Source organism: Mobula hypostoma, chromosome 4 (assembly GCF_963921235.1).
Source record: "Mobula hypostoma chromosome 4, sMobHyp1.1, whole genome shotgun sequence".
In the NCBI taxonomy this organism is placed as follows: domain Eukaryota; kingdom Metazoa; phylum Chordata; class Chondrichthyes; order Myliobatiformes; family Myliobatidae; genus Mobula; species Mobula hypostoma.
The window spans coordinates 197526822-197671000 of NC_086100.1; the positions used below are offsets into that span (position 1 = coordinate 197526822).

Genomic DNA, 144179 nt, shown 5'->3' on the forward strand with positions numbered 1-144179 from the left:
CCCTCAAAGCTAATCAATAAGCTTCAAGGTCTCCTTGTGCAACTGGATCCTCAGTTTCCTCACTTGCTGACCCCAGTCAGTTTGGATTGGCAACAACATCCCCTGCACAATCTCCATCAGTACAGGTGCACCACAAGACCGTGTGCTTTGCCCCCTGCTCTGTTTGTTTTACACTTATGGTCGCGAGGCTAAGTACAGCTCCAATGCCATATTTAAGTTTGCTGATGTGGACAGTGTGAATCTCACTATTGTAAGCCTTGTGAATAAACCTGACACATGATTAAGATGAAATCTTGATTTCCAAATCCACCTCATGGTGACCCTCGCACTTTGCCCACTTGCATTCCACTTTCTCAGAAACGCAGTATTCACTCTGTTTACTATCACTGTGTAGTGTTACGAGAATACACATAAAATTAAGATGTTTGCTGGCCTGGGCTAGCATCAGTGGCATCAGCAGTTGGTCTGCCTCGAAAGGGGTAGAGGGGGATTATGACAGACTGCTGCAACTGGTTCTGATTGAGCAGTTTAAAGGTTGTGTCCCTGAGGGTATGAGACCCTACCTCGATGAGAAAGAGGCAGCCACGTTAGCCGCAACTGCTAAGTTAGCGGATGAGTATGCGTTGACGCATAAAATGAAGGTTGCCCCGAGTAAAGGCTACCAGAAGGGTAGTCAGGACGGAGGGGAGAGTCCGCCGGAAAAGTCAGAAAGTAAGCCGGGGACTAGTGAAAAGGATAAGGTAGACCGGGAGCAGTCTGGTAGGAAGTCTCCTGGGGTCGTCTGTTATAATTGTGGGAAAGTCGGACACTTTGCGTCCAGGTGCTTTGCCCCAAGGAAGGAGACGGGGAAAGGAAAAGCGGAAATTTTGAATGGCTGTATCGAGCTGTTAAGCGAACCGCTAGGGAAGGACAGGTCTGAAAAAGTCCAGGAAGGGCGCGAGAGGTTTATCTCGGCCGGACTGGTGTCAGTGAAGAAGAGGTTAAAACCAGTTCCAGTGCGGATCTGGAGAGACACGGGAGCGTGTCAGTCACTAATACTGAAGAGTGTATTAGAGTTTAGCTCAGAGACCCAGACTGGGGAGGTAGAGGTCAAAGGTGTTGGGGAAGGGACAGAGTCAGTCCCTTTGCACCAGATACATTTACAGAGCAACCTGGTCTCTGGACTAGTCACGATCGGGGTGAGGTCCGAATTACCGATGAAAGACGTGGAAGTCTTGCTCGGTAATGACATCGCCGGAGGAATCGTGTTCCCAGTCGTGAGATTGACGGGTCAGCCTGCCAGCATGGAGGCCCCGCCCGCGATGGTGAATTTGGCTGAAACATTTCTGCCAACCTTGTATGAGACAGGGTGTAGTGAGATAAGAGGTAGTGAGGGAGCTGGGACGGACGTAGCAGTAGCCAGGAAAGAATTTGTGCAGACGCAGGAGCGAGACGAGGGGCTGATGGTTTTGGCCGAGACAGCTCTCTCTGACACAGCCTTGACAAGGGAACTAGTAGGCTATTGTGCGGATGAGGAAGTGCTAAGGAAGAAAGGGAAATCAAGGACAGTATCCGCAGATGAGGAGTGGGGGGTGGTGAAAAAGAGTTATGGGGATGAGGTTTTTAACATGGCCCACGAGGTACCCCCCGGTGGACATTTTGCGGTGCTGGGGGAAACAGTTGGTGGAATCATGAAAGAGATTTACCGGCTGCCCAGGGGGAAAAATGTTATTGATCATGACCGACGCGAACTGAGACGGTCACCGGCTTTTGATATGCTAACAAACCTAGTCGGTGTTAGCGTGGAAATCAATGAAGCTAGGGGCCCCTTGATAAGAGAAAAAAACCATTTTGAAAAGATTAGGATGGGATCGGTCAGATGGGAGAAGGCTATTGTTTTGGCCAGGTCTACTGATAAGGTCTCTCCCTTAATCCCCGAAGGAGTAATTAAACGACTCGCACCCATGTGTCTGATTGTCCCGAGGAAATGCAAAGAACTGGGACGCTGGGTTATGCCTGTTACAATAGGGCGGCCAAGTAAACAACACCCATATTTTTTGAGTAATTCAGTGACTAAAGGGCTGATGAACACAGAGGTGTGTATTGGCAATTTAACACGGCTGTCTGAAGCCAGCTTGATAGTGAACCTTGGAAAAAATGAATTCGGCCACACGAATGTCACTTACCTGGGAATTGTGGTGACACAGGGGCAGCTGGCAGTGATACAAGCTACAGTGCAGGCTATCGCTGACCTCCCAACCCCGACAGACAAGAGGGCCCTCAGAAGGCTCTTGGAGATGGTGGGGTACTGCAGGAAGTTTTGCAATAACTCTGCGGTCAATACCCGTCCCCCTCCTACTAAGCCCTTGCGAGAGAAAATTGAGTCGGAATGGGACGACCCTTGTTATTGTGGTCCGGGACAAAACCAAATGAGAGGTTACATTGGTCGCAATTCATCAGTGTTTTTGGCCACTATGAAGTTTGCTGAGTTGGAGCCTGGTCTAAGGGATTATTAATAACACGTGTAAAAGGAACAGAAAATGTGATGACTGTCTGTCAAGGTGTTGACAGCTTCAAATTCTCTGTATTAGCTAAATAACTGTTAAAGATGTATATTGTGTATGTATCAGATAATGTAGTCATGTTTGTAATTTTTACCTCCCGGTAAAAATCCTTAAAGGGGGGAAGTGTTACGAGAATACACATAAAATTAAGATGTTTGCTGGCCTGGGCTAGCATCAGTGGCATCAGCAGTTGGTCTGCCACCTGCCCTCAGGGGAAGGAGAGATAAGGAACAATGGAGCAGCGTCTGGAGATGTGTAATGAAGGGATGTGGGAGGAAGAGCTGTCTGGAGCGGCTCCCCCCTTTGAGCCCTGAACTGTTTGAAGTGATGGACAGGCGATACCCCAGCAGGGGGATAAAAAGGGACAGGTTCGCTAAGACAGACACACACGCCACCCGAGGTAACGAGACCCTGGAAGCGGTGCGCTTCTCACGAGTGGGTGAGAAGTGCCAGACAACGACAAGGGTGAAAAGATACGATCAGCGGGAACCCGGTGTGTGTCCGCCCTTGCCTGGGTGCCGGGTTCACTGCAGAGGATCGACCGCATCTGGAGGAGGGGTCACAGTCGGTGACCTCAGGTGACATCACCAAGGACCCGCCCAAAAGCTGTTTGTGAGCCATCTCGCTGGTCTGTGAGTGAAGCCGTTCTGAATGATGAGTTGTTCCTATTCTATCTCTCTCTTCCCCCACCTTGTCCATCGCCATGGCAACGATTACTGCGAACTGAACTACAAACTGGACTGAACTTTGAGTCATTTTGAAATTGGTCATTTAACCCCTAGACAACGATAGAGCTTGATTGATGCTGTTATCTTAATTCTGTGCACATGTGTGGTTATCATTGTTGAATTGTTGCATTTATTATCCTTTCGATTACTGTGTTGCTTATTTCTTTAATAAAACTTTCTTAGTTCTAGTACTCCAGACTCCAACTGAGTGATCCATTTCTGCTGGTTTGGCAACCCAGTTACGGGGTACGTAACAGTAGCTACAGTGTGAATGGAAGTACCTGTTTGGATGGCAACAAACACATGCTTTTCACTGGGTCTCAGTCCGTGGCTCTGCCATGACAGGAGTGAAGAGTACAAAGTTCCTTGGTGTGCGCACGATGCGCAATCTAATCTGGGCCCACAACATCTCCTCCCTAGTCCAGAAGGCACTGCAGCATCTACATCTTCTCAAGAGATTGAGGTGTGCAAGGCTCCCCGCCCCTCCACTTTCTAACAACTTTCTACAGGAGCAGCATTGAGAATGTCCTGTCTGACTGCATCACTGTATGGTATGGAAGTGCAAGATCCTACAGAAGATAGTAAAACCTGCCGAGAGTCTCCTCCCCCCTTTTGTGACATGTTCTGGGAGCATTGTACACAAAGAGCGCAAAGTGTTGTTGAAGATCCCTACCACCCATCCTACAATCTCTTTGACCCACTACCATCAGGAAGGGAGGTAGAGGAGCATCAGGACTAGGACTGTCAGACTGCGTAAAAGCTTCTTCCCGCAGGTTGAGCCTAATGAATACCCTGCCACCACCAAGGTCTTGTCACCAGGACAATGAACTGTTTATCATTCACCTGCACTGCACATTACATGCATTTTGAATTACACCTTATTAACTTATTTTTGGTAATATTTTATGTGGTGTGTGTGATATACATATTGAGGGTGCACCATGGTCAGGAGGAACAATGTTTCATTTGGTTGGTTGTATATATATCTATAGTCAGTTAACAATAAAAATAAACTTGAATTTGAACTTGATGTGACAACAAAAAGCCCTTCAGCAAAGACCACATCCACTATTGCAGGGTCAAAGTCGAGTTTATTGTTGACTGCACAAGTCTATCTGTGCACAGGCGCAATGAAAAACTTACTTGCAGCAGCATCACAGGCACGGAGACAGATTGGATAAATTAGCTTTATTTGTCACTTCTTCATTGAAATATCAAAATATACAGTGAATTGCGTCAGCTGTGTCAATGGCCAACACGGTCCGAGGATGTGCTGGGGGCAGCCTGCAAGTATTGCCATGTTTTCAGCATCAATATAGCATGCCCACAACTTACCAACCCTAATCGGTACATTTCTGGAATGTGGGAGGAAACCAGAGTATTGGGAGGAAACCCATGTGGTCACGGGAAGTGCATAGAGATTGCAGCGGGTATTGAACCTCAATCTTACAGCTGACATTGTAAAACATTACAGTAACTGCTCTGGAACTGTGCCACCATATATGGCATCATTCAGAGAAAAAACAAATTAATCATAAATTATACATAATTTTTACAAGAAAGAACACAATTAGAACAAATCACAAACAAGACAAGAATTGCAGATTCTGGAAATCTGAGCAACACACACAAATGGTGGAGGAACTCAGCAGGCCAGGCAGCATCTATGGAAAAAAGTACAGTCGACGTTTTGGGCCGAAACTCTTCGGCAGGACTGGAGAAAAAAGATGAAGAGTAGATTTGGAAGGTGGAGGGAGGGGAGAGAGAAGTGCCAGGCGGTAGGTGAAACTTGGAGGAGAAGGGATGAAGCAAAGAGCTGGGAAGTTGATTGGTGAAAGAGACAGAAGCCCGTGGAAGAAAGAAGGGAGGGGGGAGGAGCACCAGAGGGAGGTGATTGGAGGGCAAGGAGATAAAATGAGAGAGGGACCTCCACCGCCCCCCTTCACCATTTCCCATCCCCTTGTCCCGCTCTCATGTCTTCTCCTTGCCCTCCAATCACCTCCCTCTGGTGCTTCCCCCCCCCACCCCTTTCTTCTTTCTTCCATGGTCTTCTGTCTCTTTCACCAATCAACTTCCCAGCTCTTTGCTTCATCCCTTCCCCTCCAAGTTTCACCTACTGCCTGGCATTTCCCTCTCCCCCAAACTTCCAAATCTACTCCTCAGCTATTTTTTTCCTCCAGTCCTGCCGAAGGGTCTCGGCCCAAAACATCGGCTGTGCTTTTTTCCGTCAATGCTGCCCGGCCTGCTGAGTTCCTCCAGCATTCTGTGTGCATTGCTCAATTAGAACAAAAATAAGGCCATCTTAGTGCGAGGTAATCAAAGTGGTCATAGTGTTGCTAAATTGCGTGATAATAGTTTTGCCAGTTGGTTCCAGAACCGATTGGCTGAACCTAGTGAAGTGGGACTTCAGGCTTTTGTACCTCCTACCTTGGGAGCAATTAGAAGATGCCATGGCCAGATGGTGTGGATCTTAGAAGAATCCACTATCCTCCTGCAGATTTCTACAGATTACCGTGGAGAGCGTTCTAACCGATTACATGACTGTCTGGTATAGAGGGTCCACAGTACAGGACCAGAAAAAGCTGCAGGAAGTTGTAAACTCAGTCAGTTCCACCATGGGCACCAGCCTCCCCAGCACTGAGGACAACTTCAAAAGGCGATGTCTCAAAAAAGCAGCATCCATCAGTAAGGACCCCTACCACCCAGGACGTACCCTCTCCTCATTGCTACACACACCCAATTTTTTGGGAACAGCAACTTCCCCACTACCATCAGATTTTTGAATGGACAATAAACCCAATTATACTACCTCACTATGTTTTTATATATTTCTTATTGTAATATATAGTTTTTTTTAATGTACTGCTATCGCAGAATAACACATTCACAACATATGCCAGTGATACTACACCGGATTTTGATTCTGATGGACATTGCCAATGAAGGTCACCCTGCTGCAGTTACTCATCGAAGTAGTCGACGTGAGCTCCGGACTTAAACTCATCCCTCGCCAGGATGTCCACCAGCTTCCGGGCAGATTTCCGGCAATCGACCAACTGCCCCTGCCGGTGCATGGTCTCGAAGGTCTGGCGTACCTCCAGGTCCTTGGTCTCTGTCCGAGCCTGCTCCTGCATACCAGTGTCCAGGGGCCCTGCGTGAAATTTATTTACTTAGAGATAGAGCGTGGAACAGGCCCCTCTAGACCGACGAGCCGTACCACCCATCAACCCAATGATTTACACGAGTCTAATCACAGGATAATTTACAATGACCTTTTAACCAGCATGTCTGAGGAAAGACATCTTTGCCATAGAGGGAGTACAAAGAAGGTTCACCAGATTGATTCCTGGGCTGGCAGGACTTTCATATGAAGAAAGACTGGCTGAACTGGGCTTGTACTCGTTGGAATTTAGAAGATTGAGGGGGGATCTGATTGAAACGTATAAGATCCTAAAGGGATTGGACAGGCTAGATGCAGGAAGATTGTTCCCGATGTTGGGGAAGTCCAGAACAAGGGGCCACCGTTTGAGGATAGAGGGGAAGCCTTTTAGGACCGAGATTAGGAAAAACTTCTTCACACAGAGAGTGGTGAATCTGTGGAATTCTCTGCCACAGAAAACTGTTGAGGCCAGTTCATTGGCTATATTTAAGAGGGAGTTAGATATGGCCCTTGTGGCTACGGGGGTCAGGGGGTATGGAGGGAAGGCTGGGGCGGGGTTCTGAGTTGGATGATCAGCCATGATCATAATAAATGGCGGTGCAGGCTCGAAGGGCCGAATGGCCTACTCCTGCACCTATTTTCTATGTTTCTATGTCCCTGGAGTGTGGGAGGAAACCGGAGCACCCGGAGGAAACTTATGTGCTCACGGGAAAAACATACAGACGGCGCTGGCACTGAACTTGAACTCCAAACTCTAATGGCAATAGTGAGCTGTAATAGTGTCACCCTAACCGAGGGGCATCAGACTGAGCGTTGGGCCAACAAAACTACACTCCCTCCCCAAAAAAGCATCTACCTACCCATGGCATCCTTCAACAGAGAAAATTTACAAGGATATTGCCAGGACTTGATAACTTGAGTTATAGAGGAAGGTTGAATCGGTTAGAACCTTATTCCCTGGAGCACAGGAGAATGAGGGGAGATTTGATAGAAACATACAAAATTGTGAGGGGTATAAATAGAGTAAATGCAAGTAGGCTTCCCCCCACCTCCACGGAGGTTGGGTGAGACTAGAACTAAAGGTCATAGGTTAAGTGTGAAAAGGGGCAACTTGTTCACTCAGACGGTGGTGGGCGTGTGGAACGAGCTACCAGTAGGAGTGGTGGTTGCAGGTTCAACTGCAACATTTAAGAGAAGTTTGGATAGTTATATGGATGGGAGGGGTATGGAGGGCTAGGGCCTAGGCGTGGGTCAATGGGACTAGGCAGGAAAACAGGTTTGTACAGACTAGATGGGCCAAAGGCCTGTTTCTGGACTGTACTGCTCTACGACTCTATCACATCCAACGGGTGGGGAAGCACTTCATCAAGGATGCTCACCGTTGCATTGTGGGAAAAGGCAGCGGCCAATGGCGAGCACAGCAAGATGCCAGGATTGCATCAATACCAGGGCCCCATTTATGCCAATGTTGTTGCTGGGTACTCCGGGGGACTTGGTGATATGGGGACTTCAGTCAGGTCGGGCCAGTATTCACAAGAGAGCAGGAGACTGAGGGGTGATCTTATAGAGGTGTACAAAATCATGAGAGGCACAGACAGGGTGAATGGGCATTCCGTCTTTTCCACAGAGTTGGGGAATCAAGAACTTGAGGTTACAGGGTTAATGTGCACCAAAGAACATTACAGCACAGAAACAGGCCCTTCAGCCCATCCTGTCTGTGCCAAGCCACCCACACTATAGCCCTCCATATCGCTCTCATCCACATACATATCCAAACTTCTCTTAAATGTTGAAATTGACCCCACACCCATCGGAAGTGGGCCAGCAATGAGAGTGGGAGCATCAGGCTTTGACTCAAGAGGGACTGAGGACGAGGACAAGGACACAGGTTAGAAGATTTGGTCTTGGTTGCCCATAGGACAGTGCAGGCAGGATGGCAGATTTGGCAGTGGATTGCTCCTCCTGTAGGATGTGGGAATTTATGGAACCTGATAGTCTCCCTGATGACTACACCTGCGGGAAGTGCAGCTAGCCCCAGCTCATGAAAGACCACAGTAAGGAACTGGAGCTGAACTTAGGATCATTCGGGAGGCAGAACATTTGATAGATGCGACTTCTGAGCAGGTGGTTACACCCAGAGTGCAGAATTCAGGGAGTAGATGGGTGAACACTGAGAGAGGTAAAGGGAGAAAGAAGTCAGTGCAGGGTCCCCTGTGGCCACTGCCCTCAGCAAAAGGTTTACCCCTTTGGATACTGCTGAGGGGGGTGACCCATCTGGGCGAGGCAGCAGCAGCCAATCCAAAAGCACTGTGGTCGGCTTGGAGCCTCAAGAAGGGTACTGTGAGGTCAAGCAGAGCAATAGGCATGGGGACTCGATAGTTAGGGAGGCAGATAGGAGATTCTGTGGCAGAAAAAGGGACTCCAGGGTAGTGTGTTGCCTCCCGGGTGCTGGGGTCCAGGATGTCTGAGCGGTTGCAGAATATTCTTGAAGGGAAGGGTGAGCAGCCAGAGGTCGTGGTACATGTTGGTACCAATGACGTAGGCAGGAGCGGGGTAGAGGTCCTGCACAGTAAGTTTAGGGAGTTAGGAACGAAGTTGAAGAGCAGGACCTGCAAGGTGGTAATCTCCGGATTACTCCCAGGGCCACAAGCTGGGGAAGGTCAGAACAGGACGATAGCACAGATGAATGAGTGGCTGAGGAGATGGTGCAGGGGGCAGGGTTTCAAGTTCTTGGATTATTGGAACCTTTTCTGGGGAAGGGGGTGACCTGTACAAGTGGGACGGGTTGTACCTGAACTGGAGGGGAATTGATATCCTGGGAGGGAGGTTTGCTAATGCTATTGGGGTGGGTTTAAACTAGATGTGAAGTGACGAGTCAGAGATGGGGCGGTTAGCGCACACGTAGAGACAGCTTGTAGAGAGATGTGAGGAGAGATAAGCAGATGATGGAGCAAAGATGCACTCAGCCTGATGGTTTGAGATGTGTCGGTTTTAATGCAAGGAGTATCATAAACAAGGCGGATGAACTGAGAGCGTGGATCAATACATGGAACTATGATGTCATGGCCTTTACAGAGGCTTGGATGCCTCAGGGGCAAGAATGGTTGCTGAATGTGCCGGGCTTTAGATGCTTCAAAAGGGACAGGGAGGGAGGCAAAAGAGGTGGGGGAGTGGCATTGCTAATCAGGGATAGTATCACGGCTGCAGAAAAGGAGGAAGTCATGGAGGGATTGTCTACTGCGTCATTGTGGGTAGAAGTCAGAAACAGAAAAGGAGCAATAACTCTACTGGGTGTTTTTATAGACCCCCCCCCCCAATAGTAATAAAGACATTGAGGAGCATATAGGGAGGCAGATTCTGGAATGGTGCAATAATAATAGGGTTGATGTGATGGGTGATTTTAACTTTCCTAATATTGACTGGCATCTCCTTTGAACAAGGGGTTGAGATGGGGTGGAGTTTGTTAGGTGTGTTCAGGGAAGGTCTTCTGATGCAATATGAATACAAGCCAACTAGAGGAGAGGCTATACTTGATCTGGTATTGGGAAATGAACATGGTCAGGTGTCAGATCTCTTGGTGGGAGAGCATTTTGGAGGTAGTGACCACAACTCTATCTCCTTCACCATAGCACTGGAGAGGGATAGGAGCAGAAAATTTGGGAAAGCATTTAATTGGGATAGGTAGAAATATGATGCTATTAAGCAGGAACTTGGGAACATAATTTGGGAGCAGATGTTCTCAGGGAAAGGCACAGCAGAAATGTGGCAAATGTTCAGGGAATATTAGCATGGAGTTCTGCATAGGTATGTTCCATTGAGGCAGGGAAAGGGTGATAGGGTGAAAGAACCATGGTGTACAAATGATGTAGAAAATCTGGTTAAGAAGAAAGGAAAAGCTTACAAAAGATTCAAGAAATTAGATACTGTTAGAGCTCTAGAAAATTACAAGAGTGCCAGGAAGGAGTTTAAGAATGAAATTAGGAGAGCCAGAATTGGCCATGAGAAGGCCTTGGAGAGCAGGATTAAGGATGAGCCATGTGAGAATAGGACCAATCAGGTGAGACAGTGGAAACATGCATGGAGTTGGCGCAGGTAGTGGAGCTACTTAATGAATACTTTACTTCAGTATTCACCAGGGAAAAAAAACTTTGGCAATTGTTGGGATTACTCACAGCAGACTGAAACGTTTGAGTGTATAGACATTAATAAAGAGGATGTGTTGGAGCTTTTGAAAGGTATTATGTTAGATAAATCACCGGGACCGAATGAGATATACCCCGGGCTACTGTGGGAAGCGAGGGAGGAGATGCTGAACCTCTGGCGATGATCTTTGCATCGTCGACAGGGATGAGAGAAGTACCAAAGGATTGGATGTTGTTCCCTTGTTCAAGAAAGGGAGTAGAGATAACTCAGGAAATTATAGACCAGTGAGTCTTACTTCAGTGGTGGGCAAGTTTTTAGAGAAGATCTTGAGAGGCAGGATTTGTGAGCATTTGGAGAAACATAATCTGATTAGGGATAGTCAGCATGACTTTGTCAAGGGGAAGTCGTGCCTTACGAGACTAATTGAATTTTTTGTAGAGGTAACAAAACACATTAATGAAGATAGAGCTATGGATGTAGTGTATATGGATTTCAGTAAGGCATTTGATAAGGATCCACATGCAAGGCTCATTCAGAAAGTAATGAAGCATGGGATTCAAGGAGACCTTGCTTTGTGTATCCAGAACTGGCTTGCCCACAGAAGGCAAAGGGTGGTTGTCGATGGTTCATATTCTGCATGGAAGATGGCGACCAGTGGTGTTCCCCAGGGATCTGCTCTGGGACTTTCTTTGTGATTTTTATAAATGACCTGGATGATGAAATAGAAGGGTGAGTTAGTAAGTTTGCTGATGACACAAAATTTGGGGGTGTTGTGGATAGTCTAGAGGGTTGTTAGAGGTTACAGTGGAACATAGATAGGATGCAGAACTAGAGTAGGTTACATGACACAACATTGTGGGCTGCAGGGCCTGTAATATGCTGTAGATTTCTATGGTTCTACACCCACCACTTCCTGTCGCAGCTCATTCCACACTCTCACCACCTTAGTTCCCCCTAAAAATTTCACCTTTCACCCTTGAGCCATGACTTCTTATCGAGGTCTCACCCAAACTCAGTGGAAATAGTCTATTTGCTTTTGAGAGAGAAGAGATTTAATGGAGACCAGAGGGGCAACTTTTTCCACACAGAGGGTAGGGAGTACATGGAATGAGCTGCCTGAGGAAGCGATTGAGGTTGGCACATTAACAACATTCAAAGAGTCCTTGGACACGTACAAGTATAGGAAGCATATATGAAACATGAGATTCTGCAGATGCTGGAAATCCAGAGCAACACACAAAATCGCTGGAGGAACTCAGCAGGTCAGGCAGCATCAATGGAAAGGAATAACAAGTGAACATTTTGGGCCGAGACCCTTCATCAGGACTGGAAATGAAGGGAAAATGCCAGAACAGAAGGTGAAAGGTGGAGCCAGGTGGGTGGGTGAGGGAGGAATGAAGTAAAAAGCTGGGAGGTGAAAAAGGCTGGAGAAGGAGGAATCTGATAGGAGAGAGCAGAAGACCATGGGCAAAGGGGAAAGAGGAGGGCCAGGTGAAGAGAAGAGGTAAGAGGCCAGAGTGGGGAATTGAAGAGCGAAGGATGAGCAGAATAAATGATCAGAAACTGGAAAAAATGATGTTCATCCATCAGGTTGGAGGCTACCCAGATGGAATATGAGGTGTCGTTTCTCCAACCTGAGAGCAGCATCATCCTGGCAGCAGAGTAGGCAGTAGAAGAATACATATGAAATGCTAGAGGAATTCAGCAGGTAGGCTGCATCTGTGGAAAGGAATAAACAGTCGACATTTCAAGGTGATCTACTGACTATTTATACCCCTCTATAGATGCTGCCTGACTTACTGAGTTCCCTCAGCATTTCATGTGTGTTGACACAGGTACATTAACCAACGTAGAAGACATTTGGACAGGTACACAGTTAGGAAAGGTTTAGAGGGACATGGGCCAAATGAGGCAATTTGAGATGGGCATATTGGTCAGCACAGACAAGTTGGGCCAAAGGGCCTCTTTTCATGCTGTGTCACACTACGATTCTAGTTAAGTGTTCCCTGAGGTAAATCCTCGATGCACTACCTGGGGCATAATTAAGCACCCTCACGTCGGGCTCTTCGGCTGCAAGGACACTGAACACCATCTCCCGAGCCGCCTTCCCTGCGCAGTACAGCGACCACGATTTGAAGGGCTGGATGGCGCAGAGTGAGCTGATGTTAATCACTGTGCGGCGGAAGTTCTCCCGTCTGGGGAAGGCCTTGAGCAGTAAGGCAGTGAGGCATGTGGCTGAGGTGAAGTTGAAGTCCATGTAACTGGAGACCTCAGCAGGCTTGGTAAAATCCACAACAGACTTCGAGATGTCGCCCAGAGAGCCTGAAGAAAAAGCAAAGGAACACTACCATGAGCTCAAAGCTTCCACCTTCACTGAACTCAGCCCAAGAGGCAGAGCCGGGCTGAAAAGTGGCAGATGAAGTTCTCCCTGGAGAAGTATGAAGTGATTATCTTTGGAAGGTCAAATACAGTGTTAACGGCAGTGTGCAGGAACAGAGAGTTCTTGGGATCCATGTACATGGATCTCTCAAAGTTCCCGGGAAAATTGATAGGGTGGTTAGGGTGGCATATGGTCTTGTTAGCCTTCAATAGTCAGGGGATTGAGTTCAAGAGCTGAAAGGTAAAATCCTGGTTAGACCACATTTGGAATATTGTGTTCCGTTCTGGTCGCCTCATTATAGGAAGGATGAGGAAGCTTTAAAGAGAGTGCTGAGGCCCAGGAGTGTAATGGAATACTCATCACTCGCCTGGGTGAGTGCAGCTCCATCAACACTTATGAAGCTCGACACCATCCAGTACAAGGCAGCCCACTTAATTGGTACCCCTTCCACAAGCATCCAATCCCTCCACCATTGACGAACAGTTGCAGCAGTGTGTGTACTATCCACAAGATGCACTGCAACAACACACCAAGGTTCCTAAGGCAGCACCTTCCAGACCCACGACCACTACCATCTAGAAGGACGGGGACAGCAGATACCCGGGAACACCATCACTTGGAAATCCCCCTCCAAGTCACTCACCATCCTGAACTGGAATCATATCACCATTCCCTCATTGTCACTGGGTCAACATCATGGAATTCCCTAACAGCACTGTAGGTGTACCCACACCTCAGGGACTGCAGCGGTTCAAGAAGGCAGCTCATCATCACCTTCTCAAAGGCAACTAGAGATGGGCAATAAATGCTGGCTGAGCTGGTGATGCCCACATCCCGTAAATGAATAAATAAAAAAAAGATAGGTTAAGCAAGCTAAGGTTTTGCTCTTTGGAGTAAATGAGGATGAGAGATGACTTGATTGGGGTATACAAGATAGTAAGAGGCATAGATCAAGCAGACAGTCAGAGACGTTTTCCCCTCAGGGCAGAAACGGTTAATACGAGGGGGCATAATTTTAAGGCAATTTGAGGAAAGTATAGGGAGGATTTCAGAGGTAGGTTATTTTACAGAGTGGTGGGTGCATGGAAATTGCTTCCAGGGGTGATGATAGAGACAGAGACACTGGGGAATCTCTCAGATAGGCACAATGATAATAGTAAAATGGAGGGCTATGAGGGAGGGAAGAGTTAGATTAATTTTAGAGTAGGTTTAAAGGCTGAAGGGCCTGTACTGTGCTGTAATGTTCTCTATTCTTTCTCGTTATCCCGTTTCATCCATCTCCAATCACCTAGACCAGTGAGTCAACACCTCCCTCCGCAACCTGGACTTCCTGACCAACGGACCACAATCAGTAATGACAGGCAGCAACTCCTCCACTGTGATTAATCTCCAGCCTGGTGACTCACAAGGTTGCGTCCTTGGCCCCTACTCTACTCCCTGCACACTCGTGGCTGCATGCAGAGTTTCTGCTCTGACTCCATCTACAGGTTTGCAGGTGATATCACCGCAGTGAGTCAAATCCCAAATAACGATGCATTGGAGTATGGGAAGGAGATAAGATGTGCTTTGTGACAATGGTGTCATGACAAAAACCATTCCCTGAAACCTCACACTGTGGTGGTCATTGACGACACATTTCAGAGAACATTACATCACAGTACAGGCCTTTCAGCCCATGATGTTGCGCTGACACTTTTAACCTATTCCAAGATCAATTTAACCCTTCCCTCACACATAGCCCTCCATTTCTCTACCATCTATGTGCCTATCTAAGAGTTTCTTCAACGACTTTAATCTATCTACTTCTACCACCATCCCTGGCAGCGTGCTCCTCACTCTCTGTGTACAAAACCAAACTCTGACATCGCCCTTGTACTTTCCCCCAATCATCTTAAAATTATTCCCCCGTGTATTAGTCATTTCCTCCCTGGGGAAAAGTCTCTGGCTGTCCACTCGATCTATGTCTCTTATCACCTACTTCTACAGAGTTACCCCTCTTTATGAGTTTGCAGAGATTCGCCGTGACATCTAAAACTTCGATAAATGTGGAGTGGAGAGTATACTGACTGGCTGCATCACACCATTGCCCTTGAACAAAAAATCCAATAAAACATAGTGGATAGAACCCAGTCCATCACAGGTAAAGCCCTCCCCACCATTGAGCACACCTACATGAAATGCTATCACAGAAAAGCAGCATCCATCATCAGGGACCCCCCCCCCCCCACCACCCAGGACATGCTCTCTTCTTGCTGCTGCCATCAGAAAAAAAGATACAGGAGCCTCAGGACTCACACCACCAGGTTCAGGAACCCCCTCAACCATTGGGCTCTTGAACCAGAGGGGATAACTTCACTCACCCCATCACTGAACTGTTCCCACAACCAGTGGACTCACTTTTAAGGACTATTCATCCCATGTTCTCGATATCTATTGCTTATTTATTATCATTATTATTTCTTCTTCTGTATTTGTACAGTTTGTTGCTTTCTGTGCTCCAGTTGAATGTCCTAGCTGGATGGTTTTTCACTGATTCTGTTATGGTTATTATTCTACAGATTTGTTGAGAATGCCCTCAGGAAATGAATCTCAGAGCTGTATATGGTGACAAAATTAAACAAAGGTATGCCCTTTGTCCTCCTCTTAAACCAAATTTTAGCTCAAACTCTTATCTTTTGGCATCGAGGTTATTTTCACTGTGGTCTAGACCGAGGACCATTATGACTGGTGTATTGAGTCATTTCACTGAGTCCATGCTGATCATCAAACACACCTTTACACCAATCTGACCGGTAGCACCTCAGTCTGGAGGCAGAGTTACGATGGCACTCAATGGCGACTCCTTCATCAACACCTGGGAAAATAGTTTAATTTCTACCTTTAATGTCTCTCTTTTTCCTTTTCAAGATGGATGGGGTCCTGTTGAAGACCCTGAGCTGGAGTTACACTCATACTTCGGTTCTTTGCAGTGGTGGGACCCGCTCCTGCGGGCTCACAACCAGCTGCTTTTCAATACCCCAAGGACACAGCCTAGAAGACGAGTGTGCCTTTGGGGTTGTGAGGTTTTGCGGCCCTGTGGACAGGCTGATTCTAAGCCAGGGCCTCCTATTGAAGCATCGCAGGAGAAAACAGAACATTGGGAACAGCAGATCAGCTGTCGGAAGCTGTGCACTTGGCGACTCGCAAACTCTTTCTTACTCCCATTGGTGGGGGAAAGATTGTTGCCTACTCTCCAGGTGGAGAACTCAGGGGCAGAAAAGCGGCGTGACAGGCATTTAACACCGTAAATCAGTGTGTTGTTTTGTTATGTCTCCCCTCTCGCTGTGAAAACGGACACTTCTTTCTCCCTTTATTAGGGAGAGAGAAAGAGCCTGTGGCATGTCGAATTGTCAGATGAACGATTGATTTTTGTTGTACTGCAGATCATGGTCTTTACTGGGGGCTTTGCTGTTGCTTGCTTGGCAGGTGGAGGGTGCTGATGCTTTTTTGCGGAAGTGGGTGGGGTGGAGGAGGGTTGATGCTTTTCTGCTTCCAGTGCGTGGGTGAGGGGAGTAGAGAGGGGCTTTGTGCTTTTAAACTGTCACTCATTCTTTGGGGCACTCTCCTGTTTTCATGGATGTCTGCGAAGAACAAGAATTTCAGGATGTATATTGCATACTTTTCTCTGATACTAAATGGGACTTCTGAACTCTTTGGTACAGCAATTCAAATCTGCAGGAAGGTAAGAACCTGCAGCAAACTCAGCCCATTACATAACAAGCACATCCTTCCCCACCACCTACAGGAGGTGCTGCCTCAGGAAGGCAACAGCCATCATCAATGACCCCCACCATCCAGACCATGCCACCTTCTCACAGCTACCATCAGGCTGGAGGTACAGAAGCCTGAAGACCCACACCACCAGGTTCAGGAACAGCTACTTCCCTTCAACTGTTTGGCTCTTGAACAACACGAATTGGTACCTCAGTGGAGCAACACTGACCACTTTGCACTAGAAAGGACTGTGGCGTTCTACAGCCTGCTGACTTCCTCCAGCAGGAGGCTCGTGGCTTGTTCCAGAGGAACAAGGGGAAAGGGGAAAAGTTTGAAAGGCTATGTGTGGCCAGGGCATTTGAGAGGCTATTAAACAGAGATATGAATACATAGGGAAGGATAAGGATCGTGTACAGACAGAAGGGAATTGGTTTAATTTGGCACGACGGGCAACCTGTAAACCAAGCTGCATCTGAGGTTGGGGTTGGAACTGTTGACATTTGGAGCATAGAAATGGCAGATGGAGTTCAATCCGGCCAATGTGAACAATGCAGATCTAATGTAGAGAGAGTAGAGTATTAATGGCAAGACCCTTAACGTTGTTGATGAGCAGAGGGATCTTAAGAGTCCAAGATCACAGCTCCCTGAAAGGGGCTACACAGGTTGGTAGTGTGGTTAAGAAGGCATATGGAATGCTTGCTTTTACTAGTCAAGGCATTGAGTTCAAATTCAGGAACTTTGCAACTTTATAAAACTCTCGTTAGGCCGCATCTGGAGTATTGCGCACAGTTCTGGTCGCTCCATTATAGGAAGGATGTCGAGGCTTTGGAGAGAGTGCAGAGAGGTTCACCAGGATGCTGCCTGGTTTAGAGGGCACGTGCTAGAACGAGAGATTGGACAAACTTGGGTTTTCTTCTCTAGAGTGGGAGGCTGAGGGGAGATGTGATAGAAGTTTATCAGATTATGAGAGGCAGAGATAGACAATATCTTTTGCACAAGGCTGAACTGTCTAATACCAGAAGGCAAGCATTTAAGATGGGGGGGGTAATTTCAAAAGGAGTAGTGGGGTGATGGTAGAGACAGATACATTACCGACACTTAAGAATCATTTAGATTGGCACATGAATGTGAGGAAAATGGAAGGATATGGACATTGTGTAGATAGAGGGGATTAGTTTAGTTGGCCATTTGATTACTAAATTGGTTCAGCACAACACTGTGGACCGAAGGGCCTGTACTACTTTAACACTGGGAGAACACACACAGTGCTGAAGGAACTTAGCAAGCCAAGCAGCATCTGAGGAGTTACTGTAGGAGGGGAGGAACTGTCAACATCTCAGGTCGAGACTGCCAGTCCTGCTGCAGTGCATCAACCCAAACCCCCACATACTTTTCCAAAACCCCCACCCCACCAGATATTGCTTAACTCATTGAGATCCTCCAGCAGATTGTCTTTTGCTTCAGATTCCAGAAACCCTTGCATTCCTAATATAATTTGGCATCTTTGTTTGGTGCAGGCAACAGTGGGTCAAGGGCCATGTAACCATACTGCCCCATTCCATTGACTCAATAGTTCAAAGTAAATTTATTATCAAAGTACATACATGTCGCTACGTATAATCGAGATTCACTTTACTGCAGATATTCACAGTAAATAGAAACACAATAGAATTTATAAAAGATAAATAATAATAATCTATAAATGAACAAATAAATAATATTTTAGAACACAAATTGTACAGTCCTAGATTCCAAGTCAGAGTTTTTAAAAGTCAAAAAGTCAAGTTTCTTCTTCATTACATTAATTGTTTCTTCGACTTTCCCCATCTTAAGCTCACTTTGTTGCGCGGATTTTTGAAGACCAGATATAGCCGACTGATGTTCCGCAATACATGTTTGCATCTTATCAATTAAATCGGCAATTTTCTGGAACTTAGTTGAGATTTCCATATGAATCAGGTCTTTAACAAAGCCCATAATTTCTGTACGAATCATCTCCCTAACAGAGGTTGAAATTTCCCTCTGAATTAACTCCGATATAGCTTCCAAAGTCACCGGTGATTCAGTCGGAGGGAGATCCGTAGCTTTCGGTTTAACCGGAGGTTTACCATCCTTGCCGTCTTTCCCGTTCTTAGACATAGCCGATCTCAGTATCATCCAATTGTCAGAGAATTCAGTTTAATTCAAAGTATTGTAAAAATTGATGCCTTAATAGTTAATTAAAGTATAGCTGACCATAGAGAGAAAAAACTCAGAGGTAATGGAGCGAGTCAAGAACGCGACTTCACTCCATGAGCGCTACCGGAAGTCTCTCAAATTGTACAGTCCTTGAAAGTGAGTCCATCGGTTTTGCGATCAGTTCAGTAATGGGGAAGTGAAGTTATCCCTCTGGTTCAAGAGCCTGATGGCTGAGGGGTAATAACTGTTCCTGAACCTGGTGGTGTGGGTCCTGAGGCTCCTGTACCTTCTTCCTGATGCCAGCAGCGAGGAGAGCATGGTCTGAGTGCTGGGGGTCCTTGACGATGGATGCAGCTTTCCTGCGACAAAGCTCCTAGTAGATGTGTTCAGTGGTGGGCAGGGCTTTACCTGTGATGGCCTGGGCCGTATCCACTACTTACAGCAGAGGCCCCTACAGTCAAACAGTACAGAGAGACAAGAGATTCTGCAGATGCTGGAAATCTGGAGCAACACACACCTAATGCTGGAGATGTATCATAGATGCTGCCTGACCTGGTAAGTGCCTCCAGTATTGTGCCTGTATTGAAACATCAGAGCAAACCAGGCCTTTCCCCTCCCCACCGAAGAGAGACCAGAACTATGGGGCATAGTTTTAAGATTTGCAGTAGATTTAGGATACTGATGAGGAGAAACTGCTTTCCCCAGAGAGTAGTGAATTTGCGGAGTTCTCTGCACAGGGAAGCAGTAAAGGCCACCTCATTAAATACCAAGACACATTTAGACAGATTTTTGCATACCAGGGGAATTAAAGGTCATGGGGAAAAGGTGGACGGGAGTCCACGGCCAGAGTACCCATGATCATATTGAATGGTGGAGCAGGCTCATTAGACACAGAACAGGACTGACCCTCTGGCCCACAATGTTGAGCTGCCCTTTTAATCTACTCTAAAATCAATCCTAACCCTCCTTCCCACATAACCCTCTAAGACTCTCTTAAATGTTCCTAATGTATCTGCTCTATCACCACCCCTGGCACCCCACCACTCTGTGTAATAAAAAACTTACCTCTGATATCCCCCCTACACTTTCCTCCAATCACCTTAAGATTGTGCCCCCCACATATTAGCCATTTCCACCCTGAGAAAATGTCTCTGGCTATCCACTCAATCTATGCCTCTTATCATCTTGTACATCTCTATCAAGTCGCCTCTCATCCTCCTTCACTCCAAAGAGAAAATCCCTAGCTCACTCAACCTATCCTCATAAGACATGCTCTCTATTCCAGGCAGCTCCTAGCAAACCTCCTCTGCACCCTCCCTAAAGCTTTCACATCCTTCCTATAATGAGGCAACTAGAACTGAGCACAATAGAGTGTGGTCTAACCAGAGTTTTATAAAGCTGCAACATTACCACATGGCTCTTGAACTCAATACAACTCTTATGAAAATTCAATATATCATCCCAACTCCTGTACTCAATACATTGATTTATGAAGGAAAGTGTGCCAAAAGATTTCTTTACAACCCTATCTACCTGTGACACACTTACAAGGATCTGTATTTCCAGCTCCCTCTACCCTACCGTTCATTGTGTTAAGTCCTACCCTGGTTTGTCCTCCCAAAGTGTTATTTTTCTCAGAACGTAGAACAGTACAGCACAGGAACAAGCCCTTTTGGCCCACAATGTTGTACTGAGCCAATTAAATTAGTAATCAAATGGCCAACTAATCTCTTCTGCCTGCCCGATGTCCATATCCTTCTATTTTCCTCTCATTCATGTGTCTATCTGAAGAAAGGTCTTGGCCCGAAACATTGCCTGTTTATGCCCATCCATAGATGCCGCCTGACCTGCTGTGTGTACTGGTCTAGATTTCCAGCATCTGCAGTACCTCCTGTCCATGTGCCTACCTGAACATCTCCTAAAGGTCCCTGCAACACACACAAAATGCTGGAGGACCTTATCAGGCCAGGCAGTACAATCAGTATTTCGGGCCGAGACCCTTCATCGGGATTGGAGAAAAAAACATGAGGAGTCAGAGTAAGAAGATGGGGGTGGGGGGGGGAAGAGAGGAAGAAACACAAGGTGATAGGTGAAACCGGGAGGGAGAAGGGGTGAAGAGCTGAGAAACTCATTGGTGAAAGAGATACAGGGCTGCAAAAGTGGGAATCTGATAGGAGCGGATAGAAGGCCATGGAAGAAAGAAAAGGGGGAGGAGCACCAGTGGGAGGTAACACATATAAAAAAATGCTGGTGAACGCTGCAAACCAGGTAGCATCTATAGGAAGAGGTACCCTTCAGGTCTCGGCCCGAAACATCGACTGTACCTCTTCCTATAGATGCTGCCTGTCCTGCTGCATTTACCAGCATTTTTTTTATGTGTGTTGCTTGAATTTCCAGCATCTGCAGATTTCCTCGTGTTTACCAGTGGGAGGTGATGGGCAGGTAAGGAGATAAACTGGGCGAGGGAAATGGGAACGGGGAATGGTGAATGGTGAAGGGAGAGGCATTACTGGAAGTTCGAGAAATCTTTTGTTTGTGTCTTAAAAGTCCATGTTTCTGCCTTCAACTGCCCCAGTGCAAAGCATTCCAGGCTCTGTGTAAAAAAAACTTGCCCCTCACATCTCCTTTGAAATTACCCTTCTCGCCTTAAATGTGTGACCTCTGGTATTAGACATTTGGGGAGGGGGGATATGTTTATTATACTCACCCATCTACACTGATCTCATTTCACACCATTTTTGCAGCACAATGCAATTTCTCTCCCACTATTTTAGGAAGGAAAGAGTGTAGTAGTGTTGTATATCCCACAGCCCGGCCCCGGCCACCGCATAGCCCTCACCCGCGTTGTTGACGAGCAGCAGCCGGTCCGGAGCTCCATCCGCCTCCCGGGCCTCGCTCACCGCTCTCAGGACTCGCTGGAGCCCCGGCTCCTCGCTCAGGTCCGCCTCCACACGGCTCAGCCGCAGGCCGGCCCCCGCCGCCTCGCTCTCCAGCTCCCGCAGCGCGTCCCCGGACCTGGCCACCAGCACCAGGCGGGAGTCGGGCTGCAGGCTGCGGGACAGCGCTAGAGCCAGCGCCCGGCCCAGACCCCGGGACGCCCCGGTGACGATGCACAAGAACCGGCCCGGCAGCCGCGGAAATTCAGCCATACTCCGCTCCCCGGCGATCCCGCCTCCCCTTCTGCATCAGATTCTCTTGCATAATAATATAACTAACGAAACCATTTCTGTAGCGCCCTTGGTAAGTGGCACCCTCCAACATAGCCTTCGTCCCTCCCAGTGGGATCTTTGCCCCAAACTTCTGTCCCGCTGCTGAACTCAGGGACCTGCAGTTAAAGTGAGAGGGGATCACAATTCTCTTTCTTCTGACTTTTTATGGCGGTTGGCAGTCCAACTGCACTGGAATTACTTACAAACTCTAGGGCTTTTGGGGGTAATTTAGCTTTAATTTGAAAGAGAAGTAGTAAGGGTTTCTCCCCCGGAAAAATAAACCCTTCCTACTTCTCTTTCAAATGAAGGCTAAATTATCCCCAAAGCCCTATAGATTTGTAAGTAACGATATAACTGTGAATTAATTAAAGTTTCTCCCGTAATTTAACAAAGTTTTAAAATAAAATCTGTCAACTCCCAGAGTGTAACGAAGCCTGCATTTGATTTTTTTCCCCAAACTTGTGTGCTTCACACCAATAGAATGTGTTCAGCTGTTTCATAATCATATAAAAACCTACACAACCCAGGATGGTGTTTTCCAGCAAGATAGAAAGAATAAATATGCCCAAATGTAAGCAGTGTAATTCCTTCCCTTCTTGTTTTAGCCCCTTCTCCCATAAACTCAACAGTTTCTGTAAGGGTGTCTTTCCTTATGCCCATTATCCCACAAATCTTGCCAGAACCCCCTAAATCCTAAGCAGGACGAAGGGTCTCGGCCTGAAACGTCGACTGCACCTCTTCCGAGAGATGCTGCCTGGCCTGCTGCGTTCACCAGCAACTTTTATGTGTGTTGCTTGAATTTCCAGCATCTGCAGAATTCCTGTTGTCAACCCCTTAGCTTCTGATTTTCTAAGTGCAAGGTCTATATCCATTGTTGAACTTTTAACAACTTTCTTGGCTAAACGATCACCCTCAACACCTCCGGGTGCAGGGACCCATTAGAAAAGGACATGTTAAACGAATACTTTGCATGTGAAATGATGTTTGATGAGCTTCCAACAGTAAAGGGGATCAGACTAAGAATTACAATCAGGTTTAATATCACTGATATATACTGTGAAATTTGGTGTTTTGATGCAGCAGTACAATACAATACATTAAAAAGCTATAGATTACATATAAACACACTGAATCTGTGTCTTCAGGCTCAAAGTCCAATACGTTTGTTTTTAAAATATGTATACGAAATACAACCTTGAAATTTAGACCATGGTAAAAAAAACAACCTTGAAATTTAGACCATAAGACATTGAAGCAGAATTGTGCCATTTGGCCCATCGAGCTTTCTCCACCATTTGATCATGGCTGATCTATTTCCCTCTCAACCCCAATTCTCCGGCCTTCTCCTTTTCTTGCCCTGACTTATCAAGAATCTTTCAACCTCCACTGTAAATACAGTCAATAACTAGGCCTCCACAGCCAACTGTGGCAATAACTTCCAGATTCACCACCCTCTGGCCAAAGAAATTCCTGCACACCTCCATTCTAAATGGACGTCCCTTTATTCTGAGGCTGTGTCTTCTGGTCCAGGGCCCACCCACCATAGGGAACATCCTCTCCTCAATCACTCTAAGCCTTTCAACATTCAATAGGTTTCACTGAAATCCCCCTAAATTCCAGCAAGTACAGGCCCAGAACCATCAAATGTTCCTCAGATGATAAGCCTTTCAATCCCAGAATCATTTTTGTGAATCATTTCAGTCCTGATGAAGGGTCTCGGCCTGAAACCTTGACCACCTACTCTTTTCCATAGATGCTGCCTGACCTGCTGAGTTTCTTCAGCATTTTGCGTGTGTTGCTTGGATTTCCAGCATCTGCAGATTTTCTCTTGTTTGTGATCGTTTTCGTAAACCTCCTTTGAACCCACTCCAATAACAGCACACTCTTTCTTAGATAACTGCTCACAATACTCCAAGTGAGTTCTCACCAGTAACTTCAAAAGCATCAGCAGTACATCCTTGCTTTTAAATTCTACTCCTCTTGAAATGAAAGCTAACATTGCATTTGCCTTCTTCACCACTAACTCAACATGCAAGCTAACTTTTAGAGAATCCTGCACGAGGACTTCAAGACCCCTTTGCTCCTTGGATTTTTGAATTTTCTTTCCATTTAGAAAGTAGTCTACGCTTTTATTCCTTCTACCAAAGTGAATGACCTTACACTTCCCAACACTATATTCCATCTACCACTTCTTTGCCTATTCTCCTAATCTGTCTAAGTCCTTCTGCAGCCCTTTGCTTTCTCAGACCTGCCCCTTCACAATCTTCATATTGTCCACAAACTTGGCCACAAACCCATCAATTCCATCATCCAAAACATTGACATACAATGTAGAAAGAAGTGGTCCCAAAACAGACCCTTGTGGAACACCACTAGTCACCAGCAGCCAATCATAAAAGGCTCCCTTTATTCCCACTCTTTGCCTCCTGCCAATCAGCCAATTCTCTATCCATGCTCGTACCCTTCCTGTAATACCACAGACTCTTATCTTCATAAGCAGCCTCATGTGTGGCTCCTTGTCAAAGGCTTTTGAAAATTTTACAGCATCCACTAATTTTCCTTTCTCTGTCCTGCTTGTTATTTCCTCAAAAAATTCTAACAGATTTGTCAGACAAGACTTTCCCTTCAGGAAACCATCCTGACTTTGGCCCATTTTATCATGTGTCTCCAAGTACCCTGAAACCTAATCCTTAACAATCAACTCCAACATCTTTCAAACCACTGAGGTCAGGCTATTTGGTCTATAATTTCCTTTCTTCTGCGTCTCTCCCTTCTTGAAGAGTGGAAGGACATTTGCAATTTTCCATGCCAGAGTCCAGTGATTCTTCCAGTGGAAGGACAAACCAAGGTAGAACATACAGGGTTAATAGTAAGGCACTGAGGAGCGCAGTGGAACAGAGGGATCTGGGAATACAGATACAAAATTCCCTAAAAGTGGCATCACACTTAGATAGGGTCATAAAGAGAGCTTTTGGTACATTGGCCTTTATTAATCAAAGTATTGAGTATAAGAGCTGGAATGTTATGATGAGGTTGTATAAGGCATTGGTGAGGCCGAATCAGGAGTATTGTGTTCAGTTTTGGTCACCAAATTACAGGAAGGATATTAATAAGGTTGAAAGAGTGCAGAGAAGGTTTACAAGGATGTTGCTGGGACTTGAGAAACTCAGCTACAGAGAAAGGTTGAATAGGTTAGGACTTTATTCCTTGGAGCGTAGAAGAATGAGGGGAGATTTGATAGAGGTATATAAAATTATGATGGGTATAGATAGAGTGAATGCAAGCAGGCTTTTTCCACTGAGGCAAGGGGAGAAAAAAACCCGAGGACATGGGTTAAGGGTGAGGGGGGAAAAGTTTAAAGGGAACATTAGTGGGGGCTTCTTCACACGGAGAGTGGTGGGAGTATAGAATGAGCTGCCAGACAAGGTGGTAAATGCGGGTTCTTTTTTAACATTTAAGAATAAATTGGACAGATACATGGATGGGAGGTGTATGGAGGGATATGGTCCGTGTGCAGCTCAGTGGGACCAGGCAGAAAATAGTTCGGCACAGCCAAGAAGGGCCGAAAGGATCTGTTGATGTCATATCTGTTAAATAGGAGCTGTGGGCAATTCTGATTTGATGGAGAATGGACATGAAATCACAGAGGAACACCTGGAGAAATTTCTGAAACGCCCGTTCGCTGCTGTTGTTACTGTGTGGTCGGGAATCTTTCGGAGGGTAGGCCTCAAAATCCCCGGCCTTGCCTGCTTTTGGCGACCGAGAAAGAGGTCAAATTGCTCGGACAGAGATGGCGCTCAGTACTCGGTGTCGGAGAGCTGATCAGAGCTCGAAGTTTTCGGATGACCCAGAGTCGGATTGTGGTCGGCATGGCAGGAAGAGATTTTCTTCCCTCTCCCGTCTGCGTGAGATGTGGGACATTTGAGAAACTTTGAACTTTACTGTGCTCATGGACTTCTTCATCAAGTTATGGTATTGTGCACTGTTGTAACTTTATGTATAATTATGTGGTTTTGTCAGTTTTTTCATTCTTGGTTTGTCCTGTTTTTATGATATCACACCGGAGGAAATAATGTATCATTTCTTAATGCATGCATTACTAAATGACAATAAAAGGGGACTACGTGTCTTCATAAACTAAATCTAAAGGGCCAAAAGGCCTGTTTCTGTGCTGTAGATTTTCTATGGTTTCTATGGCTTCTTGAAAGATCATTGCTAGTGCCTCCACAATATCTTCAGCGAGCTCTTTCAGAACCCATGGGAGTAATCCATCTGGTCCAAGTGACTTATCGGCCTTCAGGTCTTTCAGCTTCCCAAGCACCTAGTAATAGCAACTGCATTCACTTCTGCCCCGATTCTCTCAAACATCCAGCATTCTGATAGTGTCTTCCAAAGTGAAGACTGATCCAAAATACTTCGGTTTCCACTTCCCTGTCCCCCATCATTTTCCAGTGATCTGATATCTACTCTGGCTTCTCTTTACTCTTCATATATCTTTGACAAATGTGAGGACTGAGAGGACAAGCTAATATGCTGGAACATGTCAACATTAAGAAAGAGGTCGTGATGCAACCTTTGAAAGGGATTAGAATAGATCCCCTGAGCGGAAGGAACATACCCCAGGTTACTGTGGGAAGCAAAGGGAGAGATTGCTGCTCCTTTGGTGATGACCTTTGCTTCCTTACTAGCCACAGGAGTAGTACCAGATGACAGGAGGGTGGCAAATGTTCAGGAAAGGTAATACAGATAACCCTGAGAATTATACACCGGGATGTCTTACTTCAGTGGTGGGCAAACTAATGGAGAGGATTCTTAGAGATGAGATTTGTGAGCACTTCGCGGACCATAGTCTGATGATGGATAGTCAGCATGGTTTTGTGAGGAGCTGGCCGGTCTTCAGGAGGCTGATTAAATTGTGACAAAGCACATTGATGAAGGTAGAGTAGTGGATGTGGTGGATGTGGATTTTAGTCAGGCGTTTGATAAGGTTCCAAGTGGTAGGGGAATATCAGGAGGCATGGGATCCAGGGACACCTGGCTATGTGGATACAGAATTGGCTTGTCCACAGAACGCAGAGGGTGGTTGTAGGTTGAAAGAATTCTGCCTGGAGGGGTTACGCAGGAATCTGTTCTGGAGTCCCTGCTCTTTATGACAGTTGTAAATAACGGATTTGGAAGTGGAAGGTCTGCAAGTGACACAAAGGATGGTGGAGTTGTGCATATTGTAGAAGGCTATGGGAGGATACAGCAGGTGGGCTGAGAAGTTATAGATGGAAAAGTGCGAAGTGATTCCCTTTGGAAGGTCAAACTTGAATGGTATGACCCTTAGCAGTGTGGAGGAACAGAAGGATCTCGAGATCTATGTCTGTCCATACATTTCTCAAGGGTGCCATGCAAGTCGACATTTTGGGCTGAGACCCTTCATCAGGATTCAAAAGGCAAGTGGCAGAGAGATGCATAGAACAACGGAGAGGTGGTGGGCAGGAGCAGGAATGACCTATGCTCAAGGTGCAATCAGAGTACAGAGGTCAAGCAATGATCTGGTCTACCAGTGTCAGGGAGCTCCTGAGAGCAGGATTCCTATAGAACAACAGGCAGGACACAGGAGGAACACAGATCAGCAATATATGAGAAACCTGTACAGATTACAGAAGAGAAGGTGTTTACTACTCTGAGGGACATCAGGGTGGATAAATCCCCAGGGTTCGACAAAGTGTGCCCTCGGACCCAATGGGAGGCAAGTGCAGAAGTTGCCAGGGCCCTAGCAGAGATATTTAAAACATCCTTAGTAACAGGAGAGGTACCAGAGGATTGAAGAATAGCCATTGTTCCACTGTTTAAGAATGGCTCTGAACAGAAACCAGGAAATTATAAGCCGTTGAGTCTGACATCAGCTGTGGGAAAGTTATTGGAAGGTATTCTAAGGAAGCAGATATATGAGTATTTGGGTAGACATGGACTGATTCAGGATAGTCAGCATGGCTTTGTGTGTGGTAGGTCATGTCTAACCAATCTTTCAGAGTTTTTTGAGGAAGTTACCAGGAAAGTGGATGAAGACAGGACAGTGGATGTCGTCTTCATGGACTTTAGCAAGGCCTTTGACAAGGTCCCACATGGGAGGCTGGTCAAGAAGGTTCAGTCACTTGGCATTGAAGATGAGGTAGTAAATTGGATTAGACATTGACTTTGTGGGAGAAACCAGAGAGTGGTGGTAGAGGGTTGCCTCTCTCACTGGAGGCCTGTGACAGGGTCCTTTGTTGTTTGTCACCTACATCAATGATCTGGATGTTAATGTGGTTGACTGGATCAGTAAATTTGAAGATGACAGTAAATTTGCAGATGACACCAAGTTTGGAGGTGTAGTGGACAGTGAGAAAGGCTATCATGGCTTGCAGAGGTTCTGTATCAGCTGGGAAAATAGGCTGAAAACTGGTAGATGGAATTGCACTCATGAACAGAGACAAAGTGTTGCACTTCAGCAGGACTTACACGGTGAATGGTAGGGCACTGAGGACTGTGGTAGAACAAAGAGATCTTGAAAGTGGTGCCACAGATAGGGTCCTAAAGTAAGCTTTTGGCACATTGGCCTTCATAAACCAATGTATTGAGTACAGAAGATAGGATATTATGTTGAAGTTGTATAAGACATTGGTGAGGCCTGATTTAGAGTATTGTGTGCAGTTTTAGTCACCTACATACAGGAAAGATGTAAATAAGGTTGAAGGAGCACAAAGAAAATTTACAAGGATGTTGCTGGGTCTGGAGGACCTGAGTTATGAGGAAAGATTGAATAGGTTAGCACTATATTCTTTAGAACATAGAAGATTGAGAGGAGATTTGATAGAGGTGTACGAAATTATAGAGTTTAGATATGGTAAATGCAAGCAGGCTTTTTCCACCGAGGTTAGGTGGGACTACAACTAGAAGTCAGGGGTTAAGGATGAAAGGTGAGATGTTTAAGGGGAACGTGAGGGGAATCATCTTCACTCAGAGGATGGTGAGAGTGTGGAACGAGCTGCCAGCTCAAGTGGTGCGTGTGAGCTCGATTTCATCATTTAAGCGAAGTTTGGATAGGTGCATGGATAGTAGGGATATGGAGGTCTATAGGCCTGGTGCAGGTCGCTGTTTCTGTGCTGTGCTGTACTGCTCTATGACTCTAAAGCCCCAGCAGGTTATAGCACTTGAAATGGTTTCCAAATTCATTACTGTTCACACTCACACAAAAACACTCATGAACAGAGACAAACACAGAGTCAACACACACACACACACCCACACCCACACCCCCACATTCACCAACACCCACCCACACACACCAACATACATGGGAAAGCAGTACACACATAAAACACAATGCAATCATGTGAATACATATGCACATACACGACACATCTGTGCATATGTGCTACATGCCTGCACCCACAGTCAGGCATGCTCACATGCACACAGAATACACATATGCAAACACACATGTGCACACATACAGTATGCGTGTATTAAATTTTTTTTTAACTTTTCACTGCCTTGGTAAATCAGCCAACATAATCAAAGACCCCACACACCCTGAACATTCTCTCCTCCTCCCTCCCATCAGGCAGAAGGTACAAAAGCCTTAAAGCACGTTCCACCAGGCTCGCGGACAGCTTCTGCCCACTGTTATAAAACTATTGAATGCTCAGCTATTACGGTAAGGGTATCCCTTGAACTCACAATCTTTCCCTTCGTGGCCTGTCTACTGTCTACTTCATTCTACTGTCTGCCTACACTGCACTGTCTCTGTGACTGTAAGTTCTGTTGCTTTTTCCCCTTGTACTGCTCTATGCCCTGATGAAATAATCTGTATGGATGGTATGCAAAACAACACTTGACCTCAATACATGTGAAAACAATAAACCGGTTGACCAGGTATCAAGACCAACAGACAAACGTAAAGCTATTCACTCAGCTCACAATATGTACTCACTAAAAATGGAACTTGAGCTAAAGAGAAGTTTAACAAAGACCGGAAAACTGCAACTGAAAGCAAGGTATAAATGTATTTATTTATTCAAAGTACGCAAGTCAACTTTGGAAATGCAAACATAAAAAGACAAAACTTTTCACTGGCATTAGAGAGTGAGGCCATGGGACCAGTATTCCTAAAATATGGTGTGAGGGGAGCAGATTACGTCCCTTCGTCCTGAGATTGTAAACCATAGGTGACTGTTGCTAGGATACTGTTGGCTAGTTGCAAGCACTGTCAGAGTGGGTCTGAGAAACTGGGGAGACACCGGTCACTAAAAGCCCCACATAGATGCACCATCTCTTCTCCGAGGATCATCACCTTGTTGTGGTGGAGAGGCCTGTGGCTTCCTGAGATCCCAAGAGTGATGCACTCTGGAGCTTAGCCAGCTGGCAAATAGCTCCTGGTAGGGTCACCCATGGTGGAAAGGTCAATGGCAGGGTTCCAGTCAAAGGTTCTGGAAACAAAACCTCAACAATGAGCTGGCAGAAGACGATGACACATCTCAATAACAGCAAAGGTGGAGGAAGGCTGCAGCAGTGAAGGGTCCCAGGTCATCTTGCATTCCATGTCACTGGACTCGGACTCCAATCTGTCAAGGACTGTGTGGTGGCTGCCCATGCATCAGCCACCCACGTTAAACAAAATAATGCAGTTCCAGGGAATCCACCCTAACATTCCAGTGATGTGGATCCCGGAACAGGCCCCTACAGCTACCTGAGCACCCACCATAGACAACCCCTTGGGAGAGTGTACTCAGATCAAGGGATTGCATTACTATTTATACCACCTCTGGATTTAAGATGGAGATGAGAGGTTAAATTGGTGCTAATTGGAGAGAGTGCAGAAGAGGTTTACCAGGATGTTGCCTAGTTTAGAGGGCACGTACTATAATAAGAGGTTGTACAAACTGAGGTAGTTTTTCTGGAGCAGTGGACACTGAGAGAGGTTTATAAGATAATGAGAGGCATAGATAGACAGTGTCTTTTTTCCCAGGGTTGAAATTCTTATACAAGAGGGCATGAATTGAAGGTGAGAAGGGGAAATTTCAAAGGAGATGTGAGGGACAAGTTTTTTTAAACAGAGACGGTGGGTGCCTGGAATGCACTACCTGCTGTGGTGCGAGAGGCAGAAACATTAGAGACTTCTAAGAAACATTTAGATAGGCAGATAAGTATGAGGAAAATGGAAGGATATGGACATTGTGTCAGCAGAAGGGATTAGTTTAGTTGTCCATTTGATTATTAATTGAATTGATTCAAAGCAGCATCGTGGGTTGAAGGGCCTGTTCCTGTGCTATGCTGTTCTATGTTCGATGAGGGGAGATTGGTCAATGCAACAGGAGGTGAGAGATGTCAAGGAGGATTCACAGTGGAGAGCTCCTGATGTTCTCAGAATGGGCCAGTATACCCAATGGGGGTTTCTGGTAGTGTGTTGTCCACGTGGCTATATTCATCATTTTTAGTTAGAGCTAACAGTTTAGCTGGTTGGAGGCAACCAGAATGGATCTCTTCTTGGTATTTTACTTAATACATTTCTTTATTGCAAGATACAGCACGGTAACAGTCTCTTCTAATCCAACAACCCCAATTACACTCAATTAACATACCAACTCATATGTCTGTGGAATTTGGGAGGAAACTGGAGCACTCATGGGGAGAACAAACTCCTTACAGACCAGCAGAATTAGCCTGGGTTGCTAGCACTGTAAAAGCTTTATGCTAAATGCTACACAACTGTGGCTCGAACCACCTACCTTTCAGTTAACAGCAGAAAACACCAATTAATTGCGTCACGGCAACAACCTTAATTTTCTTGGGGGGGAGGGTACAGCATGGGCATGAGGGATGAGACTGGAACTGATAGAGCTGAGCTGAGGCCCCGTTGACGAGTGTATCACGGTGGTGGAGCAGGAAGTCACATACAAACGAGGCAGGGGGTACACACTTCCTTCCCTGAAGCCTGGTTTGGCATGTCTGGATGTCAGGGGCCTGATGTCACCACTCCACATGTCTGGGCCTGGAACTGGACAGGTTGCCCTGTCCTGGGATTAGAGCCTACGTGTGTGTATGGAAGGGGACTTGTTTTGTTGTTTTTGTTTTAATATTGCTTGCGTTATTCTCCTGAGCATTACGGGCATGCTATGCTGGCAATGGAATGTGTGGCGACATTTGGCGGCTGCCCCCAGCACACCCTTAGCTTGTGTTGGTTGTTAATGCAAATGACACATTTCACTGGATGTTTTGATGTAGATGTAATAAATAAATCTGAATCTTTGGTCAGTAGATCAGATGGACCTTCATGTGCAGTCATTACTGATCCCAGCTTCAGTTCATAACCTGAGTACTTATCTCTTCTTTCCTTTTCGAGGTGGCTGGGATCCTGCCGGAGTCCAGGATCTACAGCTGCACTTAAACTGCGGTTCTTCACGGCAGTGGGTTCTCGCTCGCGAAGCTCTCCAAGCCACCTGAAGTTTTTTGTTATCTTCACTTACGTCCTGGAAGACGTGCATCTTTGGAACAACCCCGTGGGTGACCCAATTCCTCACCGGTGTCACCAAATGAAGCATCGCGGGAGATTGAAACATCGAGACAGCAGTGTATGCTACTGTCAAAATAAGTGATGCAGCAGATTGTAACATCGAAGCAGCCAGCTGTTGGTCTCCCTTCTTGCTGTGGCAGGAACAATATCTCTCTCCCCCTTGCTAGCCAGAGAGAGAGCCTGTCTGAGATGTCAAAGTGTTGGGATGGACAGTAGTTTTTTGATGGGCTGTAGATCATGGTGTCTGGGGGGCTTTGCTAGTGCTTGCATGGTGGGTGCTGAGGGTCGATGCTTTTGCTGGAGTAAGTGGGGGAGGGGGAGGGTTGATGCTTTTACTGTTGCTTATGCAGGGGTGGGGGAGGGGAACTTTGGGGCTCTAACATTTTCTGTCATTCATACTTTGGGGTTTTTCTTCTGTTTTGTGGATGTCTGTGAAGAGTAAGGATTTCAGGTTGTATACTTCATACATTCTCTGATATTAAATTGAACCATTGAAACATTGAAGCTGAATGTGTCTACATTTCACACTGCCTCAGTAAAGCGACCAGCATAAAGATACTACCCACCCTGGACATCTTCTCTTCTCCCCTCTCCCATTGGGCAGAAGATACGAAAACCTGAAACATAAATGACCAGGCTCAAGAACAACTTCTATCCCACTGTTATTAGACATGTGAACAGATCTTTCATCTTTCATAGGTGGACTCTTGACCTCACAATCTACGTACCTCATTCTGATCTTGCACCTTATTATTTACCTGTCCTGTGCTCCCTCTGTAGCATTTACATGTTATTATATATTGTTGGTGTTTTATCTTATTCTAGCTTAAATATACTGTACCTGCAGAACATAGAACCTAAAATATTACAGCAGTTCAGGCCCTTTTGGCCCATGATGTTGAACCAACCTTTTAATCTACTCTAGGATAAACCTAACCCCTCCCTCCCACATAACCCTCCATTTTTCTATCATCCTATCTAAAAATATCTTAAATGTCTCTAATGTATCTGCCTCTACCACCAACCCTGGCAGCATGTACGATTCACCCACCTTGGTGTAGAAAATTTACCTTTGCCATTCCCCTCTACTTTCCTCCAATCACCATAAAATTATGGCCCCTCATACTAACCATTTCCACCCTAAGAAAAAGTCTGGCTGTTCACTCATCTCAGGGATAACAATTACATCTCATCATCCTTTTCACCAGGGGTAGGCAACCTAATATTGAGATACTATGCTTATCCGGCCCACGAGCAATTTTTCCTTAAGCCTGATTTATACTTCTGCGTTAACTCGACGTCGCAACCTATGCATGTTGTGGGCATTTATACAAACGTTTGTACTTGTGCGTTGGTGTGTCTGCGTCGCTCTGCAATTCACGCAAGTCACGCATGCGCACACGCCTGCCCGCGCAAGGCTTCATGGTCTTGGTAGTCTTTCTCGGGGTAAACAAGAAGTGAGCGTCTTTTTTCGTAAAAGCGAAATGTATCCTCCATAATTTCGGAGGTCTGTAAAGCTTTATGGAAAGCATTGCAGCCAGAGTTCCTTCCCTGCCCTTCAGTCGTCCAGTGGGAAGCTATTGCAGCGTAGGAAGAAATGCGATGCTACCAAGCGGACCAATCACAGTTCTTACGGTCTGCATTGCCGCGACGCGCGGTTACATTTTGGGAGAGGTGCGCGTTGCAGCAATGCAGGCTCTGGCTTAGGGATCTGCGTCGGCCTTGCGTAGGGTTTGCGGTGACGCAGTACTTACGGCGACGCGTTGACGCAGAAGTATAAATCAGGCTTTATTCTGAGTGCTTCACATGACCATGCTGATGAACATGCATGGTGTCTTGTTACACTGGCACAAGGTTCTGTTTTGTTCCAAACCAAACACTGGTATATACGAAAGACGGGCAGGCAGACTACCTTATTAATATGTATTAGATACTCTCCGTTCACGCGCAGGTTTTCAGATGGGATCGTTCAAACTTATAAACAGAAACAGCGTCACTGTGTCTTAACAAGAAATCCACGCTAAATATCCAGATATTTACATATGCTATGATACTTGTTGAATAACTTGCATTTCAAAATAACATCAAAGAAAAAAATTCCAATGGCAATGAATGCAAAACACAGGAAGATAGACGCTGAGTGCTGAAAAAGCAGTGAAAATGAGGGAAATACCCGTGCCAGCCACTAAGTCTCAAAACGGATTGCAGAAAAGATGAAGCCTTTTACAGATGGAGAGTTCGTCAAAGAATGTTTACTGGCAGTGGTGGATATTGTTTGTCCCGAAAAGAAATCTTTATTTGCATCATCAGCCTGTCAGCAAGAACGATCACACGGCCAGTTGAAGAAATGTCAGCAGATGTTAAAAGTTGTAAGGGACGCCTGCAACAAATTGCATTTTTTTTTCAATTGCGCTTGATGAGAGCACAGACTTGAGAGACACTGCTCAACTTGCAGTGTTTGTGTGAGGAGTGACCTCAACTTTTCAAACTTTTGAAGGTTTATTCAATTAATTCCTATGAAGGACACGGTTACTGGAGCAGACATTTTTGAAGCTTTGCTTCAAAATGATGTCAGAAATGAAACTAATGGTGCTGAAGCTAATTGGCATCACAACTGATGGGGCACCAGCAATGGTGGGAGAGAAAAACTAAACTGAGTTCTTTGATTACTAATTGGCATCCTTGGTAAAGCACAAATGATTTTCTAGCATGTGTTATTCATTAATTTGAGGCAAAACATAACTAGATGTAATTAAATGGATAATTCCCGTATTTCAAGTTTTTTATGGCATTTATCTGGCCCACCGTCCGCTCATTAATACACGATCCGGCCCACAGAGGCAAAAAAGTTACCTACCCTGGCTATACACCTCAATGAAGTCACCTCTAATCCTCCTCCACTCCAAAGAGAAAAGCTCTAGCTCACACAACCTATCCTCACAAGATCCGGGCAACATCCTAGTAAATCTCCTCTGCACCCTCTTGAAAGCTTCCAGACCCTTCCTATAAGGTGACCAGAACCGAACACAATACTCCAAGTGCGGTCTAACCAGGGTTTTATAAAGCTGCAACATCACCTTCCAGCTCTTGAACTCAATTCCAGACTAAAAAAATGCCCAATGCACCATATGCCTTTTTAACCTATCAATATGCTCGGCAACTTTGAGGGATCTATAAACATGAATCCCAAGATCCCTCTGTTCCTCCACACTGCTAAGAATCCTCTTAATCCTTAATTCACTCTGTAATGATTCAACCTGTATGAAAAATACCCAAGACAAGCTTTTCACTGTATTTCGATACATGTGACAATAGTAAACCAATACCAATAACAATTTAAGTTTCCTAGGCTTCACCTCTCTGCCACATACAATCCTTCGACTTAACTACCACACCACTATTCCCTTTTCTCAACTGTTTATTTATTCCCTCTGGGTCTGAGCAGCACTGACCAGACCAGCATTTGTTACCCCTGAGAAGGTGGTGATTGTCCCCCTTTAGTCACTGTGGTCCCTCTGGCGAAGGGTCTCCCTCTGTGCTGTTGCAGAGGGATTTCCAGGACTTAGACCCAGCGACGACGAAGGAACAGTGATAATGAAACTTGAAGGGGAACCAGTAGGTGGCGGTGTCCCCAATGACTGCTGTCCTGGGACCTTCTTGGTGGTATGGATCATGGGTTTGGGAGGTGCTGTTGGAGTAGCGTGGATGACCTGTGGCAGTGTATTATGTAGACCATATATACTGTGCGCCGGAGGTGGAGCGAGGGAGTGCTTAGGGGTGTGGATGGGTCACCAGTCCACCAGCTGCCTTGTCCTGGGCAGTGTTGAGCTTCTTGACTGTTGGAGCTGCACTCATCTAGGCAGATGAAGAGCGATTCATCACGCTCCTGACTTGCATATGGGGGACAGGAAATTTGGCGGATGTGGACTGCATAGACTAACCCCACCCAGGCAGGTGGAGAGTCTTTCCTCTGCCTCTTGACCTATAGATTGGGGAGAGGAAGTGTGGCGGATCTGGAGTGCATGGACTAACTCCACTCAGGCAAGTGAAGAGTGTACTCACTCACTCCTCATCACACTCCTGACTTGAGTCTAGAAAACCAAACTGGATAAGGATAGCTGATATATTTCTCCGAAGTATGGTGGGGAATGAGCTGTTGTTTGAAGGTAACCTGAGGTTTAGTGCTTTCTCCCTGGACCCCAACATCGCTGTTGTTCACATTTATAAGGAATGAAGGTGATACCGAGTGCATTTGAGCTCTGTTCGGAGAGCTGGAAAGCCGGGCCAGTTCACTCTCTGCTGGCTGTCTCCTCAGGGGATATGTGGCTGAGGTCACCACCTTCGTTGCAATCGACGTCCACCTCAACATCACTGTCCAGCTCTGAGCTCTGTGAATCGGTCCCCGTGGGAGCCCGAGGGCAAAGGGGAGAGGCTTCCTGTTGAGTGATGCCCTCCGTCACCTGCGGCGATATCCCTTCGCTGTCTCCCTGCTGCCTGGGTACCATGGATTCCTCCTCCATTCCTCTGAGACACCTAGACTTCTCATCCTCAGGTTGCTCCTAGGAGACAGGAAGATTCAGAATTGTAATTGTGATTGTCACATGGACCGGGATGCATCGCAGAGACCTGATGTAGACTGGGGGACAGCATCATGAGTACCTTCGTTCCTCCACCACATACAGTGGAATTCCCCAGAGGCCACCCATTTTAATTCTACATGACATTCCCGTTCCGACATGTCAGTCCACAGCCTCCTCTACTGCCACGATGAGGCCACTCTTAGGTAGGAGAAGCAACACCTTGTATTCCAACTGGGTAGCATCCAACCTGGCAGCATGAACAGTGATCTCTCAAACCTCTGGTAACTTCTTTCACCCTCCCTCCTTCCCCCTTTTTCCATCCCCATTCGGGCTCCCCTCTCACCTCTTCAAGATTCAGGATTGTTTAATGTCATTTCCAGTACACAAGTGTAAAGGAGAACAAAATAATTATTACTCAGATCCGAAGCAGCACAGAAACAACACAATAGGATAAAGAACACAATAATAAAAAAACACAATAGATGTAAATGCATAGAATAGCTTATATGCAGAGATTGAATGTATGATCATAAAGTGACACTAGCCACAGGAGTGTCTGTAAATAGTGTGACTATAGTAGTAAATGATAAAGTAGGGGTGGTTGGGGGTGTGGAGGGGTGGGTTAATGGGTGGACGTGTTGATCAGCCTCACTGCTTGGGCTTTGGTGTTCCTGAGACTGTCTTTGAGTCTGGTGATCCTAAGTAGCCTCCTCCCTAATGGGAGTGGGAGAAACAGTCTATGAGCAGGGTGGATGGAATCCTTCATGACATTATTGGCCCATTCCTGTATAGAACATAGAACTGTACAGCACAGGAACAGGCCATTCAGCCCACAATGTTATGCCAAGCCAGCTAAAAGAGAACTCAAAAACACACGAACACCAACCCCTGCTTCCGACACCATGTACTTGATAGTGGGGAGGCTGGTGCTGGTGATGCACTGGGCAGATTTGACAATCAGTTATCGAGCCTTCCTGCCCGTCGCAGCACAATTTCCGTGCCAAGCGGTGAGGCAGCTTGTCAGGGTGCTTTCTACTGCACATCTGTCGAACGTTGTGAGTATAGATGTTACATAGTCCAGCTCCCTTCAGCCTCCCCAGAATGTAGAGGCTTTGGTGAGCTGTACTAATTGTGTAGAATGTGTCCCTGTACCCTGAGAATTTGTGCAGGATGTGCACTCTTTGGAGATTGAAACTGCTCACATTCACTACTGTTGTGTTGCTGACATAAAGAGGGGTGTGAGAGTTGAGAGCTCTCCTGCATCCAATAACCAACTCCTTTGTCTTGCCTGGGACCAAGCCTTAGCATTTCCACCTCCTCTCTGTAGGCTGTCTCACTGTTGTAGGTGACGAACCTTCACTTCTCAGCTGGGCATAACCTCCCTCTGGTTCCCCTCCTCCTTCTCTTTTTATGATAATCCATCTTGCTGGATTCCTTCATCTTCAGCCACTTACCTCTTCCACCAATCACCTCCTAACTTCTCAATTCATCCCACCGTCCCCTACCCACCCACCTTCCCCTTCACCTGGATTCACCTGCCAGTTTGTATTGCTTCCCTTTCCCTGGCCTTTCTCAGGCTTCTGTCCCCTTCCTTTCCAGTCCTGATGAAGGTTCTTGACTCGAAACGTTGATTGTTTATTCATTTCCGCAAGATGCTGCCTGACCTGCTGAGTTCCTTCAGCATTGTTATTGTGAAGTTCCAGCATTTGTGTTTAAAATCTCATGATGTACTGTATATGTCAGTGATGATTATAACCCTGATTCTGATTCTAATATATTTACAATAAATACTGTACTTTCTAAAGTTCGACTTGCACCCTGGAGATCAAAGCCCCAAGAATTAAACTTGATGCTTTCTGTGGTTTTTTTATAAGTAGCAGTGAAAACACGTGCAAAGATGCAAAACCTGCATGCTATCACTCTGTTGTCAGTGTGAATGCCACAGGAAGGTAAGCTTGCTGATCGGTACCCATTCAAAAAAGCCTACAAAAAGTACACGAAGCTGGGTGGCAGTGTTAGCAGTGAGGAGGATGCTAAGAGGATGCAGGGTGACTTGGATAGGTTAGGTGAGTGGGCAAATTCATGGCAGATGCAATTTAATGTGGATAAATGTGAGGTTGTCCACTTTGGTGGCAAAAACAGGAAAACAGATTATTATCTGAATGGTGGCCGATTAGGAAAAGGGGAGGTGCAACGAGACCTGGGTGTCATTATACACCAGTCATTGAAAGTGGGCATGCAGGTACCGCAGGTGGTGAAAAAGGCGAATGGTATGCTGGCATTCATAGCAAGAGGATTCAAGTACAAGGCCGCAGTTGTACAAGGCCTTGGTGAGACCACACCTGGAGTATTGTGTGCAGTTTTGGTCCCCTAATCTGAGGAAAGACATCCTTGCCATAGAGGGAGTGCAAAGAAGGTTCACCAGATTGATTCCTGGGATGGCAGGAATTTCATATGATGAAAGACTGGATCGACTAGGCTTATATTCGTTGGAATTTAGAAGATTTAAGGGGGGATCTTATTGAAACGTATAAAATCCTAAAGGGATTGGACAGGCTAGATGCAGGAAGATTGTTCCCGATGTTGGGGAAGTCCAGAACGAGGGGTCACAGTTTGAGGATAAAGGGGAAGCCTTTTAGGACCGAGATTAGGAAAAACTTCTTCACACAGAGAGTGGTGAATCTGTGGAATTCTCTGCCACAGGAAACAGTTGAGGCCAGTTCATTGGCTATATTTAAGAGGGAGTTAGAGATGGCCCTTGTGGCTAAAGGGATCAGGGGGTATGGAGGGAAGGCTGGTACAGGGTTCTGAGTTGGATGATCAGCCATGATCATACTGAATGGCGGTGCAGGCTCAAAGGGCCGAATGGCCTACTCCTGCACCTATTTTCTATGTTTCTATGTTTCTATGTTAGTGGATACAGACCAGTCCATCTCCAGTAAAGCCCTCTCCGCCATTGAGCACAACCACCACCCAGGGCATGTCGCCTTCTCACTGCTGCCATCAGGAGGAAGGTACAGGAGCCTCAGGACCCACACCATGCGGTTCGGGAACAGTTATTACCCCTCAGTCACCAGGCTCTTGAACCAAAGGGGATAACTTCACTCAACTTCACTCACCCCATCATTGATCCCACAACCTAAGGGCTCAATTTCAAGCACTCTTCATCTCATGATCTCAATATTTATTGCTTATTTATTTATTGTTATTATATACTTGTTTTATTGCACAATTTGTTGTTCTTGCACATTGGTTGTTTGTCCATCATTATTGTGCGTGGTGTTTCATTGTGTATTTTTGTGAATATCTGTAAGAGAATGAATCTCAGAGCTGTATACAGTGACATATATGTACTCTGATAATAAATTTACTTTGAACACCCCTGATCGCTGCCATCACACACTAACAGCTGTCCACAATCTGAGCCAGTGAACACCCCCTCACCGGGAAAACCAAGTCCTGAGTGGAGTAAATATCCAAACCAAGCTCATCTTGCGGTGATTCCTTTCTTGAGAAAATCAGTTTAGTGTAAAAACATGAACGCAAAAGATCCTGCCAATGCTGGAATCCAGAACAACACACACAAAACGGTGGAGGAACTCAGCAGGTCAGGCAGCAACTATGGAGGCAAATAAACAGTCAACGTTTTGGGCCACGACCCTTCACCTGGAAGAGAAGGGGGGTAGATGCCAGATTAAGAAGGTGGGAGGAGGGGAAACAGTACAAGCTAGAAGGTGATAGGTGAAGCCAGGTGGGTGTCAATGTCGACTGGTTATTCCTTTCCTTGGATTCTGCCTGACCTGTTGAGTTCCTCCTGTATTTTGTATGTGTTGCTCTTTGTATTATAGCATGGGAGAGGATGATGTCAGAGGCTCAGAAGGCTACCCCTTTAGAACGAAGATGAGGAAGAATTTCTTTAGCCAAAGGGTAGTGAATCTGCAGAATTCATTGCCACAGACGGCAAAGTTGGGTATATTTAAAGCAGAGGTTGATACATTCTTGATTAGCCAGGACATCATAAGTTACGAGGAGAAAGCAGAAGAAAAGGGTTGAGAGGGATAATGGAATGATGGAGAAAGCTTGATGGACTGAATGGCCTTATTCTGCTCCGATATCTTATGGCCTTATGTGTAGGGTTTGAGAACAGTAAAGGGAATATAGAATGGAGTCCCAACATAATCAAGGACGCCACCCATTTCTCATCTCTCCCCTCCCATCAAGAGCCTGAAAGTGTGCTCCTCCAGGCTCAAAGGCAGTTTCTAGCCCACTGTTATCAGACTCCCGAATAGTCCCCTTGTACAATAAGGTTGACTCTTGACCTTTCAGTCCACCTCACTGCGGCCTTGCACCTTATTGTTTACCTGCACTGCACTCTCTCTGGCTGTTACACTTTATTCTGCATGGTTATTGTTTTACCTTGTTCTACCTCAGTGCTCTGGGTAATGACTCAATCTGTAGAATAGTTTGCAAGACAAGTTTTTCACTGTACATTTTTGGATTGAGAATTGTAATGACAGTAGTGAATGGAGTCTCAGCATAATGAAAGACCCCAAACTGACGCATTTATTCTGACCCTTTGAGTTCTTAAGAAATCCAGCACATCCTCCTCAACTCTCACCAATTACTTTCAATGCACCATAGAAACCATTCCACATGGGTGCATCACAGCTTGGTGGTGACAACTGCTCTGCCCGTGACTGCAAAAAATGCAGGGAGTTGTGGACACAGCTCAGCACAACACGGAAACCAGCCTCTCCTCCATGGACTCGGTAAAGCAGCCAGCATTATCAACGATCCCCACCCGTCCCGGACATTTTCTCTTCTCCACTAGCCCATCGGGCAGAAGATATCGGGCCTGAATGCACATCTCACCAGGCTCAAGGACAGCTTCTAGCCCACTGTTATAAAGACTTATAAACTGTCCCCACAACCACGGACATCTTCAAAAGATGATATCCATCATTAAGGACCCCCATCACCCCATTATCCAGTACATGCCCTCTTCTCATTGCTACCATCAAGGTGGAGGTACAGGAGTCTGAAGGCACACACTCAACCTTTCAGGAATAGCTCCTTCCCCTCTGCCCCATGTACACTACCTCAGTATTTTAAAAACAAGAGAAAATCTACAGATGCTGGAAATCCAAGCAACCCACACAAAATGCTGAAGGAACTCAGCAGGCCAGGCAGCATCTAGGAAAAGAGTACTGTCGATGTTTTGGGCCAAACCCCTTTGGCAGGACATTTTTGTACTGCTACCGCAAAACAACAAATTTCACAACGTATGTTCTTGATAATAAACCTGAGTCAGGTTGTCATTCTCGTTCCCTAGTACAATAAGATAGACTCTTGACCTCACAATCTACTTCATTATGATCTTGCATCTTATTGTCTGTCTGCTCTGCACTTTCTCGGCAACTGTAACATTTCATTCTGCTTTGTTATTGGTTTGCCTTGTTCTACCTCAAATGCACTGCATAATGATTTGATCTGTACAACAATATGCAAGAGAATTATGTCACGGTACCTCCGTAGAGGTAACAATAATAAACCAATTTCAATTTCATATTTAGATTAGATTATTAATTATTGTTAAATAGCATGGAATCAGACACTTCACCCCAACTTATCCAAGCTGAATGTGTTGCCCAGTGAGCTAGTCCCATCTTCTCATGTTTGGCCCATAGCCTTCTAAATCTCTCCTGGCCATGCACTTATCTGGGTGGTTTTCAAATGCCCACCTCAACCACAATTTCTGGCAGCTCATTCCAAATATGCACCACCTTACTGTCCATGAAGAATCTGCCCCGATGTCCCTTTTAAATGTCTCACCTCTGACCTTAAACCTATGCCCTCTTGCTTTTAGCACCTCCTGTCTAGTAAAACTACCATGTGCTTTCATCCTGTTTGTGCCCTTCATAAGCTTATGTAACATACGTCTACCAGGTCTCCTCTCAATCTCCAATATTCCAGGGAATAACGTCCTAATCTACACAACTGCTCTTTGTAATTTAGGCCCCCAAAACCATCAGCTGTTTTTTAAAAAATTATTTTTATAAAATATTAGTTGAATTATCCATGACTAAAATCATAGTTTTTTGTGCTTCATCCCCACTTGTTATGGTAGGGTACAGGAACCGTGGTGTACAAAGGCTGTAATAAATCTAGTCAAGAAGTAAAGAAAAGCTTACATAAGGTTCAGAGAGCTAGGTAATATTAGAGATCTAGAAGATTATAAGGCCAATAGGAAGGAGCTTAAGAAGGAAATTAGGAGAGCCAGAAGGGGCCATGAGAAGGCCTTGGCGGGCAGGATTAAGGAAACCCTCAAGGCATTCTACAAGTATGTGAAGAGCAAGAGGATAAGACGTGAAAGAATAGGACCTATCAAGTGTGACAGTGGAAAAGTGTGCATGGAACTGGAGGAAATAGCAGAGGTACTTAATGAGTACTTTGCTTCAGTATTCACTACGGAAAAGGATCTTGGTGATTGTAGTGATGACTTGCAGTGAACTGAAAAGCTTGAGCATGTACATATTAAGAAAGAGGATGTGCTGGAACTTTTGGAAAGCATCAAGTTGGATAAGTCGCCGGGACAGGATGAGATGTACCCCAGGCTACTGCGTGAGGCGAGGAAGGACAGTGCTGAGCCTCTGGCGATGATCTTTCCATCATCAACGGGGATGGGAGAGGTTCCGGAGGATTGGAGGGTTGCGGATGTTGTTCCCTTATTCAAGAAAGGGAGTAGAGATAGCCCAGGAAATTATAGACCAGTGAGTCTTACCTCAGTGGTTGGTAAGTTGATGGAGAAGACCCTGAGAGGCAGGATTTATGAACATTTGGAGAGGTATAATATGATCAGGAATAGTCAGCATGGCTTTGCCAAGGGCAGGTCGTGCCTTACGAGCCTGATTGAATTTCCTGAGGATGTGACTAAACACATTGATGAAGGAAGAGCAGTAGATGTAGTGTATATGGATTTCAGCAAGGCATTTGATAAGGTACCCCATGCAAGGCTTATTGAGAAAGTAAGGAGGCATGGGATCCAAGGGGACATTGCTATGTGGATCCAGAACTGTCTTGCCCACAGAAGGCAAAGAGTGGTTGTAGACAGGTCATATTCTACATGGAGGTCGGTCACCAGTGGAGTGCCTCAGGGATCTGTTCTGGGACCCTTACTCTTCGTGATTTTTATAAATGACCTGGATGAGGAAGTGGAGGGATGGGTTAGTAAATTTGCTGATGACACAAAGGTTGGGGGTGTTGTGGATAGTGTAGAGGGCTGTCAGAGGTTACAGCGGGACATTGATATGATGCAAAACTGGGCTGAGAAGTGGCAGATGCAGTTCAACCCAGATGAGTGTGAGGTGGTTCATTTTGGTAGGTCAAATATGATGGCAGAATGTAGTATTAATGGTAAGATTCCTGGTAGTGTGGAGGATCAGAGGGATCTTGGGGTCCAAGTCCATAGGACACTCAAAGCTGCTATGCATGTTGACTCTGTGGTTAAGAAGGCATACGGTGCATTGGCCTTCATCAATCGTGGAGTTGAGTTTAAGAGCTGAGAGGTAATGTTGCAGCTATATAGGACCCTGGTCAGACCCTACTTGGAGTACTGTGCTCAGTTCTGGTCACCTCACAACAGGAAGGATGTGGAAGCCGTAGAAAGGGTGCAGAGGAGATTTACAAGGATGTTGCCTGGATTGGGGAGCATGTCTTATGAGAATAGGTTGAGTGAACTCAGCCTTTTCTCCTTGCCGCAACAGAGGATGAGAGGTGACCTGATAGAGGTGCATAAGATGATGAGAGGCATTGATCATGTGGATAGTCAGAGGCTTTTTCCCAGGGCTGAAATGGTTGCCACAAGAGGGCACAGTTTTAAGGTGCTGGGGAGTAGGTACAGAGGAGATGTCAGGGGTAAGTTTTTTACTCAGAGGGTGGTGAGTGTGTGGAATAGGCTGCTGGCAACAGTAGTGGAAGCGAATACGACAGGGTTTTTAAGAGACGTTTGGATAGGTACATGGAGCTTAGAAAAATAGAGGGCTATAGGTAAGCCTCGTAATTTCTAAGGTAGGGACATGTTCAGCACAACTTTGTGGGCTGAAGGGCCCGTATTGTGCTGTAGGTTTTCTATGTTTCTATATTTTCTATGCTCTACTTACTGGCAAAAGGTGGTATGGTAGTTACATATACCTTTTCATTTTTAATTGGCTAAATATTAGAACATTATTAATTGTCTAACCTTTTGATTTGATTCTGTTATCTAAGGAATTTCTGTTACCTTGAGCATAAAAGTGGTTGAGTTTTCAAATATACCATTTTTTTTATATATTGAATCTCTTTAATTTCTCAACTCTCATCTGCCTTGTTACTTTGTCTGCATCTTGGTTTAAACTTTGAATAAACGATCATGAAGAATCAAGGATCAAAGTTTCTCGCTCATTCCTGAACTCCTAAGAGAACCCAGGGATTGAAAATGACAGAGATCTGGCACTGGTAAATCTTTTCTGCACTCTTTCTAGTTTAATAACGCATTGCTATAAAGGGTGATCAAAACTGTACCCGAAACTATCTGTATTAGGGAGGAGTGTGGGATTTGTATAAATGGGTACTTAATAATTGTCGAGGACTCAGTGGGCTGAAAGATCTCACTTTTGTATCATTGAGTAGGCCCTCATGCCTCAGGGTGTCCTGTTGCAGCCACTGGGGAAGGAGATGCCAGAGCCAGCTGTGTACCGATGGATACTGTGCTGGCTTGGGGCTGGCCCTTCCTGTCAGAGCTGCCCTCCAGTGTTCACTCGGTTGAAGACAAGCTAGATGGCATTCATCTGTGGCTGCGCTTGCTCGAGATGAGGAACTGCTGTGGCTTGTTCTTGCAGAGACGTGGCTTTAGGGCAACATCTACGTGACCCATCAATCTACAGGCCATGACTCTCAGGGAAATAGACTGTATTATTGTTTTTGATAACTGTGTGTTTTTCTGCTATCATAATTATATGTTGTGTGTGCTGTGTGTGACTGTTGGTTTCGTGGTTTGCACCTTGGTCCCAGAGGAATAATGTTTTCTTTGGCTGTGTTCATGCATATGGTTGCATGATAATTAAACTTGAACTTGTTTAACTGGAACTACATCCAAATCTCACAAATACATTTAATGATTCGGCTTCAACTGGTAGAGAATGCTGCAGGATCACCACTGTCTGGGAGAAAATATTCTTCCTATTTTATTAAGTATCTACCTATCTATTTATTTAGAGATACAGCACAGAACAGGCTCTTCAGGCCCTTCGAGCTGCACTGCCCAGAAACCCCCAATTTATCCCTACCTTAACCATGGGACAATTTACAATGATCAATTAACTTACCCGGTGCATCTTTGGTGTGTGTTTCTGTGTTTTTTTCCTTCTCTCTCTCTCTCACACACACACACACACACACACACACACACACAGATCTGGCCAGTCTGTAATTCTCTGAGAGATACCCTCTCCTTCATTTACACTGTCATGAATATAATCTGAAATGACACAATGACTCTCTCATCACAAGAACATCAGTGAATATTGTAGGGAACAGCAACAACCGTATCATTTATGGAAAACAACAGCCATCTGCATGTCATAGGAAATTGCATCCATGGTCTATGCTCTAGGGGACTCCTGTTTATTTTATTTATTTAGTGTTACAGTGCGGAGTTGGCCCTTCTGGCCCTTTGACCCACGCGACCCCAGCAAACCAATGACAAACCCGATTAACCCTAATCTAATCACGGGACAACTTACAACGACCAATTAACCTACCAACTAGTACATCTTTGCTCTGTGGGAGGAAACCAGAGTGTGTGGAGAAAACCCACACATTCCACATGGACGCCAAGATGGAACTCCAAACTCCAAAGACCCGGACTGCAATTGTTTCACACTACTGTGGCGCCTCTTGTGTGCGTTGACCTCACAATTTACCACCTTATGATCTTGCACCTTACTGTCTGCCTGTACTGTATTTTTCTCTGAGGCTGTTATACCTTACTCTGCATTGTCATCATTTTACCTGGTTCTACCTCAAGGCACTGTGTAACGATCTGATCTGTATGAACAGAATACAGGACACGCTTTTCACTCTGCCTCAGTACTTGTACAATTATAAACCAATTCAGAATTGTTTCACTGTGTACTGTATATTGCAAAGAATGTCATGAGTCCTGTGGCTTGCCCTGGAGCGTTGAGCTTCTAGGGTATTTATTAATCAATATCTTAACTGGAGTTGAAAAGTCCTTGTCCTTGTGTTTTTGGTTTAATCTTGTCGTTAATTGCAACTAGTGCAAATTTTCCACACTATGATTATTTAAAGAGGGCTCTCCCTCAGTGCCTTTCCTTGGGGTGGGGGAGGGCATTGTGTCAGAGAGAATTAACAGTCTCAGGGTGTCGCTTAGCCACTCCTCCGAGGCTCTGCTGGTATTCCGATCACCAATCTCTCATTCCCATCTCTTCCGGGGATCCTGCCATTCTTCTGCACCTGGGTTCAGTCCTTGGTGAGCACACCATGACAGAGAATAACAGCCCCTCTGTACATTATCAAGAGCAGGAGACCCCATGCATACTGTAGAACTCTGAAGACCCACACTCAGTGATTTAAGAACAGCGTCTTGCCCTCCAGCATCGGAATTCTGACCCATGAACACTACATCATACTTGTCCTTTGTACTATTTATTTATCTTGTAATGTAGTAATTTTACGTCTTGTACTGTACTGCAAAACAACAAAATGCACCACATGTGAGTAGTATTAGTAACTCTGATTCCGAATACAAGGTAGGACAGGTCTTTCAGTCCACTGTGTCTCTGCCAACCATGATGCTAATCTAACTAATCCCATCTGCCTGCACATGGTCTGGAGCCTTCCATACCCTGTATGTTCATGTGTCTGTCTGAACACTTAGATTTTTTTTTAATGGTGTGGGTGATCATGGTCTTTCCAATAACCATGATTGTTCTTGGCAAATTTTTTCTACAGAAGTGGTTTGCCATTTCCTTCTTCTGGGGGGTGTCTTCACAGGTTGTCTGCCTGGTGTCAGTGGTCTCATAGCCACTACTTGTGATGTGCACCAGCAGCTCAGACGACCATGCAACACCTGCTCCCATGGCTTCACGTGACCCTGATCGGGGGGGGGGGGCGCGAGGGGGGCTAAGCAGGTGCTACACCTTGCCCAAGGGTGACTTGCAGGTTAGTGGAGGAAAGGAGCGCCTTACAACTCCTTTGGTAGAGACATATCATGACACCACCACCCTGTTACTTTCGTACCCACCTCATACCTTTTCTTTTGACACCTAGGTATACGCTATGAGAATGTCACACTTTTTGTTAACACTTTGAATTGCACGAGAAGAACTTACAAGACCTTAGCAGAGTAAAAGATACCTTTCTTATTTTAAAACTCTGTGTGTTAATTTCTGTCATTTAATGACCAAGAGCAAAATCTGGCCCAGACCTGAGCGCTATTAGGAGGAGGATTCATGATTAACCCATAGTCTGCCACAAGGAGGCCGAGGGACAATGAGAATATGGGACGTAGAGATCAGTGGGTTTCTCTTGAAAATATACAGAACATCCCTACAACAGTACAGCACAGGAACAGGCCCTTCAGCCCACAATGTTGTACCGAATCAATTAAATTAGTAATCAAATGGCCAACTAATCCCTTCTGCCAACACAATGTCCATATCCTTCATTTTCCTCACATTCGTGTGTTCATCTAAACGTCTCTTAAAAGTCCCTAATGTAGCTGCCTCTACCACCACCCCCGGCAGCGCACCACTCCCTGTGTAATAAACTTGCCCCTCACATCTTTGAAGTTACCCCCTCTCATCTTAAAGCACGCCCTCTGGTATTAGACATTTCAACCCTGGGGAAATGATGCTGTCTGTCCACTCTACCTCTGCCTCTCAAAAGCTGATAAACTTCATTCAGATCTCCCGTCAGCCTCCACCACTCCAGCATCAGAATCAGGTTTCATATCATCCACATAATGTCATGAGATTTGTCTTTGTGGCAGCAGTACAATGCAATACATTATAATAGAAAAAATATGAATTACGTTAAGTATATAACAGTTAAATAAGTAGTGCAAAAACAGAAATTTAAAAAGTAGTGAGGTAGTGTTCATGGGTTCAATGCCCATTCAGAAATCACATGGAAGAGGGGAGGAAGCTGACCCTGAATCGCTGAGCGTGTGCCTTTTGGCTCCTGTATCTCCTTCCAGAGAAGTTTGTCCAATCTCTTGTTATCCATTCATGGGCATTGGTATTTCCATATCAGCACGTACTCTCTGTCAAAGAGAAGGCAGACAGACAGGCTTTTCAGCCCATCAGTTTCGTGTTGACCATCAACCACCAACGTTAATCCCATTTTTTTTTGTTCTCCCACTTTCCCTTTACCACTCCCCGCTCCACCGCTAGACTTTGCCAACCAGGCAGATCGTGCCAGATATCCATACACCGGGTTAGTACAGGGGAAAACAATAACAGAGTGCAGAATAAAATGGTTCAGTTACAGAGAGAGTGCAGTGCAGGCAGGCAATAGTCTGCAAGTTCATTGCGAGGTAGATTGTGAGGCCCAGAATCCATCTTATTGCTCTAGGGAACAATTCAATAGTCATTTAACAGTGGGATAGAAGTTGTCCTGAACCAGTGTGGATAACCTCACTCACCTCAACTCTGAACTGACTCTCTCAAACTGCAGACTCATTTTCAACGACTGTACAACTCAAGTTCTCAATATTCTTCTTTGTATTTGCAGTCTGTTACTGTTGTTGTACTTAGTTATGTGCACTGACAGATGAGCACTTATGGACGTGACCTTTGCAACAGAGACTGCCAGCCTCGCACTGGTCTCTTCAGCCACAGGCAGTGCTGCATCCACAACACAAATAGCTAGGACACAACGTCCATGGTCAACTTCAGCCAACAGAGAGCCACTCAGTTATGTATAGTTTTTCTGTACATTTACCTACTTATTTTTATCTATTTGGAGATACAGGATGGTAACTGGCCCTTATGGCCCAATGAGGCCCCACCACCCAATTACACCCACATGACCAATGACAAAATATCATGACGAAGAAAGCACGGCAGCAACTCTACTTAGAAGTTTGTGAAGATTCGGCACGACATCTAGACTTTGATAAACTTTTATAGATGTGTGGAGGAGAGTATACTGACTGGCTGCATCACAGCCTGATACGAAAACACCAATGCCCATGAATGGAAAAGCCTGCAAAAAATAGTGGATCCAGCCCAGTCCATCATGGGTGAAGCCCTCCCAGCCACTGAGCACATCTACATGGAGCGCAATCGCAGGAAAGCAGCATCCATCATCACTGACTTCCATCACCCGGGTCATGCTCTCTTCTCACTACTGCCATCAAGAAGCTGGTACAGGAGCCTCAGGACCCACACCACCAGGTTCAGGAACAGTCACTACCCCTCAACTATCAGGCTCTTGAACCAAAGGGAATAATTTCACTCACTGAACTGTTTCCACAACCTATGGACTCACTTTCAAGGGCTCTTCATAGAAACCAGAGAAACCATAGAAAAACTACAGCACAGAAACAGGCCTTTTGGCCCTTCTTGGCTGTGCCAAACCATTTTCTGCCTAGTCCCACTGACCTGCACACGGACTATATCCCTCCATACACCTCCCATCCATGTATCTGTCCAATTTATTCCTAAATGTTAAAAAAGAACCCGCATTTACCACCCCGTCTGGCAGCTCATTCCACACTCCCACCACTCTCTGTGTGAAGAAGCCCCCCCACAATGTTCCCTTTAAACTTTTCCCCCTCACCCTTAACCCATGTCCTCTGGTTTTTTTCATCTCATGTTAGAAACATAGAAACATTGAAAACCTAAAGCGCAATACAGGCCCTTCAGCCCACAATGGTGTGCCGAACATGTATTTACTTTAGAAATTACCTAGGGTTACCCATAGCCCTCTATTTTTCTAAGCCCCATGCACCTATCCAGGAGTCTCTTAAAAGACTCTATTGTATCCGTCTCCACCACTGTCGCCAGCAGCCCATTCCACACACTCACCACCCTCTGCATAAAAAACTTACCCCTGACATCTCCTCTGTACCAAGCACCTTAAAACTGTGCCCTCTCATGTTAGCCATTTCAGCCCTGGGAAAAAGCCTCTGACTATTCACGTGATCAATGCCTCAATACGTATTATGAGAACTCAATATGTTCTCGATACTTATTTCTTATTTTTTATTACTTGCTTACTTTTGTATTTGCACAATTTGTGTTTTTTTGCACATTGGTTGTCTGTTCTGTTGGGTGCAGTCTTTCATTGATGCTATTGTGTTTCTTGCACTTACTGTATATGCACACAATAAAATGTATCTGGATCGTATATGTATTAATCCACTAACCTGTATGTATTTGGCCTGTGGGAAGAAACCAGAGATCTGGAAAAAACCTGCGTGGTCACAGGGAGAACATACAAGCTTGTCATAGACAGCTGCAGGAATTGAACCCAGGTCAATGGAGTAATTAAGCGATGTACTAACGAATACACTACTGTGCCTCCTGTCTATTCAATTCCTTTTCATTTTCAACACGTATCAGCAAGAAAATTATATCAAGGTAGTATATAGTAACATATCAAGTCAAACACAAAGTAAGTTTATTATCAAAGTACATATATGTCACCGTATACAAGTTTGGTTAATTGTCCTCTGATTAGACTAGTGCTAAATAGGTGGGTTTCTTGGCCACGTGGCTTGTTGGGCCAAAAAGGCCTGTTCCATACAGTATTTCAAAATAAATAAAAATAATAAATACTGTAAATTTACAGAAAAATAAAGAAATACAATAGAACTTATATAAAACTATACATTAATAAAGTCTGACAAAGATCCAATGTGCAAAAGGAGACAAATTGTGAATGCAAACACGAGGAAATCTGCAGATGCTGGAATTTCAAGCAACACACGTAAAAGTTGCTGGTGAACGCAGCAGGCCAGGCAGCATCTATAGGAAGAGGTACAGTCGACGTTTCGGGCCGAGACCCTTCATCAGGACTAACTGAAAGAAGAGATAGTAAGAGATTTGAAAGTGGGAGGGGGAGGGGGAGAATTGTGAACCTTGACTGGATCAGAGTCGAAATGTCCATCGTGATAGAGGAACGTGGACTCGGTGGCTGCCTACCAACATCTAATTAAGTCTTCCCTTTCCTAATGAAGTCTCTCCTGTTTTTCCTTATTAACCATTCTAAAGTCAAAGTATATCAAAGAAAGTTTATTGTCAAATTACATAAATGTCACCATATCCAACCTTGAGATTCATTTTCTTGCAGGCATTTGCAGGAAAATAAAGAAATACAGTCAAATTTATGTAGAGACTGTCAAACAACCAAGGCGCAAGATGTGCAATGTACTTTGATAATAAATTTTACTTTGACATTAACTTGTACATTCTCCCTGTGACCATGTATATTTCCTTTGGACACTGGTTTCTTGCCACATTCCAAAGATGTACAGGTTAGGTTAATAAGTTGAGTCAGAAGCATGGCAACACTTGTGGACTGCCTCCAGCACATCATCGGACTGTATTGATTGTTGACGCAAACAACACATTTCACTGAATGTTTCGATGTATACTTGACAAATAAAGCTAATCAGGTTGAGTCGGTTGTGAAGAAGGCGAATGCAACGTCGGCATTCATTTCTAGAGGTATAGAATATAAGAGCAGGGATCTGATGTTGAGGATCTATAAGGCACTCGTGAGATCACACTTGGAGTATTGTGTGCAGTTTTGGGCTCCCTATTTTAGAAGGGATATAGTGACGTTGGAGAGGGTTCAAAGAAAATTCACAAGAATGATTCCAGGAATGAAAGGGTTACCATATGAGGAACGTCTGACAGCTCTTGGGCTGTATTCCCTGGAGTTCAGGAGAATGAGGGGGGATCTCATAGAAAAATTCCGAATGTTAAAAGGCCTGAACAGATTAGATATGGCAAAGTTATTTCCCATGGTAGGGGATTCTAGGAAAAGAGGGCACGAATTCAGGATTGAAGGACGTCCTGTTAGAACTGAGATGCAGAGAAATTACTTTAGTCAGAGAGTGGTAAATCTGTGGAATTTGTTGCCACGAATGGCTGTGGAGGCCAAGTCATTGGGTATATTTAAGGCAGAGATAGGTTCTTGATTAGCCAGGGCATCAAAGTAAATGGGGTGAAGACGGGAGAGTGGGGATGACTGGAAGAATTGGATCAGCCCATGATTGAATGGCGGAGCAGACTCGATGGGCCGAATTCCATTCCTATATCTTATGGTCATCAATCTTTGATCCTCCAAGAGGATTGCAACCTTGTTGTAGAATTTGGAGCTTGTGTGCTTCAATGACCTTGCGTTTTGGCTCTTAGTAGGGTCACTCATGCCAAACAGGTCAAAGGGTAGAGGTCCACTGCTCACCTGGGTTTGGGGGTTCAGCTCAGGACCAACAGCCCTGACTGGTAAAAAAAAGCTTTTACAGAAACAGCAATAAAGAATCCTTCTACATCGATGAATGACGATATTTCAGAGACTCCACCCGGGGCTTGCATGACGGACAGTAATGAAAACCAAGAAGAAGCTACTGATATGATGAAGGAAGTCCTGAACACCACCAGAGATGGAGGACCTACTTTGCTGCCATAAACGCCAGTGGCTTAACGGGCAGTAAGCAAGCTAATCTTTGGTGTTAAAAGATCAAGATGCCTACGTCACAAAAAAGGAGGGTAGCTACGGCAGGTAGAATAACAACCTTGAAATGACATAGAACATAGAAACCCTACAGCACAATACAGGCCCTTCGGCCCACAAAGCTATGCCGAACATGCCCCTACCTTAGAAATTACTAGAGTTACCCATAGCCCTCTATTTTTCTAAGCTCCATGTACCTATCCAAAAGTCTCTCAAAAGACCCTGTTGGTGGGCATTTGGTTAAATATTGGGATAAGAAAGATTTAGCAAAATAAGGGCCAAATGGATGAGCCTAGATAAGCACCTGGGCGAGTTGAGCTGAAAGGTCTTTTTCGGTGCTGTATGGACCTGTGGCTTTATAACTGGGTCTGCACTTTACAGATACGCCAGGGGATGTGAAGTGCAGGACTCCTAATTTCCCATTTGCACAAGCAAAAAAATCTGAAACAGGTTATTTCAATACAAAACTATTGTTCACAGCCTCATATTAGACTTGCAGAGTCATGGACCACTACAACAGAGAAACAGGCCCTTCAGCCCATCTAGTTCATGCTTAACTATTATTCCGTCTAGTCCCACCTGGACCATAGACCCTCATACCCTTCCTATCCATGTACTTAACCAAATTTCTCTTCAATCAAACCCACATCCACCATTTAGAACATAGAACATAGAAATCTACAGCACATTATAGGACATTCAGCCCACAACATCGTGCAGACCATGCAACTTACTCTAGAAACTGCTTAGAATTACCTTACCACGTAGCCCTCTATTTTTCTATTTCCTATCCCTCTATTTCCATTTGCAGCTTGTGCCACATTTGCACCACCCCCTGAGTGAAGGAGTTCCTCCTCAAGTTCCCTTTAAATTTCACCTTTCACCCTTAAACCATGACTTCCAGTAGTAGTCTCACACAATCTCAGTGGAAAAAGCCTACTTGCATTGACCCTATCTATACGCCTCATAATTTTGTATACCTCTTTCAAACCTTCCCCCAATCTCCTGCCCATCAGGGAAGTTGGTAAAGCATGTTACGTATCTGAGGAATTAAAGAGTGAGGGGGGAAAGATTGAAACCTCCATTACCTGCTTCAGTCTCCGCCACTTCGCCCTTCTGTTCTGGAACCAGGTCTTGACCTGTGGAGGAAGAGAAAGGAACAAAAGGAGTAAGGATTGGGTTGGAGAACCTCGGCAAACCGCCTCTTTATGTTTGTGGGTATGTAGAGAGTTTTCCTCCACCCCTGCCTTGAGAATATGTGATGAAACAATGGAATGATTGCACAGGAACTATGTTGCAGATGTACTTGATTGGCTGTGAAGCCAAGGAAGATAAAGGTCTTACTGAAAACCAAAAGATCATCTGACATAGAAGCAGAACTAGGTCATTCAACTCATTAAATCTGCTACACCATTCGATAGGTCATAAGACCATATGACATAGACGGAGAACTATGCCATTTGGCCCATTGAGTCTGCTCGGCCATTCAGTCAAGGCTGATTTATTTTCCTTCTCAAAACCATTCTCTTGCCTCTCCCTATAAACTTCGATGTCCTTACAGATCAAGCACCTATCAACCTCTGCTTTAAATTTACTGTGTTCTGCAAAAGTCTTAGGCACATATAGGGTGCCTAAGATTTTTCCACAGTACCGTATTTGTCAATGTGGAGCAGAGAACGAGTTTGTACATCTGGCAGAAACAAAGGATTTGAGAAATGATGAGGGTGGAGCACCATGGGACAGGTGGGAGAGGAGGAGTGCCAGAGGTGCCCAGATCCAGACACACCCAACCCTGAGACACCAGGCAAGGTCATTTGATTCCAAACCATTGGTTTATTGATCATTACAGAATGTTTCTCTGGTGCTTCTCACACCCTCACCTCTCCCTGACCCCTTCCCACTCCCAGTCCTCAGTAAAGACCCGTATCAGAATCAGGTTTATCATCACTCGCATATGTCATGAAAATTGCTTTATTTTTCTGTCAGCAGTACAGTGCAATACATAAAATTACTAGCTATATATATATTATGTGCCTAAGACAGTTACACGGTACTGTACCCAATGACTTGGCCTCCACAGCCGTCCGTGGCAATGAATACTACAGATTCACCACCCTCTGGCTAAAGAAATTTCACCTTATATCTGTTCTAAAGGGATGTCTTTCTATTCTGAGGCCGTATTTCTATATATCTACTGTGAATGCCTGCAAGAAAATGAATCACAGAGTTATATATAATTGCATACAATATATGTACTTAGTTAATAAATTTACTTTGAAGTTTGCAGTGGGAATTCTGCAATGGCCATAGCCATAGAGAGATACAGCAATGTTTCTATGTAACACTCATGGAATTCAGCAGGTCAGGCAGCACCTAGGGACAGAAATAGGCAACCAACATTTCGGATTGAGATCTTTCATTTGGACATGTTCCTCCACGGTCCGGCTGTGGGGCCCTGACCCGAAACGTTGTCTGCCCATTCCCTCCAGAGACGCTGCCTGCCTGGCCCACTGAGTTTCCTCCAGCATTGTGAGTGTGGTTCAGGAGACGGAGGGTTTACTCTATGAGAATGGAGGGTTAAGGGTTAAAAGCAGGCAAATACGACAGGCTTAGAGGGACATTATATGAAGAGTCATAGAGCAAATCAGCATAGACACAAGCCCTTTGGCCCAATCAGTTCATGCAAACCATGGTACCCACCAAGGTCAAGAACAGAGACCACAAGGAAATACCATTACCTGCAGGTTCCCCTTCAAATCTTCAACAAAGCAGCTCACCACCACACCCCTAACCTCCTCAGAGGCAACTTAGAATTTAAGAAGCATTTGGATAGATTCACAAACAGGGAGGTGGATCATGTCCAGGCAGATATGCAGTTTAGAGACACGAGAGAATGGAGATGCTGAAATCGACAGCAAAAGACAAACCACACTAGAGGAACTCAGTGGTGAAGGGAAATGGATAGTCAATGCTTGGGGTCAAGGCTACTCATCTGGATCGTCCATAGGTAATCACAGCATGGATAAAGGCCCTTCGGCCCAACCAGTCCATGCTGACCATTGTGCTGCGGCAGTCTGCAAGTGTCACCATACTTCCAATGCCAACATAGCATGCCCACAACTTACTGACCCTCCTTGGAATGTGGGAGGAAACCCAAACAGCGTCAGGGAGAACATACAAGCACAAACTTCCTACAAACAGCAGCAGGAATAAAACCCGGGTTGTTGGCACTGTAAAGTACTGTGCTAACTGCTAGACTGCCATGTCATGCAACACATTCTACTTCTTTTCTCAAACATATGTGGTGTCTCCAGACCATCGCTGAAGATTTAGGCCAATGCGTCCCACCTTTTCCTCACTCACCTGCCTCTCACTCAACTGTAGGGTTCTAGCCAACCGCTTCCTCTCGGGGGGCGAGAGGTACTTCTGGTTCTCGAACTTCTTCTCCAACTCGAGAGTTTGATCGTTGGAAAATCTCACCTGGCCTCCTTTCCTTTTGTACAAGGTGCGTGTTGCAAATGGATTCCAGTAAAACGGCTTGCCTGTGGGAATTGGACAAGGTGCCAGGTAAGATTATGGGCCCAAGTCACCGGAGGAGATAGTTGACATGGACTGAAGCCTACAAAAAGAATGGAAGAGACTACAGAAAGTGGTGGATACACCACCCCCACGAAGCACATCTACAAGGACTGCCGCCACAAGAACGCAGCATCTTTCATCAAGGACCCCCACCATCCAGGTCATGCTCTCGTCTCGCTGCTGTCATGGGAAATGAGATATAGCAGCCTCACCACCAAGTTCAGGAACAGCTATTACAGTCATAGAAAAGTACAGAACAGAAACAGGCCTCTGACCCACTTAGTCTGTGCTGACCCTTTTAAACAGCCTACTCCCATCGCCCTGCACTGGGACAATAGCCCTCCATACCCCTACCATTCATGTACATATCCAAACTTCTCTTAAACATTGAAATCTGACTCGCATGCACCACTTGCACTGGCAGCTCATTCCACACTCCCGTGACCTGCAGAGTGAAGAAGATTCCCCTCACGTTTCCCTTAAACTTTTCACCTTTCACCCTCAACCCATGACCTCTTGTTGTAGTCCCACCCAACCTCAGTGGACTACAATTATACACCTACTGATTCCCACAGCTATCTTGGCTATACCTCTTCCCACCCTGTCTCCTGTAAAAATACTATTTCCTTTCCTCAGTTTCTTCATCTTTACCACATCTGTTCCCAGGATGAGGCTTTCCTTTCTAGGACATCAGAGTTGTCCTCTTTCTTCAAAGAGTGGGGTTTCCCTTCTTCCACCATTGATGTTGCCCTTACCCGCATCTCCTCCATTTCTTGGACATCCACGGTCACCCCATCTTTCCGTCACCTTAACATGGATAGAGTTTCTCATGTCCTCTCCTACTATTCCACGCACCTCCACACTCAACAGATTATTCCCCACAACTCCCGTCATCTTCAGTGGGGTCCTACTACCAAACACATCTTTACCTCCCCCCACTCTCTGCTTTCCACAGGGATTGCTCCCTCCATGACTTGCTTTTCCACACATCCTTTCCCACTAATTGTCCTCATTGCACGTACTCCTGCAAGCAACAGAAATGCTACACCTGCCCATTTACCTCCTCCCTTACTTCTGCTCAGGGTCCCAAATTGTCCTTCTAGGTGAGGCAACACTTCACCCGTGGAGTCGTCTGTTGTGTACATTACTCCCAATGCGGCCTCCTCCGAGACCTGACAGAAGTTGGTCAAGCACCTCTGTCAAAAGCAGAATTTCCTGGTGGTCAGCCATTTTAATTCCTACCCCTTATACAATATTCCTATACCGCAGAGATCATTCTAATTGGCTGCATCACCGTCTGGTATGTGGGGGACTACTGCACAGGATCGAAATAAGCTGCAGAATTGCAAACTTCGTCAGCTACATCATGGGCATCAGCCTCCGTAGTGTCCGAGACATCTTCAAGGAGCAACTCCTCAAAAAGGCAAAATCCATCATTAAGGACCACCATCACCCAGAACATGCCCTCTTCTCACTGTTCCCATCAGAATGGGCATTGAGCCCATGGACATTACAGAATCAGAATCAGGTTTATTATCACCAGCATGTATCATGAAATTTGTTAACTTAGCAGCAGCAGTTAAATGCAATACATCATATAGAAGAAAAAAAATTAATGATAATAAGTAAATCAATTACAGTATATGTATATTGAATAGATTTTAAAAACGTGCAAAAAACCGAAGTACTGTATATTCAAAAAAGTGAGGTAGTGTCCAAGGGTTCAATGTCCATTTAGGTATCGGATGGCAGAGGGGAAGAAGCTGTTCCTGAATCACTGAGTGTGTGCCTTCAGGCTTTTGTATCTCCTACCTGATGGTAACAGTGAGGAAAGGGCTTACCTGGGTGCTGGAGGTCCTTAAAAATGGACATGCCTTTCTGAGACACCACTCCCTGAAGATGTCCTGGGTACTTTGTCGGCTAGTACCCAAGATTGAGTCGACTAAATTTACAACCCTCTGCAGCTTCTTTCGGTCCTGTGCCCCCCCCCCACCAACCCCAGACAGTGATGCAGCCTGTCAGAATGCTCTCCATGGTACAGCTATAGATGTTTGAGTGTATTTACCTCACAGCTTCTTTTAAATATTTATTTTTGCACTACTTTTAAAATTTAACTATTTTTTATATATACATTGTAATTCACAGCTTTTTCTCTATCATTATGTATTGCATTGCACTGCTACCACAAAGACAACAAATTTCACAATATATGCCGGTGATAGCCAGGGCATCAAAGGGTATGGGCTGAAAGCAGGGGAGTGGGGATGACTGGAAGGATTGGATCAGCCCATGTTTGAGCAGACTCGATGGGCCGAATGGTGTACTTCAGCTCCTATATCTTATGGTCTCATGGTGTTATGGTATTAAACCTGATTTCGATTCTGACTCAATCCCATTCTGTATGCCAAGATGAGGCCACTCTCAGGGTGGAGGAGCAACACCTCATATCCATCTGGGCAGCCTCCAATCGGATGGAATGAACATCCATTTCTCCTACTGGAAAATAGTTTCTCCCCCTTCTCTTTTCTTCTACCCCCCCCCCCCCCCGCCACACTGGCCACTCTTTTCTCTGGGATTATATCATAAATTCAGGGTTCTGTATATTAACACACACAAAATGCTGGAAGAACTCAGCAGTGTCGATGAAGGAAAATAATCAGTTCTGATGGCCTGATGAAGGGTCCTGGCCTGAAAGGCTGGCTATTTATCCCCTACACTGATACCGCCTGACATGCTGAGTTCCTCCAGTATTTTGTATGTGTTGCTCTGGATTTCCAGCATCTGCAGAATTTTGTGTTTATGTTGACCTATTCCTTACACTTTTCTGTGGTCAGCAGACCTGGAGATCCTGATCCCGAGAACATCCTTCCTGCATCTAATCTATCCTGTCCCGTGAGCATGTTGTAGGTTACAATGTGATCCTCTATCATATTCTACCGAGCTATACTCAGCAGGCCGCTTTATTAGATACCTCCTGTACCTAATAAAGTGGCCACTGATTGCATGTTCGTGGTCTTAAACCATAAGACCATAAGATATAGGAGCAGAATTAGGCCATTGGGCCCATCGAGTCTGCTCTTCCATTTCATCATGGCTGATCCAATTTTCTTCTCAGCCCCAATCTCCTGCCTTCTCCCCATGTCCCTTCATGCCCTGACCAATCAGGAATATATCAACCTCTGCCTGAAATATACATAAAGACTTGGACTCCACCGCTGCCTGTGGCAAATTATTCCACATATACACCACTCTTCTGCTACAAGGTTCAGCATGTTGTGTGTTCAGAGATGCTCTTCTGCACACCGATTTATAACGTGTGGCTATTTGAGTTACTGTCACCTTCTTGTCAGCCTGGCCATTCTCCTCTGGCCTCTCTCATTAACAAGGTGCTTTCGCTCACAGAGCTGCCGCTCACTGGATGTTGTTTGTCTCTTGCACCATTCTCTAATCTCTAGAGAATGTTCTGCGTGAAAATGCCAGGAGATCAGCGGTTTCTGAGATATTCAAACCACCCCGTCTGGCACCAGCAATGATTCCATGGTCAAAATCACTTACATCACATTTCTTCCCCGTTCTGATGCTTAGTCTGAACAACAACTGACCCTCTTAAGAGCATGGATCAATACATGGACATATGACATTGTGACCATTACAGACACTTGCATGTCTCAGGGGCAGGAATGGCTGCTGAGTGCGCCAGGCTTTAGATATTTCAGAGAGGACATGGAGGCAAAAGAGGTGGTGGAGTGGTATTGCTAATCAGGGATAGTGTCGCGACTGTAGAAAAGAAGGAAGTCATGGAGGGATTGTCTACTGAGTCAGAGTGGGCGGAAATCAGAAACAGGAAGGGGGCAATAACTCTACTGGGTGTTTTGATAGATCCCCCCCCCCCCAATGGTATCAGGGATATTGAGGAGCAGATAGGGAGGCAGATTCTGGAACAATGCAATAATAATAGGGTTGTTGTGATGGAAGATTTTAACTTTCCTAATATTGATCGGCAACCCCCTAGAGCAAGGGGTTTAGATGGGGTGGAGTTTGTTAGGTGTGTTCAGGAAGGTTTCCTGACACAATATGTAAATAAGCCATCTAGAGGAGAGGCTGTACTTGATCTGGTATTGGGAAATGAACCCAGTCAGGTGTCAGGTCTCTCGTTGAGAGAGCATTTTGGAGGTAGTAATCACAACTCTATCTCCTCTAACATAGCACTGGAGAGGGATAGGAGCAGACAATTTGGGAAAACATTTAATTGGGGTAGGGGGAAATGTGATGCTATTAGGCAGGGACTTGGGAACAGAAATTGAGAGCAGATGTTCTCAGGGAAGTGCATGGCAGAAATGTGGCAAATGTTCAGGAAATATTTGTATGGAAGCTCTGCATAGGTATGTTCCACTGAGGCAGGGAAAGGATGGTAGGGTTAAAGAACCATGGTGTACAAAGGATGTGGAAAATCTAGTTAAGAAGAAAAGAAAAGCTTATGAAAAGTTCAAGAAACTAGGCACTGTTTGAGCTCTAGAAAATTACAAGGTTTCTAGGAAGCAGTTTAAGAATGGAATTAGGGGAGCCAGACGGGGCCATGAGAAGGCCTTGGTGAACAGGATTAAGGAAAACCCCAAGGCATTCTACAAGTATGTGCAGAGCAAGAGGATGAGCCATGCGAGAATAGGACCAATCAGGTGTGATAGTGGAAACATGCATGGAGTCGGAGGAGGTAGAGAAGGTAATTAATGAATACTTTGTTTCAGTATTCACCAGAGAAAAGGACCTTGGCAATTGTTCCCTTGTTCAAGAAAGGGAGTAGAGATAACCCAGGAAATTATAGACAGAGTGTCTTACTTCAGTGGTGGGCAAGTCATTGGAGAAGGTTCTGAGAGGCAGGATTTATGAGCATTTGGAGAGACATAATCTGATTAGAAATAGTCAGCATGGCTTTGACAAGGCTAGGTCATGCCTTACGAGCCTGAATGAATTCTTTGAAGATGTAACAAAACACATCGATGAAGATAGAGCAGTGGATATAATGTATATGGATTTCAGTAAGGCATTTGGTAAGGTTCCCCATGCAAGGCTCATTCAGAAAGTAATGAGGCATGGGATCCAAGGAGACCTTCCTTTGTGGATCCATAAATGACTTGCCCACAGAAGGCAAAGGGTAGTTGTGGATGGTTCGTATTCTGCACGGAGGACGGTGACCAGTGGTGTTCCATAGGGATCTGTTATGGGACACCTGCTTTTTGTGATTTTTATAAATGACCTGGATGAGAAAGTAGAAGGGTGGGTTCTTAAGTTTGCTGGTGACAGAAAAGTTGGGGATAGGCTGGAGGGTTGTCAAAGGTTACAGCGGGACATCGATTGGATATAGAACTGTTCTGAAAAGTGGCAGATGGGCTTCGACCCAGATAAATGTGAAGTGCTTCATTTCAGTAAGTCAAATTTGAAGACAGAATATAATATTAATAGTAAGACTCTTGGCAGTGTGGAGGATCAGAGGGATCTTGGGTCTGTGTCCATAGGACACTCAAAGCTGCTGCGCAGGTTGACAGCATTGTTAAGAAGGTGTACGGTGTGTTGGCCTTCATCTATGGTGGGATTGAGTTCAAGAGCCATGAGGTAATGTTGAAGCTATATAAGACCTTAGTTAGACCCCACTTGGAGTACTGTGTTCATTTCTGGTCACCTCACTACAGGAAAGATGTGGATAGAGAGGGTGAAGAGGAGATTTACAAGGATGTTGCCTGAATTGGAGAGCATGCATTTTGAGAATAGATGAGTGAACTTGGCCTTTTCTCCTTGGAGCGACGGAGGATGAAAGGTGACCTGATAGAGGTGTATAATATGATGAGGGGCATTGATCGTGTGGATAGTCAGAGGCTTTTTGCCAGGGCTAAAATGGCTAATATGAGGGGGCATAGTTTTAAGGTGCTTGAAAGTAGGAACAATGGGGATATCAGAAGTACATTTTTCACAGAGAGTGGTGGACGCATGGAATGTACTGCCAGCGACGGTGGTGGAGGTGGATATAATAGGGTCTTTTAGGAGACCCTTAACTGGGTACATGGAGCTTAGAAAAATAGAGGGCTATGTGATAGGGAAATTCTAGGCAGTTTTTAGAGTAGGTTACATGGTCAGCACAACATTGTGGGCCAAAGGACTTGTAATGTGCTGTAGATTTCTATGTTCGAAATTCTATACTCAAACCACCCCGTCTGGCACCAACAAGCATTCCACAGTCAGTCACATAGATCACATTCTTCCCCATTCCGATGTTTGGCCTGAACAACAACTGAATCTCTTGACCATGTCTGCATGCTTTGAGCTGCTGCTACATGATTACACATTAGATTTTTCATTATCGAGCAGGTGTACAGGTGTAACAAAGTGGCCACTGAACGTAAGTTCTCTGTCTATTCCTCTGAACTCCAATGAATATAAGATGGATTAACCCAATCTCTCTTTGGATGTTAGTCCTGTTGACCCAGGAATCAGATCGAACATCCCAGGGATCAGTATATCCTTCACTGAGCTCCCCCCTCAGCAAGAATATCCTTCCTCACATTAGGAGGCCAGAACTGTACACAATGGTGGGTGCGGGGGTGGGGGGAACTAGGAATTATGATGTACTGGGCAGGATCTTGAGAACATTAATTGGGAACAGATATACTCAGGGAAATACACAATGGAAATGTCGAGGTTGTTTGGATAGATTTGTACCATTGGGATAAGGAAAGGATGATAGGGTGAAGGAACCGAGGTTGACCAGAGATATGGAATATCTATTCAAAGGGAAGAAAGAAGCTTACTTAAGGTTTAGAAAACAAGAATATGATAGGGCTCTAGAGAGTGACAAGGTAGCAGGAAGGAGCTTAAGAATGCAGTTAGCAGAGCTAGAAAAACGATGAGAAGGTGAGTTAAATTGAAGAAAATCTGAACATGTTCAATTCATATGTGAAGAACAGAAGGATGACTAGAGCGTGGGTAGGACTGATCAGCAATAGAAGAGAAAACCTGTGCCTGGTGTCAGAGGAGGTAAGAGATATCCTTAATGAATAATTTGTTTCAGTATTCACAAATGAGAGGGATCTTGACATCCATGAGGACAATATAATATAGGCTGATATGCCAGAACATGCTGACATTCAGAAAGAGGATGTGCTGGAACTTTTAAAAAACATTAAGATAGATAAGTAAATAAACATAACAGATTCTGCAGATGCTGGAAATCCAGAGCAACACACTCAAAATGCTGGAGGAACTCAGCAGGTCAGGCAGTGTCTATGAAAGGGGATGAACAGGCAATGTTTTGGGCTCAGACCCTTCAAGTCTGGCATTGAATAAATAAGTCCCCAGGCCCAGACAGGATATACTCCAAGTTACTGCAGGATGACTTTGGTGATGATCTTCAAAGTTCAAGGTAAGTTTGCTATCATAGTACGTATATGTTGCCATATATAACCCTGAGATTCATTTTCATAGTAGAACAAGGAAACACAATAGAATTGATGAAAAATTGCACACAAAGACTGACAAACAACTGTTGTGTAAAATAAGACAAACTGTGCAAATACAAAAAGTAAATAATAATAGTAATAATAATCTTGATCCAAAATCGATCTGAAAAATTTACAAAGAAAACTAAGAACTGAAATGACAAATTTCACAAAACGTTATGTTCACTCGAATGTGCTTAGATTAACACGACCTAGGACAGAAGGGAGAAGAGGAACAGCAGACATTAAAAATAAACGCAACACAAAAAGGACATATTTTCACCAACAAAATCAGGATTCAGCACTCCACACAAGCATATGCAATCCTCGTGAGAAGTACACACCACTGAATTTAAGTGTGAACACAACCCAGAAAAATGAAGAAATTATCACTATTGAAGAAAAAGTTGACCTATCGAAAAGTATGACCATCCATGGAAGACATCCTCATGATCTGAGCAGACTAGATGTCAACAAGGAAGTGTCGAACGCCTGGCTCAGAGTTGGAGACCTCTTCCCAGAAACAGAAGGGTTCCTTGTGGCACTACAGAACCAGGTAGTTAACACAAAATATTATCAAAGCTGCATAATAAAGGACCAACAAATTCAAGATGATAAATGTAGAAAATGACCGGACTTCTTTGGGTCAAGGTGACGCCAGTGTACAATGCTCTTGGTCAACATCATCCAGATAGCCCACGAAAATGTCTATTTTACTTCTTTTGTGTCTAGTTTTCATCTTAAATGTGTTTCTGGGACAGTTAGACCCTGTGATATACAGTTTGGAGATCAATTGACTGATCCAATGCTTTGCTGTCTCTGAGATGATTCTGGGAAGCGAGCCTGTACTTGGGCGGCCTGGATGCGAAGAAGCTTCAAGATGGGGGGTGCACGGGCCAATGTTCGACTCCATTTCACAAATTAAAGCATCCATTAGTCACCGATTAAAGTGTTGAGGAAGATTGAGACATTGACATGAATGCGGAAGGCCAGAGAGAGTTCAGTACTGCCTGCCAACCATGTCTGTGAGCAGCCTATCACTGTGTGAATGGCTGTGGCAGGCGGGTAGACCTCTGCCTCGTGTGGTGTCCCTCTCCTTTGATGAATGTCGTTGATGTCGGAGGATGGTATTGTGGTTCTGTATTTATGGATTGCACTGTGGATTTTTTCAGACTTATCATTTTTATATTCTGTGTTTTCGCCCATTTCTTTCAGTTATTTTGGTGCCGGGGGGTTGGGGGTCAATGTTCTTGTTCCATTTTGTATGGGGTGTGGGGTTTAGGGGTCGATGTCCTTATTCTGCTTTGTACGGAAAACGGAGTTTGAGGGTTGATGATTGGAATGCTGTTTTTTTTGTGTGTGGGGGTTGGGGGTCAATGTTCTTGTTCCATCTTGTATGGGATGTGGGGTTTGAGAGTTGATGTTCTTATTCCATTTTGTACAGGAAGGGGAGTTTGAGGGTTGATGATTGGGATGCTGTTCTTTTTGTGCGGTTGGGTGGGTTTGATGTTTCTCTCTGAACTATTTTCATATTCTTTCTTTGTTTCATGGCTATCTGGAGAAGATGAATCTCAGAGTTGTATACAGATACATACTTCGATAATAAATGAACCTTTAAACTTCTTGAACCTTTGCCAAGAGAAACCAGAAACAATCCAACAGTTTACAGGATCCTGTAGCGGTTTAACTCAATCTGATTACTACATAGGCACAATCAAGTGGCAAACATCATTCACCAAAATCTTGCTTTAGAATACAAACTCAACAAGAAACCACACCTAACTATAAATACAAGCCTGATCCTTTAGAGTCAGAAGCCCACAAATTGTATTCTGACTAATCCGTTATTACAGATAGGACAATCCATAATAATCCTCTAGATATAATATTACAGGATAAACAAGCAAGAACAACTTACTGAATAGATATAGCCATTCCAAACACACATAACATATAGAAATCAATAAGTGAAAAACTCCAGAAATATGCTGAATTAAAAGAGGAAATTGAAAGAGTTTAGAACATGGACAGGGTATACATTGCCCCGATAGTAATATCTACAACTGGTATCATCCCACAGTCACTACACAATAGCATTAAACAATTAAGGCTACACAGCAATATCTATGTAAATCTTCAGAAAGCCACAATACTAAACAGTACTAGAATAGTCTGAAATTTCCTAGCAATTGGCAACTAAACCTGCTTGGCTATGCCGTACCTCAGGTTTTACCAGCTTGAGCTGAGAAAACAATAAAGAATAATAATAATAATAATAATTAAGAAAATAAGTAACTAAATAAAACAGAGAAAATAAGTTGTGGAATCCTTGTAAGTGAGTCTATAGGTTATGGAATCAGATTTGTGTTAATTATCCACGCTGGTTCAAGATCTGACAGTTGAAGGGTAATAACTGTTCCTGAACCTGGTGGCGTGGGACCCTAGGCTTCTGTACTTCATTCCTAATGGCAGCAGTGAGAAGAGACCATGGCCTCGTTGGTGAGGATCCTTGATGTTTGCTGCATTCTTTTGGCAGCTCTTCCCTGTCAGAGAGCCTGTGTGGCAATTTTCTCATGCAGAAAGTGTCAACGATCACCGACCGGGATTCAATTTCCCCCTCCTACCCCACCTGTAAGGAATTTGTATGTTCTCCGCATGATCGCTGTGGTTTCCTCCAGGTGCTCTGGTTTCCTCCTATATTCTAAAGACATGCAGGTTAGGGCTAGTAAGTTGTGGATATGCTCTTTTGGCATTGGAATAGTTGAAACTTTTGCGGGCTGCCTCCAGCACAATGCTCAGGCTGTGTAGGTCGTTGACATTAACAAAGCATTTCACCGTATGTTTTGATTGCATGGGACAAATAAAGATCATCTTTCTGTCTTTACATACTGGATGAGGCAGTCACATTAGCAACGTTTAAAAAACCAACCAGAGAAGTCAGCGGGTGGATGACGTTTAGAGCACTCTGGGCCAAACTCAGACCGGTGGATCTAACTTGCTGAACAACATGGTCAGCATGGACGAGTTGGTTTGAAGGGCCTCTTTCCATGACGTGTGCCTCACTCTGTGACTCACAACCAGTTATCTAGTTGGCGATTCGAATGACTTGCATCTGATCTATAGCTGCAAATTGAAAACAACTTATTGACTGTGAAATCATTACAGTGTGAAAAACACGCTGTATTTTCTTCCTTTTCTCTAGTTCAGCCACAATGCAAATCCTAGCTGTAGTACTAGCAGCCTACCAGCACCATGAATCATACAACGAGCTGATGCACACAGCTCTCTGAGCTTGTTCCTCTACAACTAACCTCTGGCATCAGATGATCTCCTGAAAAGCTATCACCCCGCATTGAAGATGAGCTCACAGCCTGCTATGGAAACACCAAGGCCCAAGAACAGAAGAGCCTACAAAAGGAGGTGGATACAGCCCTGTCCATCACAGGAAAAGCCCTCCCCACCATTGAGCACATCTACAAGCAGAGACACCACAAGAAAGCAGCATCCATCCTCAAGGACCTCCACCACCCAGCCCACGCTCTGTTTACTTACTTATTGAGATATAGCACAGAATAGGCCCTTTCGACTTTTACAGCCACACTCACCAAATGACTCCCAGTTTAACCCCAGCCTGATCACGGGGACAATTTACAATGACCAAATATCCTGCTAACCGGAGCACCAGGAGGAAATCCATGCACTCACAGGGGAGATGGGCAAACTCCTTAGAGAGAGTGGTAGGAATTCTCACTGCTGCCGTCAGCAAAAAGGGAACATGAGCCTCAGGACGCACACCACCAGGTCCAGAAACAGTTATTTCCCTTCAGCTGTGAGACTCTTGAACCAGTGTGGAGAACTTCACTCACCTCAACTCAAAACTGATTCCGCAACCAATGGACTTACTTTCAAAGACTCATGTTCTCAGTACTGTTTATTATGAATTCGATATTAATTTGCACAGTGTGTCGTCTTTTTCACATTGGTTGTTTCTCAGTCTCTGTGTGTAGTTTTTCATCGACTCTATTCCATTTATTTGTTCTACTGTGAATGCCCGCAAGAAAATTAATCTCTAAAGGTAAATTTGTTATCAGAGTACAAATATGTCACCATATACAACCCTGAGATTTGTTTTCTTGTGGGAATTCACAGTACACAGTAAATCCAAGAAACACAATAGAATGAATGAAAGACCGTACCCAACAGTACGGGCAAACAACCAATGTGCAAAAGACAAAAAAAAATAGTAATAATAAATAAATAAGCAATAAATATGGGGAACATGAGATGAAGAGTCCTTGAGAGCGAGTCCATAGGTTGTGAGAACAGTTCTGCGATGGGGTGAGTGAAGTTAAGTGAAGTTATCCCCTCTGATTCAAGATGGTTGAGAGATCATTCCATATATTGAATATTGAAAGAGCTAGTTAGAGTGGATGTGGAGAGGATGTTTCCTACAGTGGGCGAGTCAAACCAGAGGGCACAGCCTCAGAATAGAGGCAAGCCCATTTAGAACAGAGATGAGGAGGAATTTCTTTAGCCAGATGGCAGTGAATATGTGGAATTTATTGCCACTGATGACCATAAGACCATAAGACGTAGGAGCAGAGTTAGGCCATCTGGCCCATCAAGTCTGCTCCACCATTCAATCATGGCTGATCCTTTCTTTCTCTCCTCCTCAATCCCAGTTCTCAACCTTCTCCCTGTAACATTTGATGACACGTCCAATCAAGAACATATCAATCTCTGCCTTAAATATACCCAACGACCTGGCCTCCACAGCCGCATGTGGCAACAAATTCCACAAATTCACCACCCTCTGGCTAAAGAAATTTCTCCACATCTCTGTTTTGAAAGGGCATCCCTCTATCCTGAGGCAGTGCCCTCTTGTCCAAGACTCTCCCACCATGGGAAACATCCTTTCCGCATCTACTCTGTCTAGACCTTTCAACATTCGAAAGGTTTCAATGAGATCCGCACCGCCCCCCCATCCTTCTAAAGTCCAGTACAGACCCAGAGCCATCAAACGTTCCTCGTATGATAACCCTTTCATTCCTGGAATCATCTTTGTGAATCTCCTCTGGGCCCTCTCCAATGCCAGCACATCTTTTCTAAGATGAGAGGCCCAAAACTGTTCACAACACTCAAGTGGAGGCCGAGTCATTGGGTATATTTAAAGCAGAGTTTGATAGGTTCTTGATTAGTCAGGTGTCAAAAGTTACGTGGAGAAGGCAAGAGAATGGGGTTGACAGGGATGAAATGGCAGAACAGACTCAATGGGCCAAATGGTCTGGTTCTGCTTCTCAGCCTTATGACCTTCATAATTTTATCGAGGTAATACAGAGAAAAGCAAATGCAGAATATAGTGTTGCAGTTACAGAAAATGCAGTGCAGGCATCTGCAAACATTTGCACTCACAACATACAAAACATGCAAACACATCTGGACTTACAAACACAAAAGCATGAACAGGCACATAAGCACATGAATTAGAAGCAGGAGACCTTCGACCATAAAAGAATGAGGGGCAACCAGAGGGTAGTCTGTATACGGAATGCGCTGCCAGAGAAAGTGGTTGAGGCAGTTACATTAATAGCATTTAAAAGGATCTTGGACAGAAACATGAGCAGGAAACATTTAAAGGCATATGAGGCAAATGTGAATAAATGACTCTAGCTCAGAATGGAATCCTGGTTGGCATCAACCAGATGGGCCGAAGATCCTGCTTCCATACTGCACGACTCTATGAATCTGCGGCTTCTTGACAGCAGAGTTTCTGTAGAAGCACACAAAATGTTAGAGGAATTCTGCAGGACCAAACGTTGACTGTTTATTTCTCTCCATAGATGGTGCCTGACCTCCTGAGTTCCTCCAGCATATTGTGCATGTTGCTCTGGATTTCTAGCATCTGCAGAATTTCTTAAAAAAAAATTCTGAAGAGCCCACGTTTCTCACCAAAGCCCCTCCACATCTCCGTGCATTGTTTCCCTCACTCCACATTTTCATGACTACCCTCACCCTCTTCACCTGCACTGCCCATGAACGAAGCAGTTACCCGAGTCACACCAGATTACAGAAGGAGGCTGCAGCTTGTCTCTGTCTGTGATCAATGCTGCAAAAGTAGTTCCTCTTTTCCTAGCTAACCACAATACCCTCAAACGACACCATATTGCTATAATTGCTTATAATCTACCCTGTAACAAGGAAATGTGTTCCTATCAGCCTTTGGCAGCTAGCTACCCATGTTCAAACACTTCCTGAACTTTGAAAACACTGATGATCACTGATGTATAAATATATTATCTTTATTTTTAAAAAAACCATGACGAACAGGAAGAATAGTCAAAGCTACGCTTTTAAAATAGTCGGAAAAAATCAAATTTTACCAAGGCCGAGCTTTATTTATTTTTTTGTGTTCCACGAGAGTTGGACAAGAGAGAGTTGTCATTGTAAGTAGAGCAGGGAAGGAACGAGAGGGTTGGAAGCATTGTCAGTTAATATTGAGACACTCACACATCATCAAATTGCACCCTGCTCAGAGAGAAAGGGGAACCAGGCATTAGTCTTGTGGGTGGGTCTGCAAATGGGTACACTATGGGGGTTTTATTTTTTTTTCTAATTATATTTAGCGATACAGCTCGGAATAGGCCCTTCCTGTCCTTCAAGCCACAACGCCCAGAAACCCCCAACAACTCCAATTTAATCCTAACCTAATCATGGGACAACTTACAATGACCAATTAACCTACCCAGTACAATATGTCTTTGGACTGTTAGAGGAATTCAGAGCACCCAGGGAAAGTACACACTGAGGGCTAACAGAGGATGTCGGAATTGAACTCCCAACTCTGGTGCCCTGACCATCGGAGTAATAGCATCATGTCAATCGCTATGCTGCTGAGTAACGATTTAAGGAACAGAGTTCTGACATCTGCTGAATCTGCTTCCATTGATGTCGTAGAGTCATAAAGTTGTACAGAATCAGAATCAACTTTAATATCACTGATATATGTCATGAATTTTGCTGTTTTGTGGCAAGAGCACAGTGTATTAAAAAAAACTATAAATTACAATACTCTGCCATGGATGGTGCCAAGCAACACACACAAAATGCTGAAGAAACTCAGTGAGCCAGGCACCATCTATGGAAAAAACTGTTGACTTTCTTCTTTTTTTCCAGTCCTGAAGAAGGTTCTCAGCACAAAACATTGACTGCTAACTCATTTCTGTAGATGCTGCCTGACCTGCCGAGTTCCTCCAGCATGCTGTGTGTGCGCTTTGGATTTCCAACATCTGCACATTTTGTCATGCACGTCCCAAGCCTGGCTGCAAGAGGAAGAGGATTGGACGTGGGGCTAGGAACCCCATCCTGTGAAAATCCAGTGCTACAGAACGCAACAGGAGCTCCAAAGGCCTCGTCCCTGGGAGAGGGAGTATCTTCGAAGGCGGGCTACACCTGAAGACAGCTTGAAAGACTGGCCCAGGACAGACGATTCTGGTGAGCTGCCGTTAGCAGCCTTCGTCTCAGTAGTGGTGATGGAAGAAGGAAAGAAATACATATTAAGAAAATTAAATTAAATAAGTAATGAAAGGAGAAAGCAAAAACAGTGAGGTAGTGTTCATGGACTATTCAGAAATCTGATGGTGGAGGGAAGGAAGCTGTCCCTAAAATATTGAGCATGTGTCTTCAGGCTCCTGTAGCTCCTCTCTAATGGTGGCAATGAGAAGAGACATGGGGGTCCTTAGTGGTGGATGCCACTTTCATTAAGGACATCATCGTCTTCGATATCAAGGAATCATAAAGTTAATAGAATCAGAATCAGGTTTTTCAGATATTTTTTCATTGGAGTGAATGAAATGAGAGGTAACTTGACAAAGGTGTATAAGATAACATGAGGCATGGATCGAGTAGATCGGCAGAGACTATTTCCCCATGGCCTTTCAGGCCCACAGCCCTATTCTCCCATTCACTCAAATCTACCGGGGCAGCATGGTAGCACAGTGAATGGTTGACCGTATATTCCTCTCCATTAAGGCTTCCTGACCTGCTGAGTTCCTCTGTCGTTAACTGCATGGGTTTCCTCTACACGTTCCGGTCTCCTCTCGTATTCCAAAGACGTACTGGTTGGTAGGTTAATTGGTCATTGTAAATTGTCCTGTGGTTAGGCTGGGGTTAAATAGGGGGTTGCAAGGCCAAAGGGACCTATTCTGTGCTGGATCTCAATAGATGGATAGATAGGTTAATAAATAAATGAATAAATAAGAAAGAATGAAAGAAAGAGTGGAAAGCTAGAGGCTTTTTCCCAGGGTGGAAAAGGCTAATGCAAGAGGGCACAATTTTAAGGTAATTTGAGGAAACTATGGGGGGGGGCGGTATCAGAGGTGTTTTTTTTGATACAGAATGGTGAGTGGATGGAACAGACTGCTGGGGCTGGTGGTATAAACAAATACATTAGGGGCATTTAAGAAACCCTTAGATTAGGTGCAAGGATAGAAAAATAGAGGACTATATAGGAGGGAGGGGTTAAGTTAATCTTACAGTAGGTTAAAAGGTAGGCACAACATCGTGGGCCAAAGGGCCTGTACTGTGCTGTAGTGTTCTGTGTTCTATGATTATTGCTACCGATATACAGGACTGTGCAAAAGTCTTAGGAACATATCTATAGCTAGGGTGCCTAAGACAGTACTGTATTTGTCAACGTGGAGCAGAGAGCCAGTTTGTAAATCTGGCGGGAGCAAAGGATGTTGGGAATGGCGAGGACGGAGCACTGCGGGAGGGATTTGGGACAGGTGGCAGAGAAGGAGTGCTAGAAGTGGGAAGGAGGGGGCAGCACGGTTGCAGGCACACCCAGCCCTGAGACACCAAGCAAGGTCATTTGATTCCAAACAATTGGTTTATTAATCATTACAGAATGTCTCTCTGGTGCTTCCCACTAACCCCTCTCCCTTCCCCTTTTCCGAACCATGATTTTACTCTCCCTGCCCCCTTCCCAATCTCAGTCCACAATAGAGACCCAGATCAGAATCAGGTTTATCATCACTCACATGCGTCATGAAATTAGTTTTTTTTTTGCTGCAGCAGTACAGTGCAATACAGAAAATTAGTGCAGTACTATGCGAAAGTCTTGGGCATCCTAGCTATATATAACACTTTTGCACAGGACCCTGTATGTTGTGAAATGTGTTGTTTTGTGGCAGCAGTACAGTAAAAGACACAAAACTTACTGTAAGTGACAATAAGGAATATAGAAAAATATTAAATAGTGCAAAAAGAGGGTAAAACAGTAAGGTAGTGCCCATGGGTTCAGGGAACGTTCAGAATCTGACAGCAGAGGGGAAGAAGCTGTTCTTAAAACTTTGAATGTGTGTCTTTGGGCTGCTGTACCTCCTCCCTGATGGTAGCAATAATTACAGCCTAGAAACAGGCCTTTCAGCCTAACTCGTCTAAGCCGAACTGAGTTAGTTACATTGACCTGTGTGAGGTCCATTTTCCTCCAAATTTTCCTATACATGGCCCAGCGAAATGTCTTATTTGTACTCACCGTCCTCTGAAAGCTTGTTGTATTTGCTCACCAGCCCATGTGTGGAATAGTAAAAACCAAACCACCCCAGTAAGTTTTCACCCTGCTACTAAAATATAGACTGTAAACGTACATTGATACATGCAGCGAGATGCGTCATTTAACATCATTGAGCAACACAGTCTAAGAGTCATGGTGCGGGAAACTATTGGAAGCCAGGGTGGGTTAGCCAAGACAGTAATACTGGGGGAGAGGACCAAAGCTGTCAGACAACAAATGTCTCAGACCCAATTGCTTATTCCCTCAGACAACCCATTTCTGATAGATCAGGTTGTTTTTAACACTAAGAGGAGAGGAATGACACAGGAAATACAATATTTAGCGCGGAAAGTAGAGTGGGCAGATGAATTGAGAGAAGTGTGGCTTTCGAGAATTCAAGAATTGGTGTCAAAGCCATTGGCGGTGGGTACCTGGAATGCACTGCCTAGGTGGTGGTAGAGGCAGATACATTAGGGACATTTAGGAAACATTTCGATTGGCACATGGATGTGAGGGAAATGGAAGGATATGGACACTGTGTGGACAGAAGAGATCAGTTTAATTGGCCATTTGATTACTAATTTAATTGGTACAGCACAACATTGTGGGCTGAAGGGCCTGTTCCTGTGCTTGTGCTGTGCTGTACTGGTCTATGTTCTGTGTCCTGGCCCTGTGAACCTCTCCTGTCCTTGTAGCAGTCCAAGTATCTTTCAAGTTGTTAACGTACACTCAATGGCCACTTCGTTAGACACCTCCTGTGGGTAGCGATGTGGCCCCTGAGTGTGTGTTCGTGCTTTTCTGCTGCTGTGGCCCATCCACTTCAAGGTTCGATGCGTTGTGAATTCAGAGATGCTCCTCTGCACACCACTGCTGTAACATGTTTATTTGAGTTACTGTCACCTTCCGGACAGCTTGAACCAGTCTGGCCATTCTCCCCTGACCTCTCTCTCTCATTAACAAGGCATCTTCACCATCAGAACTGCCACTCACTGGATTTTTTATTTGGTTTCCCACGGAATTTTCTGTAGACTCTTGAATCAGCAGCTTCTGAGATACTCAAAGCGCCCTGTACGGCACCAACAATCATTCCACAGTCAAAATCACTTAGATCACATTTCTTTGCCATTCTGATGCTTGGTCTGAACAACAGCTGAACCACTTGACCATGTCTGCATGCTTTTATGCATTGAGTTGCTGCCAGATGATTGGCTGATTAGATATTTGCATTAGGGAGCAGGTGTAGAGGCGCACCTAATGAAGCAGGCACTGTGTGTGTGTGTGTGTGTGTGTGTGTGTGTGTGAATTATAAGTTTCCTTTGAACTTTGACTTCTGTGTTATGTGACTATGGTAATTTGGCGATTCCATTATCCAGACCAATGGTAGTGAAGTATGCTGGGAACTCCCGCTCCATGGTCCCTCTCTGCAACCCTCTCGCATCTCACTGGGGTTTTACATTCAGAATCAGAACCAGGTTGAAAAGTTCAGGAATAGCGGAGCGAATGAGAACCGTGTGTACATTAACTCTAAGGGGAGAGGGGAGACCTGCTGTGAGGGAAGTAAGTACAGGAGGGCGAGGCGGGAGCCCGTCAGTGGTAGACAGAGGCACTTGCTCTTTCCAAGGCAGAACTCAAGGGTGAGTTGACACGTTTGACATCTCGCAGAAAGCAGAACCCCCACACTGAACATTCGCGGGCCCCTCACACGTTATTATTCGATCATTTTGTAAGCAACGCACAAGTCCCGAATCTTCGACACCCACACTTTCTCGCTGCAACTGTCATTCACACACGGATTTCCAGGCAGAGCTAACGAGGGAGTTTCTTGCCTCCATGCCCACTTCCTCACGAGCCTACTCCTATCGAGGATTCTGTCTCTCTCACACACACACAACTTCTCTTACCCGCTCTCTCACCCTTATTCTCCCTCCATCGCTCATATAACCATATAACCATTACAGCACGGAAACAGGCCATCTTGGCCCTTCCAGTCTGTGCCGAACTCTTACTCTCACCGAGTCCCACCGACCTGCACTCAGCCCATAACCTTCCATTGCTTTCCTGTCCATATAGCTATCCAATTTTACTTTAAATGACAACATCGAACCTGCCTCAACCACTTCTGCTGGAAGCTCGTTCCACACAGCTACCACTCTCTGAGTAAAGAAGTTCCCCCTCATGTTACCCCTAAACTTTTGTCCCCTAACTCTCAACTCATGTCCTCTTGTTTGAATCTCCCCCACTCTCAATGGAAAAAGCCTATCCACGTCAACTCTATCTATCCCCCTCATAATTTAAAAAACCTCTATCAAGTCCCCCCTCAACCTTCTACGCTCCAAAGAATAAAAACCCAACTTGTTCAACCTTTCTCTGTAGCTTAGGAGATGAAACCCAGGTAACATTCTAGTAAATCTGCTCTGTACTCACTCTCTCTCTCCCTCTGATTCACTCTGTGTCTGTCTCTCTTTCTCTCTCTTCCTCTCTCCCTCTCTCTCTCTGTGATTCTGTGTCTCTCTTTGTCTGCCTCTCTCTCTCATTCACTCTTTCTCTTTGTGTGTGTTTCTTTCTGTATCTCTCTCTCCTTTCTGTGATTCTCTTTCTACCTCTCTGTGCCTCTTCCTCTATCTCTTTGTGTATGTGTCTATCTGCATCTCTCTCTGTCACTCCCTCTCCCTGCGTGTGTGTCCCTGTCCCCCCTCTCTCTCCCTCGCTCTTTCTCTCCCTCACTGTGTCTCTGTTCCTCTCTCCCACGCTCTTTCTGTCTCTTTATCTGTATTTTTCTCTCTCACTCACTCATTCTAAGCGCAAGTTATTGGTTTTACGGTCATTCCCGCGCCACCGTTTCATTGTTTGTGGTTCTCCCTCCCTCTCTCCCGAGTCCCCGTGCCGTTCTGTTTAACGCTCCCATGACTAATTCCTTTTCCTTATTGTTGTCATTACTTGCCTTTTCGTTTCCTCTGCTTACTCTATTCCACATCTTCTTGCATTTTCTTCATTTCTCCACTCCCCTCTCGCTCCTCTTTCTGAACATCTCTCACCGCTCTCTCCATTCTCCTATCACCCGCTTTCCCTTTCCTTCCATTCTTTCTCTCCATCATTTTACTCTCCCTTCCACGCTCCCTCCCTCTTCACTATCTTCCCCTCCCACTCCTATATTCTCCATTCTCTCTGTCCTCCCTCCCTCTTTCGTGTTTCCCTCCCTCCCCCTCTAGTCTTTTCTCTCTCCTCTTTTAACTACTGCCCCTCGCTCCCTGCCCCCTCTCCAATCTCTTTTGGTTCCTCTTTCTCTCCTCCTACAATTCCTTTCTTTCTCCTTCTCCTTTCCCCGCCTTCTCCCTCTCAGCCCTTCTCTTTTCCCCTCCCAATATATATCTCCCCCTCTCCCTCCCACCATCTCGCTCTCTCTCACTCTACTTCTCTCTCCCTCGCTCTGTCTCTCCATCTCTTTCCCCCCTCCTCCCTCCTTTCCCACTCTCGCCACTCCCCTCTTTCCCTCCCTCCCTCTCTCGCCATTCCCTCCCTCCTTCTCTCTCCCTCCAGCTCCTACCTCCTCTCTCGCTCCTCACTCTCATCCTCCCTCCGCCCGGCACTTTCTCCCCCCTCCCTCCCGGTCAGTGCGCTTTACCTTCAGCCAGCGGTCTGTAGAGTTGATGCCCGAGTTCTCCCGAAGCCGGGCTGCTGGGGAGGAGAGAAGTCCTGTACAAGTGCGGGGCCAGACCGGGACTGACGTCCTGATACAACCCGCTTCTATAGCCGGGTGCCAGGGGAAGGAAAGGCGGCAGGACGGTGGGGAGAGCGGCGAGGTGCGGTGAGCTGGCGCGTTCCCGTCCCAGTATATCCTCGATGTAAAACGGCGTGGGGTGGACGGGGTTGGGGGCGAACAAGGAGAACTCGGGGGGCCAGGGGCCGCGGTACTGCATCCCAGAGCCCGGACAGTAACTTCACCTCGGAACAAAACCAACCAACGAGCTGATTGAAGTGTTAATGGACTCAGTTCCCCTCTCGCCGCCTCAACGAACGGTGCAGGCAACACACACTGGGCGGAGACTCCTACCCAAAGGCATCAACCCCAAACACTTTGGGGCCCAGAGACCCAGTCTCCCGCCAGTCGAAACCCATCGGATCACAACTTTCAAGAGTCATGAGTTAATCATTATGTGCCTTGTCGTGTGACTTGGGAGCATAGTCCTTGATCAGGGTTGTTCTTGACAATTGTTTCTACGGAAGTAGTTTGCAATTGCCTTCTTCTAGGCAGTGTCTTTACAACACGGGTGACCCCAAACATTATCAATACTCTTCAGAGATTGTCTGCCCTGATATCAGTGGTCACATAACCAGGACTTACGATATGCACCGGCTGCTGGTAAGACCATCCACCACCTGCTCCCGTGGCTTCACGTGACCGTGATTTTGAGGGGGGGGGGAGGTTAAGCAGGTGCTACACCTTGCCCAACGGAGACCGACGAGTTAGCAGAGGGAAGGAGCAGCTTGCACCTCCTTTGGTACAGGCGTATCTCCACCCCATCACCCACGAAGCACCACAGCACAGAAAGTCGCCTTTTGGCCCATTTAGTCATAGAACCATAGAACACTACAGCACAGAAAACAGGCCATTCGGCCCTTCTAGTCTGTGCCAAAACTTTATTCCACTAGTCCCATTGACTTGCACCCAGTCCATAACCCTCCAGACTGCTCCCATCCATGGATCTATCCAATTTATTCTTAAAACTTAAGAGTGAGACCGCTTTTACCACGTCAGATGGTAGCACGTTCCACACTCCCACCACTCCCTGAGTGAAGAAGTTCCCCCTAATGTTCCCCCTAACCTTTCCCCTTTCACCCTAAAGCCATGTCCTCTCGTATTTATTCCTCCTAATCTAAGTGGAAAGAGCCTACTCACATTTACTCTGTCCATACCCCTCATGATTTTGTAAACCTCTATCAAATCTCCCCTCATTCTTCTACGCTCCAAGGAATAAAGTCCTAACCTGTTCAATCTTTCCCTGTAACTCAACTCCTGAAGACCTGGCAACATCCTAGTAAATCTTCTCTGCACTCTTTCAATCTTACTGATATCCTTCCTACAGTTAGGTGACCAGAACTGCACACAATACTCCAAATTTGGCCTCACCAATGTTTTATACAACCTCACCATAACATCCCAACTCCTATACTCAGTACTTTGATTTATGAATGCCAGGATGCCAAAAGCCTTCTTTACAACCTGTCTACCTGTGATGCCACTTTCAGGGAATTATGTATCTGAACTTCCATATCCCTTTGTTCCTCCACACTCCTCAGTGCCCTACCATTTATTGTGTATGTCCTACCTTGATTTGTCCTTCCAAAATGCAACACCTCACACTTGTCTGCATTAAATTCCATCGGCCATTGTCTGGCCCATTTTTCCAGTTGGTCCAGATCCCTCTGCAAGCTTTGAAAGCCTTCCTCGCTGTTCTCAGCGCCTCCAATCTTAGTGTAATCAGCAAACTTGCTGATCCGATTTACCACATTATCATCTAGATCACTGATATAGACAACAAACAACAATGGCCCCAGCACAGATCCCTGAGGCACACCACTAGTTACAGGCCTCCAGTCTGAGAAATCCAGTTTACAACCTCTCCATGCTGAACTATTAGTATGCCTAGTATAGCAATCCTCACCGGATAATAGCCCTCCATACCCCTCCCATCCATGTGTTTGTCCAATCATCTCTTGAATGTTAAAACTCAACCACATCCCGCAGTTCTGCTGGCAGCTCAAGCGGTTCTTTATTATGTTCCCCTTAAACGTTTCACCTTTCAGCCTAACCCATGGACTCTGGTTTTTGTAATACCCAACCTCAGTAGAAAAATGCTTGTTTGCATTTATCCTATCTATGCCCCTCATGATTTTGTATACCTCTATCAAATGTCCCCTCATTCCCCTACACTCCAGGGAATAAGATCGTAACCTGTTCAACTTCTCCCTTGAATTCAGGTTCTCAAGTCTGGGTAACATACTTGTAAGTTTTCTCTGTGCTTGCAGTCTTATTTGCATCTTTCCTATATGTAGGTGACCACAACTGCACACAGTATTCCAAATCAGGCCTCACCAACATCTTATACAACTTCAACATAACAACCCATCTTCTGTACTCAAAACATATGAATGTGCCAAAAGTTCAAAGTTCACAGTAAATTTATTATCAAGTACATATGTGTCACAATATACAACCCTGAGATTCATTATCTTAGAAACATAGAAACATAGAAAACTTGCAGCACAATACAGACCCTTCGGCCCACAAAGCTGTGCCAAACATGTCCTTACCTGAGAAATTACCTAGGGTTACCCATAGCGCTCTGTTTTTCTAAGCTCCCTGTACCTATCTGGGAGTCTCTTAAAAGACCCTATCGTATCCGCCTCCACCACCGTCACTAGCAGCCCATTCCACGCACTCACTATTCTCCGTGTAACAACCTCTGACATCTCCTCTCTACCTACTTCCAAGCACCTTAAAACTATGCCCTCTTGTGCTAGCCATTTCAGCCCTGGGAAAAAGCCTCTGACTATCCACGCGATCAATGCCTTTCATTATTTTATACACCTCTATCAGGTCACCTCTCATCCTCTGTCGCTCCGAGGAAAAAAGGCCGAATTCACTCAACCTATTCTCATAAGGCATGCTCCCCAATCCAGGCAACATCGTTGTAAATCTCCTCTGCACCCTTTCTATGGTTTCCACATCCTTCCTGTAGTGAGGCAACCAGAACTGAGCACAGTACTCCAAGTGGGGTCTGACCAGGGTCCTATATAGCTGCAACATTACCTCTCAGCTCTTAAACTCAACCCCATGATTGATGAAGGCCTTCTTAACCACAGAGTCGACATGCGTAGCAGTTTTGAGTGTCCTATGGACTTGGACCCCAAGCTCCCTCTGATCCTCTACACTACCAGGAGTCTTACCATTAATACTATATTCTGCCATCATATTTGACCTACCAAAATGAACCACCTCACACTCATCTGGGTTGAACTCCATCTGTCACTTCTCAGCCCAGTTTTGCATCATATGAAGGTCCCGCTGTAACCTCTGACAGCCCTCCACACTATCCACAACACCTCCAACCTTTGTGTCATCAGCAAATTTACTAACCTTCCTTTCACTTCCTCATCCAGGTCATTTATAAAAATCATGAAGAGTAGGGGTCCCAGAACAGATCCCTGAGGCACATCACTGGTCACCGACCTCCATGCAGAATATGACCTGTCTACAACCACCTTTTGCCTTCTGTGGGCAAGCCAGTTCTGGATCCACAAAGCAATGTCCCCTTGGATCCCATGCCTCCTTACTTTCTCAATAAGCCTTGCATGAGGTACCTTATCTAATGCCTTGCTGAAATCCATATACACTACATCTACTGCTCTACCTTCATCAATGTGTTTAGTCACATCCTCAAAAAAGTCAATCAGGCTCGTAAGGCACGACCTGCCTTTGACAAAGCCATGCTGACTATTGCTAATCATATTATGACTCTCCAAATGTTCATAAATCCTGCCTCTCAGGATCTTCTCCATCAACTTACCAACCACTGAGGTGAGACTCACTGGTCTATAATTTCCTGGGCTATCTCTACTCCCTTTCTTGAATAAGGGAAAAAAGATATGCAACCCTCCAATCCTCCAGAACCTCTCCCGTCCTCATTGATGATGCAAAGATCATTGCCAGAGGCTCAGCAATCTCCTCCCTCGCCTCCCACAGAAGCCTGGGGTACATCCCGTCTGGTCCCGGTGACTTATCCAACTTGATGGTTTCCAAAAGCTCCAGCACATCCTCTTCCTTATTAGCTACATGCTCAAGCTTTTCAGTCCACTGTAAGACATCACTACAATCGCCAAGATCCTTTTCTGTAGTGAATACTGAAGCAAAGTATTCATTAAGTACCTCTGCTATCTCCGCCAGTTCCACGCACACTTTTCCACTGTCACACTTGATTGGTCCTATTCTCTCACATCTTATCCTCTTGCTCTTCACATACTTGCAGAATGCCTTGGGGTGTTACAATGGGGCGTTGGGGGTGGACCCAAGGGCAGGACACAGACACAGGGGGTAGCACTAACAGAAGTGTGTTTATTAATAGTTGCCAGGGAGGCCAGAGAGCGAGGTTAGGTGCTTACATGGATGTGAACGTTGGACAACAAACTGGAGGAGCCTGGACTCGGACTCGGACGCAGAACCTGGATTTGGACTCAGACGCGGAGCCGGGGCTCAGAGTTGGACACGGACGCGAAGCCGGGGCTCGAACTTGGACATGGAGCTGGGACTTGAACTTGGACATGGGACAACAAAACCAAACAAAGACAGACAATTCGTATCTTGGCTTGGAATAGCAGTAAACGGCCAGCAACACTCAGCTGGACATGAGACGACAAACTCAAACAACAGTCAATTAGTGTTTTGGCTCACAGTAGCGGCAAACGGCCTGGGTTCCTCAGCTGGACACGTGACGACAAAACCCAACAATGACAGACAATTCGTATCTTGGCTCAGAGCAGCGGCAAACAGCTGGCTAAACTCAGCTGGACACGAAAATGACAGAATTCACAAAGCGACCCCAGGCACCGAAGCAACTTAGAGTCCACTATTCTCGGCGGCCCAGAACGTGCGTTGCTGCACAGCTCAGGAGACGGACCAGCACTGAGTAAACGTAAACCAGAGTTTTCATCTGGTTCAGACGAAAATCAGGTGCCCTAATCAAGGAGCCCCGTAGAACACGGGGAAAAGGAAATTAACTGAAATGAGGAGTCAACGGACTGGACTGTGACATGGGGTTTTCCTTATTAGGCACCAAGGCCTTCTTATGGTCCCTTCTAGCTCTCCTAATTTCATTCTCAAGCTCCTTCCTGGCAACCTTGTTATTTTCTAGAGCTCCAACAGTATCTAGTTTCTTGAACCTTTCATAAACTTTTCTTTTTTTCATAACCAGATTTTCTACATCCTTTGCACACCATGGTTCTTTTACCCTACTATCCTTTTGCCACTTCAATGGAACATACCTATGCAGAACGCCATGCATTTCACTGAGAACATCTGCTCCCAGGTTCCTGACTTGGGGGCATCATATTTCCCCCTACCCAATTAAATGTTTTCCCAAATTGTTTGCTCCTATCCTTCTACTTTTTTGGAACAGACTGGTGCAAAGCTTGACCTGACGGCCTCCCGAAAACTCCACCAGGACTTAAGGGCGCAAGGGAAGGCAAAGCATCCCTCTAATAAGATCTACACCCAATCCTGGGGAAAAGATCCTGCTCTCAACTCTATTGATGCCTTGCATAGTTACATAAACTTCTATCAGATCTCCCTTAAACCTCTGCCGTTCCAGAGAAAACAACCAATGTTTGTCCAACTTCTCCTTATACCCTTATACTCCTTAATACCCTTATACCCTGTTGCCTCCTGGGTGCCAGGGTCCGGGATGTCTCTGACCGGGTGCACGACATCCTGGTACAAGAGGGAAAGTAGAAGTCGCGATACATGTTTGGACCAACAACATAGGCAGGAAGAGGGATGAGGTCCTGAAGTGTGAGTTTTGGGAACTAGGCAGAAGGCTGAAGAACAGAACCTCAGGGGTGGTGTTCTCAGGATTGCTGCCAGTGCTACGTGACAGTGATGGTAAGAATTGGAAGAGATGGCAGTTGAATGCGTGGCTGAGGAGTTGGTGCAGGGAGCAGGGTTTTAGATTTTTGGATCATTGGGATCTCTTTTGGGGAAGGTGGGACCTGCACAGATTGGATGGGTTGCACCTGAACTCGAGGGGGAGCAATATCCTTGCAGGTAGGTTTGCTAGCATGGTTTAGGAGGGTTTAAACTAATTTGCAAGGGGGATGGGACCCGGGGTGATAGAGCAGTGAAAGAAGTGTATGGAGTAAAGCCAGATCTAACATGCAGAGAGGCTTTGAGGAAAGAGAAGCAGAATAAAGGGTGTAAAGATAGTAAGGTAGAAGGGCTAAAGTGCGTGTACTTCAATGCAAGAAGCATCAGGAACAAAGGTGATGAACTGAGAGCTTGGATACATACATGGAATTATGATGTAGTGGCCATTACAGAGACTTGGCTGGCACCAGGGCAGGAATGGATTCTCAATATTCCTGGATTTCAGTGCTTTAAAAGGGATAGAGAGGGGGGAAAGGGGAGGAGAGGTGGTGTTATTGGTCAGGGATACTATTACAGCTACAGAAAGAGTGGGTAATGTAGCAGGATCCTCTTTTGAGTCAGTATGGGTGGAAGTCAGGAACAGGAAGGGAGCAGTTACTCTACTGCGAGTATTCTATAGGCCCCCTGGTAGCAGCAGAGATACCGAGGAGCAGATTGGGAGGCAGATTTTGGAAAGGTGCAAGGATAACAGAGTTGTTATCATGGGTGACTTTAACCTCCCTAATATTGATTGGCACCTGATTAGTTCCAAGGGTTTGGACGGGGCAGAGTTTGTTAAGTGTGTCAAGGACGGATTCTTGTCACAGTATGTGGACAGGCCGACTTGGGGGAATGCCACAATAGATCTAGTATCAGGTAACAAACCGGATCAGGTCACAGATCTCTCAGTGGGTGAGCATCTGGGGGAGAGTGACCACCGCTCCCTGGCCTTTAGCATTATCATGGAAAAGGATAGAATCAGAGAGGACAGGAAAATTTTTAATTGGGGAAAGGCAAATTATGAGGCTATAAGGCTAGAACTTGCGGGTGTGAATTGGGATGATGTTTTTGCAGGGAAATGTACTATGGATATGTGGTCGATGTTTAGAGATCTCTTGCAGGAGGTTAGGGATAAATTTGTCCCAGTGAGGAAGATAAAGAATGGTAGGGTGAAGGAACCATGGGTGACAAGTGAGGTGGAAAATCTAGTCAGGTGGAAGAAGGCAGCATACATGAGGTTTAGGAAGCAAGGATCAGATCGGTCTATTGAGGAATATAGGGAAGCAAGAAAGGAGCTTAAGAAGGGGCTGAGAAGAGCAAGAAGGGGGCATGAGAAGGCCTTGGCGAGTAGGGTAAAGGAAAACTGCAAGGCATTCTTCAATTATATGAAGAACAAAAGGATGACAGGAGTGAAGGTAGGACCGATTTGAGATAAAGGTGGGAAGATGTGCCTGGAGGCTGTGGAAGTGAGTGAGGTCCTCAATGAATACTTCTCTTCGGTATTCACCAATGAGAGGGAACTTGATGATGGTGTGGACAATATGAGAGAAGTTGATTTTCTGGAGTATGTTGATATTAAGGGAGAGGAGGTGTTGGAGTTGTTAAAATACATTAGGACAGATAAGTCCCCGGGGCCTGACGGAATATTCCCCAGGCTGCTGCACGAGGTGAGGGAACAGATTGCTGAGCCTCTGGCTAGGATCTTTATGTCCTCGTTGTCCACGGAAATGGTACAGGAGGATTGGAGGGAGGCAAATGTTGGCCCCTTGTTCAAAAAAGGTAGTAGGGATAATCCGGGTAATTATAGACCAGTGAGCCTTACATCTGTGGTGGGAAAGCTGTTGGAAAAGATTCTTAGAGATAGGATCTATAGGCATTTAGAGAATCATGGTCTGATCAGGGACAGTCAACATGGTTTTGTGAAGGGCAGATCATGTCTAACAAGCCTGATAGAGTTCTTTGAGGAGGTGACCAGGCATATAGATGAGGGTAGTGCAGTGGATGTGATCTATATGGATTTTAGTAAGGCATTTGACAAGGTTCCACACAGTGGGCTTATTCAGAAAGTCAGAAGGCATGGGATCCAGGGAACTTTGGCCAGGTGGATTCAGAATTGGCTTGCCTGCAGAAGGCAGAGGGTGGTGGTGGAGGGAGTACATTCAGATTGGAGGATTGTGACTAGTGGTGTCCCACAAGGATCTGTTCTGGGACCTCTACTTTTCGTGATTTTTATTAATGACCTGGATGTTGGGGTAGAAGGGTGGGTTGGAAAGTTTGCAGACGACACAAATGTTGGTGGTGTTGTAGAACGTGTAGAGGATTGTCAAAGATTGCAGAGAGACATTGATAGGATGCAGAAGTGGGCTGAGAAGTGGCAGATGGAGTTCAACCTGGAGAAGTGTGAGGTGGTACACTTTGGAAGGACAAACTCCAAGGCAGAGTACAAAGTAAATGGCAAGATACTTGGTAGTGTGGAGGAGCAGAAGGATCTGGGGGTACATGTCCACAGATTCCCGAAAGTTGCCTCACAGGTAGATAGTGTAGTTAAGAAAGGGTGTTAGCTTTCATAAGTCATGGGATAGGGTTTAAGAGTTGCGAGGTAATGATGCAGCTCGATAAAACTCTGGTTAGGCCACACTTGGAGTGCTGTGTCCAATTCTGGTCACTCACTATAGGAAGAATGTGGAAGCATTGGAAAGGGTACAGAGGAGATCTACCAGGATGCTGCCTGGTTTAGAGAGTATGGATTATGATCAGAGATTAAGGGAGCTAGGGCTTTACTCTTTGGAGAGAAGGAGGATGAGAGGAGACATGATAGAGGTATACAAGATAATAAGAGAAATAGATAGAGTGGATAGCCAGCGCCTCCTCCTCAGGGCACCACTGCTCAATACAAGAGGACATGGCTTTAAGGTAAGGGGTGGGAAGTTCAAGGGGGATATTAGAGGAAGGTTTTTTACTCAGAGAGTGGTTGGTGCATGGAATGCACTGCCTGAGTCAGTGGTGGAGGCAGATACACCAGTGAAATTTAAGAGACTACTAGACAGGAATATGGAGGAATTTAAGGTGGGGGGGTTATATGGGAGGCAAGGTTTGAGGGTTGGCACGACATTGTGGGCCGAAAGACCTGTACTGTGCTGTACTATTCTATGTTCTATGTACCCCCTTATACTCCTTATACCCTTATAATCCCTAATCCAGGCAGCATTTTGGTGAACTTCTCTACTCTCTACACAGAACAAAACTGCACACAATTTCATTCAGTCATGCAAGTCCTGGATGCAGACACAGGAAATCCTTCACAAACGCAGGTGTAGAAGGACTCTTCTTTGCCGTTTCCACAACAATTTTGTTTTAACCAGTCAGGGCTGTTAGTCCTGCGCTGAAGCCTCAAACCTGGGAGGACCGGTGGGCCTCTCTAAGTCTGGCCTCTACTCTTTGACCTGTTCGGCATGGGTGAGCCAAGCAAAAGCCAAAGCATAAAGCCCTGACTCCAGCCAACGTAGCTGAGGTCACTGAGATACGTGAGCATCCAAACCACGACTAGCTTGTGGTCCTCTTGGAGGGGAAAGGAGAGATATGGAGGGCTATCATCCAAGTGTGGGTCTGACTTCAATGGTTGGGAAGATGTTGGAGTCCCTTATTAAAGATGAGGTTTCAGGATACTTGGAGACACATGATACAGTAGTCACAGGGTACTGGAGTCATAGAGAAGTACAGCATAGAAACAGCCCTTCAGCCCATCTATTCCATGCTGAACCATTTAAACTGCCTACTCCCACCAACCTGCATCCTGACTGTAGCCCTCCATACACTTCCCATCCATGTATCTATCCTAACTTCTCTTAAGCATTGAAACCAAACTCACATGGCCTTAGGTCACCTGGACAATAGAAATACCTATGTCAGGATGCAGGTTGTTGACTACAGCTCAGCATTTAACAGCATCATTCCTATAGTCCTGATCGATAAACTACAGAACCTGGGCCTCTGCACCTCTCTCTGCAATTGGATCCTCAACTTCCTATCTGGAAGACACAATCTGTGTGGATTGGTAACAATATCTCCTCCTCATTGACGATCAACCCTGGCGCGCCTCAGGGATGTGTGCTAAGCCCACTGCTCTACTCTCTCTATACCCATGACTGTGTACCTGGGCATAACTCAAGTGCCATCTATCAATTTGCTGATGATACAACCATTGTTGGCAGATTCTTGATGGAGACGAGAGGGCACACAGGAACAAGATATACCAGCTAATTGAGTGGTGTCACAGCAACAACCTTGCACTCAAAGTCAGTAAGACTGAAGAGCTGATTGTGGACTTCAGGAAGGGCAAGATGAGGGAACACGAACCACTCCTCACAGAGGGGTCAGAAGTGGAGAGAGTGAGCAGCTTCAAGTCCCTGGGTGTCAAGATCTCTGAGGATCTAACATGGTCCCAGTGTACTGATGCAGTTATAAAGAAGCCAAGACAGTGGCTATACTTCATTCTGAGTTTGAGGAGATTTGGTTTGTCACCTAAAGCACTAAACAGCTACTGTGGAGAGTATTTTTTTATCAAGTTGCATCACTGTCTCATATGAAGGGTGGGGTTGCGGTTTCTGCACAGGATCAAAAGAAGCTACCGGAAGTTGTAAAATTAGTCTACTAGGTCAACCCCACCCCTCCCCAACAGTATCCAAAGTTGTTGAAAGGGGGTGGCCACAGGGGTATTTGCACTGGCAGTTTAACCCCTTTCCCCTTCCTGACTGTCACCCAGTTTCCTGTGCCCTGCACCTTGGCTGTAACTATTTCTCTCTATGTCCTATCTATCACCCTTCAACTTCCCAAATGATCTGGAGTTCATCCAGTTCCAGGTCCAACTCCTCGAGACGGAGTGTTAGAAGCTGCAGCTGGATGAAGTTCTTGCACGTGAAGTCTTCAGGACACTAGAGGTCTCCTTGCCTTCCCACTTCCCACGAAAAGAGCATTCAACACTCCTGCCACATATCCCTACTGTTCTAACTGTACAAATGTAAAGAAAAAACAATAAATAAACTAGAAAAAAATCTACCTACTGCTTTTTAACCTCCTCTCTCTCAAGCTTCTCCTTGATGAAGCCTCAAAGAGCTAAAGCCTGAAATAACACTTCAACACTGCCCACTCCAACAAAGGCCTCTCCACTTGCCCTCGCCTTATTTTTATTTGTTCTTTCCAGACAACTCCGATCAATGATTGGCCTCTGTCCAAATACCAAACTGTCACAAATGGATGCTTTACATATTCAATAGGCAAATTTGAGTGACATAAGCAGACCAAAGTCAGCATGGTTTCATTAAGGGAAGATCTTGCCTGACTAATCTGTGGGAATTCTTTGAGGAAATAACAGGCAGGACAGACAAAGGAGAGTCAGTGAATATTATTTACTTGGATTTTTCTGAGGACGTTTGACAAGGTGCCACACATGATGCTGCTTAACAAGATAAGAGCCCAGGTATTACAGGAAGGATAGCATGGATAGAATACTGGCTAACTGGCAAGAAGCAAAGAGTTGGAATAAAGGAGACTCCTCGGGCTGGCTTCTGGTGAGAAGTGGTGTTCCACAGGAGTCAGCAGAGAGACCACTACTTTTCACGTTATATGTCAATGTTTTCTAAATGGGGAAAAAGTTCAAAAATCTGAGGTGCAGAGGGACTTGGGAGTCCTTGTGCAGGATTCCCTAAAGGTTAATTTGCAGGTTGAGTCTGTGGTAAGGAAGGCAAATGTGATGTTAGCAATCATTTTGAGAGGACTGGAATATAAGAGCAAGAATGTAATACTGAAGATTTATAAGGCATTAGTCAGACTGCACTTGGAGTATTGTGAGCAGTTTTGGGCCCCTTATGTAAGAAAAGATGTGCTGGCATTGGAGAGGGTCCAGTGGAGGTTCGCATCAATGGTTCTGGGAATGAAAGGGTTAACATGTGCAGAGTGTTTGATGACTCTGAGCCTGTATTTGCTGGAGATTACAAGATTCAGGTGGGATCTCAATGAAACCTATTGAATATTGAAAGAACTAGACAGAGTGGATGTTTCCTATGGTGAAGGAGTCTAAGACCAGAAAGCGTAGCCTCAGAATAGAAGGATGTCCCTTTAGAACTGAAATGAAGAGGAATGTCTTTAGCCAGAGGGCGGTGAGTCTTTTGAATTCATTGCTAAGTCAAAGGGTGTATTTTAAGCAGAGGTTGATGGGTTCTTGATTAGTAAGGGAGAAGGCAGGGGAATGAAGTTGAGGGGGATAATAAATCAACCACAATTTAATTGCATAGCAGACACAATGGGCTGAATGGCCTAATTCTGCCCCCATATTACCTGGTCTTCTGGTCTAATTTATAAATTTATTTATAAACTATAAATGAAATACATTTGTAAATTGGCTTAGTGTGTCACACATACATTGAAACACAGTGAAATGCGTCCTTTGCATCAAATCAAATCAGCGAAGATTGTGCTGGGCAGCCTGCAAGTGATGCCCCATTTCATAACATGACCACAATTCACTAATCCCAACCCGCACTTCCTTGGAACATGGGAGGAAACTGGAGCACCCAGAGGAAAACCCCCCATGGAGAACGGACAAACTCCTCACAAGTTCGGATGTATTTTTCAGGACAGGAGAAGCCTGGTGTGGACTGTTTTGGCCAACCGATTGCCATCTTTTCTGTAAGTACAATTCTATATATAAAGTGTACGTGCTAAACTGAGCTGTGGTTAACTGGTCAACACCTTTGGAGGAGGTGTGAGGACTGTCTGCAAAACTGTTTGCTCCCCCATCTCTAGAGTGATAAAGATGACCATCAACATTCCACACTCCAATTTAAGCTACAAACATTGGGGTTGGTTGTCTTAACCTAATATTTGTACCCTCTGCACAAACACCCCTCCTGCCGGCCATGTGGGCTTTACATGTGAGACTCAGCTGACAGCCTCATCATTTCCGTCTCAGCGTGAGACTGATAGCAGCACAGCTGCTTTTGCCATTTTCATTTTCATGAGGTTGGAGGTTTGCCCGTCGTTTAACAGTCTTTTGGTGCAACATCATGGGCCGATAGGCCTATACTGTGCTGTAGGGTTGCATGTTCTCCTTGTTGCCCCGGCTCAGGCATTTTCTCAGGGGGGAGGATGAACTAATTCCAACCCACAGGTTCTCACGTAGCTAGTGAGGCCAATAGAAGCAGAGAGTCATAAGAACGACAGCTCAGAAACAGGCCCTTTGCCCATCTAGTCCATACTGACCTCATAGGACATCATAGTTTGAATGATTTGTGTTTTTTTTCTCTTTCTCTGTGCACATTGGTGGGTTGTCTTTATGTTTTGTTAGTTGGGTTACTTCAGGTTTCTTGCTTAGTGACTGCCTGTAAGCAAACAAATCTCAAGTTTATATAATTTATACTTTCTTTGAAAATAAATGTCCTTTGACTTTGGATGTTGTGCCAACCTATTAACTTGATTTCCCTAGTCCTTTCTAGCTACATCAGGACCATGTCCCTCCAAACCCCTCCTATACATGTACTTGTCCAAAATCCTCTTAAATATTACAATTGAACCCACAATCCACCACTTCTGCTGGCAACACATTCCACACTCTCACCACCCTCTGAGTGAAGACACTTCACCTTAGATTCCCCTTAAATATTTCACCTTTCACCCTTAACCTGTGACCTTTAGTACTAGTCTCACCTAACCTGCGAGGGAAAATCCTGAATGCATTTACCCTATCTAAACCCCACATCATTTTGTACATCTCTATCAAATCTCCCCCTCATTCTCCTGCACTCCAAGGAAAAAAGTACTAACCTGTTCGGCCTTTCCCTATAACTCAGGTCCTTAAATTCCAGCAACATCCCTGTAAATTTTCACTGCATTCATTCAATCTTATTGACATCTTTCCTGCAGGTAGGTGACCAAAACTGCACGCAATACTTTAAATTTGGTCTGAGACATGGGAGCATCATTCGGCCCATCAAGTCTCATAAATATTGGATCTTAGGGTACAAGTCCATAGCTCCCTGAAAATGGTAAGTACAAGGGAATAGGGTGTTAAAGAGGGGGTGTGGCATGCCAGCTTTGTCTGAGTCAGAATGTTTTGTAAAGGATGTTTAATTTGGTTAGAACAAGTGGAGTGTGAGTGGAGTTCTGGTTGCCATATTACAAGAGGATGAGTTAGCTCTGGAGAGAGAACAGATTCACCAGGATGCTGTCTGGGTTAGATGGTATGAACTATAAAGAGAGGTTGGACAGACTTTATTCCCTGTCACCCATCATTTCCAGCCCTTCACTCCCAATATATCACTTCCAGTCACTCTCCAAATTTCCCTCCAATTCTACCACTTTAACCTTACCCCTAACTTCAAATACTTCTTTCCTAATCTATCAATCTCCAAACTTGTCCCCAACTTCTCCTCAATCTCTAACCTCCAAACTTCTCTCCTACCTCTCTCAATTTCTCTCCAACTTCTCCCCTACCTTTACCAATTTCTCTCCAACACCTCGCCTACCTTTGTCAACTTCTCCCAACATCTTCCCCACTTCTTCCAACTTCTTCCCAATGTCTCCCTATCTCTCCCATCTTTTCCCCAACTTCTCCCCTTCCACTCTGAACCTTTCCCCTTCCTTTTCCAACTTCTCCCCTACCTCTCCCAAAGTCTCTTCAATCTCTACCCTCCAGACTTCTCCCTGACCTCCCCTATCTGTAACCTCTGAACATCTCTCCAACCTCTCCCAACTTCTCCTCAAACTCTAACCTCTCAACTTCTCTCCTCAAATTTCCCAAAACCTGTGGTCACCGTCTTCCTGCAATCTCCTTCTCCAAAACCATAACTCCTGTGACTTTTCCACTCCACACCTTCCTTCCTTCTCCCCCTCACTCTTCCCATAAACCCCCAACCATTACCAAACTGGGTGCAGAGGATGACACGTTGGTGCAGGCAGCAGATCTGCATGTTTTTGCAGCCTGTGGTTTCTTCTCCTGTGCAGACCCGTGTTTTCTGACACATTGGACTGTGAGGTAGTTCATTGTGTGAAGGACATTGCAGTGTGCTGACAAAACATTGCAAATGTTTCACAGATAATTGGAAGTGACAATTGCTGAAATAATGAAGAATAACTGAGCCATCACTTTAATGCCCATCGCATTGCTTAATCAGGTACTGGTTAAGGTGATCTTTTCAGCTCTCTTTTCTCTCTGCACGTTCTTCCTTTTGTCAACGAGATCCCTAAATCCAACAGCTCAATAGAAAACTGTGTCTGCATTTCCTGGACCTATCCTGAGCCCAATTCATCGATGCAATCACAAAGAAGGCATGTCAGTAGCACTACTTCATTAAGAGTTTGGGGAGATTTGGTGTGTATGTCATCAAAGACTTGCAAATTTCTACAATATTCTGACTGGTTGCATCACCATCTGGTATGGAAGTGGCAATGCTTGGGATCACAAGAGGCTACAGAGTGTTGCAGACTCAACCAGCTCCATCACGAGCACAACCCTCCCCACCGTCAAGAAAATCTTCACAAGGTGATGTCTCAAGAAGGTGGCACCCATCATGCAGTGTCCTCACCATCTGGGATATGCCCTCTTCTCGTTACTACCATTGGGGAGGGAATACAGGAGCCTGAAAACCCACACTCAACATTTTAGGCAACACACACAAAAAAAAATGCTGGTGAACGCAACAGGCCAGGCAGCATCTATAGGAAGAGGTACAGTCAACGTTTCGGGCCGAGACCCTTCGTCAGGACTAACTGAAAGAAGAGATAGGGAGGGGGAGGGGGAGATCAGAAATGATAGGAGAAGACAGGAGGGGGAGGGATGGAGCTAAGGGCTGGAAAGATGATTGGCAAAAGGGATACGAGGCTGGAGAAGAGAGAGGATCATGGGACGGGAGGCCTATCATTTCTGATCTTCCCCTCCCACTCCCACTTTCAAATCTCTTATTATCTCTTCTTTCAGTCAGTCCTGACGAAGGGTCTCGGCCTGAAACATCAACTGTACCTCTTCTGGCCTGCTGCGTTCACCAGCATTTTTTTTTTGTGTGTGTGTTGCTTGAATTTCCAGCATCTGCAGATTTCCTCGTGTTTGCGCTTTTAAGCTCAACATTTCAGGAACGGCTTCGTCCCCTCTGCCATCAGGGCTCCATTCAGTAGTCTTATAACAGTGGGATAGGAGCTGTCCTTGAGCCTGGTGGTATGTGCTTCAAGCCTTTGCATCATCTGCCCGACGGGAGAGCGGAGAAGAGGGAATGTTCAGCGTGAGTGAAGTGCTTCATTATATTGACTGCAGCTCAAGAGTTAACTCCGTCATTCCTACAGTACTGATTGATCAGCTACAGAACCTGGGCTTCTGCACCTCTGCAATTGGATCCTCAGCTTCCTCACCGCAAGACCACAATCTGTGTGGATTGGTAATACATCTCCACCTCACTGACAATCCACACTGGCACACCTCAGGGGTTCTACTCTCTCTACACCCATGACTGTGTGGCTCGGCACAGCTCAAATGCTATCTATAAATCTGCTAATGACACATAGTGTGTGAGGAAGGGGGTTGGGGATTTGGGGTCTGTGTGGACAACCTGTTAGTTTTTGTGTGTGAGAGAGCGGGTTAGGGTTTGATGTTATTCTCACTTTTTTTTTAGCAATTAAGGGGTTTGGGTTTGGGGTTTTTTGACATTCTAACTGCTATTTTCCGTGTGGGTGACCTGTTAGCCTTTTTGTGCAAGGGAGGGGGTGGGGGGGGTTGGGGTTTGTGAGTTTTATTTCTTTTTCTTTTTTACATGGGCGTTGATGTCTGTATTTCATGGCTGTCTGGAGAAGACAAATATCAGTTATATTTTACATGCTTACTTTGAACTTTGAGCCTTGTTGGCAGAACTTCAGATGGTGACCAGAGGGCATACAGGAGTGAGACTTATCAGCTAGTTGAGTGGTGTCACACAAACAACCTTGCACTCAATGTCAGAAAACCAAAAAACTGATTGTGGACTTCAGAAAGGGTAAGACGAGGAAACACACACCAGTCCTTGTTGAGGGATCAGAGGTGGAGAGAATGAGCAGTTCCGGGTTCCTGGGTGTCAAGATCTTTGAGTAACTAACTTAGTCCCAACATATCGATGCAGCTATAATGCAGACAAGAAGCAGCTACACTTCATTAGGAGTTGGAGGAAATTTGGTATGTCACCTAAAAAACTCAAAAACTTCTACAAATGTAACATGGAGAGCATTTTAAATGGCTGCGTCACTGTCTGCTATGGGGAGGGAGGGGCTACAGCGCAGGATCAGAGCAAGCTGCAGGGAGTTGTAAAATTACTCAGCTCCATCATGGGCCTTCGTAGTATCCAAGACATCTTCAAGGAGCAGGGCCTCATTGTACTGCTGCCACAAAGTTAACATATTTCCCGACATATGCCGATGATATTAAACCTGATTCGGATTCTGATTTACCGCAGCAGCAAGTCTAGACAGAGTCCATGGAGGGGAGGTTGGTTCCTGCAATGTGCTGAGCTGTGTTCACAGCTCTTTATCGATCTTTGTGGTCACAGGCAGAGCAGTAGCCGTTATACATCTGGATCAGATGCTCTCCATGGTGCATCGATGAAAATTGGTGAGGGTCAAAGGGGACGTGCTGAATTTATCCACCATTTTGAGGAACAAAAGGCCTGGTGCACCTTTTTAGTCTTGATATCTACTTGGTTGAACCAGGATCGGTTATTGGTGATCAGAAACAAGAGAAGATCTGCAGATGCTGGAAATCCGAGTAACACACACAAAATGCTGGAGGAATTCAGCAGGCCAGGCAGCATCAATGGAGAAGAGTACAGTCAATGCTTCAGGCCAAAGCCCTTCGGCAGGTTATTGGTGATGTACACTCCTAGGAATTTGAAGCTCTCAACCCTCTTAACCTCAGCACCGTTGATGTAGATAGGAACATGTGCCCAATCCCTCCCAATCCTGCAGTCAATGACCAACTCTTTTGTTTTGATGACATGAATTTCCACCTGGAGTATTGTGAACATTTTTGTAGGGGGAATTCAATAGAGATTCAGCCACCTGGTTCCAGCACAACCCATCACAGGTAAAGTCCTCCACACCATTGAGCAGATTTACAAGGAGCACTGTCGTAGGAAAGCAGCATCCATCATCAGAGACCCTACCACTCAGACCGTGCTCTCTGTTTGCTGCTGCCACTGTGCAAGAGGTACAGGAGCATTAGGTCCTACACCATCTGGTTCAGAAAAAGTCATTATCCTTCAGCTATCAGTGTGGATAACTTCACTCACTTCAACTCTGAAATGAGTCAGCATCCTACAGACTCACTTTCAAGGTGTTTTACAACTTGTATTCTCAGTTTTTTTTTAATTTGCTTATCAATTTATTATTTTATTTACTTGCACAGTTTGTCTTCTTTTGCACATTGGCTGCTGGTTTTTGTGTGTGGTTTTTCATTCCATTGTGCAAGAAAGTGAATCCCAGGTTTGTATATGGTGACATTTTTGTACTCTGGTAATAAATTTGTTTTGAACTTTAAAGAGGTGAGGTGGAGGAGTACATGGTTTGAGTGAGTATATGGTTGAGGAGCTGGAGAGCAGTAAAGTTCACAGAGAGGGAGCAGAGAGAGAGTGCATCAAACTCACATCAGAGAGAGAACTTCGTCAACGTAGGTATTCAGGGCCCATGTTGACGAGGTTTGTACTCCCTGGAGTTCACGGGAATGAGAGGAGATCTGGTAATACCTGGATGATTATTGCCTGGTATGATATAGTAGAATCTTCACCGTCGTTATGTTGTACGGTGTGCGCGATCACGGTATCACAAGTTATGCAACCATTGACTCCAGGCTGACAATCTCTGAAGAGTATTGATTATAGCTAGGGTCACCCATCTGGTAAAGACACTGCCCATTATATAGTATCTATATCATCAAGAACCTATCAATCTCTGTCTCAGATACGCCCAATGACTTGACCTCCACAGCTGCCTTTGACAATGAATTCCACAGATTCATCAGCCCGGATGAAGAAATTCCTCCTCATCTCCATTCCAAAAGGATGCCCCTTTATTCTGAGTCTGTAATAATCATAAATTAATATTTATTTATTTATATTTAGATGTACAGTGCAGAATAGCCCCTTCAAGCTACACTGCCCCCAGCAAGCCCCAACAACCTCATTTTAAGCTAACCTAACCGCGGGCTGATTTATGTGACCAATTAACCTACCTGGACTTTAGATGGCTGGAGGAAACCTGAGCATCCGGGGGAAACCCACATATTCCATGGGGAGGACCTACAGAGACTTCTTACAGAGGACATGGAGATTGAACTCTGAATTCTGACGCCCCAAGCAGTAATATTGTCACGCTGACCGCTACACTACCCTGTCGCCCATTATGGCTTATTTTTACCACTGTGCTACTTTGCTGCATTTGCACATCTACCATGATTCCTGTCATGTCCAGGAATATAGAGAGAGTGTTGTGGGTCGGAGGGGTTGTGGCGGCGGGGGGGGGGGGTGCGTGCTGGTGAGATAAAGAGTGTACATTTTCCGTGTGGGTTGTCTGCTGCTGCTGTAATTGAGAGTTGCCAGCAGAGGGAGCCATCTCCCCACTGTGGTAAATTGGTAAATTGGTTTATTATTGTCACATGTACTGAGAAACAGTGAAAAGCCTGTCTTGTATATGGTTCATACAGATCAAATCATTCCACAATGCATTGAGATAGAACAAGGTAAATCAATAACAGAATTCAGAATAAAGTGTTACAGTTACAGAGAAAGTGCAATACTGGCAGACAATAAGCCGCAAGATCTTAACAAGGATCTCAGCCCAAAATGTCAACAGGTCAGGCTGGATCTGTGTGGGGAAATGCTGCCTGGCCAGTTGAGTTCCTCCAGCATTTTGTGTGTGTTTCTCTCAGTTTCCAGCATCTGCAGAATCTCTTGTGTTTAAGATGATGAGTTCAAGAGTCCATCTTGACACAGGAGCAGAGTTTGCCCATTGGGTCCATCGAGTCTGCTCCACCATTCTATCGTGGTTGATTTATTAACCCTCTCAACCCCATTCTCCCCAGAACTTTTGGCACCCTTGCTAATCAAGAACCTGTCAACCACTACTTTAAATACACCCAATGACTTGATCTCCACAGCCACCTGGTGGCAATAAATTCCACAGATTCACTGCCCTCTGGCTAAAGTAATTCTTCCTTATCTCTGTTTAAAAAGTATGTCCCTCTTTTCTGAGGATATGCCCTCTTGGCCTAGACTCTCCCAAGATAGGAAACATCCTCTCCACCTCCACCCTATCTAGGTATTTCAATACTCAATAAATTTCAATGAAATCCCCCCTCATTCTTGTAAACTCCAGTGAGTACAGGCCCAGAGCTATCAAATGCTGCTCACATGTTAACCCTTTCATTCCTGGGATTATTCTCGTCAACTTCCTCTGAACCCTCTCCAATGCCAGCACATCTTTTCTTTGATAAATGGCCCAAAACTGCTCACAATACTCCCAAGTGCGGTCTGACCAATGCTTCATGAAGCTTCAGCTAGGCAACCCGTACTAAAGAGCAATTCAGTGGCCTGATTATACTGGGATAGAAGCTGTCTTTGAGGAATCATAGAACACTACAGCACAGAAACAAGCCCTTCAGCCCATCTAGTCAGTGTTGAACTAATATTCTACCCCATCTCATCGATGTGTACCTGGACCATATCCCTCCATACCCCGCTCATCCATATACCTATCCAAATTTCTCTTAAATGTTGAAATTGAACCTGAATCCACCACTTCCTCTGGCAGCTCGTTCCACACTCTCACCAGCCTCTGAATGAAGAAGTTTCCCCTCATGTTCCCTTTGAACATTTCTCCTTTCACCCTTAACCCAGGACCTATAGTTGTAGTCCCACCCAACCTCAGTGGAAAAAGTTTGTTTGCATTTACCCGATCTATACACCTCTTAATTTTGTATACCCTGCTGCTGCTTTGCCTCACTCCTATAGACTCTATGTCCATCTCCCAAGTAAATATAGATGCAAAATATTTAGATAAGATCTCCACAAACTATTTTGGCTTCCTGCATAGATGCCGCTCTGACCTTCCAGAGGACCAGATTTGTCCCTTACAGTCCTTTTGCTCTCTACATATCTGTAGAATCCCTTAGGATTCTTCTTCACCTTGTCTGCTAGAGCAACCTCCTGCCTTCTTTCAGCCCTTGCTGATTTTGTTCTTCTGTGTTCTCTTGCATTTCTGATACTCTTCGAGTGTCTTATTTGTTCCATCCTGCCTATACCTGCAGTGTGCCTCCTTCTTGTCTTAAGCAGGGCCTCAGTATCTCTTGGAAACTAAGGATCCCTAAAACTATTGTCCTAGACTTTTATTCTGACAGGAACATGCAAATCCTGTACTCTCATAATTACCAAGTACACCTGTGTCAGAAAACAACCCGTTCCAATCCACACTTGCCAGATCCTTTCTTATACCATCAAGATTGGCCTTTCTCCAATTCAGAATCCCAACCCAAGGACCAAACCTATCCTTCTACGTAATTACCTCGAAACTAAAGGCATTATGATCTCTAGATGCAAAGTGTTCTCCTACACAAACTTCTGTCAGATGCCCTATCTCATTCCCTAATAAGAGATCTAGTATCACACCCTGTCTAATTGGGACTTCTATGTACTGATTAAGGAAACTTTCCTGAACTTATTTAGCAAACTCTATCCCATCCAGCCCTTGTACAGTATAGGATTCCCGGTCAATATGTGGAAAGTTAAAATCATTTATTATAATAACCTTATGTTTCTTGCAATAGTCTGTTTCTTGCTTCTCTAAAACCCGTAGTCTGTTGGCTGGTCTATAATATAGTCCCATTGGTCATACCTTTCTTATTCCTCATTTCCACCCATAAAGCCTCACAAGAGGAGGTCTCCAGTCTGTCCTGACTGAGCACTGCTGTGACATTTTCCCTGACTAGTATCCTCACCCCTCCCCCTTCAATCCCTCCTGCTCTATCACGTCTAAAACAACGGATCCCCGGAATATCGACCTGCCAGTCCTGCCGCTTTGCAGCCAAGTCTGACTATTGGCTACGTTGTCATAATTCCAGGTGTTGATCCATGCCCTGAGCTCATCCGCCTTTCCTGCAATCCTCCTTCCATTGAAATATATGTAGCTGAAAATATTAGTCCCACAAACCTCAGCCTTTTCATTCCTGACTTTGTATGCAGGCTCAATAACATCTGTCTCCAGAACCACTCCATTATCTGTTCTGGTGCTCTGGTTTCCATCCCTGCAACTCCAGATAAACCCCGCCATCTCACCCTGTGCAACATTAGCAAACCTTCCCACTAGGATATTAGTCCCACTTCAGCTCAGGTGCAAACCGTCCCTTCTGTACAGGTCCCATCTTCCCTGGAAGAGAGCCTAATGATCTAAAAATCTGAAGCCCTCCCTCCTACACCAACTCCTTAGCCACGTGTTAAATTCTATCATCTTCCTGGTTCTGGCCTCACTGGCACATGGCATGGGTAGCAATTCTGAGATCACAACTCTGGAGGTCCTGCCCTTTAACTCAGCATCCAACTCCCTGAACTCATGCTACCCATGTCATTGATACCGATGTAGACCATGACCTCTGGCTATTCGCCCTCCCACTTAAGAATGCTGTGGACTCGATCTGAGATGTCCCTACCCTGGAAATGGGCAGGCAACATACCATCCAGGAATTTTGTTCTCATCCACAGAACCTCCTGTCCATTCCTCTAACTAATGAATCCCCTATCACTCGAGCGTGCCTCTTCTTCCCACTTCCCTTCTGAGTTGCAGAGCCAGACTCAGTCCGAGAGACTGACCACTGTGGCTTTCCTCTGCAAGGTCATTCCGCACCCCCCGACAAAGATATCCAAAATGATATGCCTGTTGTTGAGGGGGATGGCCACAGGGGTTACTCTGCACTGGCTCCTTAACCCCTTTCCCCTTCCTGACTGTCCCCCAGTTTCCTGTGTCCTGCACCTTGGGTATAACTACCTCCCTGTATGTCCTATCTATCACCCCCTCAGCCTCCCAAATGATCTGGGTTCATCCAGTTCCAGCTCCAATTCCTTAACACGGTCTGAAAGAAGCTGCAGCCCATGTAGTTCTTGTAGTGTGCTCATTGGGGCACTGCAGTTCTCCCTGCCTTCCCACATCCTGCAAGACGAGCTTTCCACTATTCTGCCTGCCATCTCCATGGCCCTAACTGCGCAATAAGAAAGAAAGAAAAATTAAATGAAAGAAAGCATACCTGCAACCTTCTCAAACCAAACAGTTCCCATCCACCACCACCCTCCTCCGTCTGACAGAATCAGTCCTCACTCTGAACAATTTTTCCTTTGTCTCCACCCAGTTTCTCCAGACTCGAGGGGTAGCCACGGGCTCCCGCATGGGCCCTGGCTATGCCTGCCTTTCCTTTGGCTATGTGGAACCATCTGTTCGAAGCCTTCCCTGATAATGCTCCCCAACTCTTCCTCCGCTGCATTGATGACTGCACCCATGCTGAGCTCATCAATTTCATCGACTTTGCCTCCAACTTCCACCCTGCCCTTAAATTCACTCTGACACCTCCATCCCCTCACTCGATCGTTCTGTCTCCATCTCTGGAGACAAACTGTCTATCGACATCTTTTATAAACCTGCCGTGGCTCTATTTCATTAGAGTTTTGAAGAGATTGGGTTTGTCACCTAAGACACTCAAAAACTTATATAAGTGTAGCATGGAGGGCATTCTGACAGGCTGCGTCACTGTCTGATATGGGGCTGGGGGGGTGGGGTACTGCACAGGATTGAAAGAAGCTGCAGAGAGTTGTAAAATTAGTCAGCTCCATCTTGGGTACCAGCCTCCGTAGTATCAAAAACATCTTCAAGGAGCGATGCCTCAAAAAGGCGGCTTTCATTATTAAAGACCCCCATCACCCAGGGCAAGCCCCGTCCACCAGAACAAGTGGGATCTCCCAGTGCCAACTATTTTAATTCCACTTCCCATTCCCATTCGGATAAGTCTATCCGTGACCTTTTCCACTGTCGTGATGAGGCCACAATTAAGTTGGAGGAACAAAACCTTGTATTCCGTTTGGGTAGCCTCCTACCCGATGGCACGAACATCGATCTCTCAAACTTCCAGTAATGCCTCCCAACCCTCCCCCCCCCCCCATTTCCCATATGCTTTTCCCTCACTCACCTCATCTCCTTGTCCGCCCATCACCTCCCTCTGGTGCTCCTTCCCCCCTTCCATGGCCTCTGTCTCTTTCATCAATTTACTTCCCAGGTCTTTACTTCATCCCTCCCCCTCCCGGTCCGGTTTCACCTACCACCTGGCGGTTCTCTCTCCCTTCCCCTCACCTCTTAAATCTCATCCTAAGCTTTCTTTCTCCAGCCCTGCGGAAGGGTTTTGGTCTGAAATGCGAACTGTACTTTCTTCCATAGACGCTGCCTGGCCTGCTGAGTTCCTCCAGCATTTTATGAGTGTTGCTTGCCCTCTTCTCATTGTTACCGTCAGGGAGGAGGTACAGAAGCCTGAAGGCACACACTCAGCGATTCAGGAACAGCTTCTTCCCCTCTGCCATCCAATTCCTAAATGGACATTAAACACATGAACACCACCCTACTTTTTTAATATTATTTCTGTGTTGTGCTATTTTTAATTGAACTATTTAATATGCATATATCTATATTTACTGTAATTCATTTACTTATATTTTTTCTTTCTATATTATCAAGTGCTGCATTGAACTGCTGCTGCTAAGTTAACAAATTTCACAACACATGCCGGTGATAATAAACCTGATTCTGATTCTGATTCCACAGTTATCTGGGCATTGAAAGGGAACTCAGGTGCAGGACACCGACACGTAGTTAGCATTAACAGAAGTGTGTTTATTAATAGTTGCAAGGAGGGCCGGGAAGGGAGGATTAGGCCAAGGGGAGCCAAGGAGTGAGCAAAGCTGGACCAGGAATCGAACCTGGGTCACTACAGCAAGACTGTGGCGTTAGTGTTGGGACTTAGACAGAGCAGGGATATGGACCAGGGAATGAACGTGGCTGGGAAAGAACAGAGGGCGGAATGCCCTGCTCCTATTAACACAGGGGGAAATTAACACAGGCAACCAGCGCGGGAACGGAACTTAAAATACAGAACACTCAGCGGTCAAGAGACAGCGTAAACACAGGCAAACAGTGCAGGTGGACAGAGGAGCAGTAAGCAGGCCAAACTCTTCTTGACCCCGGGCATTGGTGGAGCTGGAGACAGGCGGCAGGCAACACTCCTCCTGCCATGGAGCATTAACTGGAAAGGTAAATGGCTGGAAATCCTTATCTCGACGCAGAATAGCACAGACATACAGCAGGCAATTCTTGTCTTGACACAAAGTAGAACTGCATACGAAATGACAAAACCGAACAACAACAGACAATTCGTATCTTGACACGGAGTAGCACGTGAAGTGGCAAATGGCCGGCAATCACTTAGCTGAACATGAAGAGACAGGATTCCCAAAGCATCCCCAGGCACCGCAGCAACTTAGAATCCACCAATCTTGGCGGCCCAGAACATGCATTGCCACACTGGCTGAGGTGACAATCCCAATGCTGAGTAGACGTAAGCCGTGAGTTTCTATGCTGTCGGTTCGGATGAGAATCAGGTGCCTTAATCAAGGAGCCCGGTAGGACACGGGGAAAAAGGAATTAAAAGAAAATGAGGAGTCAATGGACCGGACCATGACAATCTTGTATATACCTCTCCTCACCCTGTCTCCAATAAAAATGCTATTCCCTTTTTTCAGTTCCTTTGTCCCCACCACAATCTGTTGCCAGGATGAGGCTTTTCATTCCAGGACATTAGAGATGTCCTCCTTCTTCAAGGAACACAGTTTCCTTTCCTTCATCATTGATGTTGCCCTCACCCATATCTCCTCCATTTCCCGAACATCCGCACTCATCCCATCTTCCTACCGCCTTGATAATAATAGAGTTCCTCTTGTCCTTGCCTGCACCCCAGGAGCCTCCTCATCCAACACATCAGTCTCCGCAACTTCTGCCATCCCCAAAGGAATTTTACTGCAAACTTATTTTTACCTCCCTCCTCTCTTTGCTTTCTGCAGGGATCGCTCCCTCCACGATTCCCTTGTCCATTTGTCCCTCCCGGTTAATCTCCCTCCCTGCACTTCTACCCTGCAAACACTTCACCCGTGAATTGCTGGGATTGTCTATTGTGTCCGGTGCACCTGATGTGGCCTCCTCTACATTGGTCTTAAATTGTCATAAAATCGGGGGTGGGGGGGGATCTGCCTCATTCAGCAGCTCTGCTTCAACCGCCACAAGTGGATCTTCCCGGTGGCCAAACATTTTAATTCCCATTCCAACATGTCGGTCAAAGGCCTCCTCTTGTGCCAAGGTGAGGTCACCCTCAGCATGGAGGAGCGTCACCTTGTGTTCCATCTGGGTAGCCTCCAACCTGATGGCACGAATATCGATTTCTCATTCTGGCTAAAAGAAATTCCCTCCTCCCTCCCCTCCTCTAGTTCCCGTTCTGGCCTCTTACCTCTTCTCACCTGCCTATCACCTCTCCCTAGGTCTCCTCCTCCTGCCCTTTCTCCTATGCTCCACTCAGATTCATTCTTCTCCAGCCCTTGACCTTTCCCACCCACTTGGCTTCACCTATCACCTTCCAGCTACCTTCTTTCCCTTTCCCCCACTCACCTTTTCATTTCCCCTTCCTTTCTATTCCTGAGGAAGTCTCTTGGCTCAAAATGTCGACTGTTTATTGAGTTCCATAGAAGCTGCCTGGCCTGCTGAGTTCCTGCAGCATTTTGTTTGTGCTGCTTTGGATTTCCAGCACCTCCAGATTTTCTCATGATCACCTAGAATGTTCTTTACAGCTTTCTCTCCCACCTCGCAATCCAATGCCTTCTTGGGAACCGTCCCGACTGCCCCCACTCGCTTCTTTTGAAAACTTTCTCCTGCTAGGCAATCCAAAGTCTCCTTGGGAACCATATCGCGGAATGGGAATCCTTGGCAATAACAGAGATTCAACTATCACCTCTGACCTTTGTCCTGCCTGTCTCTGAAACCCCCCACAAGGCCTCTATACCTCGACTGTTCCATCATTCTCACCGTCCCTGAATGTAGCTCCACTGCTGGCACCTCCCATGCGAAAACGATCACCACAGTGGAGGAGGTTGAGGTCCAGTGACAAACTGGAAGAACTGGTTAGAGCTGAACAGCTGTGAGGCAGAGGACAAAGTCCAGCAAGGTTCCCACTCCCACAGGCACAGTGAGGATCAGGGACACTACACTGGCCATTTGCCAAGTCAGCAAGACCAAGCATCTGATCATGGACTTCAAGAGAACGCACACCAGTCCTCACCAAGAGTTCAGCTGTGGAAAGGGTGAGCAGCTTCAAGTTTTGGGGCATCAACGTCTCTGAAGATATATCCTGGGCCCAACACCGTGATGCGATTACAAAGAGGGCATGTCCATGGCTATACTTCATTAGGAATGTGAGGAGGTTTAGTGTGTCACCAAGCACTGACAGATTTTTACAGGTGTAGCCTGTAGGGCTTTCTACATGGTTGCATTACCATCTGGTATGGAGTTGGCACTGCACAGGATAGTTGCAAACTCAGCCAGCTCCGCCATTGGCGCTGGGCTCGCTGGCATCGCGGGCATCTTCAAAAGTTGGTGCTTCAGAAGGCAATGTCCATCACCCAGGACATGCCCTCTGCTGTGAGAGGGGAATCTGAAGACCCACGCCCGACATGATTAATTAATGCCCATTACGCTGCTGAGATTTAGGGCAGCGATGAAGGTCCTCCCTGTCTGTCGGTCCTTGGCCACATAGAAGGAAACTTCATTACCATTTCTGTAACAATTTTTTGCAATCAGTCAGGTCTGTTAGCCCTGAGCTGAACCCACAAACCTGAAGGACCGGTGGACCACTCTTAGTCTGGCTTCTAACCCCACAGAAAGGAAGATTTTTTTCCTTTCTGCCATCAGATTTCTGAATGGTCCAGGAACCCATGAACACAACATCATTATTCTATTCTCTTTCTTGTACTATTTTTAAATATATATTCATGGTAATTTATAGTAAGATTTGTGTATTACACTCTACTGCTGCCTCAAAACAACAAACTTCAGAACATATGTCAGTGATAACAAATCTGATTTTGATTTTGGTTCACCACTGTTCCAACAAGCCAGAAGAGGCAGGCATGCCTGCAGTTCCCCAGCCAACCAGCAGATGGAGGTGCTGGCTCAGGATTTCCCACCAGGAGCAAGGCTCCGAAAATCCTCTCCAGCTCCCAATCCTGTTAACCGGGGAACAGGCTCCCCTTCATAGGCTCATTCAGCACGGACACAGGCCTTTCTGTCCAATTGCTCCATGCCGACCAACATTCCCAAGTTAATCTCATTTGCCTGAATTTTTATCCTCCTGAGCCTTTCATATCCATGTACTTGTCTGCCTGTCTTTTAAACGTCGTTAAGGTGCCTGCCTCAACCAGTTCATCTGGCAGCTCTTTCCATCTATAACCAGTTTTCGTGTAAAAAAAATAAGTTGCCACTCAAGTACCAATTAAATCTTCCTCTCCACCATCAGGTTTCTAAATGGTCCGTGAATCCACGAACACTACCTTGCTATTTCTTGCAACACACACAAAATGCTGGTGGAATGCAGCAGGCCAGGCAGCATCTATGAGAAGAAGTACAGTCCATGTTTCGGGTCGGGACCCTTCGTCAGGACTGACTGAAAAAAGAGATAGTAAGAGGTTTGAGAGGGGGAGAGGGAGACCTGAAGTGATAGGAGAAGCCTCCAACCTGGTCCATTTCCGACACCTCCCTCCCCTTCCTTGATCTTTCTGTCTCTATCTCTGGAGACAGCTTATCTACTGATGTCTACTATAAACCCACTGACTCTCACAACTATCTGGACTATTCCTCTTCCCACTTGTAAAAATGCCATCCCCTTCTCTCAATTCCTCCATCTCCGCCGCATCAGTTTCAGGATGAGGCTTTTCATTCCAGGATAAAGGAGATGTCTTCCTTTTTTAAAGAAAGGGGCTTCCCTTCCTCCACCATCAACTCGGCCCTCAAACGCATCTTTCCCATTTCACGCACATCTGCTCTCACTCCATCCTCTCGCCACCCCACTAGGGATAGGGTTCCTCTTGTCCTCATCCACCACCCCACCAGCCTCCGTGTCCAACATATAATTCTCCATAACTTCCGCCACCTCCAACGGGATCCCACCACTAAGCACATCGTTCCCTCCCCCCCACTTTCTGCTTTCCACAGGGATTACTTCCTACATGACCCCCTTGTCCATTCGTCCCTCCCATTCCTTCCCACTGATCTCCCTCCTGGCACTTATCCTTGTAAGCGGAACAAGTGCTGCATCTGCCCTTAGACTTCCTCCCTCACCACCATTCAGGGCCCCAGACAGTCCTTCCAGGTGAGGCGACACTTCACCTGTGAGTCTGCTGGTGTGATATACTGTGTCCGGGGCTCCCGGTGTGGCCTTCTATACATTGGTGAGATCCAACGCAGACTGGGAGATCGTTTCACTGAACACCTACGCTCTGTCCACCAGAGGAAGCAGGATCTCCCAGTGGCCACACATTTTAATTCCACATCCCATTCCCATTCTGACATGTCAATCCATGGCCTCCTCTACTGTTGAGATGAAGCCACACTCAGGTTCGAGGAACAACACCGTATATTCCGTCTGGGTAGCCTCCAACCTGATGGCATGAACACTGATTTCTCTAATTTCCCCTCCTCCTCTTCTTACCCCATCCCTAATTCTTTTTTTCTCTCTCTCTTTCCCTCTCACAAATACTCCTTGCCTGTTCTCCATCTTCCTCTGGTGCTCCCCTCCCCCTTTCTTTCTCCATAGGCCTCCTGTCCCATGATCCTCTCCCTTCTCCAGCCTTGTATCCCTTTTGCCAATCAACTGCCCAGCTCTTGGCTCCATCCCTCCCATTCCTGTCTTCTCCTATCATTTTGGATCTCCCCCTCCCCCTCCCACTTTCAAATCTCTTACTAGCTCTTCCTTCAGTTAGTCCTAATGAAGGTCTTGGCCCGAAACGTCGACTGTACCTCTTCCTATAGATGCTGCCTGGCCTGCTGCGTTCCACCAGCATTTTGTGTGTGTTGCTTGAATTTCCAGCATCTGCAGATTTTCTCGTGCTTGCTATTTCTAGTTTTTTTTTGCTCTGTGCTCTTTATTTATTGATAGTAATTCTATGTCTTTGTGCTGCACTGCTGTCACAAAACAAACAATTTCATGTCATACAAGTCAGATAATCAACCTGATTCTGATTCTAAACCTAATGATGAAGGGTTGAAGGGTGAAAAGTGAAAAGTTTAAGGGGAAGATGAAGGGAGGTGGTGAAAGTGTGGAACGAGCTGCCAGCAGAAGTGGTGGATTCAGGCTCAATTTCAGCACTTCGGAGAACTTCCGATGAGTACATGGATGGGAGGAGTATGGGGGGCAGGTCGACGGGACTAGGCAGAATAACGTACAATGTGAACTCGCCAATCATAAACACAAGAGATTCTGCAGATGCTGGAAATCCAGAGCAACACACATGAAATGCTGGAGAAACTTGGCAGCAGCAATGGAAATGATACAGTCGATGTTTCAGGCTGAGGCCTTTCTTCAGGTCCAGAAAGGAAGGGGGAAGATGTCAGAATGAAAAGGGAAGAAGAGGGGAAATTCCTCCCTCTGGACTCTGCCTCATCTGCCTATCACCTCCCCCTAGTACCCCTCCTTCTTCCCTTTCTCCCATTGTCCATTCCACTCTCCTATCATAGATTTCAATCGGTTTCAGTAGGTACATTTAATGTCAGGGTAATGCGTACAATATACATCCCGAAATGCTTTTTCTTTGCAAACATCCACGAAAACAGAAGCATGCCGCAAAGAATGAATGACAGTTAAAATGTTAGAACACCAAAGCCCCCCCCAGCTCCCCCCTCCCCTGTACAAGCAGCAGCAAAGCAATGACCCCCCCACCAGCAAAAAAGCATTGATGCCCTCCACCTTACAGCAAAGCATCAATAAAGACAGACTTGCAGCACCCCAAAAACTACTCCCTCCCCACCACTGGTTGTACCATCCAGCCCATACCACCTCTTCGCATCTACCATCAAGCAGGAGCTACAGAAGCGTGAAGTTCCACACTACCGGGTTCAGGAATATCCACTTCCCATCAACCATTGAGTTCTTGAACCAATCAGCACATCCCTAATCACTCCGTACACCCACACTCGGACCACTTTGATCGCTCTGGAGTAAAACTTCCACTTTTTTTGTTCTCATTCCGTAAATATTGTGGACAATTTATGTTTAATTTACGTTCTTTCTTGTGAATGCTGTTTATCTGATACTCTGTGCCTGTGATGCACCTGTTCAACATGGATTTGTGCAGCTGACAATAAACTCAACTCTGACCTTCAGTAGATGGTAAAAACTGAGTAGAGGTGTCTGTAATCAGTGGGCATAGTTTTTGGATGAGGATTGAGAGGATTAGAGAGGATCTGCAGAAGAATCTCTTCACCTGAGGGGTTGGGTCTTGGGGAGTAGCTGGAATCTGAAACACACTGCCTGAGGGAGTGTGGAGGTAGACTCAGAATAGAGGGGCATCCTTTTAGAACTGAGATGAGAAGGAATTTCCTTCACCAGAGACTGGTGAATCTGTGGAATTCTTTGTCACAGACGACTGTGGAGGCCAAGTCCTTATGTATATTCAAGGTAGAGATTGATAGATTCTTGATTGGTCAAAGCATGAAGGGATACTGGAAGCAGGCAGGAAATTGGGGCTGAGAGGAAAATTGAATCAGCCATGATGAAATGCTGCAGCAGACTCGATGGGCTTAGTCAATGCTCTAACCATGCCAGCAATGTTCCTGTAATACCATGAATTCTTAACTTGGTAAGCAGCCTCATGTTTAGCACCTTGTCAAAAGCCTTCTGTAAGTCCAAATATACAACATCCACTACATTCCCTTTATCCTATCCTACTTGTAATCTCCTCAAACAATCCCAGCAGGTTCATCAGGCAAGACTTCCCCTTCAGGGAACTTGTCGGCTTTGTGCTATCTTGTCCTGTGTCACCAAGTACTCCATAACCTCATCCTTAACAATTGACCCCAACATCTTCCCAACCACTGAGATAAGGCTAAGTGGTCTATAATTTCCTTTCTGCTGCCTTCCTCCTTTCTTAAAGAGTGGAGTGACATTTGCAATTTTTCAGTCTTCCAGAACTATGCCAGAGTCCAATGATTCTTGAAAGATCATTTCTAATGCTTCCACAATCTCTACCATTACCTCTTTCAGAATGCTAGGGTGAAGGTCATCTGGCCCAGGTGACTTATGTACCCTTAGATCTTTCAGCTTTTTGAGCCCTTGTAATACTAACTGCACCCACTTCTCTTCCCTCACAATCTTCAATATCTGGCACACTGCCAGTGTCTTCCACAATGAAGACTGATGCAAAATACTCATTTAGTTCATCTTCCATCTCTTTGGTACCCATTATGATTTCTCCAGCCTCATTGTCTTGCGGTCCTATATCCACTCTCATCTCTCTTTTAATTTTATATATACTTGAAAAAGCTTTTACTACCCACCTTGATATTGTTTGCTAGCTTGCTTTCATATTTCATCTTTTCCCTCCTAATGATTCTTTTAGTTGCTTTCTGTGGGTTTTTAAGAGCTTTCCAATCCTCTGCCTTCCCACTAATTGTTTGCTTTGTTGTATGCTCTTTCCTTTGCTTTTACATTAAATTTGACTTCCCTTGTCAGGGAAATCTTCCCCTCATTCTCCTACGTTCCTAAGGGTTAAATATAGAGTGAAACTCCCTCTTTTGCTGTCCCATCACACACACTCCCTATCTGTACCCCTCATAATTTTGTATACCTCTATCAAATCTCCTCTCATTCTCCTCCACTCTCGGGAATGAAGTCCGAACCTATTCGACCTTGCCTGTAACTCACTCTTTCCTCAACTCCCAGCAAAATCCTTGTAAATATTTTCTGTGCTCTTTCCAAAAAACCATAAAGCCATAAGACATAGGATCAGAATGAAGCCATTCGGCCCATCGAGTCTGTGCTGCTATTCTATCATGGCTGATTTATTATCCCTCTCAACCCTGTTCTCCTGTTTTCTCCCCATAACTAATCAAGAACCTATTAACCTCTGCTTTAAATATACCCAATGACAGCCATCTCTGGCAATGAATTCCACAGATTCACCACACTCTGGCTGAAGAAATTCATCCCCATTTCTGTTCTAAAAGGACACCCCTCTAGTCTGAGGCTGTGCCCTCTGTTCCAAGACTCACCACTATAGGAAACATCCTCTCCACAACCACTCTATCTAGGTCTTTCAATATTTGATAAGTTTCAGTGAGATCAAACCCCCACCCCTTTTAAAACTAAAGCAAGTCCTGCCTGTTATTTCTTCAAAGAATTTCAACCTTTCTAATATCTTTCCTGTAGATAAGTGATGAGAACTGCACACAATATTCCAAATGTAGCCTCACCAATGTCTCATACAGCTTCGACAACCAGGGAGTGAGGGTGGCACTCTCCCCCTGCCCACCCTGTTTCAGATCTGCACACTCTCACCCCCAAGTACAAAGAGCCGCACCTGTGGGGCGGGCCACTAATGTGCTCACACCTCCTGATCAAAGCGGGCCCTCCCCTCTCTGCAGGCTGCTGTGTGGCTCTGATGTGTTCACCACACGGTGACAAACGGAGCTCCAGTGTCTTGTTAATGAGTGGGCAGGTCAGCAGGAAGCGAGAGCAGCAGAGACTACAGTGCCAGGAGAGGGCCGGGGCTGGGGAAGGGATAGAGACCCTTCCCACAGCAAAACCCTGTACACACAATCACACAGATACTGACACACACACACACACACACACACACACACACACACACACACACTCTCTCTCTCACTCACTTACTCACTCACTCACAACTATTATAGACAATTCGTGAGGAAACCAGGCCATTCAATCCACTGGCCATTTGCTTCCCACAGCTGTCAAAGTTAATCCTATCCTCCAGTCATGTATGTCCCCATGGTTTAAAGAGAGGGATTAAGTGTAGGATTGACAATGGGGCTGTGGAGAGAGAGTGGGTCAGTGTGATGTGTTTGGGGACTGACACAGGGCTGTGGGAGAGAGTGCGACAGTGGGATTAGAGTGGGGACTGACACAAGGCTGTAGGGAGAGTGCGGGGCAGTGGGATTAGTATGAGGCTGATACAGGACAGTGGGGGGTGACTGGGACCGGGATTAATTTGGGGACTGATACAGGGCTGTGGGAAGAGAGTGGGCCAGGAGATTAGTTTGGGGACTGGGATTAGTGTGGGGACTGAAACAGGGCTGTGGGGAGAGAGTGGACAGTAGGATTAGTTTGGGGACTGATACAGGGGTGTGATGAGGGTGCAGGGCAGTGGGATTAGAATGAGACTGATACAGGGTTGTGGGGAAAGAGTGGGACAGGGAGATTAGTTGAGGGTCGATACAAGGTTGTGTGGAGGGAGTAGGGGCAGTGTGATTAGACTGGGACTGATACAAATCTGTAGGTATTAGTGTAGATTTGCAAAGGCATACTTAGTGTTGTAAACCTTCAAACGCGAATGCCTGGGTCAGTGATCAGTCCCCCAACTCTCAAATTTTTTACATTCTGTAAACCACAATTTCTCACCACACCCTGTGTGATCTTTTGCATCCTCTCCTCCCTGGGCTCCCCTGAGCTCTCGCAGTTTACAGTAATCCTTTCATTGAGAGCACATAAAAGGTGATATGGCTGATTTGAGAGAGCCATTTCCCCCCTTTTTGATGTTTAAATTGATCTCATTATTGAGTGAAAAGGATACATTTAAATGCAATTTACTGTTACCAAGTGGAAGATGAAATCTGAGCTTCGAACTTGCCCAGCCTGCAGGCTGGGTGTCAGATTCTGCTCAATAGCCAACACGCTGATGAAAATGCCTTTGTTTCTCTCTGGGAGCTGCCTGGATTCCAGCAATAATCACTTTTTTATAAAGTTCCTCCTGCAAAGTAGGCCATCCGGACAAAGACGCTTGCTTGATTGGCATCCTGTCGACCAAATTCTCCTTAATACCTTCAAACATCAGACTTGGATAACTTTACTCACCTCAACACTAAACAGAATCCACAGCCTGATGAAGGGTCTCGACTGTTTATTCCCTTTCCTGTCCACCTACCACTGACGATGCCAACCGCCTTGGCCCTCGGCTCAGTTCTGTCCCACCTGGAAAACAATGCCTCATGTGCCAAGATGTTGTTCATCAACTGCAACTCAGCATTTAACACGGGCTGGTGGAGGGGCAGGTAGTGTTGAGAAAACAGTTAGGCTGCAGAAGGCTACACACATCAAAGTTGCTGGTGAACGCAGCAGGCCAGTCAGCATCTCTAGGAAGAGATACAGTCGACGTTTTGGGCCGAGACCCTTCGTCAGGACCATTTACGTGCAATGGACAGCGATCGACCTACACCTTCCTGAAGTCCACAATCAACACTGTAGTGTGGTCCACGTTGAGACTCGTGTTGTTGTTCTTGCACCATTTGAAGAGTCCCTCTACCTCCTCCACGTGTGCTGACTCATCATTGTAGCTGGTGCGGCCAACCACTGCTGTATCATCAGTGAACTTGAGTAGGATCTGGCAGTATTGTCAGTCAGCAGTGGGACACTCTTGCTCAGCATGGTGGGGCTTGGACTGACTGTGGTCTTTCTGTTAAAAAGTCCAAGTTCCTGTTACAGAGAGGTGTGTTGAATCCAGCGAGGATTGATAACCATAAGACCATAAGACATAGGAGCAGAATTAGGCCATTTGGCCCATCAAGTCTGCTTCACCATTCAAACATGTCTGATCCTTTTTCCCCACCTCAGCCCCACTTCCCGGCCTTCTCCCCGTAACCTTTGATGTCATGTCCAATCAAGAACCTATCAATCTCTGCCTTAAATGCACCCAATGACCTGGCCTCCACAGCTACCTGTGGTAACAAATTCCACAAATTCACCATCCTCTGGCTGAAGAAATTTTTCCACATCTCTGCTTTAAATGGACGCCCTTCTATCCTGAGGCTGTGCACTCTTGTCCTAGACTCTCCCACCATGGGAAACACACTTTCCACATCTACTCTGTCTAGGTCTTTCAATACTCAAAAGGTTTCAATGAGATCTCCACTTATCCTTTTAAATTCCAGCGAGCACAGGCCCAGAGCTATCAAACGGTCTCGTATGATAACCCTTTCATTCCTGGAATCATCTTTGTGAACCTCCTCTGAACCCGCTCCAATACCAGCATATCTTTTCTTAGATAAGGAGCCCAAAACTTTTCACAATACTCAAGGTGAGGCCTCACCAGTGCCTTATAAGGCCTCAGCATCTCATTTTTAAGCTGTCCCTGGCCCAGGCAGTTGTCCCCACAAGCTTCAAGATCACCACCATCGTGCCAGTGCCAAAGCATTCCACTGCCACGGGCCTGAATGACTTCTGTCCAGTTGCACTCACCCCCATCACTGCAAAGCACTTTGAGAGACTGGTTCTATCACATCTGGAATTCTGTCTGCCCACTACCCTGGACCCCCATCAATTTGCCTATCAAACCAACAGGTCAACAGAGGACACCATCTCCACGGCACTTCACTCTGCCCTGACCCACCTGGACAGCCCCAACTCTTACGTCAGAATGTTGTTCATTGACTTTAGTTCGGCATTCAATACCGTGATCCCCTCCAAGCTGATCACCAAACTTCGCCAGCTTCGCCAACTTTGCCAGATGTGCAGGGACTTGGGAGTCCTTGTGCAGAACACCCTGAAGGTTAACTTGCAGGTTGAGTCAGTGGTGAGGAAGGCAAATGGCTCTGCTGTGGAGAGCGCGAAGAGCACAAGGTTCTTTGGTGTTCACAGAACGGATGATCTAACCTGGACCCACAATAACAACTACTCCTGAAGACACAGCAGCACCTACAGTTTCTGAGGAGACGGAGGCGTACAAGGCTCCCTGCCCTATTCTAACAACTTTCTACAGGAGCAGCACAGAGAGTGTTCTGTCTGGCTGCATCACTGTGTGGTGCGGAAACTGCAAGGCATCGGTCCACAAGATCTCACAGAGGATAGTGAGCCACCGAGAAGATCGCCAAGGTCTCTCTCCTCCCGTTTGTGATATTTACTCGGACTGTGGTAAACAAAAGGGCCAAAGTATTGTCGAGGATCCCTACCACCCATCCCACAACCTCTTTAACCACCTACCATCAGGAAGGAGGTACAGGAGCATCAGGACTAAAACTGTCAGACTGGGTACCAGCTTCTTCCCTCAGGCTGTGAGACTAATGAATACCCTGCCACCACCGAGGTCTCGTCACTAGGACGACGAGCTGTTTACTGTTTACCTGCGCTGTGCACTACATGCATTTGAATTCTATTTTATTTGCTTATTTATGATGATATTTCTATGTTATATGTGTTGGGTGCACTGTGGTCCAGAGGAACATTGTTTCATTTGGTTGTACATATGTACAGTCAGATGACAATAAATTTGAATTTGAACTCGACTTTCTAACCGGAAGACCACAATCTGTGCAGATTGGTGATAGCATCTCCTCATCGCTGGCAATCAACTGGTGCACCTCAGAGGTGTGTCCTTAGCCCACCGCTCTACTCTCTATATACACATAACTGTGTGGCTAGGCATAGCTCAAATATCATCTATAGATTTGCTGAGGATACAACCATTATTGGTAGAATCTCAGGTGGTGATGAGAGGGCATACAGGAGTGAGATATGCCAACTAGTGGAGTGGTGTCACAGCAACAACCTGGCACTCAGCGTCAGTAGACGAAAGAGCTGATTGTGGACTTCAGAAAGGGTAAGACGAAGGAACACATACCAATCCTCATAGAGGGATCAGAAGTGGAGAGGGTGAGCAATTTCAAGTTCCTGGGTGTCAAGGTCTCTGAGGATCTAACCTGGTCCCAACATATTGATGCAGTTATAAAGAAGGCAAGACAGCAGCTATACTTTAGGAGTTTGAAGAGATTTGGTAAGTCAATAAATACACACAAAAGCTTGTACACCTGTGCCGTGGAAAGCATTCTGACAGGCTGCATCACTGTCTGGTATAGAGGGGCTACTGCACAGGACCAAAAGAAGCTGCAGAGGGTTGTAAATTTAGTTGGTTCCATCTTGGGCACTAGCCTACAAAGTACCCAGGACACCTTCAGGGAGCGGTGTCTCAGAAAGGCAGCGTCCATTATTAAGGACCTCCAGCACCCAGGGCATGTTCTTTTCTCACTGTTACCATCAGGTAGGAGATACAGAACCCTGAAGACACACACTCAGCGATTCAGGAACAGCTTCTTCCCCTCTGCCATCTGATTCCTAAATGGACATTGAATCTTTGGACACTACCTGACTTTTTAGAAAAATATACAGTATTTCCATTTTTTGCAAGATTTTTAATCTGTTCAATATACGTATACTGTATAAATTATACCGAATAAGATTTACTTATTGAACTTCTGCTGCTAAGTTAACAAATTTCACGTCACATGCCAGTGATAATAAACCTGATTCTGATTCTGATGCTGCCTGACCTGCCAAGTTCTTCAAAGTTCGAAGGAAATTTATTATCAAAGTACATATATGTCACCATATACAACCCTGAGATTCATTTTCTTGCAGGCATTCACAGTAAATACAAGAAATACAGTAGAATCAATGAAAGACTGCAATCAACAGGGCAGACAAACAACCAATGTGCAAAAAAAAAACAACAAACTGCAAATACAAAAGGAAAGAGAGAAAAAGAAATAATAATAGTAATAGTAATAATAAATAAGCAATAAATATGAAGAATAAATATGATGGAAAGTCCTTGAAAATAAGTCCATAGGTTGTGGGAACAGTTCAGTGATGGGGTTATTCCTTTTGGTTGAAGAACTTGTTGGTTAAGGGGTAATAACTGTGCCTGAACCTGATGGTGTGAATCATGAGGAGCCTGTACTTTCGTCCTGATGGCAGCAGCGAGAAGAGAGCATGACCTGGGTAGTGGGGGTCGCTTATGATGGATGCTGCTTTCCTGCAACAGTACGTCATGCAGATGTGCTCAGCGGTGGGCAAAAATTTACTTGGACTGGGCCGTATCCACGACTTAGTCATAGTCATACTTTATTGATCCCGAGGGAAAATGGTTTTCATTACAGTTGCACCATAAATAATTAAATGGTAATAAAACCATAAATAATTAAATAGTAATATGTAAATTATGCCAGGAAATAAGTCCAGGACCAGCCTATTGGCTCAGAGTGTCTGACCCTCCAAGGGAGGAGTTGTAAAGTTTGATGGCCACAGGCAGGAATGACTTCCTATGACGCTCTGTGTTGCATCTCGGTGGAATGAGTCTCTGGCTGAATGTACTCCTGTGCCCAACCAGTACATTATTTAGTGGATGGGAGACATTGTCCAAGATGGCATGCAACTTGGACAGCATCCTCTTTTCAGACACCATCGTCGGAGAGTCCAGTTCCATCCCCACAACATCACTGGCCTTACGAATGAGTTTGTTGATTCTGTTGGTGTCTGCTACCCTCAGCCTGCTGCCCCAACACACAACAGCAAACATGATAGCACTGGTCACCTCAGACTCGTAGAACATCCTCAGCATCGTCCGACAGATATTAAAGGGCCTCAGTCTCCTCAGGAAATAGAGACGGCTCTGACCCTTCTTGTAGACAGCCTCAGTGTTCTTTGACCAGTCCAGTTTATTGTCAATTCGTATCCCCAGGTATTTGTAATCCTCCACCATGTCCACACTGACCCCCTGGATGGAAACAGGGGTCACCGGTACCTTAGCTCGCCTCAGGTCTACCACCAGCTCCTTAGTCTTTTTCACATTAAGCTGCAGATAGTTCTGCTCACACCATGTGACAAAGTTTCCTACCGTAGCCCTGTACTCAGCCTCATCTCCCTTGCTGATGCATCCAACTATGGCAGAGTCATCATAAAACTTCTGAAGATGACAAGACTCTGTGCAGTAGTTGAAGTCCGAGGTGTAGATGGTGAAGAGAAAGGGAGACAAGACAGTCCCCTGTGGAGCCCCAGTGCTGCTGATCACTCTGTCGGACACACAGTGTTGCAAGCACACATACTTTTTGTAGGATTTTCCATATAAGGGCACTGGTGTTTCCATGCCAGGCTGTGATGCAGTCAGTCAATATACTCTCCTACATATCTATAGAAGTTTGTCAAAGTATGAGATGGCATGCTGTATTTTCCCAAACTTCAAAAGAACTGGAGCTGCTGCTCTGCTTTCTGCATAATGGCACTTATGAGCAGTACCCCTGACGGGCCCACTGAAATGATAACACTGAGGAATTTAACGCTGCTGACCCTCTCTACCTCTGATCCCACTGATGCAGACTGGCTCATGGACCCCCAGTTTCCTTCTTCTGAAGTAAATGATCAGCTTCTTGGTCTTGCTAACATTAAGGGAGAGGTTGTTGTTGTGACACCACCCAGCCAGATTTTCAGTCACCCTCCTGATTCGTCACTACTCTTTATTCAGACTGCGATAGTGGTGTCATTGGCAAAGTTAAATGTGGAATTAGAGCTGTGCATTTATAAGACCATAAGATATAGGAACAGAATTAGGCCATTTGGCCCATCGAGTCTGCTCTGTCATTTCATCATGGCTGATCCAATTTTCCTCTCAGCCCCAATCTCCTGCCTTCTCCCTGTATCCCTTCATGCCCTGAACCATCAAGGCTCTATCAAACTCTGCCTTAAATATACCCAACAACTTGGCCTCCACAGCTGCCTGTGGCAAAGAATTCCATAGATTCACCATTCTCTGGCTAAGTAAATTGCTCCTTATCTAAAAGGACAGCCCTCTATTCTGTGGCTGTGTTCTCTGGTCTTAGACTCTTCCACCAGAGGAACCATCCTTTCCACGTCCACTTTATGAAGGCCTTTCACCATTCGATAGATTTCAATGAGGTCACCCCTCATTCTTCAGAATTCCAGTGAGTACAGACCCAAAACCATCAAATGATATATATGATATACTGCTGCAGTTACTGAGAAAATGCAGTGCAGATAAATAAATAAAGTGCAAGACTCTGACGAGTTAGATTGGGAGATCAAAGATTCATCATTCCTCTTATGTAACAGCTGTCCTTCAGCCTGATAGTATAAGCCTTCAGGATTTTGTATCTTCTTCTGGAAGGAAGGTGAAGAGATAATGTCCAGGGTGGGTGGGTTTCTCTGATTTTCTTCGCTGTTTTAGTGAGGCAGTGGGAAATCTCAAAGGAGATGATAGACTGGAGGTTAGTTTCTTTGATGTTCTGAGCTGTGTCCACAACCCTCCGCAGTCTTTTGCAGTCATGGGCAGAGCAATTGTCATACCAAATTCAGTCAGCTCCATCATGGGCACTAGCCTTTGTAGAATCCAGGACATCTTCAAGGAGCGATGCCTCAAAAAGGCAGCGTCCATCATTAAGGACCCCCATCACCCAGGTTATGCCTTGTTCTCATTGCTACCATCAGGAAGGAGGTAAGAAGCCTGAAGGCACACACTCAGCTTCTTCCCCTCTGCCATCCAATTTCTGAATGGGCATTGAACCCATGAGCACCATCTCACAACTTTTTTATTTCTACTTTTGGACTTCTTATCTAATTTAACAATTTAACATACGTAGTTACTGCAATTCTGTTCTTTTTCTCTAATATTATGAATTGCATTGTACTGTTGCAAAGTCAACAAATGTCACAGCATACGCCAGTGATAATAAACTGATTCTGGTTCCATGGATTGGTAAGAATTGGTAAGAGTATCAGTAGGAATTTTTAGCCTCCAGTGGAAGTAGAGGTGATGGTGAGGTTTCTTGGCTGTGGATGGACCAGAATCAGGTTTAATATCACTGGCATATGTCATGAAACATGTTGTTTTGTGGCAGCAGTACATTACAATACATAATAACAGAAACGGCAAATTCCAGTATATACATATAAAGTTAAATCAGAGAAAAAAAGGGAAAATAACAAGTGGTGAGGTAGCGTTCCTGGGTTCAATGTCCACTCAGAAACCTGATGGCGGATTTCTGAATGGACCGGGAGAGATTGTTGGTGATACTTGTACTGAGAAACTTGAAGCTTTCAAAAGAAAAAGAAAAACTGCAGATGCTTGAAATCCGAAATAAAAACAGAAAACGCTGGCGACACTCAGCAAGTTAGACAACATCTGCCGAGAGAGGAATAGTTGATGTTTCAGGTTGAGACCCTTCATCAGTTTTTGGGTGGAGGAGCCTGTGTGATTAATTGCTTTTAATGGAACTGCTGAAACTGCATCCACTAGGTGCTAATTGTGAGGGGAAGGGGCGTTTGGATTTTCAAAAGGCTTTTGACAAGGTCCCACACAGGAGATTAGTGTGCAAACTTAAAGCACACGGTATTGGGGGTAAGGTATTGATGTGATAGAGAATTGGTTGGCAGACAGGAAGCAAAGAGTGGGAATAAACGGGACCTTTTCTGAATGGCAGGCAGTGACTAGTGGGGTACCGCAAGGCTCAGTGCTGGGACCCCAGTTGTTTACAATATATATTAATGACTTGGATGAGGGAATTGAATGCAGCATCTCCAAGTTTGTGGATGACACGAAGCTGGGTGGCAGTGTTAGCTGTGAGGAGGATGCTAAGAGGATGCAGGGTGACTTGGATAGGTTAGGTGAGTGGGCAAATTCATGGCATATGCAATTTAATGTGGATAAATGTGAGGTTATCCAATTTGGTGGCAAAAACAGGAAAACAGATTATTATCTGAATGGTGGCCGATTAGGAAAAGGGGAGGTGCAACGAGACCTGGGTGTCATTATACACCAGTCATTGAAAGTGGGCATGCAGGTACAGCAGGCGGTGAAAAAGGCGAATGGTATGCTGGCATTCATAGCAAGAGGATTCGAGTACAGGAGCAGGGAGGTACTACTGCAGTTGTACAAGGCCTTGGTGAGACCACATCTGGAGTACTGTGTGCAGCTTTGGTCCCCTAATCTGAGGAAAGACATCCTTGCCATAGAGGGAGTACAAAGAAAGTTCACCAGATTGATTCCTGGGATGGCAGGACTTTCATATGATGAAAGACTGGATCAACTAGGCTTATACTCGTTGGAATTTAGAAGATTAACGGGGGATCTTATTGAAACATATAAAATCCTAAAGGGATTGGACAGGCTAGATGCAGGAAGATTGTTCCCGATGTTGGGGAAGTCCAGAACGAGGGGTCACAGTCTGAGGATAAAGGGGAAGCCTTTTTGGACCAAGATTAGGAAAAACTTCTTCACACAGAGAGTGGTGAATCTGTGGAATTCTCTGCCACAGGAAACAGTTGAGGCCAGTTCATTGGCTATATTTAAGAGGGAGTTAGATATGGCCTTTGTGGCTAAAGGGATCAGGGGGTATGGAGGGAAGGCTGGGGCGGGGTTCTGAGTTGGATGATCAGCCATGATCGTACTGAATGGGGATGCAGGCTCGAAGGGCCGAATGGCCTACTCCTGCACCTATTTTCTATGTTTCTATGTTTGAATTTCAAAGTTCAACGTTCAAAGGAAATACAGTAAATTATTAAAGTACGGATGTCACCTTATACTAGAGTAACACATACAAGATACTCTAGTAACTCAACAGATCAGGCAGCATCCATGGAAAGAAATAAACCATTGACCCTTCAGGGTGAGACGCTTCATCAGGACATCACCCTGAGATTCATTTCCTTGCAGGCATTTAGAAGAATCAGAATCGGAATTAGGTTTTTAGTGAAATGTGTTGTTTTGTGGCAGCAGGTAATAAAATAGAAATTACAGTAAGAAATATATACAAAAAATTAAATTAAGTAAATTGTGCAAAAAGAGAGCAAAAAATAGTGAGGTAGTGCTTATTATCTGTTTAGAAATATGATGATGGAGGGGAAGAAGCTGTTCCTGAAACATTGAGTATGTGTCTTCAGGCTCCTGTACCTCCTCCTTGATGGTAGCAATGAGAAGAGGGCATGTCCTGGGTGATGGGCGTCTTTACTGATGGATACTGCCTTTTTGAGGCATCGCCTTTTGAAGGTGTCCTTGACTGTCAGTCCATCTTTATAACTGCACCAATACGTTGGACACAGGATAACTCCTCAGAGATGTTAACACCAAGGAACTTGAAACTGCTCACCCTTTCCACTTCAGTGACGACTGGTGTGTGTCGCCTCGACTTCCTCTTCCTGACATCTCACAATCAATTCCTTGGTCTTACTGACATTGAGTGGAAGATTGTTGTTTAGACATCACTTAACCAACTAATCTATCTCACTCCTGTACGCCTCGTCATCACCACCTGAAACTCTGCAACAATAGTTGTGTTGTCGGCAAGTTTATAAATGGCATTTGAGCTGTGCCTAGTCACACAGTCATGGGTGTAGAGAGAGTAGAGTAGTAGGCTAAGCACACATCCTTGTGGAGTGTCAGTGTTGATTGTCAGCGAGGTAGAGATGTTATTACCAATCTGCACTGACTCTGGACTACTGATAGGACATCAAGCATCCAGTTGCAGAGGGAGATACAAAGGCCCAGGATCTGGAGCTTGTTGATTGGAATAGAGCGGACGCTTGCATTGAACACTGAGCTGTAATTAATACACAGCAGCCTGATCTAAGTATTGTTATTGTTCAGGTGATCCAAGGCCGAGTGGAGAGCTGGTAAGATTGCAACTGCTGTAGACCTATTGTGGCAAATTGCAGTGGGTCCAGGTCATTGCTTAGGCAGCAGATGATTCTGACCATGACCAACCTCTCAAAGCTTTCCATCACAACAGATGTGAGTGCAACTGGGTGACAGTCATTGGCTCAGCACTCCCTGCTCTTCTTGGGCACTAGTATGATTGTCACCCTTTTGAAGCAGGTGGGAATCTCCGACTGCAGTAGTGAGAGATTGAAGATTTCCTTGAACACTCCCGTTAGTTGGTTGGCGCAAGTTTTCAGGTTTTCAGGGCCTGACACCTTGCGAGGGTTCACCCTCTTGAAAGATGTTTTAACGTAGGCCTCTTGAGACAGAGATCAGCAGGTGCTGCAAGTGTTCGCACAGGTTTAGTTTTATTCTCCCTCTCAAAGCAAGTATAAAATGCATCGAGCTCATCTGTGAGTGAACCATCACAGCCATTCATGATGTGAGGTTTTGCTTTGTAGACAAGCAATGGCCTGCGAACCCTGCCACAGCTGTGTGCAGCTAATTCCTTCTCTAACTTCAGTCAGAACTGTACGATCATGAGAGGCCACCCAATTACACCCATGATGACCAATTAACCTGCTTACCTGCTGTACACCTTTTGGATCGTGAAGCACCCGGAGGAAACCCACTCAGTTCCCGGGACAGTGTACAGTCTCCTTACAGCCAGCAGCAGGAAAGGCAGAGATGCAAGGCTCAACAGGAACCTGAGTGGCAATCTTTTTACACAGTGGATGGTGGATGTATTGAACCATCTGCCAGAGGAAGTGGTTGAGGTAGGAACATTAGATACATTTTAGAAGCATATGGACAGGTTTGTAGATGACAAGAGTTTAGAGGGATGTGGGCCAAGTGCATGAAATTGGATTAGCTTGAATTTACATTTTGATTGGCATGGACACATATGGTCCAAAGGGCCTTTTTCCGTATTGTACAACCGTACAAGGATGACATTCACAATTAGCCCACTTTTCCGGCTTTGTGCTAACTGCAGCTTGAAATTCCTCAAATATCTCGTCACCCGAGGCAGCCTTATTCTCTTTCATTTGTTTAATCTGTGAATAGCTGTGAGATCACCTTCCATTCCCCCGGTCAGAAACATTCCTCGCCATTCTCCGCTGGCAGTCCGCTGGGAATGGGGTGAAGTGCTCCAGTCTCCAACACTCCACCGTACAAGTCTTGGCTGAACCTTGCTTCACCTTTACTGAGCCTGGATCTTTTGCAAGACTAAACAGGTCCAGCTTATAATGGTAACTAGAAGAATGACGTTCATTAAACCAGTGCTGAGAAATATAGTAAGCCTTTTATGAAAAGACAAATTTGATATTAATGCTGTGACTTTTTGGTATTTTTGAAATGCCCAGCATGGGATTACTCTTCACTTGATGTGCGACCTGATACAGAGGAACGATATTTTTTTCCACCACACTCCCGAGCCCCCTGCTGTACGGTCAGATGGATTACACAGATTGCTCTGCATTCCAGGTACATTAGCACCAAGGTGAAGAGCTGCTGTGGAGGCTTGGACTAGTAGGCCAGGGACGCCGGTTCAAATGCCAACACCCTAGCAGGGAATTTTAAATTCAAGTAATTAAATAAATACTGAATAAAAAACTAGAATCAGAATCAGGTTTAATATCATCGGCATAAGTCGTGAAACTTGTTAACTTTGCAGCAACAGGAAAAAAAATTATAAAATAGTTAAATTAACTAAGTGGTGCAAAAGAGAAATTAAAAACTAGTGAGGCCGTGTTCATGGGTTCAATGTCCTTTCAGAAATTGGATGGCAGAGGGGAAGAAGCTGTTCCTGAATTGCTGAGTGTGTGCCTTCAGGCTCAGGTATCTCCTTCCTGATGGTAGCAATGAGAAGAGAGCATGTCCTGGGTGATGGGGGGGGCGGTCCATAATGATGGATGCTGCCTTTCTGTGGGCATTGTTCCTTGAAGATGTCCTGGATACTACAGAGGCTATTAACCATGACAGCTGACTGAGTTTACAACTCGCTGCAGCTTACTTCAATCCTGTGCAGTGGCCCCCTCCACCCAGTTAGAGTGATACAGCCAGTTACAGCCACAGGATCAGTCTCATAGAATCAGAGTCAGTTTTTATGCACATTTTATTCCATATTCATACTTCTAGCTTTATTTTATATAATTCCTTATTCTTTACAATTGTTGAATGTTGTACTTTGTTGTTGCATGTTGCGCTAACACTCCACAGTAAATTTGTAATCCTCATAAAGGTATATAGTGAATAAAGTTGACCCTTGACCCTTGACCTTTGGTCCTTGATCATTGACATACGTCATGACATTTACTGTTCTGTAACAGCAGTACATTGCAAGACATAATAATTACTATGAGCTACAAAAATATTTCAAAAAGTAAAAGGGGGCCTTGCTGTTGCTTGCTTGGCGGGTGGAGGGTGCTGATGCTTTTTTGTGGAAGCAGGTGGGGGTGGGGAGGTCATTGCTTTGCTGCTGCTTTGCATGGGAGGGGGGAGTGGGGGGACTTTGGCATTCTAACGTTTTTAACTGTCACTCATTCTTTGGGGCACTCTTCTGTTTTTGAGGACGTCTGTGAAGAACAAGAATTTCCGGATGTATATCGTGTACATTTCTCTGATACTAAATGGAACTACTGAACTATTCAACCATCATTATCATTATGAACCATGTCATATGGAGGGAGGAGAAGATGGCAGTGCGGTGTGCGGGCCGTTCCGAATGAATATCGATTATGTGTAACTAGGGGGCCGTGCACAATCCGGATTTGATGGAGACAGCTGTGAGAAGCGCAGAGGAACATCTGGTGAAACTTCTGAAATGCCTGCTTCACTGCCGCTGCTACCGTGCGATCGAGAATCTCCAGAGACAAAGGCCCCAAATCCTCAGCTTTGCGTATCACCTGTTGCCGGGGCCGGGGTCGAAACGCTCGGCAGAGATGGTGCTCGGTGCTCGATGTCGAAGAGGTGGTCGGAGGCTCGGAGTTTTCGGACGGACTCGGAGTCAGACTATGGTCGGATGCTTCAGGGATGCTGCATCAGCAAGTTTGCGGCACTGGAGGTTCACCGTCTGCGTGAGATGGTGGGACTTTCGAGAGACTTTGAGACTTTTACTGTGCCATGGTCTGTTCTTATCAAATTATGGTATTGCTTTGCACTGTTGTAACTATATGTTATAATTATGCGGTTTTTGTTAGTTTTTAAGTCGGTTTGTCATGTGTTTTCATGATATCATTCTGGAAAAACATTTTATCATTTCTTAATGCATGCATTACTAAACGACAATAAAAGGGGACTGCGTGTCCTCATAATCCTAATCATAGTAATATGATGTAGGCGATCATGGCCTTTCCATGACCACGATTGTTCTTGATAAATTTTTCTACAGGAGTAGTTTGCCATTTTCTTCTTCTGGGCAGTGTCTACAAGATGGGTGACCATAGCCATTATCGATACTCTTCAGAGATTGTCTGCCTGGCATCAGTGGTCACATAACCAGGACTTGTGACATGCACCAGTTGCTCATACGACCATCCACCACCTGCTCCCATGGCTTCACATGACCCTGACTGGGGAGGGGCTAAGCAAGTGCTACACCTTGCCCAGGGGTGGCCTGAAAGCTAGCGGAAAGAAGGAGTGCCTTACACCTCATTCGATAGGGACTTTTCTCTACACCACCACCTAGAAAGTTAAATAAATCGTGCAAAAGTGGGGCGTTCAGAAATCTGATGGAGGAGGGGAAGAACAGTCCCAGAATCACTGAGTGTCTGCAGGCTCCCCTATCCCTTCGCCGCCGGTGGTAGTAATGAGAAGAGGGCTTCAGGATCAGAATCAGGCTTATGTCATGAAATACTTAAGAAACTGTAAGGGTAAAGAGACTCTGATAGGATTTATTAACATGCCTCTGAACAGCAGCCGAGATGTGGGCAACACATTACAACAGGAGATAGAAAAGGCAATACTGTGATGCTCACTTACTTAATTACTGCCCATTACGCCTGCTGGCATTTAGGGCAGCAATGTTGTGATAGTTATGAGGGATTTCAGTATGCAGATAGATTGAGAAAATCAGGTTGGTGTTGGACACCAAGAGAGGGACTTCGCAGAATGTCCATGAGATGGCGTTTCAGAGCACCTTGTGGTTGCGCTCACCAGGGGAAAGGCTATTCTGGATGGGTGTTATGTAATGACCCAAATTTGATTAGGGACCTTAAGGTAAAGGAACCCTAAGAAAGCAGTAATTATAATAAGATAGAATTCATTCTGTAGTTTGAGAAGGAGAAGCTAAAGTCAGATGTAATAGTATTATAGTGCGGTAAAGGGAATTACAGAGGCATGAGAGAGGAGCTGACCAAAGTTGATTGGAAGGGAACACTAGCAGGGATGATGGCAGAACAGCAAATGGCTGGCATTTCTGGGGGCAATTCAGAAGATGTATCTAAAAAGTAGATGAGCCAACTCTGGTTGACAAGGGAAGTCAAAAACAGCACAAAAGCTAAAGAGAGGGCATATAATATAGCAAATATTAGTGGGAAGTTAGAGGATTGGGAAGCTTTTAAAAATCAATAGAAGCAATTAAAAGGCATAATGAGAGAAAAGATGAAAGATGAAGGTAAGCTAGCCAATAATATAAAAGAGGATACCAAATGCTTTTTTCAGGTATATAAAGAGTAAAAGAGAAGCAAGAGTAGATATTGGACCGCTGGAAAATGATGCTTGAGAGGTAGTTCAAAGGTCAAAGTACATTTATTACCAAAGAATGTATACATTATACAACCTTGACAATTGTCTCCTTACAGGCATCCGTGAAACAAAGAAACACGAAAGAACCCATAAAAAAGATTCTCAAATACCCAATGTGCAGAGAGAAAAAAAAACAGATTTTTGTGTCTATACAACTACATATCAAATAAATAAAGACACGCACTTGGTGGTGAAGTTAATGTGTATATTCACTTTTCAGAGAGAAAAACAAACCAATGTACATTGGTAAGTTATCAGTCAGTGATTAGTGATAAGGGTTGTCATTTTGCTAAAAGAAATAGATTTGTACACTTCCTCCCCCTTTAGATTAATATAACACAAAACTATATATGTAACAAAACTTTCAATTTCCCTTTAACAGACCATGTTCAGATAGACATACTTTCCCAATAACAGTGTTTGCTTGACTTTCTTTCTTTTTTTAAAATAACAGTGCATAACTAACTTCACTATACCAAAGATCCAGACTTTTGGGTGACGATCTGTTTCTTTCAGGATAGCACCTCTGGACCTGTGGAGTGGCAGCAGGTTTGGCCGCTGTCTTGTCAAAGACAGCTTTCTCTCCAGCAGGAATCATGTTGCTGTCAGTGACATAATCATCACTGAGAGGTAAGTCCAGTGACTGTAACGTGTCCTTCTTGTTGGATGCAATCGACTCAGATGTGTTCTTCAGTTGAGCACCTAGTATCTGGTCTACGTGATGTCTGATCTCCAACATCTACTGTGTATGTCGGTGGTCCAGTGCTTGTAACTATCTTATCGGGGGTCCTCTTGTCTTCTCAGTAATCACGCACTTGGACTTCCTATCCAACCTCAAAGCTCCTTTCTGTTTCACCCGGCAACTGGCTGAACTGTTTATTCTGCACTTCCCTCCGTAGATCTGGTTTCAGGAGGTCTACGCGAGATCTCAGATTCCTGCTCACGAACAGCATTGCAGGTGTTTGATTTGTCGTCGCATGAACAGAGTTCCGATACACTATAAGGAAGTTGTTCACCTTGTGCTGTAGAGAAATATCCTCCTTGTCCATAGCTTTAATAGATTTCTTGAAAGTTGGATAAACCTTTCAGCTAATCCATTCATTGCTGGGTGGTAAGGAGCTGACTTGAAATATCTGATGCTATTTTTCTCAATGAATGGTCTGAACTCTTCTGATATGTATTGTGGTCAATTGTCACGCACAATGTGTTCTGGTAAGCCGTTTCTGGTGAAGGGCGGAGACAGTTTTGCTGACATGGTTGACTTCATTGTAGCGACCTCCAGCCACTTTGAATGAGCATCGACAGCAATCAGAAACATGGAGTCCATGAAGGACCCAGCAAAGTCAATCTGTACATGGTGATGACAACCACTCCCATGGGTGTAACGATGTCTGTGCAGGTGCATTTTGAACTTCTTGGCTTCCCGAACAGCTTTTGGCCCAGTTTTCAATCTGTTCACCTATTCCCAGCCACCACACATAGCTCCAGGTGAGACTCTTCATTTTGATGGTACCCTGGTGCCCTTCATGCAGATTCTCTAACACATTGGTGCACAGTTTAGAGGGAACCACACTACAAGATCCATACATTAGGCTTCTTTGACATACGGACAGCTAGTCTCATCTCACTGAGAACTCTGGAAACACAGGATTACCGAGAGCTGGCCATCATTGCATGGTGATGTCATAGACTTTTGACAATGTTTGGGTCAATCCTTGTTTCTCTTCGTATTTCAGAATTTCTTATTGACAGCTGGTCCACCAATGCCGTGTGGAACACCTCTACTAGGTCACAGAATGAGGACTTTTCTTCTTCAGATACCTTGAACTCCATGTCATAAGGATGGGCTCCTAGGAAAAGTGCCCAACATTGCAACTGGGTAGCAGACATCACTGGGGTTCCCTTCCTGGGATTGAAAATGGACACAAGGAGCTGGTGGTCTGTCACTAGAGTAAGTTTTTGTCCATCGAAGGAATGGTGGAACTTCTTTAATCTCCATACTAGACCAGGGGCTTCTTGGTCGATCTGTGCATGGTTGCATTCTGCACTCATCAATGATCTTGAAGCAAAACAGCACTGTGTGTGACAGAACTGAAGTCCATAAATGAGAGTCTGCCCACAGGCATGAGGCCACAAACCCTCAGTTCAGCGTAGAGCTGAGGAAACATCGCAGAACAGCGAGCTGAACCAGCCCATCCCTTGTCTCTGGCCCCAACACCCTGACCTTTTCAATCTGGCCTGGCGCTGAAATCATCTGAACACTGGGTTTTGGTGCTTTGATATGCTCCAGGGCTTGGACACCGCCACCTCGATTTGCCCTTACCCAACCTTTCCAATTCCAACCAGCGCTTAAATCAATTGAACCTCAGGTTTTCCTGCTGCCTCACCTCCCCTTGATTCTGCCGCCTCCAAGTCCAAAGGGAAGTTACAGGCCATTGTTTGTGGTGATTGTTTAAAAGAAAAAGCATGATTGCTCTGTCCGCCAGAGAAAGCAGGATCTCCCAGTCGCCACACATTTTAATTCCACATCCCATTCCCATTCTGATTTGTCTATCCACGGCCTCCTCTACTGTAAAGTTGAAGCCACACTCAGGTTGGAGGAACAACACCTTATATTCCGTCTGGGTAGCCTCCAACCTGATGGCATGAACATTGACTTCTCTAACTTCCACTAATGCCCCACCTCCCCCTCGTACCCCATCCCTTATTTATTTATATACACACATTCTTTCTCTCTCTCTCTTTTTTCTCCCTCTGTCCCTCTGACTATACCCCTTGCCCATCCTCTGGGTTTTCCCCCCTCCCCCTTTTCCTTCTCCCTGGGCCTCCTGTCCCATGTTCCTCTCATACCCGTTTTGCCAATCACCTGTCCAGCTCTTGGCTCCATCCCTCCCCCTCCTGTCTTCTCCTATCACTTTGGATCTCCCCGTCCCCCTCCCACTTTCAAATCTCTTACTAGCTCTTCCTTCAGTTAGTCCTGACAAAGGGTCTCGGCCTGAAACGTCGACTGTACCTCTTCCTAGAGATGCTGCTCCTGCTGCATTCACCAGCAACTTTGATGTGTGTTGCTTGCAAAGATTTTAGTTGTTTTCTGTGTTTCATTGGCATAATGGGAAACTAAGAAATAGCAGACAAGTTTAGTAAGAAACTTGCATCAGTATTCCAGAAATACAAGTGAAAGGAGGCAGAAGTGAGTGTAGTTGTTATTGCTAGGGAGAAGGTGCATGGGAAGCTGAAATGTCTGAAGGTAGATAAGTCACCTGGACAGATGGACTACACCCCAAGGATCTAAAGAGGTGGCTGAAGAGATTGTGGAGGCATCAGTAATGATCTTTAAAGAATCACTAGATTCTGGCAAGGTTCTGGAGGACTGGAAAATTGCAAATGTCATTCCACTCTTCAAAGAGGGAGGGAGGCAGAAGGAAGGAAATTATAGGCTGGTTAGCCTGACTTCAGTGATGTTGGAGTCTATTATTAAGGATAAGATTTAGAGTACTTGGAGGCACATGACAAATACACCAAAGTCAGCATGATTTCCTTAAGGGGAAATATTGCCTGACTTATCTGACGGAATTCTTTGAGGAAATAACAGGCAGGATAGACAAAGAGAGTCAGTGAATGTAGTTTATTTGGATTTTCAGAATGCCTTTGACATGGTGCCACATATGAGGCTGCTTAACAAGGTAAAAGCCATGGTATTACGAGAAAGAAGATTACCAGCATGGAAAGAGGATTGGCTGATGGCAGGAAGCAAAGAGTGGGAATAAAGGAGACCTTCTCTGTTTAGCTGCCGGTGACTAGTGGTGTTTCGCAGGGGTCGGTGTTGGGACCACTTCTTATCATGTTATATGCCAATGATTTAAATGTAGGAATTGTTGGCTTTGTAGCCAAGTTTGTGGACAAAGTGAAATTAAATGGTGGTCCTGGTGGTGTTGAGTAAGTAGGGTGTCTGCAGAAGGAATTAGACAGATTGGGAGATCGGGGAAATAAGTGGCAGATGGAATACAGTGTAGGAGTAATAAAGGTGTGGGCTATTTCCTAAATGGGGAGAAAATTCAAATATCAGAGATGCAAAGAAACTTGAGAGTCCTCATGCAGGATTCCCGAAAGGTTAACTCAGTGGTAAGGAAGGCAAATGCAGTGTTAGTATTCATTTCAAGCAGACTCAAATATAAAAGCAAGCATGTGATGCTGATACTTTATTAGGCATTGGTCAGACTGCACTAGGAGTTTTGTGTCCAGTTTTGGGTCCCTTATCTCAGAAAAGTTGTGTTGGCATTGGAGAGGGTCCAAGACTGCCCCACTACGGGAAACACTTCCTCTATGTCATTGTATTCGAAAGGTTTCGATGAGATCCCCCCCCCATTCTTCTAAACTCCAGTGAGTCGAGGCCCAGAACCATCAAATGCTCCCTACCATAACCATTTCATTCCTGTGTGCATTCTCATGAACCTCCACTAGACCCTCTCCCAATGCCAACAAACCTTTCTTAGATATGGAGCCCAAAACTGTTCATAATACTCCAAGCGCAGTTTGACCAACGCCTTATAACGCCTCAGCATTACTTCCTTGCTTTTATATTCAAGTCCTCTCGAAATGAATGCAAACATTGCTTCTGCCCTCCGTACCATCGACTCAAGCTGCCAGTGAGGTGGAGATGGATTTCAAAAATATGGAGAGTTGATATAAGTTGCCATTTCTTCAAGCAAACTACAGCAGAAAACTGGGAATCATTCCTGCAGTGGTATTTCAAAATTAAGATTGATAAAGTCAAACTCAAAGTCGAATTGATTGTCATCTGCACAAGTACATGCATTGCACAGGTGCAATGAAAAACTTACTTACAGCAGCATCACAGGCACTCTCAACACACACTCAGTGGCCACAGACTGTGTGCTCGTGGTCCTTTAGTGCTGTAGCCCATCCCCTCCAAGGTTCAATGTATTATGCATTCAGAGTTGCTCTCCTGCACACCACTGTTGTAACATGGTTACGTGAGTTACTGTCACTGTCCTGTCAGCTTGAATCAGTCTGGCCATTCTCCTCTGACCCCCTCATTAATAAGATACTTTCACCCACAGAACTGCCACTCACTGGAAGTTTTGTTTTTTCGTTTTTTGCATTGTTCTCTGTAAACTCTGGGAACTGTTGTGTATGAAGATTCCAGGAGATCAGCAGTTTTTGAAATACTCAAACCACCCCTTCTGGCACCAACAATCGTTCCACAGTCAAAGTCACTGAGATCACACTTCTTCCGCATTTTGATGTTTGGTCTGAACAACAACTGAACCTCTTGACTATGTCTGCATGCTTTTATACATTGAGTTGCTGCCAGATGATTGGCTGATTAGATATTTACATTAACGAGTGAGTGTACAGGTTTACTTGCACATGCGCCGGTCGTGCATGCAGCCTGGTACAGCTGTTCTGATCTATTCTTACTTTCTTCTTCTTACTTTTAAATTACGTTATTTTTTGTATTTTTTTTCTCACGGTAAAATGTCGAAGTTGCACCCTCTCTATCATGCTGGTAGAGAGAGTTTTATTTGGGTTTTCTTCAGCACTGGAAGTGGTTACATCCCGACACGCGGGACAGAAGCAAGGTCGCATTGTATATTCCACGGACCAGCAAAGACCGGTCGGCTTAGCGAACAGAGCGGTGGACACCCCTGCTGAAATCCCGAGGAAAACACACAGAGGGGGATCACAAAGCCGAGGAAAGAGGACCGGGTCGAGACAACAGAGACTTTTAGAGAAGAGGAGTTCGGTGGGTAATACCGTTCCGGCTGACCGGAAGTGCACTGAGAGCGGTAAGCGTAAAGGAGTTGGGTGCTTACTGATCTGGTTAACAACAGGTGGTGCAATCCGGATCATATTACAATCGAGGAACGTGTTTGCAGACTGGATATTGAACTTTTTACTGTTGGACTTCGGCCATATTCCACTGTGATACAACACTTGGCGGCACGGGAGGTCGTTCCTGCCTGTGGCCATTGAACATGCAGCTCCTCCCGTGGAGGGTCAGACACCCTGAGCCAATAGACTGGTCCTGGACTTATTTTCCATCTGGCATAGTTTGTATTTTGGTGTGTGATTGTTGGGGTTTTTTGTATTGCTATATTTATGCTCTATTTTTGGTTGGTGTGGCTGTAATGAAACCAAATTTCCCTCAGGATTAATAAAGTATACCTATCTATCTATCTATCTAAGAAAGTGGCCACTGGGTATGTGAGCAGCATTCACAACAAAAAATATAAATTAAACATAAAATATAGAGGATTTTTACACAAACTAAACACAATTAGTGCAGGTCCATTTTAGTGCAAAGCGGTCAGTGTTCATCATGTTGCTAACCCGAAGTGTTGATTGGGGTTTTGGCGTTTGGTTCAGGAACTGAATGGTTGAAGGGAAGAAGCTGTTCCTGGTATCTGGTCTGTTGTTTTGTCTTAATTTCCAGGGTGCAAGTATCACAGATAAGACTAGTATTCATTGTCCATCTCTGAGCCTCAAAAGATGGTGGTGGGCCACTTTCTTGAATCTCTACAGTCTTAATGGTGAAAATTCTTCTATATTGCTGTTCAGGATAGACTTCTGCTATGTAGCGATGACATCAAATTTCAAAGTAAATTTATTATCAGAAGTACGTATACTGCATGTCACTGCATACGACCCCGAGATGTATTTTCTTGTGGGCACTCGCAGTAAACCCCCGCTGGTTTCTTTGGCTGCTTACGTCTAGGGAAGACACGCTCTGGTCCTGCCAAACCTGTGAGATTGGGACGGCTCCGCCACCCCAAACCCTGGTTTGTGTAGATGCTGTGTAATTTGCCACCCTGTTACAACTCAGTGCCAAGAAATAACAGACAGCACACTGCATATGACTAAAGGAATTATATTTATGGAATATATTAACTGAACTAAAGGTCTAGTAAAGAAAAGAAGGACAAGATAGGACAAAGTCAGCATGGTTTCCTGAAGGGAAAGTCTTGCCTGATGAACCTTTTGGAATTTTTTGAGGAGATTACAGGTAGGATAGGATAAAGGGGATGTAGCGGATGTTGTATATTTGGACTTACAGAAAGCCTTTGACAAGGTGCTAAACATGAGGCTGCTTACCAAGTTAAGAGCTCATGGTATTACAGGAACATTGCTGGCATGGTTAGAGCATTGACTAAGCCATTTGGCCCATCGAGTCTGCTGCACCATTTCATCATGGCTGATTCAATTTTCCTCTCAGCCCTAATTTCCTGCCTGCTTCCAGTATCCCTTCATGCTTTGACCATTCAAGAATCTATCAATCTCTACCTTGAATATACATAAAGACTTGGCCTCCACAGTTGTCTGTGACAATGAATTCCACAGATTCACCCTTCTCTGGTGAAAGAAATTCCTCCTCATCTCAGTTCTAATAGGATGCCCCTCTATTCTGAGTCTGCCTCCACACTTCCTCAGGCAGTGTGTTTCAGATTCCAACTACTCCCCAAGACCCACTCCCTCAGGTGAAGAGATTCTTCTGTAGATCTTCTCTCATCCTAAACAGCCCTAATACTGCAAATGTACTCTGATAATAAATGATTTTTGAACTCTGAAAATGTCAGAGCAACTCATTGGGTCAGGCAGCAACTGTGGAGGGAAATTTGTTTCGGTCCGAGACCATCCATCAGAATTTTTCATAAAACAGAGCGAATGTATCAGGTCACAGGTCCTTCATCAAAGTTAAGCACATCCTTTCTAAGATAAAGGGCCCAAACTTACACACAATACTTCAAGTAAGGCCTCACCAGTGCTTTACAAAGTATCAAAGTGTCACCCATCACTTCCATCCCAAACATCAAGCACACAGCATAACTCTTTACCAGCACATGGTCCATGTCTGGAAGGTTTTCTGCAGTAGTGTAGAGGAAACTATATTCTGTATCAAATCCAGCTTGTCCCAGCTTTGGATGGGACAGTGTGTAGGGAGCTTCACTCTGTGTCCAACCCCCGGGAGTGTGTGATGGGACAGTGTGGAGGGAGCTTCACTCTGTGTCTGACCCCGGGAGTCTGTGATGGAACGGTATGGAGGGAGTTTCACTCTGTATCTGACCCCGGGAGTGTGTGATGGGACAGTGTGGAGGGAGCTTCACTCTGTGTCCAACCCCTGGGGTGTGTGATGGGACAGTGTAGAGGGAGATTCACCCTGTGTCTGACCCTGGGAGTGTGTGATGGGACAGTGTGGAGGGAGCTTCACTCTGTGTCTGACCCCGGGAGTGTGTGATGGGACAGTGTGGAGGGAGCTTCACTCTGTGTCTGACCCTGGGAGTGTGTGATGGGACGGTATGGAGGGAGTTTCACTCTGTGTCTGACCCTGGGAGTGTGTGATGGGACGGTGTAGAGGGAGCTTCACTCTGTGTCTGACCCTGGAGTGTGTGATGGGACAGTGTGGAGGGAGCTTCATTCTGTGTCTGACCCCAGGTGTGTGTGATGGGACAGTGTAGAGGGAGCTTCACTCTGTGTCTGACCCCGGGAGTGTGTGATGGGACAGTGTGGAGGGACCTTCACTCTGTGTCTGACCCCAGGTGTGTGTGATGGGACAGTGTAGAGGGAGATTCACCCTGTTTCTGACCCTGGGAGTGTGTGATGGGACAGTGTGGAGGGAGCTTCACTCTGTGTCTGACCCTGGGAGTGTGTGATGGGAGAGTGTAGAGGGAGCTTCACTCTGTGTCTGACCCTGGGTGTGTGTGATGGGAGAGTGTAGAGGGAGCTTCACTCTGTGTCTGACCCTGGGAGTGTGTGATGGGACAGTGTAGAGGGAGACTCACCCTGTGTCTGACCCTGGGAGTGTGTGATGGGACAGTGTAGAGGGAGCTTCACTCTGTGTCTGACCCTGGGTGTGTGTGATGGGACAGTGTAGAGGGAGCTTCACTCTGTGTCTGACCCTGGGAGTGTGTGATGGGACAGTGTAGAGGGAGCTTCACTCTGTGTCTGACCCCGGGAGTGTGTGATGGGACAGTGTAGAGGGAGCTTCACTCTGTGTCTGACCCTGGGAGTGTGTGATGGGACAGTGTAGAGGGAGCTTCACCCTGTGTCTGACCCCGGGAGTGTGTGATGGGACAGTGTGGAGGGAGCTTCACTCTGTGTCTGACCCTGGGTGTGTGTGATGGGACAGTGTAGAGGGAGCTTCACTCTGTGTCTGACCCTGGGAGTGTGTGATGGGACAGTGTAGAGGGAGCTTCACTCTGTGTCTGACCCTGGGAGTGTGTGATGGGACAGTGTAGAGGGAGACTCACCCTGTGTATGACCCCGGGAGTGTGTGATGGGACAGTGTAGAGGGAGCTTCACTCTGTGTCTGAGCCACATTCTTCCCTGCTCGAGGGATTGCGATACAGATGCTCGTGGTCTGAAGGACCTATGTCGATTCTGCTGCGTCAGAGTGCTTCACTTTGCTGGGAACATTTGCCCTACACCGCCTGGTGTTAAATTAACTCAACAACTGTGGTGGGCTGGGTATCACAGCTGCACATCTGAACCCCTGGAACCCGAGAGGCAGATATAGTGTTACTCCCCTCAGTCACAGGTGTAGGATTGGCTGGTGTTTAGTGGCACATGGCAGCCAATGGCCTCATTAAGCAGCCTGTTTGCTCTCTTTGACAGCTGTATGAAAGGGAAACCCACACTGCCCCCCGGCCTGCACTGTAACTCTACACTAACTGACAATAAACAGTCTCACTGTCGCTTGGATTTGTTTTCACCCAACTTTGTTGATACCAGTGTTAAGCAATTAAAGGTGACTAAACAGAGAATACAGCCTGAAACCTGGTCCTCAACGGCTCTTTCAGGAGATGAATAAACTCCTGGGCTGATTGTTGTGCATCTGCCAGACAACGTTCTCTTGAATTATTTTTAATGCTGCGCAGACCAACCATTGCTCAGAGCAGGAAATTTTTACAGGACCTGAACAGTATGCAGCACTTTAAATGTTTTTTTTAATTCATGAGAACTATGAGTATTTAGAATGAAAATTGAAGTCACATATTTTTTATTTTATTTATGAATTGAAATACAGTACTACAAAGAACATCTTTCACACTTCATGAACCTTTTCTCGCCGCGTCCAATTCCACCTGCCTGGCGACAAAGGCTATGTGCGTGGGAGCATTTCAGTTACTGCGTGGCCATGCATCCGTGCAGTTTAGAGGGAACAGTGCTGCCAGGCGACCGCAGGCTAGAGTTCCTCATCTCCCTTCGACACCACTAGAGGCCAGGAGACTGGCCTCTCCCTGACGTTCTGTGTAACTGGCTGCATTACTGTTTAGTATTGGAGGCCTAATGGACAGGATGAAAATGAGCTGCAGAGAATTGTAAGTTTAGTCAGTGCCATCATGAGTACTCACCTCCATAGTATCCAGGACATCTTCAAGGAGCGATGGCTCAAAGAGGCGTTGTCCATCATTATCCCCTTATCATGCCTTGTTCTCATTGCTACCATCAGGAAGGAGGTACAGAAGCCCAAAATCACACACTCAACGATTCAGGAATAACCTCTTCCCCTCTGTCATCTAATTTCTAAACTAATCCCATCTAAAGATTAACCTTATCAGAATCAGAATCAGGGTTAAAATCTCTGGCATATGTAGTGAAATTTGTTGTTTTGTATCAGCAGTACATTGCAACACATAGTAATGAAAATAAGTAGGGGAGGGACGGAATGTCAACTCAGACCATGAGAGGCCTGTGTCAGGCATTTTCATGCCTTACAAGGCGCAGATTGGCAGTCTGTGTGGGGCACCACTCCTCGCACAGACACTAGAGCAATGTGTGATTAAGTGCCTTTCTCAAGGGCACAAACACGCTGCCACAGCTGAGGCTCGAACTAGCGACCTTGAGGTAACTAGACGAACTCCTTAACCACTTGGCCACGTGCCCAACAAGTAAGTACGTGCTGCAAAAAGAGAGCAAAAAACAAGGAAAAACAGTGAGGTAGTGTACATGTATTCATTGTCCATTCAGAAATCTGATGTCAGAGGGGAAGAAGCTGTTCCTGAAACATTGAGTGTGTCTTCAGGCTCCTGTGTCTCCTTAATGCTGTTAGCATTGAGAAGAAGGTATGTCCTGGGTGATGGGGGTCTTTAATGATGATAGTCAGTGGGACTAGGTGGGAGTAAGAGTTTGGCATGGACTAGAAGGGCCGAGATGCCCTGTTTCCATGCTGTAATTGTTATATGGTTATATTTGTACAAGGCACTGGTAAGGCCAAATTTGGAGTATTGTGAACAGTTCTGGTCACCGAATTATAGGAAAGATGTCAACAAAATTGAGAGAGTACAGAGAAGATTTACTAGAATGTTACCTGGGTTTCATCTCCTAAGTTACAGAGAAAGGTTGAACAAAAAGAATCAAAAAGTAATCCGGGAAATTATAGGCCGGTAAATTTGATGTCGGTAGTGGGTAAATTATTGGAGGGAGTACTAAGAGACAGAATCTACATGCATTTGGATAGACAGGGACATATTAGGGATAGTCAACATGGCTTTGTGCGTGGTAGGTCATGTTTGACCAATTTGTTGGAGTTTTTCGAGGACGTTACCAGGAAAGTGGATGAAGGGAAGGCAGTGGATATTGTCTACATGGACTTCAGTAAGGCCTTTGATAAGGTCCCTCATGGGAAGTTAGTTAGGAAAATTCAGTCACTGAGTGTACATGGAGAGGTGGTAAATTGAATTAGACATTGGTTCAATGGAAGAAGCAAAAGAGTGGTAGTAGAGGATTGCTTCTCAGAGTGGAGACCTGTGACTAGTGGTGTGCCACAGGGATCAGTGCTGGGTCCATTGTTATTTGTCATCTATATCAATGATCTGGATGATAATGTGGTAAATTGGATCAGCAAATTTGCTGATGATACAAAGATTGGAGGTGTAGTTGACAGTGAGGAAGGTTTTCAAAGCTTGCAGAGGGATTTGGACAAGCTGGAAGAATGGTCTGAAAATGGCAGGTGAAGTATTGCACTTTGGAAGAACAAACCAAGGTAGAACATACAGGGTTAATCGTAAGGCACTGAGGAGTGCAGTAGAACAGAGGGATCTGGGAATACAGAGACAAAATTCCCTAAAAGTGGCATCGCAGGTAGATAGGGTCATAAAGAGAACTTTTGGTACATTGGCCTTTATTAATCAAAGTATTGAGTATAAGAGCTGGAATGTTGTGGTGAGGTTGTATAAGGCATTGGTGAGGCCGAATCTGGAGTATTATGTTCAATTTTGGTCACCAAATTACAGGAAGAATATTAATAAGGTTGAAAGAGTGCAGAGAAGGTTTACAAGCATGTTGCCGGGACTTGAGAAACTCAGTTACAGAGAAAGATTGAATAGGTTAGGACTTTATTCCCTGGAGCGTAGAAGAATGAGGGGAGATTTGATAGAGGTATATAAAATTACGATGGGTATAGATAGAGCAAATGCAAGCAGGCTTTTTCCACTGAGGCAAGGGGAGAAAAAAACCAGAGGACATGGGATAAGGGTGAAGGGGGAAAAGTTTAAAAGGAGCATTGGGGGGGCTTCTTCACACAGGGAGTGGTGGGAGTATGGAATGAGCTGCCAGATGAGGTGGTAAATGCAGGTTCTTTTTTACCATTTAAGAATAAATTGGACTGATACATGTTATGGGAGGTGTATGGAGGGATATGGTCCGTGTGCAGGTCAGTGGGACTAGGCAGAAAATGGTTCGGCACAGTCAAGGAGGGCCAAAAGGCCTGTAGTTTTTCTATGGTTTCTATGGTTTGTAAGTTGGGTCTTCATTCTTTGGAGTGTAGAAGGTTGAGGGGTGACTTGATAGAGGTATTTAAAATTATGAGAGGGATAGATAGAGTTGACGTGGATGGGCTTTTTCCATTGAGAGTGGGGGAGATTCAAACAAGAGGACATGAGTTGAGAGTTAAAGGGCAAAAGTTTAGGGGTAACATGAGGGGGAACTTCTTTACTCAGAGAGTGGTAGCTGTGTGGAACGAGCTTCCAGCAGAAGTGGTTGAGGCAAGTTCGATGTTGTCATTTAAAGTTAAATTGGACAGCTATATGGACAGGAAAGGAATGGAGGGTTATGGGCTGAGTGCAGGTCGGTGGGACTAGGTGAGAGTAAGAGTTCGGCATGGACTAGAAGGGCCGAAATGGCCTGTTTCCGTGCTGTAATTGTTATATGGTTATATGGTTATAGAATGATGCCGCCTTTTCAAAGCATCGCCTTTTGAGGATGTCCTCGATTTTGGGGAGGCTAGTGCCCATGATAGAGCTGGTTGTGTTTGGGAAAGAAGCTGATATCGTGCAGTGGACCCCCACACCCCCAAACCAGACAGTGATGTGACCAGCTAGAATATTAGAAATAGAGCTGCTGTCATGCCTTCTTTGTAATTGCATCAATATCTGGGGTCCAAAATAGATCTTCAGAGATGTTGACTCCCAGGAACTTGTAACGGCTCAGCCTTTCCACTGCTGATCCCTCGATGAGGACTCTGTGTGTTCTCTTGATCTCCCCTTCCTGAACTCCACAACCAATTCCACGGTCTTACAGACATTGAGTGTAACATTGCTGCAGTACAACTCAACCAGTACAGTTCCTTGTCAAAGTTCAAAGTTAAAAGTAAATTTATTATCAAAGTATGTATATGTCACCATGTACAACCCTGAGATTCGTTTTCTTGTGGGCATTCGCAGTAAACATAAAGAAACACAATAAAATCAATAAAAAACTACACACAAACAAAATCGGACAAGCAAGCAATGTGCAAAAGAGAACAAACTGTGCAAATACAAGAAAAGAAAACAAATGATAATAATGAATAAATAAGTAATAAATAATATTGAGAACATGGCTTATAGAGTCCTTGAAAGTAGCTCTACAACTCACGTTCTGAAAATTATTTATTATTTATTCATTATTATTATTATTATTTGCATACTTTGTTATATCCAGGCATTTTCCCATTCTGTTGCCATTTTCAGGGGATCAGAAGTGGAGACAGTGAGCAATCTCAAGTTCCCTGGTGTCAAGATCTCTAAGGATCTGACCTGGTCCCAACATGATGCAGCTATAAGGAAGACAATACAGTAGCTATATTTCATTTGGAGTTTTGAAGAGGTTTGGTTTTTCACCTGAAACACTCTAAAACTTCTACAGGTGTACAGTGGAGAGCATTCGGACAGGCTGCGTCACTGTCTGGTATTCGGGGGGGGCGGGGGGAGGCGCGAGAGGTCTACTAGACAGGATCAAAAGAAGCTACAGAAAGTTGTAAAATTAGTCAGCTCCATTTTGGGAACTAGTCTCCGTAGTACCTTCAAGGACCGGTATTCAGAAAGGCAATATCCATCATTAAGGACCCCCATCACCCAGGGCATGCCCTCTTCTCACTGTTACCATCAGGAAGGAGGTACAGGAGCCTGAAGGCACACACTCAGCAATCTAGGAACAGCTTCTTCCCCTCTACCACCCATTTTCTAAATGGACATTGAACCCATAAACACTACTTCAATTTTTAAAAATATATATATGATTTCTGTTTTTGCACTATTTTTAATCTATTTAATATGCATCCATATACTTACTGCAATTGTCTTACTTACATATTCATTCTTTGTACATCATGTGTTGCATTGAACTGCTACTGCTAATTTAACAAATTTCACGAGACATGCAGGTGATAATAAACCTGATTCTGATTCTAAATCCATGGACTTGCACTTGAAAAATTCCTCTGTTAATCATTGTTCCTAAGGGTTCTGCCATTTAGAACAGCATAGTACAGGTCCTTTCCACCCTCAATGTTGTGCCGACCTATGTAAACCTACTCCACAATCAATCTCTCCCTTCCCTCCTACACACTACACACCCCTCCCTTTTTCTTACATCAATGTGCGTATCTAAAGGTCTATTAAATGTGTCTGCCATGCATGCCCTGAGCAAGAACAGTAACAGAGTGAACCTGTTTTTACTGACTCATTTTAGCCACAGTACACGCTGGGTCATTCACAGTGCAGGAGTGGCAAACCAGACCCGCAGAGATAAAAATACCATGTCCAAAAGCCCACGGTATAAGAGAGTGCCTCCTCTGTGTAGGAGGCCCAATCGATTCACCGCTCAATCAACCATCTGCATGCGTGCTTCCCACATTCTCGCAGTTGATCTGATACGGCTCAGTGTCTCTACCAACAATGATGTAAATCCAAGTTATCTCCATCTAAAGATTAGCTTTATTTGTAACATTGATATCGAACCATCGAAAATACAATGAAAAGCGTCATTGGTATCAACGACCATCGCAGTCCGAGGATGTGCTGGGGCAATCCGTTACTGTTGCCACTCTTCCAGCGCTAGCGTAGCACGCTCACAACTCGTACTTCTCCGGAAGCTGAGAGGAGACTGAGGCACCCAGAGGAAACCTACACGGTCATGGGGAGAACGACTAAATTCCTCATAGCAGGAGTGGGAATTGAACCCAGGTCACATTACGCTAACCACCATGTTACTGTGCTGCCTACATCTGTCTGCACCTGGTCCAATTGGTTTCATTCCCCACCTGTCGAAATGCCTCGTAAAGGATACTGATGTTTCTGCTTTCCCCATGACCACCCCGGCAGGACCCGCCGAAGTTCATCTGTACTTATCAAAGTATATGTGTCACCACATAAACTCTGAGATTCATCTTCTTGTAGGCATTCAAAGTAAATCCAAGAAACACAATAGAATCAATGAAAGACCACACCCCATTGGACAAACAATCAAAGTACAAAAGACAACAAATTGTGCAAGTGCAAAGGAAAGCTAAATGAATGTGCAATATTTCAGACCCTTATCTTAGAAAGGATGTGCTGAAACTGGAGAGGGTTCAAAGGAGGTTCACAAAAAGGATTCCAGGATTGAATGGCCTGTCATATGAAGAGTGTTTGATGGCTCTGGGCCTGTATTCACTGGAATTCAGAAAAATGAGGGGTGAGCTCATTGAAATCTATCAAATGGTGAAGGACCTTGATAGAATGGATGTGGAGAGGATGAATCTATGACCAGAGGACACAGCCTCAGAATAGAGGGACGTCCTTTTAGGACAGAGATGAGGAGGAATTTCTTGAGCCAAAAGGTGGTGAATCTGTGAAAGTCTTTGCCACAGGCAGCTGTGGAGGCCAAGTCTTTATGTATATTTAAGACTGAAGTTGATAGATCCTTGACTGGTCAGGGCGAGAAGGGATACAGAGAGCAGACAGGCAACTGTGGCTGAGAGGAAGATTGGATCAGCCATGATGAAATAGCAGAGCAGATTCGATGGGCCAAATTGCCTAATTCTGCTCCTGTATTTTATAGTTTAATGGTCTTATGGTCAAC

At 45.3% G+C, this 144179-nt stretch overlaps 1 protein-coding gene across 3 annotated transcripts; it reads right to left on the bottom strand.

Moving 5' to 3' along the window:
* Nucleotides 1-5404: 5404 nt before the first annotated feature.
* Nucleotides 5405-78741, bottom strand: LOC134345858 (sepiapterin reductase-like). Of its 3 annotated transcripts, none has more exons than XM_063047174.1 (4): nt 78205-78719; nt 57327-57505; nt 55052-55102; nt 12612-12896 (listed from the first exon to the last, which is right to left on the bottom strand). In XM_063047174.1, the coding sequence occupies exons 1-4, from the start codon at nt 78497-78499 to the stop codon at nt 12744-12746; spliced, it is 678 nt and encodes a 225-aa protein (XP_062903244.1). In that variant the 5' UTR covers nt 78500-78719; the 3' UTR covers nt 12612-12743. The 3 variants fall into 3 exon arrangements, with proteins under 3 accessions (XP_062903243.1, XP_062903244.1, XP_062903242.1); XM_063047172.1 differs by lacking the exon at nt 12612-12896 and adding an exon at nt 33618-37196 and having other exon boundaries at nt 78205-78741; XM_063047173.1 differs by lacking the exons at nt 55052-55102; nt 57327-57505; nt 78205-78719 and adding exons at nt 5405-6422; nt 21725-22142 and having other exon boundaries at nt 12606-12896.
* Nucleotides 78742-144179: the final 65438 nt, after the last annotated feature.

What these genes read in the sequence shown, in the direction of transcription:
- LOC134345858 (XM_063047172.1), bottom strand. Translation starts at nt 78,499, where the DNA reads ATGCAGTACCGCGGCCCCTGGCCCCCCGAGTTCTCCTTGTTCGCCCCC. An exon ending in TACAGTTGAGTGAGAGGCAG is followed by an intron (nt 55,103 to 57,326) that starts GTGAGTGAGGAA and finishes CTTCCTCCACAG; the next exon opens with GTCAAGACCTGGTTCCAGAA. An exon ending in AGTGGCGGAGACTGAAGCAG is followed by an intron (nt 37,197 to 55,051) that starts GTAATGGAGGTT and finishes CCTGTCTCCTAG; the next exon opens with GAGCAACCTGAGGATGAGAA.